Here is a 142,437-nt window from a genome sequence, read left to right on the forward strand (position 1 = left end):
AGACCTCAGATGCTCCCATACAAAGAGCCATGCTTAATCCCTGGCCTAGTGTGTAATTTAGTAATCTGCATGGTCATGAATTCCAGGGATATATGGGCAGGAAGCGCAGAGCAGTGTGGGTAGCAGAGCAGGCCCACAGAGTCATTTAAGCCTTTGTTGTATTGTGTAGCAAGGGATTTTGGGGACAATGAGACCTGTCTGTCAAAGATTAAGCAGACTGGAAGTGTGGTTTATACCAACAAATGAATGAAGCTTTTTGGAGTGTTAATACAGCCACGTAGTAAATGTCCAAGGACTTAAACATACAATTTATGTGATGACAAGCAACATTGGAATTAATCATTTATTCTATATACCTTAGCCAGTGGGAATTCAAGTAGGTGAAAAGTTCATTTCTGTCCTTATCTTGATCAATATGCAACACATATATAGGAAAAATGAAAAATCTTCTATTTTTTTCTCTCCCAGACTTCGGTTTGAAGTTATTTTTACTAACTGCAGTTTATTCTCTGAACACTGCCCAGTAAACCAGCCACTGACAGACTGGCACTTTGTGTTATCAGGCATTGCAATAAAATTTTGCCTGGACCTGCTCTGCTTAAGCCTCTAGAGATAACTGGAATCTTGCCAAATGTTGTTTGTAGATTTGCAGGCCTCTACTACCCTCCACTCCTGCTTTGGTCCGTACATTTCTAAGCAATGTGAAAATGAGAATTCACAGACTCCATTTTTTCCTTTAAAGTGAATTGTTTACATGTTTGCAAAACTCCCCTCTGCTCTGCTGTGTAACAGGTCTGTGGGAAGAGTTTTTGTTCTAAATCTGCTATCTTGAATAAGCATAAGATGGTTCCCATCTGAGTTTTAAATCTTGACTAATATTATCTGTTCCAACAGATAATTTTGTTTTTAGCAGAACCCCGTGCAAGGAAAGCTGCTCAGACCTTTCTGAAGTGCCAGGAACATGCTGGGAAGGCTATGGGAGGCAAAATGTAGGGGAAACTGCTTGCAGGGAATCTATTGTTCGCTGCTGACCCCATACTGGCCAGATCTGTGCATGGCCTACTTTCCCCGCCTGCCTTTCTAACTAGAAGCATCCTTTGGGGCTGAATGACCTTAGTGGATAATGAGAAGTTTTGCTGTGTTTATCCCTTGTAAACAGAATGTTTAGCATGTGGAACATGGTCTGGTAACTAAAATGGATTTTTTTTTTTTTGAGGGGGGAGAACTTTGTTGTTGCTGTTTGTTTCGTATTTTTTTTCCTTTCTCCAAAAAAGGGATACTTTATTCACTAGCTGATTAATGTAAATACATGATATGACAGTAAGGCTTAGAGGTAGTCATGCTGCATAGATTAGATGCCAGGTTCAGACTTGCTTGCAGAATTACATCGTACTAAGCACTAATTTGGTTGTAATAGCACAAAGGGCTGGGTATTGCACAGGGAAAGGGGCATAAGTAATGCATCAGTAAGAACAAAGGAAAAAAGACAAGATTGTTTTTCTGGAACATTGCTTAACTTGTGGCAATTTATAGATACACATTTTCTGTGTAACAGTGAAATTTAATAGAATAATTAGATTAGAAAAATAATAGAACAGTCTACTATGATAAAAGTGAGCCAAAAAAGCAGTCATAAGATCATAATCCAGAAGAGGTTCAGGCTATGACTTGGATTGCAAGCTGGAGGAAAGGTTCAGATTTTAGATTCAGTTATCTCAGCATTTTACAAGCTTTTTTTCTCAGGAGTTTGATACAAATTGAGAGAAACTCCTAAAGGCATAAATGAATACAGGCATTTAAATCTGCTTTTAGAATACCAATGTTACTCTTGTGATCCAAATCTCTATTGTTTGTATTCTAATGAATTCACTTTACATTCTTCAGAAACAGAGAACACAAGGACAATCATTGCAAAGTTTTTTTAATTATCATATTATTACCACCTGAGAAAACACAGCTATGTTATATTCCAAATATTGGAAGAAATCTGTATTATTTTAGTTAGTATTAAGCAGTCTCTGCAACAAATTCACCTCAATATTTAATTTATTGCAAAATGCAGTAAAGCAAATACCACTCTGATATGAGCGGCCACATTACAAACTAGAATATCTGCTGATAGGCAAAGAGTAATGAGAAAAGGTTGAGCAACTTTTTTGAAGATTCAAAGGCAAGTTGTTAAATCCTCATTCCTTTGTTTCCTGGTTGAATGTCATGTTTGGGGAAGATCTGGTGCAAGATGACACTCTCTGTTCCCACAGCATGAGGGGAATGGAAAGCTCTCTGTATCATCCGGAGCAGAAGTGGCTTCCATAGGTCCTTTTCCACATCACACTTCTGGCTCTGTTCCTTATCTCTGAGTTACCTCCTTATCTCTGTGTTATCAGCGAAGCAGGACATATCTCCACTGTGCTTGATTTCCAGTTCCCAGGCAGAAAGAGAAAAGTAGTCAAATGTAGATATAATGTAGTACTAGAAATTGTGAGCCAATGGACAGGTACTTCTGACCTTTTTTCTTACCGATTCCCTGTTCCCTTCTGCCCTTCCTGTCTCAGTCTTCCATTTCAGAATCCCTGATGGGGGCTGCAAGGGCAGAGAATGGACAGAGAATTCTGTGTGTGGAAGGGCGAGTTGCCCACTGAGATGTGCTGTTCCTCCTGCCACTTTCTCTGTGCAGGATTCCCATGGGTAGTGCCTGGGTGGGATGTGTGACAGTCAGTGGTTCTGCCCCTCAGTGCAAGAGGGAAGCCCAAACCATCCTATCTGCTAAGGAATAGCTGTACTGGGAAATGCTGGTATGGGCAGTCTCTTCCTGCTACATCTACTCTTTTCCCACATCCCTGTTCTGTCTCTGAGGAAACACTACCTTTTCACAGCATTTGCTTGCAAGGGGAGTTGGAAATTTAAAAAAATGGGTTTGTTGTAAAAGAAAGAACTGGAGAGGAGCCCAAAGCAAATTAACAGATCTGGACACAGCAGACCCTGTGGAGGTTTGGAGTCTGTTTGGCTTCAGCATGTGGCTGAACCCTCCCTGCCTTCCTAGATACAATGTCCCTTTAATAGCCTTAACAGGCCTGACACTGGCAAGATTTCACTTGTTCAGTCCACTACTTAATACAGCTAATTTTCTACTGACAACATTTTTTTGCAACAATGAATCTTCTGTCACTTGAGTCCATGAGGAAGGCAGCTTGGAAATGCCAGCCAGAGGGGGAGGGAGCAAGTTCATTGTCGCTGTTCACTTAAACGGTTCTTTAGAAACACATTGGCTTCTTTGGTTTGTTCAGTGGGGTGCTAGGAATAAGTGGAAGGGAAAATCATACAACACTGCATGTTCTTCTTTCCTCACGAGCCCATAGCATATCCCTGGAAAAGTTGTGTGTTGTAGGGTGTATCTTAAAGAGAGTCAGAAGCTGTGGTTTTGTGGGCACCAGTCCTGATGTGGATGTCCATGAAGTTGCTATGAATCAACATCTGTTTTCCCCAAGGGATTTGTGGAATATCTATGATTAGTGTGGTAATAACATGCTTGATCTTAGCAAATTTGTTGGAGAGATGATATATATGCACATATGTATTGTTGAATATATATATATATACACAGTTTACATACTGCAACGCCTGCAGCCAGGTGTTGGGAATTGTATAAGCTCAGTTAATAAACTCCAGTGTGTGTGTATGGAAGTTCATCCATATTGTTTGTCATGTGGAAAGCAACAGATAAAAACACTTAAACTATGAGGTAAAATGAAGTGATCCCATTTGATGTCTGAGACAAATAATTTATTTAATAAGCAATTTTCAGTAAACATAAAGACTTAATTGTAACCAGTTGGCTGATCCTTTGCTGAAGCAATAGTGACATAGATACCTGCTCTTCTGTATCACCATAAAAGGCTTTACTTGCCTGTAAGGGGCAAAAGATAGTTGTCAATAGAACCAGTGGCAGCTGCACAGCAGTCTGGCTAGGGAAAAGCCTGGCGATGAAAGCCAATAAAGCCAGGGGCTGTGACCCTTTCCACTTTTCATTCCACTCATCTCCTGTTTTGGTGAGCTGTCATTTGGTCATTTCCATTGCCATACTCTCACCAGAGTTGACTTAATGTGCATTCTGGGCAGGAAAATGCTATGCATATGTTACCTTGTCTACTTTCCTGAACAGCCATCAGAAAAAGGAAAGAAGTCTTAGAGAAACCCTGTGTTTTCTTCTGAAATAACTAATTCTTTTGTATTAATATTCAGTTCAGGACTTGTGCTGCTGTCAAGAGATGTGCACAGTACTCAGAAGTTCTCTTCCTGTAGTTAAGGGCAGGAAAATGTTATGACAGCTGCTGTCCTATGTGAACAGGTCGGGGAACTGTAAAGGCTTTCTAAAACATTTTTTAGAGATTAGGCACTGAAGGCTTGAGGGAGAGAAGATGAACTAAGGTTGCAAAAGACCATAAAATCTCATAAACCATCCAAACCTTTGGCTGTACTATGCTCTTTTGTTAAATAAAAAAAAAAAAAGCATAGTTCATAAGTAAGTTGAAGTCAGTTAGAACTCACTTGCTTCACCATTTTTGCTAAGATTTCATAATCGAGTAATCCAGTCTTTCAATATAACCCATATTTTTTGGAATGTTGGTGTGTGTAATGTACTGCCAGCGCTCCATGAGGTGTAGGAGTGGTTCCTGCCCGTTTCCTCCCCTCATTCATGCCTCGTTTCCTCAGTTGCCTTTAAGTCAGGCGTAAACACGTGCGTGGTTTCAGAGGAGTGCCTGTTGTCAGTCTCATGTGCTGTCTACGTGAATTCTCTCCATTTGTGTATGAACCTGGTATTGCCCTGCCAGTTTAAAACACAAAAAGGCCCTAAAGGTATCAATCAGGCTAGCAAAAATTTCATTCTAGATGACCATGTATCACCTGAGCCTCATGGGCAATTAGCTTAAACAAACAGTGGGTAAACTGGGGATTCAGGGGTGATCACCTCTGCAATTCATCGGTATGATGTTTCACGCTGTCCGTGCTCAAAAAAAGGCTTAATTCTGGCTGATGATCATGGAAAAGGCAGGTAAATGTAATTCAAATACATAGCATAGCACCTTAAAAATAATCTTGAACTCATAATTTTCATACATGGGTTATTAATTTAATTGAAATACAACGTGAGTCATCCCTATGCTTCGTAAATCCCGCTGCTTGTTCTTTATTTGAAAAAATCCCCTTGACTGAAATCCTTCTGTTTCTGCAGTGCCCATCATTTTGTGTGGTGCTCAGTGTTACCCATGGATCCTCTGTGAAGCACAGTGCAGGAAGGCTGTTGCCTCACTGCTGCATCTCTCACACAGATGTTACAGCCCACAAGGAGCTTTCACTGACTTTCATGTTATCTGTGTTCTCTGGGGCCTGGAGCCTTTCCACATGCACTTACTTTCTTATCTCACTTGGACATTTCAGAACATCAAAGCAAAAAGGCAATCAGAGTTAAAACCATCTTTTTTTTTTACTTTTGTACATTTTTCATAGTTACTTCAAAAGTCGTGGAGTATAAAATGGAATAACTAATTTAAGTTAATATTGAGTCACTCCTGGCATCAGCCATGGTGGGGAAAAGGATGACAGTATGTGGTCTCTTTGTGTATTATAAATAGAAATAGCAAATATGTGGAATTGATTGGATCAGGATGTTTCATGAAAGTTTTTAACTGGGAATCAAGCATTCTAAGGAACAAACTTTTCATATATTCAAATATCTGATTTAAAAAAAAATTTCTAGGGTTCGTATGCAGTTCTATATTTATAACGTGGTAAACCATCCATTGCAACTTTGTTACTGAAGTATGGGATTCATCAAATGATTTATAGAATCAAATTTCATTGATTTTTTTAAGGCAGTTAAAAAATGGAGTGTAAAAACACACACACACACACATACATATACACACCTGAACAAATGCATTTTTTTTATCGCCTAGGTTTTCTGCTTGCAGTCATGTCTTGTCAGGCTTACTGGAAATAACAAATATTTTTTGAAAATGGAGTTTATCACATGAACTAAAATTGGAAATTGTTATGAGAACCAGCCTGCAGTTGCTCATTACTACATTAAAAGATTACTCCTGAGATGACCAGAGTGGCCTTGGCAGTCGGCAGCGTGAACGTGCCAAGGGCTGCTTTGCGTAAACAGAAAACTTCTGAAAGGCCTTGTGATACCAAAGAACTTCACAAGGCACAGGAAGAAATTGTCTTTTTTCTTAAAGTTACATTTTAAAAAAAAAAATATTACCCTAATATCTTTCCTTAAAATAACAGAGAACAAAAAAACCCCAAACCAAACTATTAGATTTTGGGGGAGTTGCTGAAAGAAGCAGGATTGGCCCATTATTTCTGTGTGTATATAGAGTTTTGTGTATTCATCTCATGCTGTGTGTAGGTGAAAAGCTTTGTAGAGGAACAGTAAACTATATCACAGAACTAAAGAAGCCATTTTGAACATGACTTCATCTAAGTTTTTAGAAGAAAAACTGAAGAATAATTTTCTATAAAAGTACAAAGCGTTTTTCAGTAGAGAGAATAATTACTTTCTCTGGAATGTGAGCAGGGCACTGGATACCTGACCTGTAATTTAGGAAAATAGTGAAGGGGTTTTCATCAGTAATTATTATTATTATGGTAGAACTGTGGGGCCCCAGTTGAGACCAGGACTCTTGTGCTAGTCACTGTCTATCCAGCAAGAGAGAACCGCTGCCACAGGAATCCTGCTGTGAAGGCAGGGCAGGCTGAGGAGAAGAGAGGAGATGGAGGTGGATGGTCCAAGTGGTTGGCCCAAGGTCGTGCTGCTCACTGGTGGACGTGGCTGCCTGGCACTGGTAAGTCACCAATGGGCACCTCAGCCGAGTTCAGCGGGATCCATGTGCTGCCTTTTGTAACGTGGTGTCCCTACTGAGAGTGCCCCTGATTTAAATGGGTGATGCCATTTGTTGGTGTGAAAGAGCATCCTGAAGGATCAGTCCCTTGTACAGACAGTCCTGTACAACATGGGAATCGGGTAAATAGATCTTCCTTAAAGGCTTCAGTAGAGGTTGTGCTTAGAGTATAGAAGAACATACATTTTTAGGGCCATAGTGACTTACTGGTTGTCCTTTGGTTTACCTTAATGTACTCAAACAAGTATAAGATGCTTCCAACTACAAAGCATTTTCTCATCAAGTAAATCTTTCACTAGCAATTTTTTGTGTCAGTAAAACATGGTTTAAGGGGGAAATAATGGTTGAAGGAATAGAGAGAGTGAATAAGACCCTTTATAAAAATGTGGTCCCTGAATTCTCATAGAGAAGAAACTGTGTGTTAGTTTGAGGAAACATGAGCATCTTTAAATTCAGTTGCTCTTCTCATACACAGGAACTTAATTTTGCTTAGAAAATTAATAGTGCTTTGATGCTTGAAATATGACAGTCTACACATTTATTAGTAGAAGTAGGGATCAGTTCTGCCCTTCCTCATCAGTAATATTTTCTGCTTAGTTATTAGACCTGCTAGATTTATCTCACTTAGTGAGTCCCAGTATCTTTTGTGGTGATGAATCACTGAGCTGGTATTTGACAGGGAGTCATACCAGTAGAACTGTTCCCCAAGTAAGTATGTACTTGTTTTTTGTCCTTGAAATAAGGGACATGTCCAGTGGTTCCATACCAGTGCCACGTGTGTTCCTTTGCACAGTGACAAATCAAATGGACAAATCAAATAGATTTACGCTTTATTCTCCAAGCTCACAGAGGCAATGGAAAATAAGGAATGTTTGGAATTTGCAATGCTATGTGTAGCAGCTCTGCTTCAGTGGGCGAAAATTTATGTGAGGTATTAGAGTTGGCAAAAGGGATAGGGACAATAGAGAAACTGTGATGTGTCCAATTGTGTAGCAGTAGAGAGGCCTCATCATTATCCACCATACTGGACTTTCCTCATGACACCCTGGGATGCAGATGAATTGAAAGGGTGTAGGGAAGAAGGTACATTCTGCAGAACCTTTTCCATCTTGAAAGACACTGCCATCAAATTACACTTCCAGGACACTGATTTTACCACCTTCTGCAGTGTGATGACTCAGAAGCAATGAGAGATTCCCGTTCCAGCCATTTTTTCCTCTTGCTTACCACACAATGAGTATGAAAAGCTGCATTTCTGAGCCAGCTGTGTATTTTTAATGGTTTGCAATGGATATGTGCTTAACAGAGATGCATACGATTCATGCTGAACTTGTGACACAAACTGGGTCAAAGTCCTGAAATTATCTGTGGAAAAACCCCGGGTATGTAAAGAAATAATGCTGTTTTTTACCAGCATCATATTTGTTACAGACAGGCATCTCATTTAGTGCTGCAGAACAGCAAAAGCCTGGTGCACAAATACGTTTGAGAATACAGGTCATAATTTTCAAATATATGAAATTCGAGTGGGCATTTGAGAAAACATTTCCAAGTCACAGCAGTTTCATTGGCTTTGTTCTTGCTTGATGTTACTAGCAGTCTGTAATTTTCCTCTTTTTAAAAATGATTGTCGTGCAGCCAGGAAGACAAAATTATACAATTTGCAGCAATTACTAATGGCTTTTCTACAGGCTACTGGACTACATATTGAATATTAATGATTAAAAATAGGGAGCTCCCTTGACTAATTGTAGGTTTTGTTTGGTGTAATCCACATTTTATATTTAAGCTTGTCCTCACTGCTAAGAGGTGTCTTATCCTTTTTATCCTTTGATTGAGAGCAGTCCTGATGCCAAAGCACAGTAAAGACTAGGCACTTAACTTTTTACCACAAAGTAAACTCATTGAGGTCAGACAGTAGTTCCACCTGGTACTGAACTCTGTAAGTTTACCTTGTGGTAAAACCTGAGTCTTCCTTGTGCTGTTATCCTGGAATTGCTCCTGCAGCCACGGTGCCTGCTCTTTATAATGCACTGATCTTGGAACAGTTCATGGGAGTGCTGCTGAGTGACGAAAAATGCTGCTTTTTCAGCAGTGGAGGCAAGTCCTTTGTTTCAGTGTAGAAAACATGATTTTCATCCACATAGACTTCAAAAGGAACAGTGAGAATTCTTGAGAGCCTGATTATCATGGCATAATCATATTATCAGAGAGATTAGAAGCACTTTACTGTGTCCTTACGCTTTAGTGACACTCTAAGACACTGGACAAAGTCTTCAAGTGCTGTTAAAATCTTTCTTGTAGGGCACTAAGGCAAAGAGAACTTTTTAGCTGTGGGTCCTGAAATCACAGAGATCATGTTTAATTCTTCTGTCAGAGCCCTGCTCATCTAAACACAAGCAGAAGGTGTAGTTGCTGGTCTTTACTGCCCCATTTTAGAGAGCAGAACAAAAGCCTCCTAAAATGTTAATTCCTATCGGTTCCAGTCATTGTGAAACACTATCATTAACCAGGCAATCAAACTAATTGAATACAGAAGTATTAGCAATTCAAACAAGTGAGGAATTCACAGTGTGTTTTCTCTACAAACCTTGGTGGACTCTTGGATGCTGTTGCTTTTGTGGTGGTGGTTGGCTATATCTGTAATGTGACTGTTTTTAGGGTCTGTCTGGTCAGTGCTGCGTTGCCTTGAGGTAAACAGTCCACAATCCATGATTTGTGAGTTGATGCCTGAAAGACTTTGAACATATGGGAAATTAAAAAGTTAAAACTGAGACTGAAAGTGAGAGCAAAGCATGTGATTTTGTGACATGCTTCTTGTGTATGGTTGCCAAGGACCACTGAAGATTGGGGGATTAATGTTCCGATTGTATGATTCCCAATATAAAGGATTCTACTGATAATTAGCCCAGAGTGAAGAGAGCTAAAATTAATCAACAGAAAAGCCTTTTCAGATGGGAGTCTGTGCCTCTGGAAGTATATACTATGGACACTGTCTAGACAGAAAAGGTATGAAATATCAAACATGCACTTGACCTCAGTTAAAAGGCCAGGATGAAACAATCACAACAGAAAGAGTGACGTGAGAGAATTGTGGCACTTAAAAGAAAACTGCTCCAGTAGTGAAGAAACATGGAATACAGAAAAAAATATTTTAGCCTAAGCAGGTAGTAAAAATGATCCTGGAAAAAGAATTTTTAAAATCAATTATGCTTTTATTTTTTCACTTTGCTTGATTTTAAACACATAACAATGCATTTTTAAATTAACTGTAAAAGTCTTTTACCTGCCAAGCCATGGAGTCTGTGTACTTCCAGCTGAGATTACTAAAACACTTGCAGCAGGGAGCTGCATTCCTTCTGCTGTTTTACAGAGTTAGGGAAATAGAAGGGAAACACTTCCATGGACATGAGTGTAGAGGATAATTAAAAGGAGGGAGATTTTTGTGTCTGGATTGTTGTTTTTTTTTAACTTCCTCCTCCATTCTATATCTTTTAATGTAAGTCTTGATTCTTTGCACGGATAATTAATGTAATCCACTGACTGTCTTTTCAGTAGAAAGCACAGCCATAAACTGCATTTTGTACCATAGACAGCATAGCCATAAACTGCATTTTCTACCACAGACAGCATAGCCATAAACTGGATTTTGTACCATAGACAGCATAGCCATAAACTGGATTTTGTGCCATAGACAGCATAGCCATAAACTGGATTTTGTGCCATAGACAGCATAGCCATAAACTGGATTTTGTGCCATAGACAGCATAGCCATAAACTGCATTTTGTGCCATAGACAGCATAGCCATAAACTGGATTTTGTGCCATAGACAGCATAGCCATAAACTGGATTTTCCACTGATAGATCCCTGCGGCTGCGGGAGCTGCTCCATCTGCCGGCAGTGCCCCGCCATTGCACCCTGAGGGAGGGCACGGCGCTCCTTCCTGCGGTGCTGTCTAAGTCAGAAACCGTCCGGGAAAAGGGAGATTTCTGCTGTAACTCAGGACATTGAGTTGCCAGAGCGTGTCCAAGGAAGGTTAACAAAGCAGCTGAAGGGGCTGGAGCACAAGTCATATGAGGAGCGGCTGAGGGAGCTGGGGGTGTTTAGCCTGGAGAAAAGGAGGCTCAGGAACCACCTTTTCCCTCTCCACAACCATCTGGAAGGAGCTCGTGGTGAGGTGGGGTCGGTATCTTCTCCCGGACAACTAGCCATAGGACTAGTGAGGGGAAATGGCCTCAATCTGGGCCAGGGGAAGTTCAAGTTGGATATTAGGAAAAGTTTCCTCACTGCAGGAGTGGTTAAGCACTGGAACAAGCTGCCCAGGGCAGTAGAGGAGTCACCATCCCTGCGAATGTTCAGAATACAAGTAGATGTGGAACTTGGCAGTACAGTTCAGTGGGCATGATGGTATTCAGTCAAAGGCTTGATGATCTTGGAGGAATTTTCCAACAGTAATGTTTTAGCACAATATCACCAGCCAGTCGAGGCAGGTGAATGTCCCACTCTACTCTGCGCTGGTGCAGGCTCACCTCAAGGGCTGTGTGCTGTTTTGGGTGCCACAACATAAGAAATATATAAAGCTGTTAGAGGGTGTCCAAAGGAGAACTACAAAGGTAGTCCTGGTGAAGGGTCTAGAGGGGAAGCCATAGGAGGAGCAGGTACTGATCTCTCCTCTCTGTGACCAGTGACAGCACCTGAGGGAGTGGCCTGAAGTTGTGTCAGGGAAGGTTTAGTTTATGTATTAGGAAAAGGTTCCTTATGCAGAGGGTGGCTCAGGACTGTATCAGGCTCCCCAGGAAAGTGGTCACAGCACAAGCCTGTCTGAGTTTAAGATGTGTTTGGACAATACTCTAAGGCACATAATGTGACTCTTGGGGTTGTCCTGTGCAGGGACAGGAGCTGGACTCCATGATTCTTGTGGGTCCCTTCCAACTCAGGATATTCTATTCTATGATTCTATGACTTACCTGAAATAACCTCTAACAACTCTTATCTGAGAATGTACAGGGAAAACTTTAGGATGTCCTAACAACCTTGAGATGTATCAAATTGCATTAGAAATTGAATCAGAAAGAGTAATTACAAGGGAGTTTGTGAATGTGGTTCATTGATTTATTTTTTATTCTATATTAGGGTCGACCAGGACCAATAGGGCTTCAAGGACCGATAGGAGCACCTGGATTTACTGGCCCAGAAGGTTTGCCAGGAGCAAAAGGTGAGAGAGGAGCAGTGGGCCCACCTGGACCAGCTGGACAGAAAGGTGACAAGGTAAGCTCAGTGGTTACTTTTCTGTCCCTGCAATAGATCTATGGCCTTGTATATATTTTTGGATGAATAAAGACAATCTCAGACTACCTGTCCAAGAGTAAGAACACAACAGCATTTCAAGTATTTCCCTTTAGAGAATTGTCTGCATTTATTTTTGAATGAGAATACAGATCCCAAAGCTGCTGAACACTGTACCTGTCCTGGTAGGTGAGCCATTGTCCAGTGACTATTGCTGTTGCAAGCAGTCTTTGGCAGGTACAAAGTTACTTCTAACAGAAAGTATATTATAAACTATGTCATATTAAATGGAGTAGCCTATAAGGGGTAGGTGTCAATGATTGCAGGGTGCAAGAATAGGCAGAACAGCAAACAGAGAAATGTCTCAGTGCCCACAGGATCCATCCTGCTGTCGCCTCTTAGGAAGGAAGAATCAAATGGGGAGTTTGGAGTTAGTCAAAAGAAGGAATGGAAGTATGAAAAAGTGCTTTCTGTAATAAAGAGTTGGATATATGTGGGTAGTTCATCTTCATGCTGCAGCTGGTTTCTAAATCTGGAGGACGTCTGGGACATTGGGACGCAGACTTGCATTCTGGGACTATCTAGAGATCTTGCCAGTCTGTTTGATGCAAAGTACTGGATCCTTTAATGATTGGAACTGATTTCCTTGCACTCAAAATATGCCTTATTTACTCCAGAATTGTTTCTGTCCACTGAAATGGATACATATGCAATACCAGCATGCCATAAGATTCTCTCTCTTTATCCTTTGTGGAAGCAATATACTTTACCTTTCCAAAACAAGAGCAACTTAGGCTGGATATTCTGCTTACGCAGTCTGTTTTGGAACTATCCAGAGAAGAGTGGTAAAAGCAAAAGTGTGGTAATTACTTGTGACTTGGGCAGGGTGGTCTGAAGTTAATGCAGTGGTCTGCGTATCTCTGGGGGTCCTATCCACATACAGACAGAAAAACACATAAGTCCTGTTGAAACTCTTGGAAAGTCAAGTGTGACACTGAGAGTTAAGTTTATAACAGATTGTTTATTTTCCTGGCATCTTGTTTTCCCCAGATGTGCAGTAGGAGATTATATTTTTACTTTAAATTGCCTGATTAAAACATTCCAGAAACACTCATTTGGCATCCAGTCAGGCTCAGATGCTCAGTTCCTATCTTCACTGACCCCTGTGGTCAGAGAGAATCTGCATGGGAGAGTTTGCTCATTTTGGTTTTGAAAGCTAAAGTCCTAAACCAAAAGTGTGGGAGGGAAAAATATCTCCCAGGTAACTGCAATATCCCGACTGATGATGTGAAATATAATGTGTACTCTTTTTTCTCAGGGCCCAATGGGAGTTCCAGGATTTCAAGGCATCAACGGGATCCCAGTAAGTTTGCATGTATAGATATAAATTACCAGAATGTTAGTCACAAACAAAAACACAATGAGACTGTCCTAGCACATGCATAGTGTCCCTTGCAATTGCTTGCTTCTCTCGGGAGGACAATGGCAGTGTTTGTTAGTTTACCTGGTGATTTCCATGCTGCTTTGTAAGAGGTTTGGATCCTCTTATAGGATAATAGAAAGTTGACACCTTTGAGGAAGTGAGCCTGAGTTACATGGGGATCCACTGCATCATTGATAAGCTTTTCTTTCAGCACCATGTTCCCTCAGCACTATGTCTGGACTGTATCATACAATCATAGACTTACAGAATAGAAAAGGACCTCAGAGAGCCAAACGAGCATGATCAGCTGTGCTTCAGGCCATTTTTAGGAGGTATTTCCTAATCAATTCTTAAAACCTTGTGAAGATGGAGATGAATTTCTCTGTTAGAAAAGCTTTGCTAATGCCTAACTTCAGTCTTTCTGCAGTTTAAACTTCTTAGTTTCTCTCGCTACTAGTCAGGAACACAGAGAGAAGGTTGTTCACTCTTACTTTGTGGTAGCCTTCTTGTATGTGATAGCTGTTATCAGGTCTCCCTCAATCATCTGTTCCTATGATATGATTGAAAACAGTGATGAGAGCTAAGGTCCTTCAGAGAATCCTTCACTAGGCTCTAGTTCTGGTTTAGATCAGGTGATAGGGGTAGCTAACCACGGTAACCACTTTCCCCAACCATCAAGAATTTCTTGTTTCTTCCATTCTTTAGGACTTTAACATTCTAGTGACAATTGTTTACAAAAATTGTGTGCCTACAGTGTTTTGACCAGCTTTCTTTTGCTTTGGTTTTCCCCAGTGATTTTTACAAAGATTTTTGCTTTACCTCAGGCAAATTTTAACTGGGCCAGCTTTAGAAGTTGCCCCAAACTTTCTTCCCCTTCCTACAATATTTAGCTCATCCTGCTTTCTCCTTCTGATAATAGAATTATTTTTATTTTCTTGATGACATTTTTCCATTTTCTGTATCATTGTGCCTTCAGACTATACTCATACTCCTACTCATCTTCCTAGCTTCCTCAGCTGGCCAGGAGCTCCAACTGTTGAACTGTGTTTTCTTACTTCCTATCAACTGAGTTGTTGCGATAGATTGGCTGAAAATGTTCAGTTGGCCCTATAAATGAGCTTGCTTGATTCCAGTTCCTTCCTGGCCCTTGTCCTTCACTCCCCCTCTGCTCATCCTTGCCTGTTTTCTCTCCTGCTCTACTCCCTTGCTGCTAATTTTTTTTTCTTTTACCACCAACCAACTCTCTAGGTCTGAAGAGAACAAGCTGTTCCCATAATACTTAATTTAATTGAACACACTGTGGGAACATGCTGTTCTCAGGATATTTTTGCAGATGAGGCTCTGGAGAAAGGGGATTCCCAACAGTGAGGGGAGGCAGAGATACAGCAACAGCCAATGCCAGGTAGTTGGCAGCGACAGGCATTCCAAGGAGTGAGTAGGGGAGGCAGAGGAGAGGATTCAAAGCCTCCACCATATCAGCATATGCAGATCTACTCTCCCTGCTTCACAGTATTCTGCAGGTGGGTGAATGGCAAAGAGGCAGATTTTGCTGGTCATGAACAGTAGAGTGCTCAACACTGTGTCTCTTCTGTGCCACAACTGCAGGGCAGAAAAAGGGGGAAGGGAAACTGGTTCCTACTGGAACCAGTGGCTACATTCTAGCCACTGAGATAAATGCTTCCATTGTAGGGTGAAAATAGCACCCACCACTGCTTGAGAAAATATTTTCACTTTTGCCATTGCATTTCAGGGTAGGGAGTAGCTTGGGTTTGTGAAATGTATACAAACATATGCACATTATATGGATGTGTGAAATTCAGAGCAAAGGAGAGAGCACATGTGTGTGCTGATAGATGAAAGAGAGAAGTGAAAATATATTGCTTTCTCTGCACAAGAATTCACATCTGAATGTGAAGGGAGATTCTCTGTAGTGTGCTGGTATGTTAACCTGGGCAGGTATAGTTTAGTCATCTCCAAAGGACTGCAAGATGGTTATGCAGAGGGGAATCCCACTATTGACCTTAAGGGAAGTGGTATTCCACAGAGTTCCCTTGGGGAATGCGGGTGGCAAGTAAATCATGTTGTTGCAGCTGGCCTGGCTAATCCCTTTAACCTAGTAAATACAGCAGCTACATGTGTTTATTGCTGGGCTTTCATGTCATGCTGTAGAAGAAACCCTTAAATCCTTGGCCCTACTCTGGAAGTTTATTTTTTCCTATAGGACAAGATTCAAGGACACCTCTGGCAAAGGCTGGAGCTGGGAAATATGTATGGCTTTTCATGAACTGTCCAAGGAGTTGTAAAAGGAAATATTTTTATGATAAGTGAGCCCTTGTCTGTGCCACGAAAGCCAGAGCTACATGAAGAGGCAGTTTTGTGACCCTCCTGGAGGAAACACAAGCACTTGGTGATGGCTGTAGAAAGACCACTTTGCTGTAGCAATCCACAAAACTGTTTATTCAGTTAGTTTTGTATTCACTCTTAGTTGCGTTTGTTTCTCTGTTTTTAAATATTTGTTGAGCTCTCCTCTCGGGGTTTCCTTTGTGCTGTTTGATTTAGAAAAGAGGTCCCTTGGGATCACAGTGTCAGTGTACAAGCAGGAGTCAGATAAAGTGAGGGCCTAGATAACCAGTTCAAGTTTCCTTATCTGTCTCATAGGGAATGTCTCCTTTCGTGAGAACAGAGACCACAAGCGACCTCTCCAGCCTGTGTTTTAACTCAGATCTGTAAATTAGTCACCCTGACATGTATAAGTAAAACCTGTGAGTCTTTTCCCTTAGTCAGTTGAAGTGCTTGTGTTGAATTGGCACATCTGCCAAAACAGGAATTAGAGGAGGTGAAAGCAAGGAAACTATTAATCACCATTTTTTTCAGGTCAAAACAGCTCTTTAAATCAGTATTTTAAATCCTTGGGGAAAAGGTTCATTTAAGGCAGAACTTTACAACTCTCAAGGAAGTCAGTTGTGAGTGTTCAGTATCTTCTCAGGTAAGGTTCTTAAAACAAACCATTATGGATTCTGATAGCAGATTAGCTAGAAAGTAGGAAACCCTGTGGATTTTTTTGCTAAAGCAAGAGACAGCATGTGTATGTGTGTGCCTGTGTGTCAGTCTGTGTCATGCTTTGGCTCAGAACCACAGAAATGGATGCCATGGGATTAAGTGACGGGCACAGATTTATTGAGCACACATAAGAAACCACTGTGGTCAGCAGAACTGACGTCCTCTCTCTGTGAGCCCTTCTCACACATTAAGAGGATACCAGAATCCTTTGGGCCACTTACAGACTGGGGCAGGAGTAGGAGATCTCACCCAAAGCGTTTCCCAGGACATGAGGACAGCAGTCAGCTGCCTGCCAGGGCTGGCTCTTGGCCAGCACTAAAGCTTTAGCAGCTTAACTCCCTGTGTCTCGCCCTGAGGGGCAGATGTTGGCCCTTCAGCTTCACTGAACCTTGCAGCTGGTCACCTTATGCTGTAACCAGATATGTGTGCACTTGTCCCACATAGCTCCTGGTTTTGTTGATGCTGTAAACAAAGTGAGAGACCTGGTAGATACTGGTGGGTTGCCACTGATTTGTTCCTGCTTTGGGAATTAAATAATTTCTAAGAGACAAACACAAGTGGCAATAAATTGGTGCTTCAGCTTATTCCTGTTACTTTACCAGAGCCTGGCAAGTCCCTGCTTGCACACCACATGTGGATATTTTGACAAACAGACTTTAATCATCAGAGCAACTGGTACTATTAATGCAGTGGTGTCTGATGCTAATGCTTTGGGATGACTTCATTCCATGCCTTGTTAAATCTCAAATTTAAACTTGTTTGGGTGAGCTGCCTTGACCCTGTGGTTGAGATGCACTTGCCATTCATTCAGTTATACCTTATTGACTGACAGAAAAAGCAGATCTGAGCTCTCTCCATTTTGTTGCCACGAATTTCAATGCAGTTGTCAAATGAGCTGGACCAAGGACCTCATCTGGCTGGAAAATTAACCCCATTAAGAAACAGAACAGTTATTTCTCTGCTGTGGATGTTTCCTGCTCTCACTCATCTGTTCTGCCTGTGCCTGTGCCAGCACAGGGAGGAGGTAGCTGTGAGTAAGCAGGAGTGTGCAATAGTGCTCCTGGCAGCAGCTGGGACCAGTGATCAGCTTGAGTATTTATGTAATTAGGGCCTAAGTTGCTCTACATCCTTGGGATAGTCACTCTGCTACTGTGTGCCCCCAGCTTCCCATCCATAAAATGAAGACTATAGCATTCCCACATTTTTACAAGGGATTTTAAGATCCTTAGATCAAAGGTTTTTCATTACTGTCAAGTTGTGATTGAGTTTGATCAGAGCATATACTATTGGCTTGGACTGGGAAGACCTTCAGTGATGCAAATGTGTTTTGTTTTAAGTGTCAGGCATGAAGGGTTATTAATGTTCTGCTTTATCTCCATTTTATCCATGTTTATTTTTTTTACTTTGCTAGTGTGAGTCATACCTTGTTTAGTGCCATATCTTAAGGATGGATCTTTGGGCTCAAATGAAAGTACTTTTGGGATGAATCAAGATCACTGTGTGCAGAGGGGAGGGAGAGAACTGTCAAGTTACCAGTACTGTCTCCATAAGTTTAATTTTATTTCCTGCCTCAAAACACTGTCTTTGAGCACCACAGGACTCATTTATAGGAAAAGGAGTATAGAATAAGGAGCTGCTTGAAACCTGGGCAATGTATCTGATAGTTCTGCCTTTGTGTGTTCTGCCTCACATAACCTGTATGACACTGAAGAAAAAGTAACTAAAGTCTCAAACTTTGATTTCCTTTTCACCAGTACCATGAACTCCAGTCAAATTAGTAGAGCTGCACCAGGGCAAAAGAGGTGTGAAATCAAAGTTAGGTACAATTCAATTCTGCTCTGCTTGATTAATAATTGGTATTACAAATACTTTTTTTAAAATGTTGTTAATTTAATTGGTACTTTCTCCCAGTTGCTTTGCCTAAGGTTTAAAGTTCATTATAATAAGTAAAGCTGTTTTGCTTGAATGGCCTGATGCTGGAGCTTTAACATCTGTTGATCTATTAAAAGAAAGAATCCATGCTGGAAAGGAAGAGAAGTCACTGAAACTCTAAGCAGATTGGAATTATAAATGCTCAGTATTGTTGAGTCTGCCTCTGCTCTTGTTTTCACATGAGCAACTCCCATTCCTGGTGTCAGGTGCACCCTTGTGTGCTGTTTAACACTGTTACATGCCATATGTTTCAGAACTGCTGTGGGATGAGTATTGCCCTTTTGGGACCTACTCATGCACAAGTTATGTACTTCAGAAAATTACCCCTTGGAGAAAAAGGTAATCAGATGAATGCAGCCAGTGTTCTAAGATTGAACCTTCAGGGAGGATAAACAATGCTGGCTGAAGATGCTCGTTCCGTTGCAGTCTGCCATACACTGAGCTTGCCTGGGAGTTGTGCATTTCTTTTGGGTTGTGTTGCCATTTGGAAGGAAGAGAGCAGTTTTCTGGAGACAACAGTATTACTAATAAAATAATCGATCCTGTTAGTCATTCTCTTGTTTTCCCTTTACACAGGGTCACCCTGGGCAACCTGGACCTCGAGGTCTGCCTGGCCTCGATGGCTGCAATGGTACCACTGGGAGTCCTGGCATTTCTGGATCAGATGGCTTTCCTGGCCTACCTGGGCTGCCTGTACGTCCCAACTCAAATGCAGTGTTCTGTAGTCACTAAGCCAGGATTTACTTTTCATGACATTGCTGGAGAAGTAACTGCCAAGTACTTAGGAAGAACCCGGATAACCCTGAGTTTATTACAACTGTTAGAGCTCAGTATAATTTTCTTACTGAAATTCCACTCTGAGGATAAAATGAAGATCCTGTGGACTCAATATGCTCCCACACCAAATTATACCATTGTTACTGGCACTATTCAAGCCAACTCAGAAGAAAGTGTGGAACATCTTCTGTCTGACATGTTTTAAGTTAGTGGATGCTGATTCAGGAAAGGATGTTACCACATGTTCAAGTCTATTCATCAAATTTTGGATGCCTTCCTTGAGGCCTTAAGATAGCCAGAAACTTCAGACTCACTGATTGCTAAATAGAATTCACTTTCCAGGGTATTTATTTTATATGTATGTATAAGTAAGTATATCTTTTACTTTTGAAAACATTTCTCTACCACCAGATTGGAGTTTTATCTTGTCTGCGTTGGATACCTTAAAGTTACATGTTTAATATATTCAACTGGGCTCCCCTAGAGCTCCACAGAGAGTGGTGCTCATCCAACCTGGCCTTGAACACTTCCAGGGATGGGGCAGCCACAGCTTCTCTGGGCAACCTGTGCCAGTGCCTCAACACCCTCACAGGGAAGAATTTATTCATTATATCTCATCTAAACCTACCCTATGTCAGTTTGAAGCCATTCCCCCTTGTCCTATCACTACACCTCCTGACAAAAAGCTCCTCTCCAGATTTCCTGTAGACTCCCCTTTAGGTACTGGAAGGGGCTCTGAGGTCTCCCTGGAGCATTCTCTTCTCCAGGCTGAACAGCCCAGCTCTCTCAGCCTGTCTCCATAGCAGAGGTGCTCCAGCCCTTGGAGCATCTTTGTGGCCTCCAGAGCTGGATGCAGCACTCCAGGTGGGGTCTCATAAGAGTAGAGTGGAGAGGGAAAACCCCCTCCCTTGACCTGCTGCCCACACTGCTTTGGATGCAGCCCAGCACAGGGCTGGCTTTGTGGGCTGCGAGTGCACACTGACAGCTCATATTCAGTTTTTCATCCACAAGTACTCCCAAGTCCTTCTCCAGGGCTGCTTTCAATCCACTCAGCCAAGCCTAAATCCCTGGTTGGGATTGCCCCAGCTGAGTTGCAGGGTCTTGCACTTGGCCCTGTTGAAATTTGTGAGGTTTGCATGAGCCCACCCATCAAGCCTGTCAAGGTCCTTCTTGGATGGCATTGTTATGCATATGAACAGGGGGGTTACACCATGTCAAATGAATTCAAATGGGATCTAAAGTTGTCAAAGGCCTAAAATAAAAGGGAAAGCTAATATAAGCAGGAAAATTCCAGAGAAGATATTTGCAGAACCTTGTGTTTCTAAAGCTGCAGGAAGTCTTTAGTTCTCACAATAGCACAGCTTCTCTGACAAAGGATCAGTGGTACTTTTACAGTTTACTGGAGCCAGGAGTTTGCCTTGTTCATTATGCTGAATATAGATTCTTTCAAAACTAAAGCAGTATTTTTTTCCCCAAAATTTATTTGTTACCTTTTTTTTTTTTTTTTAAAACCAGGGTCGTCCTGGCCCAAAAGGCATTAAAGGAGAACCTGTTTTTGCTCAAGGTGGTCTTAAAGGAATGAAGGTAAGACTTGTCATTACACAGGAGAAAATGCAATACAAGGAATACTTTGATATCCTACAGGTTGCAGGGCTGACACTGCAGGTTCAATTGCTCATGGTGTCAGTCCTGGGTGTCTTGGGCATGTCTGAATGCAGAGCTGTGAAAAAGGCCCAAGAATTACTTCATTAATGACAACACAGGATGCTCTCAGAACTTGGAGTTGCTTAGTCTGTGCAGAGATCTTGTTCCTCCCATGCTGAGATGCTCATCCTGTTCCTGCTCAGTGCATGTTATGATTCCTACTGTGAGACCCAGCTGCCTCCCAGTGTTTTTTTGTACTGGAAGGTACTAGTAAGTAATCAGTGATATTCTTGGTTTACATACATGAAGTCATATTCCACTTAGAGTATTTCATGTTTTGCTGCTGTGAAGTCAATAAGGAACTTACCCTGAAAGGTCTGTATCAAGTCTGTAATTATTTTTATTTTTATTTTCTTGTATAGAAAATACAAACTAGGTTCTTGAACAGGTTCTTGAATATTCTTATGGAAAAAATTTGGTTCTCTGTTGCCTTGAAACAAACACTCACCAGCCTACCATGATTTTGATTTTTGCCAGAAGTACTAACTTTGGAATAAATCTACAAAAGATTCAGTACCTCTTATGGTGCTGAATTCAGCAATTTTTAGCAGCCTTATGCTTCATTAAATATTGAAAATATTAAGAAATTTCCTCTGTCATATAAGGCCTTTCCCACTGACTTTATTGGTCAAAATTAGGAACTCTTGTAAAATTCTACCCCATTATGTACACTCATAAGTTGGTAAAAGTTAAGTAGGTCTCTATTTATTTACTACTATATTTATGGGAAATACGGATAGTTTTGTATTATAATGGTATGCTTTTGCATAATTTATAGTGGTCTTATAATTTTTTAAAATTAATTTTCTCTTGTTACACATAAATAAAATGGTTGTAATTTCTCCTGAGTTTTGGAAGCTCACCATTACCCAGTTCAAATATGGTAGCACAGATTTCAAATTACTTTCCCATTTACACTTGACCTGATAATTTTCCTTGACCTGTGTAATTTTTATCATTCATTTATAATTTCTAGGGAGAAAATGGTCTTCCTGGATTGGATGGAATTCCTGTAAGTTATTTAATTTGGGAAATAATGATTTTAAAGAATATTAAGTAGGTACATTTTCAGGTATTAGTTCTCAAGGACACTTTTCAGATTATTGGGATGTGTATTTATATGTGATAGCAGTAGTGTGAGCTCAGAGTTCCAGCTCTGTAATGCTAAGAGTGGATCCACATTATGCTGGAGAAAGTCAGAATTATCTATTCCATTATTCCTTTTTCAAACCAAACTCCCTTCTACCACTGAACTCTGTAACTTTGATTTCCAAAATACATCTGATCATGTGAAATAGATTGTTACAGTATTTAAATTGGCATACTTAATTAGGGGATATTATTTAATGTTTCCTGAGACTCACTTCATCTTTGGTTGGGGTTTGATGGGGTAAATGCTGCACATTCACTACTTGTCCTGTTTTCCTTGTAGGGCCCAAAAGGTTTTCCAGGTCCAGTAGGTTCTGCAGGCCCTATAGGGTTACCAGGTTTGCAGGTAAGAGACCTCAGGCATTGCACTTGTTGATAGAACAGTTCAAACTCTTGGTGGTTTTCCCTCCTGCTCTGTATTTGTGTCCTGACGAGGAGCAAAAGTGTGTGTGCATCTGAAAGGACTGAGCACAGCTGACTTCAAGCACAGAATGCTCAGTCTTGGATAGTTTAATCTGATCACAGGTCTCCTCTCTGGAGTGTCCAGAGCAACAATCATGAGTGAGGGCTCCAGCAAAGCTCTAGGGTGCTGTGTACAAACACTACATTATACTGTTCTGAGCCCTTCCTGGTCTCAGGACTAGAGGGAATAGTCTGATCTCTGCATGTTCGGAGCCTTTGTTGTCATGAACTGTGCTAGAGTTGCCTTTTCAAGATCCTACAAGAGAGTTTCCATTGGGAAGAGGTAAAAACAAGCTACATGTTTGTTGACTTTAAGTTGAAGTTTGCTCTTAATTAAGGACAGTGCCAAAGGGCTGTACTAGTAGAGATGAGAAGACTTAAGACCACGTGTATCACTTTTGGTTTGGAGGCAAGAAAGTTCAGGTACCACTGCAGATCCCAGCATTGCTTCAATTGCATCCTAATTAAGTCAAGAGGAATAAAATCTTGCTCTTGTTCATATCTAGGGTCCAGTGGGTCCTCCTGGGCCACCAGGTCCAAAAGTAAGTACCTACCTTTCCTGTCTTCCTTTTACACCTGATTGTTGTGTTTTTAAACAGTGCTGTGGGCCTAGAGGATAGTGATGATGTTGTTGCTGTTGTTTTATTATTCGTTCATCTTGGGTTTTTTCCTCTCCTAGGGTAACATGGGATTAGGCTTTCAAGGAGAGAAAGGAGAAAAGGTAGGTGAAACTTGTTCTGTTATGGAGGGAACATGAAATAATACTCTAGTGTTCCATCACAGCTTACTCCTCTAGAAAGTTGCTAGATTCCAGCATTCTCTTCCTTTCCTTTTTCTTTTCCTCTCTTGGACTGATTAACAGTCCAAATACTAAAGAGTCTTGCTGGTTCCTTATCTGTTGGTACACAAAAAAAGAGTGGGAGCTTTCTCTGGGTGAAGAAGAGGAAGGGGAAAATATTGAGTATTTTTGTGGTTATCAAGACATGAGGTCCTTAGACATCTTTTCAATCTCCTTCTTTCAGTTGCTTTTAACCCTCACCTCATTTTGAATTGTTCCACTGACTTCATTCTTTTTAGCTTTCATGATATTCTTTGGGTCAACCAACACATAATTTATTGTCTCAGTACCCTAAATGGATGTCCTGCATTCTGTGTGAGAATTTACACTGGCATAATGGGGCTTCTTAAAGTTCTCAATTTGAGACTTGGTTCTGCTGCTGTTAAAATTAATTCTCGGCATTCTACATTTCTAATAGCTCCTTCCCTTCTTTTCTTTGATATTTCTCCCCAGAGTTTTTCTGGAATGTTTTCCTGTTGATTTAAGTGCTGAGCCTTTTCTTTTTTTTCCCCCTTGCCATGTTTTTATGCCCACAAGTCTTTGGAAACAAATGCATTTTGGTCATCTTAATTTTCCTTCTGAACTTCTGACTTCCATGACCAAACTCCTGTGCCAGCATTCAGGCACACAGATTTAGATACGTGAGATATAATTAGAATTGTTTTTCTTCTGATTTGCAGGTCACTTCCATAGAAAATTAAACATGTTCTGCATATCCTAATATCTTCCTCTTTTGTCATCAGGGCGATGTAGGGCTACCTGGTCCTCCAGGTCCCCCACCATCCACTGGCATACTGGAATTCATGGGATTTCCAAAAGGAAAGCAAGGAGAAAAGGTCTGTAAATGCAGTTCACAGACCCTCTCCCTCCCCATGCACCTTCACTCAAGAATTAGCAAAATTACTGGACAGTGAGAGCTCTTACATTTCCGAATCAAAAGAATTTTCGGTACTAGTTTGTTCTGTCAAATGGCTATTGAATAAAAATATTCTTAGCTCAGAGCATTGTGAGCCACTACAAAATGCACACCTCTGAGAAGGAGAAATCTGAAAGCTATTTGAGGTTTTCATCATTAATCCTAAAAATAAATGAACTGTAGTCTGGTTTTGTTGGATTTGTGAAATTGTGTCAACTGAAGTGAAAAACTCCAATCAATTTAGAAAAATAAATGAAAGCTCCAGCTCTTGCTTTGGTGCACAGTGCTCTGAAACAATCAGATTTCCCACCTTTATTTTGTTAGTCTGGAATTCTCTGAGATACATATTGAGGTCATCAGTGTTTTTAAAAAAGCTGTATGGATCTTGTTAAAAATTCTCTACACACATTAAAATTAGGCATATTGAATTAATCTGGGACCTGTCTGTCTGCTGAGAGACACTTTTCTGGTACATGGTGACACAAATCCAGTGTATTTGCTGATAAACAAATTACAAGGCCTTGCTTTAGGTGTCAGGAGCATGAGGACTGAATTGGGGAAAGTCTTGCTTTCACAGGCACAGTGATTTATTGTGCTTGTCTCTTCCCCCTTGTCAGGGTGAGCCGGGCCCTCAAGGATTACCTGGAGACAAAGGATTGCCTGGCATTCCGGTAAGGACAGAGAAGGGTTTTTAATATTTACCTACTATGAGTTAGATGGTTCCACACTCTCTGAATAGCTCACAAGATCTCCACAGGAGTTTCTAGGCACCAGAGAACTTTGAAAATCTGATAAGAACGTCCACAAGACCTTTTGCTGAGTGTGAACTCTAATCTGGTATTTTTTTGTGCTGTAGATACAAGGAAGATAATGCTGTCCTACCATCCACTTAGAAGGCAGCCAACATTTCAGAGGAAACCTGCACGTAGCTGTACCCGGGACATGGCCACTTGATGGCAGTGTTCCTTGATGGCCCACAGACATCTTTAAAAATTCTTTTTTTTCCCCCTTTAATTATGTCTAAACACATCTTTTGTTATTTTACTTTAAAGCTGTAAAGCACATGCAGATCTTTCTGTCTGTCTATATATATATAACCAGTTAAAATGGGCTGTTTAACATTAGTGCTCATAAACTCAGCAATGTTAAGCATCTTCTCTATATGAATCAAGAGCAACAAATTATCCATGGATTCCAGAGAACTATTTCCCAGCTTATAATCTTTTGTAAACAGAGGTTGTTTCACTAAGTTTAGGGAATAAATATTTTGAGGAACTTCTGACTAATGAGATAAATTGTTTGCCAGTTTCTTCAATGTACAGATGTTCTTAGTAGAAATACGTGCAAGAAAAACCTGTACATGAAGTACAATTTGTTATTAGCCTCTTTGGACATGCTCCATTATGTGCATTTTTAGCTTTATGCATCACAAGAGACCCATTGAAGCTGGTGAAGCTGAACATATGTGCAAACTTAACCTCAACCGTAAGATATTTTAAGACTGAAGCCTGAAAATTGCTTAACTACTGTAACTCTTGCTGAAATTAAATCCTGGTGTTCTGTCTCTGGATTTGATACTTCTTGCTGACTGGGAAAGCCACCAAACATTTCCCAGTGTTGAGCGTGAAAATGCTAGCTTTGTGTCATTCTGAGGCTTTAGAAGTGAAAAACGTGCTCTGAGCATTCCCCTGAGCTGCCAGAGTTAAGAAATGAGATTTCAAATAATTTCTAAATGTAGAATGGAATACAGAGTAGCATTGGCAGGTCTTTGCTGTCCCTTGCATTTGCAACTGGAATATGTACCATGATTTAAATGGATGGAATTCTTGGGGAGTGAAGAAGGTACTGTGCTGCACATCCTGCCAAGTCTGGCTGATAGAGGTTTTCTTCTTGGGGCAAAATAGTCCCAGCAGAAACAGTCAGTTCCCTTTATCTCTCTGTTGTACTGTTTATGTTAATAAATTGGTTTGTGCTCACTTTACTTAGGGCTGTGCTGTTCAGTTCCAAACAGAACACAGATTTAATGTTGATATTTTTCCTCAGGGATTTGGAGGTGTTGGAGAAAAAGGAGAAAAAGGTGTGCCTGGCTTACCAGGTGGCAGGGTAGGTAACTTCACAAAGTCCTTAAATGCCTGTTTTTGAACACATGAAGTGGGCCTTTCATGAACAGAAGCATTCCCAAAGCATGTAAGAGTCTCAGACATAGGACTGAGTCCCAGAGTAGCCAGCACCATACAACAAGAGATATTCTTACAAGTAGATATTCTTACCTCAATAAAGCCTCAGATTAAAGGTGAGATGAAGATGTACACAGACAAGGCAGCCCAAAAAAGTCATATGAAGTATTGAGTGGAGGGCTTGATACTGCAGGGCCAGTGTTTTGCCAGTTTTTTTGAAAGCTTCACAGAAAAGGAAGCTTGCAGAAGTCCAAATGAAGATAATAAAGAGGCCTTGCATGTACTTTAATGAGCTCTTAGCCAGTGCCAGAATCAGCCATGAGAGAACACAGATAGATATTTGGGTAAAAAATGGGGCAAGCTGGCCACACATTGGTCTGTCTGGCCAATGAATGTGGAAGTTAACAGCGTGCTCAGGCACACACCAGCCTGTGGTTCTTCAAACCACCTGCAGAGATGTGCTTATAGACAACAGGAAGACCAAGGCATTCTGTTCTGCATATGCAGAATAAATTGTCAGATAGAAAGTCTTGACTGCATTAAGATTTATGGCTTTATAATTACAAGCTAATGACCTAACTTCTTAGGAAGTTGAGACACCATGACCTAATTAACTTGAACTGCCAATTAGAAAGACAATGGCTAAATAAGATAAGACTTCATTTATCAATTATTCTGTTAAATTCTTCCCATTGTGATTGTTAATATTTGAGAGATAGGAAAATCAGTGGTAGCTTCTCTTTCTGAAAATTTTAACTTTTCATTCTTTGGTGCTGAGATATTTGGAGCCTGATTTAATAAGATGAACCTGAGAGGAAGCCTCTGAAAGTTAATTTTTTTGGCTGCTCTAGGGTCTTTTGGGACTGGATGGATCTGATGGGATTCCAGGGAGAAAGGTGAGATTTCTTTTATTTTTTACTGTGCTTACAGTTACAGAAGCCATCTAACTGCTTAAGGTTTACTGACTTCCTTATCTAGTGGCTGCAAGTTCTCTGACGGATTTTAAAATAGTGAAGCTAAGTAGAAAGTCCATATAAAATTTAAATCTCTTGATCTGTCTCTCTAGTTAACCCTGCGTGTTCAGTCACTTTCTTCTATATTTTATGTACATCCTTTTCAAAATATACTGAAGTTGAACTCCAAGGTGTCCTCCTGGCTTGCACATCCTCACAGGTTCTCATCATCTTTACAGCACAGGGAGGCCTGAAGGAGCTCTGATATTTTACAAGTGCTGAGAAATTGATGCCATCAATTTTCTCTATTTCTTCTTCAGATGAGTTGGGTTTGTGGTTCAAGTCCAGGCACTGAAGATGTCTCAGCTAACAAATAATGCCACTTATTGTCTCACTCTGTATCAGTGTTCCCTGTGTGATTTTGCAGGGTCATCCAGGTGTTCCAGGCTATCCAGGACTGGATGGAGTAGAAGGCATGAAGGTAACTTCTCACTAAAGCGTTGCTTTTTTAAAGATGTTTGTAGGAATAAATAAGCATTGTTGCCCTAGTTAAACCTTCTCTTTACCTGTGTATCACTATAATTTTCAGTATGTTTCAATTCATCACTTACTTTATTGTTAAGCATAAAAGTGATTGGTTGTTGAACTGTGGTATTTTAATATTTTTTCAATGTTCAATCATGCAAGTTCATGACTTAGAATTGTAGATGAAGACTTTCTGGTCTCCTTTATCCTTTCACCAATGCCATATTTACTGGACAGCTGAGGCAAGATTAGGTGGAAGTAAGTGAATGTTAAGATAGTTGTCAAGGCTATCTGAGATCTTAGATCTGATAATGTAGAAAATTATGTGTTCAGTTCATCGTACTGGAGATAGACAATGCATAGCAGACATTTTCTGGGTATCTCACAATTTAAGGAGTCAGACAGCTGTAAACTGAGTGGAAAATGATTGGATAGTAGTTCGCTGTGAAAAAAACTGATCTGCCACCAAGATTGCTCTGTGGTTGGTAGACGTGAAATACAGGTACAGAAGGGGTTTTTCATGCAAAGCACATGGAAGATGTAGTAGTAGAGGTTTATGTACAAAGGAATATTACTTGAAGAACAGCAAAGTGTGCACTGCCTTGGCTCACTGCGTGGCGTTTATGTGATAAATATGACGGTAATTTGGACAGCAGTCAGATTTTGCACTTGCTATTTCAAAGAGGATCTGATACTCTCTGGGAGTATCAGTGAGAGGATGGAGTGACACTGCAGTTGATAACAGCTTGCTTGTTCTACCTGGATGATTTTATGGAGCAGTACATTTTCCTAGAAGCTCCTATTATTGAAATTCAGGATTCCAAGGCAACAGATAGCTGCAGTGATGGATGCTTTTAAAAATGAGTATGTTCATAGCAGCTTTTACCACAAGGTGAACAGATGTCATCTACCTGATATTGGTCAATGTGCTGATACAATACTTGGTCTCCAGTACACATTGTATGTACAAGTCCATGCTTCCTATGGAGGTAGTGGGATGCCTTCAGAGGATGGCTGGATAGTAGCAGCCATCTTATCTGAGGCAGCCATCAGCTTCATCAGACAGGAGGGTGTAAGTCGGGACAGCAGATGATTATGAATACCAGAACAAAGTGAATTCTTCACCAACACAAGGAATGATGGGTAGAGAATGACCACAGACATTGGTACCACAATACAGTGTGTTTCCTGACAAGCACTCCTCCTCTCCATCACCCATCTCAGTGTGACATGAATCTGTTTTCTCTGCAGGGTGAATTAGGTGACATCGGTCCCCCAGGCCCTCCTGTCGTTATTGACAGGGAAGGTGTAGTCATTTCAGGTACCCATTTCATTTTTGTTTTGGAACTCATCTAAAGCACTTTTTCTGATCCAACTTTCCTTCTTACTGTATTTTACCACTTCTCCACATTGTATATTGGGTCTAACCCACCCCTTGTTATTCTTCCTTTAATTTCTGTATTGTTGGCATTTGTTTATAGCTTCAGAGTTTACAGAAAGTCTTTCATCCCCACATTGCAGGATGATCTGTTTCAAGGCAGGTTGAAATTTTGTGCCTGGGAGGCAGACTGTTTGTAAGCACAGAGTCTGTGCTGTGTGTCTACTCTGTCCGTCTTCGGTGTACCAGGGAAAAGTGGCTTCCTTGTGTTGCTTGGTAATGAGGGCTCTGAATTGTTCAATGTGGTAAGAATATTGTTGAGAAAATGAGCTTAATTAATGCCACAGTTGACCGAGGCCTCAATGGGAACAGTCTGTGAAGCCATAAAGGTAAGGGGACAAATTGTATGGTCTGTCCTATTCTTCTTCCTTCACATGTAGTCAAGTTTGAAACAACCTCTATAACAGCTCAGGAGGATTTTTTTCCCATTATTATTAACTTTGACTAACAGGCTTCCTGCTAACAGCTTGGCAGCCTTTGCTGTCCATGAGATGAGTGGCTACTACAGGAACTGACTGAAGAGTTTTCCAGCAGAAATTCTGAGAGTTTCTTCCTTGTTTTCCTCTTTGTCTAATAGGTGCACCAGGTGACCCTGGAAACCCGGGAATACCTGGTCCTCCAGGAGATGAAGGGATCAGTGGTTTACCAGGCCTTCCAGGAGCTCCAGGGTTTCCAGGCCTGGAGATAGGTAAAGCAGCTGCTTACAGTACTCTTACAAGCTGTTTGCTGTGTTTTTTGCTGGGAATTATCTGGATAGTGGCCTGGAGACGGTGAAGGTATTGGTGCAAGCCTGTCCCTGCTCCTTCAGCTGACTGATTTGCAGACTGCTGTATGAGAAATAGGAGACAGGGATGTCACACAGGCAAGCCAGTTGTGTTGACCTGGATGGGAGCAGAGTTAGTGCCACAGTTATGACAGCCCAGGTAAGTGTTCATGTGTGACTATTTGGTGTAGCAGTGCACACAGGAGGCTGTTGTTTGATTTCTATTTTGACTGAGTTGGTTGGCAGAACCCTTCCTACATTTTAAATCCTAGTGAATGCTTCTTAAATTTTTTTAATGACTTTTCATGTTTGCAGTAAAGAGCTAGCAGATTGTCTAGATAAGCCCATGGCTGGTGCAACCCATTTGCCCCATCAAAGATCTTACTCAAAAGAGATCTTTTTCACTTGAATGTCATCTGTGAAGTTCTGGCCTGCAATGATCCAGAGACTAGGAACTACTAAGGAAATTGTCTCAGTGAAAGGAACTCCCTCAGTCTTACATAGTTATTTGTCTAATTCATTAGTGGGACTTAAATGCAGTGCTGTGAAGCTTTTTGGATGACCAAAAGAGTGTGTAAATTTAAGCCAGTTGGTGCCTCCAATTAGTACTTTTTCCTTCGTGTACAATTACAAATTGTTCTGTGCTAACATGGTTGTAGTTCAGGGCACAACAGTAATTTTCATAGCATTAAAAGTACTAGAATGTGTTTTCTACTGGAGAGCTGCTCACTGTGTCATTGTTGTCTAGATGGAATGGGCCCTGGAGGGTCTCCAGGTATTCCAGGTGTGAAGGGTGAAGTGGGAGAACCAGGAAGAGCAACAATTGGCTTACCAGGCCCTCCCGGCAGAGGTGGTTTACCGGGTCTGCCAGGAGCACCAGGATTGCCTGGTCCACCACGTATGTATATTTTTTACATCTGTTTTTGTATTGGATTCAGAGTGAAACAAGACAAATTTATTTATTTAGCAAATCTTAAATATTTGACTGACACCTCTTTGTGATTGTAACCCACAAACTTAAATATATCAGCAGCCACTCCTATGAAGTAAGAAAATAGAGCTAATTATTGTTAAGAGTGGTAGCCTGAGAGACTGAAGCATAAGGTTATGTAAACACAATTTATGACACTTTGAAGTTCTAGGCTAGTCTCTTATTAGCTTAGGTAAAGAATAGACCATGACCTTATGAACACCTGAGGTAAATATCTGTCTTGTGAGTAGGTATTTTGGGTACCAGGGGTCAGATAGGATGCCTGAAGAGACAGTTCTCAGATCTAATGAAATGTGATTTTATTTTTACATGTTCATTTGTATAGATGGCCTTATTAATTAAATGTGCATTGTTTTATTTTCCTCAGAAACTGAGTATTACATGAAAAGGGTTGATTTTACAAAACTTTGTGTTTTACCATTCCACCATAAGCTGCATTCAAACAGCCAGTTTTATTTTTGAGAGCCAACCTTTCAAAACAGGACAGGCTCCAATGATGGAGCCAGTGAGCATGATCTGATGAAATGATTTTCTATGCAGAAGAAATAAGTGGTCTCTTATCAATAACTGTTTGCTAGTCAAATCTGGCTCACTTTTCTGCAGAGTCTGTAAAGCTCTTGTGGCTGTGTTTAGCTGATGGTTGCAGTTTGTTTCCGTGGCACATCAGACGGTGCTGGTCAGCACTCGGTCTTACTGTTGTCACTGAGGGGAAGGGTTTTCAGACAGTGTAGTTTTAGATTATGTTAGATCACTTTCCACTGCTGTTTCCGTCAGCTTATGTTTCATTCTATTCAGCATATAAACAGATGTAGAAAATAATCCTGCAGTCATGAAGTGAGGGACAGGACAAGTCCCCTTAAACTTTTCACCATTTAATGTCTTTCCTGAGCTGCAACCACTGAATGAGAAGCCATTTGCCCTTCTCTGTACCTCCTGTTCACAGTTTGGTGAGTTCTTTGGCCAGCTAAGTCTGCCAAAAGGTGCAGTGGCAGAGCAGGGGAATGAAACTCTGTTGCATCCCCGTTTTGAGAGCTTTTGCTTTTCTGTATGAGGAGCTGGAAGCGAATGTGGCAGAGGACTGCAACCCATGATACCAACCAAGTTCCACCTCCTTGTGTAACTTCCACAGTTGCGGTTTCATCCAGTGCCATTTCTGTCAGCTGCAAAACTGACACTATAAGTCAGTAAAGAGCTGGAAATCAGCCTTCTCATGGCTTTTCCTTGCCTTCTTTCTGCATATAGGCCCTTCATTCTCCCCAGACATGATCCTGAGTGGAAGGATTGGGGCCCCAGGGGAGCCTGGACAAAGAGGGCTTCCAGGAGCTTTGGGTCCAAAGGGCTACAAAGGTAAATGACTCTTGTTTTGGGAGACCCTTTTAGCAGTCACTGGGCCTCAGAAATACATTTATACGTGGTTAATATTCTAAGGGATGAGATGTGTCTTTATGACAAATCACAGGAGGTTGAGCTGGGTTAAAGGAGCCAACAGCCTTTACAATTTAGACAGAGTTATGCCCAGCACTGCCAGTAAAATCCTATTTTTGCCTTCTACTCTGCTCAGCCAAATAAGCCAATAAATATCTCATACCCAGAAAATTAGCTAAGTAAGTTATGCTTTAAAGCCATAAGATACAGTGAGACCTAGAAATAAAATCATGTTCACTGCTTTTGGCAATACAGACTGTAAATGACAGAGAAACTCAATTTTATTCTCTTCTGTGCTAAAATTTGTGAGAATTTGGGTCTTAGTGTTAGACAGAATCAGCAGCAAAAGCTGTTATGATGCAGACACCACTGTGCTTGGTGATTGTTTGGATCCATGGCCAATTACAGTTCAGGGAAATATAAAGATTCAGGTGAGGGTCATTGTAACCTACTGTGAGTGGAAGTATGGAGTTGCTTTCTCTGACATAATAACTATCTCTAAAAAAACCAACAAGACTTCCCTAAAGCTCTCCTAAGCCCATCTGTTTAGGAAGGTTTAAACCTTTGGGAAGAGGTCTAGAAGTGCTGAGGTTTATGCTGCACATGGTAATTTGGTGAGGGGCATTGCACAGAAATTCAGCTGGAGAAAACCTGAGCTCCACTTGCTTGGCACTCTCATCACCTGAGCAGAGGAGACATAAAATCAAATCATATGAGAATGGCTTTGTCTTAATGGAATCAAATACTCCTTTTAAAGCTCTTGCAACTGAAAAGGGTCTTTATCCAAATGAAACTGAGTTTGGAGTGTTGACTGTATTTTCCAGGAGAGGCAGGTGATTGTGCTTGTGATGGAGGAGTTACAAGAGCTGGTCTAAAAGGCATCTCAGGTCCACCAGGTCCGTCGGGAAGCCCTGGTGTGCCTGGTGCTAAGGGCATTGGTGGAGACCCAGGCACTGTGGGTGCACCAGGACTGCGAGGCCCTCCGGTAAGGCAGGAAGAGTTTATATTGGTTGTCATGAATTAAAGGAGAAGAAGTGCCCATGTGCAATTGCTGGTGTTGAATGTAGTGAAAGCAGAACACATTTTTATTTTTTTCCATAATGTCTTCTATTTGTTTGGATTTAAAAAAGAAAAAAACAACCTCGAAACTGATCTGTAAAAAGAAGCTGAAAGTAGAGACAGCATCACCTATAAAAAATGGGAGAAGAAATGGTTCTTAAGTTCTGAGAACTGCACGTTCATCAGTCAAGAGGAAAACAGTAGCAGTTATTCACCCCAGGACTTCTTGGATGTAGACATACATGGATTAGACCCAGGGCTCTTTCTAAGTGAGGGCTGACTGGGGAAGCAGATGTACATGTGCATGGGGAGAAGATCTGAAAAATCAGACACTGAGATCTTTCCACATCATTGCTCATAGCTGTAAAAACTGTGCACCGTAGATGCAGTCTGCCTCCTGACTGCTGGATGCTAATTACATCAGTGAGAGTTGAGCTGGGTGTTTTATCAAACAGCAGCCATAACAAACAGGATTTTCCAAAGTGCTGAGCATTGCTCATTCTAAGTATTTACTTTTGAAAATTGTGGTCCATAAAGATACCAATCTTTCAGCTTCAGAATATCTTTATTAGTGTCAGTAAATGCAGCACACCAAGGAATAGGGAAGAAGATTCAGTACTTGGGTCCTGTTATATCATGAGTGATATAACGTTCCCAGATGCCATACAAGATTGCTGTCTCTCTAGTGCTGTATACCAGGGTTTGTCTTGCCATGTAAAGCTGTAGTGACAGTAGAAACAGTTGAAAATAATCAAACCTCTTTTTTTTTTTTTTTTTTGCCCAGTGCAATGTATACAATAGGAAACCCTTTGGAGATTCTTTCCAGCTCCAGTCATTTCCTCATATATTTTTAAGAAGCAAAGCCTTTTCTCTGCATGTTCATGTTCCTGGGTTTTTTTTATCTTTTGGTGTGTAGGCTTCAGCTGGTCAGCAAGGTCTTCCAGGCCCTAAGGGAGAAAAAGGGGATCCATCCTATGCAACAGCCAAAGGTGCCCGTGGGGACCGTGGTGCGACAGCACCCCGAGGACCTTCAGGCATCCCGGGAACTCCTGGTAGGGATGGACTTCCAGGCTTGCCAGGCCCACCAGGCCCTCCAGTAAGTCCAAATTAATTTAGCAGCAGTGCTTCAAATCTGGAATAAGGAGCAGAGACAGTGGCCAGGCCTAGCTAACTGGTCGTGATTAGCCCTGTGGTAAATCTCCAAATACATAAAAAGCTCAACATCCCGGAGCACAAATTTGTCTTTGTCAGGATTAATAATTGCCAATCCTTATACCTCTGGCTACCCAGTCAAAAGATAAGCTTCAGTAGTGGGGTAGACCCTAATTCTGTTTTATATTGTGTCCTAAAAGATAAAAGACACTGGGGGCATAACTACAAGGGAAATCTTGAAATAGAAAAATCGCACCAGAAACTTTCTAATTAAAAAGAAAGTAAATGTCTTTCAGAAAATGTAATATTTGCATTTTGGCAAATAGAACATAAAATATTCTTTTGAATAGTCACTGACTTTCCCTGCATTTTAAAATAAAGATAGATAATTTACAGTAGTTTCCATATACCTTTCCAGGCTCATCTGAACCTTTGCACAACGAAACTCTTATGCAGTTTTAAAAATTATATATCTTTGATTTTCAGCTGTAATTGTCTTTGCTGTGAACAGGGTGATGGTGGCCTAGGTTTCCCAGGTGAAAAAGGACTGCCGGGACTACCTGGCTCCAAGGGCCATCGTGGAGAAATAGGTTCTCCTGGCGTTGGATATCCGGGTCCTAGTGGAGTTCGTGGACCGCCAGGTGACCCAGGAGCAGATGGGTTTCCAGGACAAGCAGGTCTTCCAGGCCCTCCAGGTAGGTGTTGTTGGGTCTGCCTTTATCATGAAAAGGTGCAAAGCTGCAAGTCAAATGGCACTGAACTTACTGCTGTGCTTGTAGCCAGGCTAGAAGGTTGCATTAGGCTAAAGATTGAACTTTAAATTAATTGTAACTGGTTCATGGGCTCACCAACCTCACATAGCAGTCACAGCTTTCTCAAGTTGTCATGTTCAGGAGGACACAGATAATAAGCAACAAATACTCAAGCAGTGCTCAAATACTAAGAGTGTTAGGTGGACCTGCTCACTGCCTATTGCTGGAGAATCATTTTACACCAAAGGTAGTTTAGAAGAATGATAATATGAGGTTTTTAAAAAAGCACAGCCTACTTCATTGTCCAGATAAAAATAGTAACTCACTGATATCTGAGATGTCTTAATCAGTTTTCAGAACTATTACTGCTATTGAAATAAGAGCTCCAGATTTTTTTAAAATAACAATTTGTATGAACGAACAGGTGTTGGTGAATTGATTGAAGAGATTGTCACCACAGTCAGGTAGGGAGTTCAGTTTTGACTGGTGCAACCAGCTCTGGGCTGTGTTTGCTTTCTCAGGTGCTACACTTTGGCTTAGTTGGTGTGCCACTGTATGTACCTAAAGCATACCATAATGACAAGTGATAAAGTAAATATGGGTTTGATAATGCTTCATATATGATGTTTCATGCTCATTCTCAAATTGAGTTACATCTAAACATTTATGGAAAATACTTTCATAACAAAATGACTGCAGAGAACTAGTCCCAGTGTCTTGATTCCATGTCAGCCATTTAAATATAAATTAAGACAAGCAGTGTTTTTTCTTTGTCACTGCTGATTTTCAGTGTATTTTTCATTCTGTGTGTACTTGGGCTTCTAGGTTTGTAATTCTTTCAGTATCAATAATGCAGAATCAGTAATGTATTTGCAGGCATAGCTTTGTATATTGGTTTGCATAGGTTTGTATATTGTAGCATAGCTTTCTGGACTGATAAACTGATGTCTGAGTTCAAAAACTTGGTGGTAAGACCAGTGCAGTGTGAGGAGTTGGCGGAGGACTCTCAAACCCAGGGGGAGGTGAGAGCCAGGCCAGAACAGTGCTGGGAAGGTTGCTGGCTATGCCAGATGCCATATTACCTCACACCAGTGTCACGCTGGGTTGTTGTTATGGGGTGAGGAGACAGCTAGCATTAATGTCCCCCAGGAACAGTCTGCATAAGCTTTTTTTCCAATTCAAGTCACATGCTAAATGCTAAAAGCTTTACTAATTCATAGCTATGAATGCTTACATCTTTGTTCAGTAAATTGTCTCTTACAAAATCTGCTAAATTAAAATTGCATTGTGAGATAAGTAAAAGTAAAATGCTCTGTGCATGATGTGAACTCCAGATATTCTGTGGAGCACATCAGAAACCAGCTTATTATGAATGCTACATCAAAGCTTTGGGAACAATAAGCAGTCCTTTGTAGAAGAGTATCTATAGTCAAAATATGTGGGAAAGTGTGAATAAGTCATTAGTCAGTTCAGTTTGCACCTCCATAGAGATGTGTTAGAAAACTTGTGAATGCATCATTCCCTCCATACTAGGAAATAACTTGCATACATTAAAAGAGCCTTTGATGTAGGAAATTTCATCTAATATTGAAGAAATGTGGGTGGGTGGAAGAAATTTCTTATGCTGTCCAGACTGAAAGGTCTGATCACAAAAACGTGGAGAGTGTCTGTGACCTACTGAAGTTACCATGTCAAAGACACCACTGAGGAATTTTGCTCAAGTTCATATCATGTGCTGTAAAACAAGGTGAAACTGTCTTGCTTTGGAAGTCTAACTCAGTGTTTTATAAAAAGCTAGACTGGTATTATGAGATTACCCAAAAATGTTGGAATTGCCCGTATTTCACTTTTATGCCTGACACGATGATTTCATAATTGTTTAATTTCCTTGATATTCAGATATTATTGTGTAAACTGTGATAAAGTAGAGTATTAAGCTGGGGAAGGTAAAGTTTTGCTTATATAATTTTTGCAGCAAGACTTGCATACATAATTTTGCAAAACACACAAGGAAAGAATCCTATTTACATTTCAGTGATCCTCACACGAAATATCCATTGTTCAAGTATTCTACTGCTGACTAATAATATAAAATACAGAATGTGCTATTTTACAGAAGTGTCTTTGAAAAACTTGCACAAGACAGTTCTTAAGGCCATGTGAGGTGAATGGAACAGTATTAATTAAAACTACCCTTTCCAGGTCAGTTGTACCCCAAATGCTTGCTTTTTGGAAAATGTCATTCTTTATTGTACAATACGTGAAGAGGAAATGTCTCAGAGAAGTTCCCTCACAGCCACTTGTGATGTGTCCTGTAAAAAGCATCTGGATATTAAATGTTCCTCTTCTGACCACCTGCCTGAAAGGGACTGTGTGCAGCCTCAGTGTTCCTTTGTTTTAGGTATCACCTTGCCCTGCATAGTTCCTGGAGCATACGGGCCCCCGGGGACTCCCGGCTTTCCAGGACTGCCAGGTAGGGAGACAACTGATGTAATGCACTGGCTGACTACCAAGAAGCACTTATTCCTCAAGAAAGATAATACCTCCTAATTAATCCTCCTCCAAGTGGTAGTTTTTCCAGAGCATTAACTGGCAGAACAATGTCTTTTTTTTTCCCAAGTAACTAGGCTCAGAACCCATGGAGTATCATAACAATTGCACCATTTTTTTCCCTTTCAAGTAGCCTCTGAACACAAACCCTCTGCTTCTGTGTTTATGTAGCTCATGAGCAGCCATAGCTTTGAGACTTTGTTTAGCTTAAATTGTGTATCCAGCAAGGGTATCCAGCATCAGCTTTGCAGAAAAGATCCGAACCTGTTTTCTTGTGCTGTTGGTTTTGTTAGCATTATTAATTAATATAATTTTACCCTTAGGTCCCAAAGGCAGCAAAGGCTTTTCTGGCATTCCAGGCCAACCTGGATTACTTGGGTCTAAAGGACAGCCAGGGTCTCCAGGAATAATGGGCTTGCAAGGGGAACCCGGTAAGAGGGAATTTACTGGGGTGACTTTCTATCACCAGTTACTGTTTCTAATTCAGTACTGAAACATTCTGCAACTTTTCAAGCAACTTTTTCTTGCATGGAATTTTTTAAAATGTTGGTTTTGTTCGAGATGCTAATGGAAGCAGCTATTCTGTGCTTCTACTGAGTGTCTTTTACTGGTTTTCTCTTGAAGGTTTCCCTGGACCTCGAGGAGACCAAGGGTCACAAGGACTTCCAGGACTGGATGGAACAGATGGTTTGCCAGGGAAAATGGGTGCTTCAGGCTTAGCTGGAATAAAAGGAGCTCCTGGAGATGTATTTGGTGCTGAGAGTGGAGCCCTGGGAGAACGTGGCCGACCTGGACTCCCAGGTGATAAAGGGCTTACAGGTGATATTGGATTTCCAGGACCAAAAGGTGAGCACTGATACTGCTTGTATCTGGGAACATCAAACTGTTTGTCTTTCAAAGACCTTTTCCAATCTCCTTAAGACACTGCAGCTCCTCAGAGCTGCTCACAGATGGTAATTTGCTGGTTTTCTCTTAGAATCTAATGCAATTGAAAGGCTTTTATTGAAACACACTTTTTAATTAAAATTGTGAATTTTGCTTTATTTGTTCTGTAACTTCACATCTCTCTGTTTCCAGGGCTAGATGGAAGACCAGGCCTCCTGGGTATTAAAGGTGAACAGGGTCATCCAGGATATTCAGGTGTCCCTGGATTGCGGGGGCCTCCTGGTCCTGGAGGTCCTTTTGGCATTAAGGGAAAACCGGGACCCTTGGGGTCAGCTGGCCTTCCAGGAGCACCAGGTATGTAATGTTTTCAAGTGCAGACAGCTAACTGGGCTGAACTCTGCAATGCTGAAGGAGTGTGGGAGAGATTTGGCATTTGCTAGGAGTGAGTTCCTACCCCTGGTTAGGGATAACAGAGTGCAGGCTTTGAGGCTGTTGCCTTGGACTCTGGGCAACTCCTGCCTAAAAATGTTGCCCCAATGTTGTAGAAAGCATAGCAGAAAGAAGAAAGCATCTTAAATGTCTTGATGTTTTTAACATCTTTCCTCTTACATGCTGGCTGTATCATTGACTAATCTTCATTTCCCATTTTCATGACAATTAATTTCCAATGTGTGTGGTTGCTTGAAACGTGACTTAGATCAAAAAATTATTGGCTTTCTCAGGACAATCACTTGTCTTCTCTGTCTTTCTCTTCACTGGGGCAGAAGATAAATGTATTTTCCTTCACTGAAGGGCAAAAAGCCCCCACCTTTTGAGTATAGGAGTATCTCTCAAGCTGCAAAGAACTGAAGTGTTTTGTAACTGTGTGTGCCAGACTGGAGAGCCAAGCAAAGAGAGACCTGGGAATTGGTAGATAATGGTCTAGGACATAACTCTGGGATGTAACAGTGCTGTTCTGATATGTAGAATGACAGGGCTGGAGCACAGTGGCAACAAATGAATGAAAGCAGGAACATAATTTGAGATGAAAATCATAGAGTTTTAAATTTTTTTTTTATTTTAATATTAGCATTCCTTCTGCCTCTCTACTGTTTTACATTTATGGTCTGTATGCCACATATGACTTTTCTTCAACTGTTTTTAAAAATCTCCCATTGCTAGGATGATAAGCTCCAAATAATCAAGTTTTTTTGCAGCTCTTGTCTCTCTGAATCATTAATTTCTTTTGTACCCTTATTCTTTCGGTTTACATATTTTGTTGGTTTTTTCCTTCACCATGTTTCTATTCCATTTATCATCAACTCTCCATTTCTGATGTCACACTGTTTGGTTATGGGTTCTTCACATAGGCTGTCAAGGTGAGAAAATGCAGTGTAGCATAAAAGCTCATGGACTAACAACCCAGCTTTTAATGCTACAAGAATTGCATTGACCGTAGGTGATACCCCTTATCATTGCTAATCAAACCAGAGGGCGAAGAACCATTGTGAGGAGAATGCTCAGACAGTAACAAAGCTTCAAGCCTATAAAAAAATCCTTAATATGCAGAGATTTTAAGTGTGTGTGTTTCCTTTGTCTTCTTAAATAAGGCAGGCCTCTCATCTTCTGCTTCAAAAAATACAGGGTCGTAGCTTAGAAGATTACAACAAAGTATAACAAAACTTGAAGATTGGGTGCTGCTGCTGCAAATGCCCTTTTTCAGAAGCCACCTGATTTTTTTTTCCTTCTCTTCATTCCTTTGAATCTGAGCATTCTGTTTTCAGTGGTTTGAGCCTTTATTTAAAATTGTAAACTGTTACAAAGCTTCAGCTAGAAACATTTAGAGGCAAAACAGTGCATATGGTGTTGGTTTTGTGACAGCACAATCAGCTTGTTCCTTTAGTGAGCAGTTTGCTCTTGAGTAACTACCAAGGTGGAAAAGAAACTTGTGAAAACAAGCCTCTCCAGTTGATGTCTGGTTCACCCAGAGGCTGGAGTAGGTAGCAGAAGCTGACATTAATGGTGCTCCCCATTCTATTTTGGCTACCTTGATAAAGGTAAGATTGCACAGGTTAGTGGTCAAAAATGAACACATCAAAAGGGGTTTCACTCTTGCCAGTTGTGTAGTGATGTAGGCAGTAACCCTCTTCATAGGTATTTTATTATTAGATGACTAATGCTTTTGCAATTCTAAGCTTTCTGCCTTCTAGTAGGTTGCATGTGCCATAAAGTCCATTTGTCATTAAAAACAACGCTGTGTTTAAAGAGCTTGGGAAGCTGCCACAAATTGTCCTGGTGTTTGTGCAATATACTCTATTGAGTTCTTTCTTGTGTTGATTCAGGCCTTCCTGGAGTCAAAGGAGTGATGGGGGATGTTGGTCCACAAGGCCCTGCTGGTATGAAAGGCTTCCCAGGTCTTGATGGTGCTCCAGGATCTCCTGGGGAAAGAGGATTCGTGGGGCCACCTGGACCTTTTGGTCAAGACGGACATCCGGGTTTCTCTGGGCCAAAAGGTGTGTGTTTCAGTCTTGAGATTACTGTGCCCACAAAAAACAACCTTGTTAATAGTGATTTCAGGTACAACTTGTCAGAAGAGAATAAATTCCCAGCTAGTGTTGGACTGCATTTGTTTTGCTGCCGAGTTATGAATTATGGATTTAATTATCAAATAATGGTTGTAAGGAAATTTGTCTTAAAGGTGTTATGGACAAAGGATTGTGTAAATCAAGATAGAAAGGCAAGAAAGATGAAGAAATTATGAACAGTGAATGAAATTTATGGAAAAAAAGGAGAGAATGAAGCACAAATCAAATGGGAAGTTAAACTTTACAGTCGGTATGGTCATTAAGCAGCAACACAGTAGCTGGTTACTTGGAGAATTCTGGTTATTTTAGGCAGAGAGCAACAGAGCTATGGATCTGCACATTGCACTCTAAGAAGTTGATTGGGTTTGCTCTGCAGTGGAAGCAGGACCAGGCTCTCAAAGGTGAACTGAAAAGTGCTGATTGAAAGCATCATGGATGGAGATCTGGGAAAGAAGTGGCACTGCTGTGCTTGTACCATGAAGTTTGACTACTCAGATTTGGGTACCTGGCCAGACCCAGACAGCCTTTACCTGCCACCTAGGTGGGTTTGCAGTGTACCAGGAGAGACTAATATTCTCTTTCTATTTCTCAACATTTCTATACAGGTGAGAAAGGATCTTCTGGCCTCCTTGGTTTTCCTGGCATGCCAGGCCTGCCTGGTGTCCCTGGAGTGAATGGGTTTAAAGGAGCTCTTGGCACAGCTGGAGGAAAAGGAAGCCCTGGAGTTGTGGGACTTCAAGGTCAAAAAGGTGAGAAACAGCTGAAATGGTTTTTCTGGATGTGCAGCAGAGGGACTTGGGAGGCTGTTCTGAGACATCTGTGTGTGGTATCTTGTTTCTAGCTCTTTTCTTCCTTGTGAAATGCTTTGGCCAAATGTTTGACAAAGATGCTGAGCACTTACTGATGAATTCACATCAGGAGGCATGGAAGTTCTGGTTTTGTCTGCAGGCTTCTAGTGCTATGACCTTTCTCTGCTAGGTTATTTTGCAAGATTTCCTGACTTCTTATTTCTTCAGGTGACAGAGGTGATATAGGTCCACCAGGTCTTCCTGTTCTTGGGCCTTCAGAACAAGCACTGCAAATCAAAGGAGACAAAGGAGATCCTGGATTAGCTGGACTTGGAGGATTCCCTGGACCTAGAGGTATTTCACAACATTGCAGTTATTTGCTAGTGTCAGTTGTTCGGTAATTGGGCTTGTTGTCAGTGGAGCATGGTCTGTCCTTCTGGCAGTGCCTGCCTGCAATATTACTGTTTTCTGTTCTGCTGTTCCCATTCAGCAAGATTTGCATATGGCAATTCTGAATTTTGAGAAAACAGTCTTCCTTTGCAGCTCCGTTCTGCAGATCTAATGCCAGCTCTTATGGATTATTAACTGAAATTACACTCTTCTGTATAACCCAGGTGATAAAGGAATCCCAGGAAGCCGTGGGCAGCCTGGTCTCCCTGGTCCAGTTGGGTTAGCAAGCAAGGAGAGAGGTCTTCATGGTGACCCAGGCTTCCCTGGCCCACCTGGACAATCTGGGCTGCCCGGGCAGAAGGGTGCACATGGTATCATGGGATTTCCAGGAATGCCAGGAGAGAGGGTAAATACCTTCTTAAGTATCTTCATCTTCTCTGATGCTCTTAGTAGAATCCTGTGTTCTAATTGGTGCTTCTGTAGTAAAGCAGCAGAAGCTGGCAGGATTTTTCCTTACAAAACTTCCAGATTGTTTTTGTTTGGCTCATACTGTTAAATGACACTTTAGTAGTGTCATTTAATTATTACTATTAATTATTACTACAAATGTAGTATTTCTTCCTACACATTTGTGTTCTGTTATCCCACATAACCCAAACTGGGGTCAGCAATAATAAAAAGCAAAAGCACATTTTAGTTGTGTTGATTTTTTTCAGGGTTCAGATGGCATCACAGGAATACTTGGATTCCCCGGACCTATTGGCCTCCCTGGTCCAAAGGGTAAGTAATCTTTCACAGTGTACATGGTCTTTCAGGATACACAGTCCTAATACTAATGACATAAAGGAATGAGTAGTGTTCTGGAAGTGTCCATTGCTCTCCAGTGACTGGCTCAAAAGTACATATCCCCTTGTAAGGGGCTTCATTCAGACAAGACCCATCCTAAGCCTAAATACTTTATATTCCATTGAAAGTTTGGCCACAGCACTGTGTGAACCATGTTGGACAGTGCAAGAGGCACCTTTTCTTTCATTTCCTCACATCAAAAGTGTGAAGTGCAGCATGTTGTGGAATTACCTGTAAATGTCTGTCTAATGCATTTGCATGAGTGGATCTGTATCCATTGCTGGTTATAAGTGTTTTCAGACTCAGGTGCATCACTTGCTATTGTCTTTGTTTGCTCCATGAATTTGAAGTTTAGCAAGGTTTATTTTCATAAACAGGGTCATTGAGGAGCTCTGGAAACCTCTGTCCATAATCATTTACAGAATGGTCTTCCCTTTCTTTTCCAGGTGACCAGGGAGAGTCTGTTGGGGTTCCTGGCATTGCTGGAGCAAAAGGAGAGCGAGGGGACCCAGGGTTCCCAGGTAAAATAGCCCTAGATTGCTCACTTGAAGAGCAAAATTCTAGAGACTAAACAGGATGGCATTGCCAAATTTGGGTATTTTTGTAATCTGTGAATTTAAATACTTTAGCCCTCTCCTGGAAGTGAGATCTGAGGAGTCCAGAATCCAGGTGGGGCACAAATCTGGATGATAATGAACATGTCTAAGACCAGCCCAATTCTAATGCTGAGTCCACTTCACTTCTTGAGGAGGAACTTGTGAACTTGCACTGATATTTGGCATCCTGGGAGTCCAGCCCCGGGCCCAGACAATGGCTAAGCAGACACAAGTGCTGCAACCTCAACATATCACGTTTCTCACCCTCTTCACACCTTCCTCCAGTCTGACTTGTGCTGTATGATTTTATCCTTTCAGGAGAGAGAGGGAGAGAAGGACTCAAGGGTGAACCAGGCTACCCAGGAAACACTGGGGTGAATGGACCCAAAGGCAGTCCAGGAGATCTTGGCCAAGAAGGGCCAGCAGGTACTGGACTAGGGCTCTTCAGTTCTGCAGCTCATGGTGTGACTGGAACAACCTCACCTTGATGTTTCCTTAGCCCTGTTTGGTCTGTCTCAGCTGAGGCTTAAACAGGAAGGCTGGCAAGAAGATGGGAATTTTCTTTGACATTAGTGTAAGGTGTCAGTACTGTCAGTCAAATATGGTGAATCCTGCACAACTGAAACCTAAAGGAATTCCATTAACAAATAGGAAAGACCTTCATTAGATACAAGCAGTAGCAGCTTCTTCACAGCTCTTTCATCTCAATGCTTCTGTTCTCTCCCTCTCTAGAGCCAAACCTACCCAGAAGGACAGCTATAAGTGTCTTTGGGTTGTGGGGTATCTAGCAGGTAGATTCCCAAATAGTTATCAAGATTAAAGGTTGGGCAACAGTGGAAGTTGTTATTGAAATATTTTATTTGAAAAACAGTTTAGTTGTGTGGTATGTGAACTGTTTCAGTGTGTCACTTAGTGGATGATAAAGAATGTCATTGCTATGATTAAAATGAGCCATCAAATATGGTGTGTGATGCTAGTAGTGGTAGTGAGGAAAGATTTGGATCTGGTTTTGCTTTATTTAAATAGTAGTTTATTCATCCATCTTAGGAGTCAAGTGCAGGAACAGAAGCTGTAAGATGGAGCTGTTTCAGCCTGGATGTGATGTATAGTCCAGAAATACTTTTCTGCTTGCTTTTAGGAATCCCTGGAAATGCTGGGCCGAGAGGAGTCCCTGGGCCACCAGGACCTCCAGGACAGCCAGGATCCGTTGGATTCCCTGGAGCTCGCGGAGCAGCAGGACCTAAAGGTATATCTGGAGCCTGCAGATGGTGGGGGAAGTTGGGTCAGAAAACCAGTGTTTTGGCCAAGTGTATCACAGCAGGCAGGCAGCACTGGTGTGTGGGCCAGCTGTGCGTGGGAAATCAGCTCTGCTCTTGGCAGTGCTGTGCAGGCACCAGCTGCTAGAAATGAGCTGAGGAGTGGTTGGAGAGGGAGGGGCTCTTGCTTGATCTGAATCACTGATGGGTGTTCACTGAGAGTAAAACTGGTGAGAGCAGTGGGAAGAGTTTCCATGAAGGGGGCTTGTGTGAAGGAAAACTTTGCATCCTATGTTCCCCTGTATGTCAGGTTTCCTTAGGCATTGTATTCCCCATGGAGCATCTTATGCATTTCCATCTAACTAGATTGTTTGGTAATTTGTTCACTTACCTGTTCCCATTGTCTCCTCAGGGTTTCATGGATTTCCAGGTTTAAATGGTCTGAATGGCTTGCAAGGCACAAAAGGGTCTCCTGGAACACCAGGTAAAGGAAAGGTGTAGTGGAAGTGTCATATCTGGGTAAATGCATACACTGCTCCATCATGAGAGCAGTGTTTCCCACAAAATTCCCCTACTTCACCCAGTTCTGGATTTAATTATGACCTGAAAAAAGACCTCAGGATACTGAATGTGCATGAACAAATTCTTCTATATCAGTAAGAACAGGATGCAGCCTGTGGAGCTGAGGAGGCTTTTCTAGTGATGGTTATCCTTGAATTCCTGAAGGACTATGTCACTGCTGGAAAACTGATTGAGTGAAATCATAAAACTGTTCCATTTCTAATGGATGTTTGATTTGAGCAGGGCAGCACTGAATGCTTGCTTTGAGTTGGGCTTAGTGTTGAAATGTTTCTGTACTGCTTTTCAGAGCCCTCCATTATATGGAGCTCAAGGAAGGCATCAGTAAAATCAGAAGCTGATTTCTTTGATTATATTCCAGATTCTGCTTTTAGGAAGCTTTTGCTGGATTTTTTTTCTTCTTTTGATCGTATGAAATAGAATATGGTTCTATTTTGCAAACAGTGTTTCACTAAATGTAGAGAAGTGGAGAAAGACCTTACCAAAAAGACTTGTTTAGTTACAAATCTCCTTTTATATCTTGTAAAGTATCACTTACAATTTGTGGCAGCTGTTTTGTGCATGAAAATGGACAGTCTTCATGTGTGAAACTCAAATGATAACCTGTGTTTTCTTTGTTTAAAATATTCTCTATCAAAAGGTAATGATTTACAGCATATTTCATTTACAGCATAATCCCTCCACAGTTTTCCTGAGGGAGCTGCTTAGTGTTTACTCAGGGTAACATGCTGAACACCTCCCTGCAGCTTTTCCTGGGAGCCTCTGCCCTGCCCTGCTTGTGCCTGTGTGCCTTCTGCAGCAGCCTGTGCAAACTGAGCTCTCTGTTTTGGAGCATGAAGTCCACGAGGTTATTTAAAGACCAAAAGCTTGAGTCTACGTTGTGTCCTCTCAGGAGACACACCATACAGGCTGGCAGGCAAATCCTGTCACAGGACTGTGGTTTTCCCTTTCTTGTGCAAGAGCTTGTGGGAAGACCAGAACAGTCACATGCTTCTCTCTCAGCATCTCATAGATTGTATAAATTCACTCTGCACAACTAGAGTAGCACGTGAGGCACCACTTCTCTTTCAGTTGCTCTACTGAAAACAGCAGAGACAGCAGTAAATGGCTAATTTCTTATTACCACTTACTTTGTGTAATAATTTAACTGCTATTAGACACTTTGAATAGGTTCTCTTATCTTTGTTAACCATGTTTATTTAGGTCTGAGTGAACCTGGGCTGAAAGGACCTGCAGGTCTCCCAGGTACAAAGGGTGAAGAAGGCTCTCCAGGCCTGGGTAGAGGAGCTGTAGGATTCCCTGGACCAAAAGGCTCAGCAGGAGACATGGGTAAATATTGATGTTCTGTAAGCAGGATGTATTGCAGCTGCGATTAATGGGTTGCATGGTCAGCAGAATTACCAAAGAGAACTCCTGAAACCACAAAGGGGGTTAGAAGTTTGACAGATAAATGTTAATTCTGTGATGTGGCCCTTTATTTGAGAAACAGTCTTAAAGTTCTACAACTCTCCTGAACAGCACAATGTGTAATTTTTCCCCTTGTGTAGTGAGATGTCTCTTTGTTCTCCTCAATAAAAATGCTTCTCAGCCACTACTTCTGTCCATGTCTGAAATCTATGAAGACCTTTGGCTACACTGTCTCACTTTGTATTTCTTATTCTAGGTCCCCCTGGTCCTATGGGACTGCCTGGCTTGCCAGGAACACCTGGAGCTTCTCTTCCTTCTGATATACGTGGGAGACCTGGAGATGCTGGCCATCCAGGAACTGATGGGAGTCCAGGTATGTGTGTAGTTTGAAAGTTTTGTCATGATGGCATTGGTACCCATTCAGTACCTCACAGCCTTGTTGGGGAGGCTGAGACTTCTCCCTGGCCAAAGATTTGAAGCCACTGCTCTCCTTCTCCTAGGGAATTTTTGAGTCACCAGGAGCTACCATGTAGGGCAAGGGTTACTCTCAGGCCCAGAATTTGAATCTGGATTACTGTGGTTAAAAGGATTAAAGAGTTTGAGACCTAAGTGGATATAAGCAGGTGGGGTCTGGTTCTTTTCCTTTGGGAGGATGACACCCTTGGAAATGTAGAGACCCAAACAATGATTGTCCTCTAGAAAGACATGTTGGGGGTAGCCCCAGCATTTACTTTGCCCCAGGAATAGATTTTGCTAATTAACTCTGTTGTCTCTAGGTTTTCCAGGTCTACCAGGACCACGAGGGCCCCCTGGCCCAGCTTCTGACCAAGGTGACACAGGCAATCCAGGTTTCCCTGGTGTTCTTGGCTTGCGAGGCATTAAGGGTGATGTGGGACTCACTGGTCCAGTTGGACTCCCTGGAGCATCTGGATTCAAAGGTAATCTTGCCTTGAAAGGATCTGGGTGTGGTTTGGCAGATGTCATCTCCCCAGCATGAATGGCTGTTGGGTGGTTAGTGTGGCTTCATTCAGGTGTAACAGCTGAGTTTGATGTCTAAATGTCTAAATCTTCCCTTTTGGCTCATGCAGGTTTTACCTACTGACTCTAAAAGCAGCAAAGTGAGGCCAGCTCCAGGTTGTCTTGAGTGTGCCCTGAATGATTTTTTTTCCTCTTACCTTTGGTGGCTTTTTTTCTGAGCAGATGGTGTCCACCTGCAATGGCACTGTGCTTGTCACCACAGTTACCCCCTTGCCTGTGCTCTTTAGGCAAAGACTGGAGATGCTGTTTCATCTCACCTGTCCTGTATGCTCAGAGGCATTAGTGTGGTGGATTTAGGTCTCCACAAGAGCCTAAGAGGATTGTAGGAGTTAAGAGATGTTCTGGGCTAAGGCAGGGAACATGTTGCTCTCTTTGATTTGTACCAAAGGAGGCTAAAGGGCAGCTACCCACAAGATCTTCAGGAACAAGGTTTCAGAGAAACCACAGGGCTCAAAAGCCAGGAAAGGATGGAGAACCACTGCCAGGTGAAGACAGTGCTGTGCACAGTGATGGATTCCAAATAGAAAAGATGTGTTCTCCCCAAACACTGTCCCTGGGTTACCCAAAGAACAGGAAGAGTACTTTCAATAAAGTGTAATTAGGTAGCAGTGGAAATTCTTGTCTTGAGGCTCTTCAGCCATTCTGGATGTCAAAATGGGCACAGATTTCCTTAAGGGTTGTGCTCCCCTCCATCTCAGAGCCAAAATGCTGTTGCTGCCACCACTTTGTTTCCCAGAGCCCCAGCTGTGGGTCGGAATCAGGAGCCTGTGCTCAGCCCCTGAGCCTTCAGCTGTGTGTCCTTGCAGGTGTAAGAGGTGAGCCTGGCCTTATGGGGATGCCAGGGAAAGATGGGCCTCCGGGGGATCCTGGTTATGCTGGGCTGAAAGGTGAAATGGGCCGTCGAGGTGAGTGCTGGAGGATTTAAAAACCTGCAATTTATTGCACATGGTTTGTGCTGGGGAGGATTTCAGAGCCCCCTTAATGGGCTTATTTGGGAGACTCTTAGTTTTTTAGAGATTGAAGTAAGTTAGAACTTGACATAATTTTTACAAGATCCCCAGTGCTGATGTACAAAGGTGATTTTAATTTCTCATTCTTATCCTTTGTATCAGGATTAGCACCAAAACAGTGATTTTTTTTTTGTGTGTGTGGGTATTTACACTGTCCTTTGCCCCATGTGCAGGTCTCCCTGGCAGACCAGGGGCTCCAGGAATAACCCCACAGCCAGAAGAAGTCACAGCCCCTAAAGGCTTACCTGGTCTGCCAGGAATTGATGGTGTCCCTGGCTTTGATGGAGATCCCGGACTCCAGGGCCCAGCTGGAAAACCAGGTAAAAAGTACCCTCAGATCACCAAAATGTAGCAGTCTGTGATGCAGCTGATACAATACCAGGTCCTAGGAAGTGAAGTGGTCATGAAAATGATTCACCACTAGGAATTACTTGAATTGTCAACAGAATAGAGTAAGTGGGGAAGTGCTGGGAACTTCAGCCTGTAGTCCTGAGGTTTGTATTGTTAAGCAAAGCAACTTTGGTGAGTCTGGCACCCTTTGGCTCTCCAAGGCCCCACAAGTCACTTTCTCAGCACTGCCATTTAGGTGATTTTTAAATGTTAATATTCTCTTTTACTGAAATCTGAGTCTTAGGTCTGATGTAGCTTCAGGCTGAAGTCGGTGGCTTATCCAAGATCTCAGTGCTGCATTTGCAGCTGTGGGTAATATTCAGCAGCACTTCTCAATCCTTTAACAGACAGTTGGATCAGGTGGAGTCCCTTATGGAGGTGGTTGGTTGTAACCAGAGCTAGTGAAGAGGGAGCTCTCAGCATGGCTGCTGACAACCTATTTCCCTTCTGGAAAATGATCGTAGGAGTGAAGGCGTTAGTATGGGGAAATAATGATATTAATAATTGTGTTGTGTTTCAGGTGCAAAAGGTCTGCCAGGAAGATCTGGTTTGAAAGGACGTGATGGCTTACCTGGAACACCTGGCATAGCTGGGGATCCAGGAGCTCCGGGTGCCCCAGGACCACAGGGATTTGAAGGTAATGTTATGATTTGGGGAGCATAGATCAAAAAGAAGCAATCAGTAGAATTATGTCTCAGGTTCTGCAGAGACCCTCCTCAATAGCCAATTACCTTAGGAAGACCAGAGGATGTCAGTGGTCTTGTGCTTTGCAATGAAGGAAATCCAGTCTTCAGTGAGGAAAGTTCTGTCACATGTCATTGTTGTTTTCACTGCTGGTGTTTCCCTAGGTACAATTCTGAACACCTTTTGGGTTTAGTGTTTTGTGGATGTGGGAATCATCTTGGAGATGTAAAAGAGGGATATAGTATTCACAGTGACCCCAGCTGTGAGGGCTGGACAGTAGAGGAGAAAAGGCACAGTGAGAAAGAGAAGAAATATTATCCTGGAGAGCACTATAGCAAAAATGAATCCATTAGCTTTTCGTTGGTGCTTTGAGATCCTCAGAATTACTGTACTGTGAGATACACATTGTTGGGCAAAGAAAATTAAATTAGGTAGGGAATGGGTGGGTGCTGCTGTGAAATGACTGCTTTTGGAACTGATAAGTAGTCTATTTATTCATATAACAACCATCAAAATTTGGGGTCCTCATTGTACAGGATGGACATAAACACAATGACAGCAATGCCAAGATGGGTATAGGACCAGCTGATGTCCACACTGGTTACTAGTAACAGTGACTCCTTTTCTGTCTCCTAGGTGTTGCTGGGAAGCCGGGCTCACTTGGTTTGCCGGGAATGCCTGGTCGCAGTGTGGGTGTTGGATACACTTTAGTGAAGCACAGTCAGTCAGACCAAATCCCACCGTGTCCCATAGGAATGAATAAGCTCTGGGACGGCTACAGCCTGTTGTACGTGGAGGGGCAGGAAAAGGCACACAACCAGGATCTCGGTGAGTTGACAGAGTTCTCTTAGGCATAAACAAAGGAACAATCCTCACCAGTAGCACAGAGGGCTGTAGCAGAGGTGGTGGCAGCCTGCTTGGCCTGGATCTGTGCTGGGAGCAGCGTCACTCGTGCCCTCCTCCACCACGAATGTGGTGTGTGTGAGGTGGGGAGTTTGGTAGATGCCTGCTCTGACCACTTCTCCAATTGTTCCAGGTTTTGCTGGCTCGTGTTTGCCTCGCTTCAGCACCATGCCTTTTATTTACTGCAACATCAACGAGGTGTGCTACTATGCCAGCCGAAATGACAAGTCCTACTGGCTCTCCACCACTGCTCCCATCCCCATGATGCCGGTGGACAGCGCCCAGATCCCACAGTACATCAGTCGTTGCTCTGTATGCGAAGCACCTTCCCAGGCTGTGGCTGTGCACAGCCAGGACATCACCATCCCACAGTGTCCCCTGGGCTGGCGCAGCCTATGGATAGGATACTCCTTCCTTATGGTGAGGATACTACTGCTAATGCAAAGGCAGCTGTAAACATTTCTAGATCTCCTCTTGATGAGGTCGCTGAGGCTCTATTCTATGAGTTACTTACAGGAACCTGAAGCCCTGTCTCTTCTTGCCCAAGTGCATTTCTTCTTTATCAGCTGAGGTGCTGTAGCTCTGGAAGTTTGTTCTGTTTAGCACCTGATCAGGTTTGGTGGTAACACTGCTGCCTTAGTTCTGTATTGCCACAGATATTCTTTGTTCTTCCTGCCTTTAAATGTGGAAATGCCAATTAAGCTACAGTATTGACTTAATCCTCTCTCTCAGTGGAAAAAGTTTTCCATTGCACTCTCCTAGAGGCTCATTAGTGTAAGACTGTTAGGAAAACATGATGTCAGCATTATTGTTTCCAAATGTTCCCAACTTCCAAGTGAAAAGCTGGTTTGCCATTATACCAGGCCAGTAAATTCAGCCTAAGTACGTTCCTTTGCTTCTTCCCCTCTAGCCCTGACTCAAAAGACACATACACAGAGCCAAGGTATGATTTTGGTTGCCTGTTTCACTCCTTTTAGACCAGAACTGGCAGAGCCCCTTGGTTACCACCCATTCCGTTCCTTTGAGCTCACATAACTCGACATCTTTGTTTCAGCACACTGCGGCCGGGGCAGAGGGTGGAGGTCAGTCCCTTGTCTCGCCTGGTTCCTGCCTGGAGGATTTCCGTGCTACTCCCTTCATCGAGTGCAACGGGGCTCGGGGAACGTGCCATTACTTTGCCAACAAGTACAGCTTCTGGCTGACCACGGTGGAGCAGTCGCAGCAGTTTGTCAGTGCCCCTCCCTCAGAGACCCTGAAAGCGGGACAGCTCCGGACGCGGGTCAGCCGCTGCCAGGTGTGCATGAAGAACTTGTAGGGACAGAACTGCAGTTACACTCACAGCCCTTGTTACCCCAGATTAGCCATCACGGACTGAAGAAGGGTAAATTCATGAACCTGTTTTGGGTGTGTGTGATGGGTGAATCGAGACAGACGGAATTCTACAAAAATCAAGTGTCGAGTCCAGGAGTTTGACCACGCACAGAGGAGGGAAAGACCAGTGCTTTGAAACCACTTTTTGAATGAAACATGGTGCTATGCTTTTACTTCAGTGTTTTTTTTCCTCTCATTTGTGGCTACCTCAGAAAGTCTCTGCGAGTTCCTTGTTCAAACTGGAGAGCAGCTGACACCTCACACCACTCGTGTCCAGGGCACATGCCAGTCATCATCCAGAGAGACTTTTCCAAAGCTATGCTTAATTGGTGTCTTTGCAAACAGTACTTGGTCTAGTGTAAGGGAGTGAAGACTCATTCTCTTATGAAATACAGAACTAGCTAAAATTTGTGTGTTGTAGGTGACTTGGAAACACCGTGCAGTAATGGTTGATAACTGATTTTCTTAGACTCAAAAATTAATGTTTTGCTTTGCTTATTATCCAGATGAAACACTCCTTCCTCCAGTGACAGGTAATCATTTCTAATTCAGACTGTCATCTACAGTTGACCCTGAAGAGCTACGAAAAATGCAGTTTTTGATGGGATGAGGAATCCAAAACTCCTCTAGTATTTTTCATAGCTTTGTATTGAAATATATTCCAGGTAAAATGTTGACTTCACAGTCCGTGCTTATCTACCTGCAGTCACCAGAAATGTTCTATTACTATGAACATGTATTTCCTTTCTGAGGCAGCCTTGGCACATTTATTTTGTAATTACTCAAGCTGTGTGTGTTTGAGAAGTAGAGCTTTCACTAGATGGCACGTGAGCTTATGCAGATATGGGAGTAAGTGGGTATGGGATGTACATTTTCTACTCCCACAGTCACAATATGTTGTAAACTGCTTCCTCTGGGCTTTTTGCTGTTAGTTTAAAAAATTGTATTTCTAGTGTACACACCATTAACTAGTCATGCTTTCCTTCAGGGCATAATTAAAGAGAAGTGCCACTAATTGGATTATCCTTGTATATTTTGAGGGAAAGGACATTTCAAAGGAGTGCCTAGCAAATACACTGTCACCTTGGCTTAAAAATCTAAAATTATTCAGACAATTTTTACTAATGCAAGACTGAGGTATTATTTTAAAGTATGATTTCTTTATGAGGTTCTAGGGCTCTAACTCTGTCCAGCAAAGTACTTAAGAACATACTTGCAGGTAATATTTGAAGCAGATAATATTTTTACCTTTAATGATGATTACATGCATAACACATTATTATCTTCCAAGGGGGGGGGGCAGAGAGCTCTGCATGTTCTGGAGTTGAACCACCCTGGAGATGAGCAGGGAAGTTGTGAAGGACAATGTAGTCTTTCATTTCACTTATTCCTAATTGTGAAAGATCAGCAACTGCTTTGGATGTGCTTTGCAAATATCCTTAAGGCATTTTCACACCCTTGACTGGCAATCCTTTCATGCAGGATACCCAGTCTACTTCTTAGCTGTCCTGGCACAGACAGATCATGTTGGATTTACACCCTGGGTTCCATTCCCCATCAGCCTCATTTCCATCACTTTACCCCACCCCAGAATCCTTCAGGAGCTCTGTGGGGCTCAGGCCTCCCCTGAGGAGTGTTACCCCATGGCCAGGGGCGGGGTGGGGAATGAGCCTGTTCTGCTCCACTGAGGAAAGGTTTCTTTACCTGTTGCCTTTTTTTTTTTTTTTTTAAGCAGTAACTGCTCAAGACTGAGCATTTCAGAGCAAGGGCTGTTTTTTTCAGTGAGGAGGAGAGGGCTGCAATTGCTGTCACAGGAACAGTAAGTTCATGTATTAACTAAGAAGTAATACTTTGTTTTTAAAAAAAAAACCCATGCAGCTAATCCACGGAGAGGGGGAAGGAAGTTCTATTTTTCCTACATGTATTGTTTCCAAACCGTGGTTAAACATTGAAGGCAAACAAGGTGAGCTGTGACCAGGTTATGACTATTTTCTTGGAAGTCACACTGGCCCTGATCCCGAAGTGCAAGTGAGAGCAGACAGCATGCAGGATTTCTCTATGTTGTCATTTATTGCTGAAGATGAAACTGCCATTCACGTCCATTACACTGTCGTGACACAATGACCACAATGGGGACTGTCTGATAGTAAAAAGGAACTGCATAATGGATTAAAAGATCTTTGCCTTTATTCTGAGCTGGTTTTCTTATAGCTGCTAGAGAGATACTCTGCCTAAGAAACAAAACTGCACCAGCTGTTCTGATAAACCTGGAGAATTAAGGCACTTTTACCAAAACAGATTTCGAAAGGCAACAAGTCAAAACCCAACAATTAAGTAAGTTGCATATGCCTATATATTAAGTTTTAAGATAACCTGGGTTATATTTAGTTCACACAAACAAATTAACAAAATATAGCAGCATACAACCTATGAAAAGCTTAAGAAATTTATTAGATGCACAGATAAAGTGCTGTAACAGAGAAACTTGTGTAAATCTTTTTAAAAATAAATAAGGTACAGTTAAACCACCTTTGACTTACTTAAGCTCCAAAGAAAAGTCAGCCTAAGTTTTAATGATTGAATTTTAAGGTCAAAGTGAAATATATCATAACTATAACAGTGGTTGTGATCTGTATCAACTATTTGAGTCTCCTGTTCCTCTTGAGGTTTCCCAGGAACAGGAAGGCTATTGCAAAACGTATACGTTAGACATAGTTCCTTTCACAGAAACATTTTTGTAATAAAGTGTGGTTGCTCAAATACATGTTAAAATATTTAACAAGGAAACGATTTTTTCCTGATCCAGTCGATCTTTTAAACAAGACAATGCATTTTTTCTATGATGCAGCCCATGGGAGGGAACAGAAGTAAACATCCTCCTTAACTGAAGACTGTTTTGCTTTAAGAACTAAACTATTGCATTATAAGAGAGCAAGAAATACCCATTTTGTGTTATCCCTTTCTCCAAACATACAGCCCATTGTCAGACATATTTTTGCCTTAATGTCAGAGGTCCATTTGTCTTCAGGAAAGACACACATTAAAAACAGGTTCCCTTTCAGGGTCTTATAATAAAATCTTTCACTGCCTTTCCCTCGGGGGAAGCTGTTTGACAGAAGGAACTGTCACTGCTGGAGTTTTGGATGCTACCAGGTGTTTGTGCTCTGTTATCCATGATTTCAGGCACTTTGGGGCTAACATGGCTGTGTGATTTAAGTCAATGCAGTAATATTAGCAATATGTTCAATACTCAGAAGGGTCACCACAGTTTCCTTCATACGCTCAGGATTTCAAATTCTTCTTCCAATTCAAACAGCTTGTCTGTAGATTCAATGAGTTCTGGAAAAAAAATTAAACAATTTAGAATCTAAAGACATGCCTGACTTTGTTTACTTAAAAGAAAACCAAAACACCCCCCACCACCATTTTTCTGGAACGTGGCTTTTGAAATATTTTGTAAGATTTAAAAATACATTGTGCTAGGACTTGTAAATTGTATGTGGCCTGTCTGGATAACTGATACTCTGTAAGAAGACATGTAGTGATTGCTTGATCCTCAGGAAAGCCCAGTTATTCCACCTGTGATGATTCTCCTGTTTGCTAGGGAGAACCACTGTGCTGCCCAGCAGCACTTTCAGCTGGTACCACACCTGCTCCTGTGGTTGTCACTTCTGGCTTGGTTGGAGGTATGAAAGGAGGCCAGTGTGGTGGGTGCTTCTGGACCAGCTCAAACATCCGTAGACTCTGCTGCTTTAGAATCTCCTGAGGACAGAATACAAAACAAAAAGTGTCTTGCTTAATTAGAAACATTTTTAATTATGTATGTCTATGCAATAACAAAGGCTGTATGCAGACAGGCAGTGAATACCTGTTATTTCAGGTACCTGCCACTATGAATCACTGCTTCACAGATCTCTTTTCCTACTTGGAAATACACCTGAAAGATGGATCTCTTAAACTGTCCTACAAATTATCAATGTGTTATTATAAGCTTTGATATCCTTACACCTATAATTTTGTTTACATGGAGCAGACACCAAGAATATGGTATTTTCTGCCTTTTATATGAAAATTACTTGCATGGACCTCTCTGTGTTCAAGTTTTCTGTTGATCAATGAGGACAAAAGACAGATCCATTATCTCAAAAAAATACCCAACAGATTCTGAAAGATAGGTTTTAGTCAGAAGAAACAAGTTATTATTGAAGCCAAATTTCAATCCTATCAGGTAAGCTACATCATATCCTCTATTCAGTTATTTATAAGCTGCTTTCCTTAGCCTTTTTTTTTTTTAGAAATGCCTTTAGAAGTTGGTGTTACTTCACATTCATATTTCTGTAGCTTAATATCCCAACTGCTTGCAGAAATATCCTAAAGTCCTTTTCCTGTGGCAGCAAGCACCTTCTTTGTATCCCACAGTTCAGCAGGAGAGATTCTGCACTGAGAGAATCAGATCTTTTGTGGTACCAGGAACCAACAGTCAGAATTAGTACACATATTATTATGTCAAAAAATAAATAAGGATCAGGAAGCAAACAAACAAATAAATTGCTACAACGTGGCAGTTTAAAATGTATTTCTCAGTAAATGACTAAGTATCAGCCAGTAACACAGTACTGCTAAAAAAAGCCAAACTCTGTAAGGGTATACATGGACTTGTTTTCCCAGTGCCAGGGCTCAGGGCTGCAAAATGCTGAACAAGCTCCATGAGCAACTCAGCAGTGTCATCTTACCCTGATCCTTAGTGCAGCCTTTGCTGGTGCTTGTTTGATTTGCAGGCAGGGAATTTCCACTTCAAAAAAAGAACAGTAAACATGGTTTCATACAGAGCAAATAAAGATAGTAGCATTACCTTTTGTACAAGACTACACCAGTTATCAAAATCACATTCTTCTTTGCAAAAGAAGCCCTAGGGAAAGAATACACATAGTAGTGTTAAGGAATTACAATATGTCAATGAGTGAAGGATGCTGTGGTGACTATGTATTGGATATATCTCAAGTGACAATCACCCCTAACCCAACCAAAGGATGTTGGCATGTGATCAGATTGAATTTCTTCACCTACTACAGTACTCTTGTTACCTATACTGGATATAGAATTACTACAAGTAATTCTATTTAAAGATTTGTAAATTATATAAAACAAATTAAGCTCAGGTAAGTATCTTCTCCAGAGCAAGCATGGATACATGCAATAAAATAAGGAAACTTGATTCAGTTCCTTGCTTTCACCTTCAAAATACTTCTAGAAAAGGTAATGGCTGCTCAGGAAAGAAAATTAATTGTCTCCCCAGGATCCACAAGTGAATTCCCTGCTTGACCTAAAATTCACGTATCCTATGCAGTTACTATATAAACCACCAGGTGTTAAATTTTAGTTTGTAGCAGACTGCTCTGTGAGCTTGGCTGTGATCAAGAAAACACGTTAGTGCCCTTACCAATACACAGAGGTACTGCTTTGAATAAAGTACACACATCTACTATTTCCTAACACCTACTAAAGCTACTGAAGGGTCCAAATTCATGATCTTCATTCTGTGTGGGGCTTGCTGGCAGTGGAAGCTTTCATCATCAACTGTGCCGTTTTCTTCTGAATCTACAAAACTCTGAGTGGTGTGAGGGTCCAAGTAGATCAGCTCATTGCCTGCAGGGGTAAAATCCACATGGTGATAATAAGCAAGAGGCTTTCATAAGCACTTATTCCATCCACACTTGTAAAACACAAATTGGATTATCAGCACAGTCCATATCTTGACTTTCTAGCTAGTCTTTAAAAGAATTGGAAAGTTAGGCACAACAGCTTCCCACAGGGCAGTTAACATACCTTCCTACTGTTACCTGTTAGGGTAGATGTTTTGGATGGTTTGTTGTACCTTTGTCTCATACTTTAGCTGTGTGAGGTCCAGATTTTTTAAAAATCTCAACTGCTGTAATCCCTAACATTCCACAGATCAAGAGGTACAGGATGACCACAAATGCAATCTGTAATCCCGTTAGGCATTCGCTCAGAAATTGGAACAAATAAGTCTGACTAAAACAGCTCAGGTTTTACAAAAGGAAGAACAAAATATCCAAAAAGTTATGGATCAAACGAGGGTGAAATCTGAAAGACCAAATCTAGTATCAACTATTGCATTAATTAATAAAGGAAGGCATGGAAGAAGGTGAAAGAGATACTGCTATGAGAAAGTAAATTATGAAAACTCTGAAGCAAAAGACTAAAACAAACCATCCTTCATTAGAAAGTATTAATCATTAGGAAATATTCAGTACTCCAGCAGCAGTGACACTTGACACTTGTTGAATGTTATGTCTTGTTCCTGCTTATATCATTCCTTATTTTACATCAAGCTCTGTTCCTATAAGGATGGTATGATACTGTTCCTGAAGTTTCCAGCATATGTTTCTTCATTTCCATTCTCATACTTGAACTGCTTCCCCTTCCCAAGGAAAACCCTTTCTCTTTCTCATCTCATATCATATGGATATTCGCAGTAAGTTTCTTTCTTCCTTACCTAAAAATCCTATAAAATAATAGGCGTTATTGGGTTTCCCTCCTAATGCTCCCAAAGACTGTGGCATCTTAAAGCATTCCTAGGAGTTGAAAGAGAGAAAAATGACATTGAAGTTGATTTGTTTATTGATATATCAGATACCTGAACTTATTTCACAATAACAAACAATGACTGAAAAACCCCCTTACTTTAAATGCATCAATGTACACTGGATTTATGTGATTTATCCCTAGGCGGAGAGGTATAATGAGCAGGAGGGGCTTCCAGCCTGTGCAGAATCCGGCTGTGTTCTTGTTTCGGCCAAGAGCACTCCTGTGCAAATGTGCACTGCTGTGGGCAACGCTGCTGCTCTGGGGAGGGGACCAGCACATCTTCTCTGGGGAATGGAAACAGAGATCAGTGAATGCACAGAGCAACACAGAGCACGTCTTCCACTCCATCGTGGATTGAGCTACTTTTCCAGACAGCTCTATAGAGCTTCTGTTTTAAGGCAAAAGGAGCAGGGCATGGAAATTGTTAACTCTCTAGTAAAAGTAATTCTGGCAGACAGAGTATGTGCTGGCACATCAGTGAGACACGAGATAAGTGGCAGGGGGATGAAAATTTAGGACAGAAGTTACGTTTACTACTAGCAGTATTAATGCTGTCAAGCTTCGCCTGGGAATTGATATGGCAGAGATGAAGCACTAGAAATTCTTCAGGGAACTCTTCACTTCCAGTGATGCAGACATAAAATAACCAGGAGTAGGGACAAAAGTAGAACCAGGCTATGGCTAAATACTGCTTGTAAACCCACCTTCCTTACATCTGCAAATCAGCCCTGTGTTTCTCTAGGATCTGACCCTGGTTTCTCTTTTGCCCAACAGAAGCAAATCTTTGGCAAACTCTGTATTAAAAGCAGTTCTCTGTATTTCTACATATTGCAACTTCATTCCATGGCTGGGGTGGGAGTTTAGATAGCACAGACCAAATGCCACTTTTTCCTCAACTGCATGGTATGTAAGTTGGCCTCAAAAAGGCCTCGTCATTTTGTGCTGACTTCAGTTTTGGAAACCCAAAACCTGAATTTGTATTTCTTGTATTGCTTTTCTTACCCTGGGAACAAGTAGGGATGGCCCCAAGTATTTTGTTCATATTTAGATACATTCAGGAGAGTGGAGTCAAATCAAAAACTGTAACCAAAGAAACAATCACAGAATGATTTAGGCTGGAAAAGACCCTTAAGATCATCAAGTACAACTGTTACCCTAATGCTGCCAGAATGTAGTTTCCCCAAACAATTAAATTTGCCATGAATTTGAGCTACTTTTTATTATTTGCTGAGACATTAAAGTAGTTCTAAAAAAACTTTTGTTTCACTTACTGATGTCTTCAATGACCACTGTATTGTCCATAGAGACATAAACTGCTAATGAATTCCATTCATCAAATAAAGCAAGCTTCCTAGAAAACATGAAATTAATACTTAACACAAGTTAATTAGGACCATGGGGGTAGCTTTTAATTCAGGATAGTTAAATGGTTCTTGAGTAAAAAAATTGTTTCTTTGGAAAAACATTTTTTTTAAATTTCCATGTAATAAAAAGATAACTTTAATATTTAATATATTTAGAAAAAATAAATACAGAGTGGTTCCAGGAAAAGCACACACACTGTACTGTGTGAAAGCTGTTTTGTTCTTTAGCCAAATGCAGTGATAGTAACAGCTCAACCACATAATTAGATTTATTACTTTTTATTGCATTTAACAGCCTCCACAGTGGGATCCTGCCCACAGTGCCTGGCATTGTCTAGAGAAGGAAAAAGTTCCTGTGCCAGTTTTTCACATAACTTTGTGCTTAAGTGCTTACTTCCACTAAATTCAGTGGAACTATTTCTGGGCATGTGCAGAGAGCAGACTCAGGGTGTTAAAAGCCAGAGCAGCTAAAAGTTTTTGGCACCCTCAAGTTAGGAGGGGGCATTAGAGCCCTTCAACAAGTTTCTGTCCACTTGTGTGACATCCAAAAGTCTGGGGAAGGGACCTATGCCTTTAGGCTGCACAGGCAGTCAGCTACCTAAAATAAACCAGAAAAACCAGTATGTAAGTGCTCAGCCATGGAGAATTTGTAAGGGAAAGGAACTGGAGGCCAGGGCATCCTTTAGCTCCTCTCTCTCTCCAGACTGTGTGTCTGTCCCAGAGCTGCAGCAAACTGCACCCAGGACCTGCAGTCTAGCCTTCACTTGAGATTTGGCACCTCCACCAATCCCTCAGGAATGGAGCAAAGTCAACTCTCTAAGTGTGGCTTCTAGACTAGGAGGAGCTTCCATGTTTTACACAGCAGCCTCAGGCAGCACTGCAGCTCAGACAGCAGGGAACTGCAGTTCAGTTCCTCCCTGGCCTGGATGGCTTCACTCAGATCCTTCCCAGCACCACTCTAATCTAATCAGGTGGCACTCCTGACCTGTCAGAGCTGGGCCACTTTGTGGCAAGGAGTGCATATTCCTTGCTGGAGCTTACCAAGGTTAGGGCATGTTGACAGCATAGCCAGAGAGCCCTTTCTGCAGGTATATATACATATATATATGTATACACACGGCTCTTGGTATATTAAAATTTAGAACTCACCCAGTCCTGACTCACTACTTGCCTGCTGGGCTACACCATGGTCTGCACTGTGCTGGCAAACACATGGCACAGACATTCCTGATTCTGAGAGAGAGGGAGGGAGGGAGGGAGCTCATCCTTTGGCACTGCCCTGGGGCCTCAGTGTGGTCTGAGCTCAGCTGCCCTGAGGGAACGTTCCCAGTGAGCTATGGAGACGTGACTTACTTGAGTACTTGAGCAACTGTGTTTGGTCCAAACCATTCTCCGATGGACTTCCCCTCTCCAACACCCATCTGCGCTGTTTTTGTGAGGGAAAACACACACAAAGAAAACACACACCACAGAGAAGCTGGTCACAGTGTATGTTAAATAGCATGGCCTACTTCTGACATGCATTCTAGAGCAACTGCAAACTGTATTTAGCAACAACAATTATTTTCTCAATCTATGCTCTTTTCAAATCTTAATGACTCCTAGTTCCCTTACTAAAAGTTCCTAAATTGTAACAAGAATTACAAATATGTCCTTAATTACAAATTACAGCACTAAGCTTTGTGACTGTCTGTTTTAAAACTATCAACTCTGCTACCCAAAACTTGAATACTTTACCAAGGGCTAGATTCTAGCATACAGCCTTATTTAGGTCTTAGTGAATAACATTTCTGAATTATTACACTTTCTACCCACTTGCATGCATTTTAATTTATGTATTAACATACACACTGTCTTCACAGTCACCTTTTAAAATTTTTTAATTAACTTATTGCAAAGGAGAAAGTTTCAACACAGTAGGAATTTCAGTGGACAAAAAAAAGTTGGTGTGTGTTCTTACCCATTTGGTGGATGGAATAACAGCAATCTTTTCTATCTAGAAAGCACCGTAAGATTCTATGATATTCTTCTGGTTGTTTTTTGTGTTTTTCCCATTGCCAATCTTACAGGAAAAAAAAAGTTATACAGATAAAAAAAATAATGTTTCCATCATACTGATCAAATTTCTAGATGGTAGAAAGTCATACACTGAGATGTTAAGAGACTAATGTACAATCCATCTCTAATATTTAATTTTATTTACAGATCCTAGAAGTTACAGCTTGTCATTTCTTATCAAGCTGTCCTTTATCATCACAGGCTAGATTGTGATAGCTGGGAAACTAAAATAAAAATGTCAACTGCAAGTATATCCCGAGTGATCACTGCTGAGAATTGATGGCTATTGCTCTGTGAGAGCTTTCGAGACTGTTTAGAACTACCTGCTTTGCTGGGACCTTGTTAGATTTGTAAGCATTTGAAGGACGGTAAGATCCATAAAGCAAAGTCCAAACACAATGCTGGCCCTCTCCCACAGCAAAACCAAACCATGGCTTTGCCATGTAAGCTTCTGCTTCTAATGTGAGGTGGTTACTTCACATTTACTGACAGAGAAGCACATCACAGGGCTGATGCTACGAAGCAGATACATACTGCAAATTCTAGTTTTTCTCAGGTGATTTGTTTGCAGGGAATAACAGGGTCTGCTGTGGGGTTTGGACTCAGGCTGGTGATGGGTCAGTGGTTTGTGAAGTACTCTGTGAGGTGTCTATCACTATGTCACTACTCACACAGTCACTGTGTGCCAACATTTGGGGGCTATGTAAGCAATGAGGAGAGGGGAAGAACTCAGACACGTGGTGGCAAGTTTTCCCATGGCTTCAACTTGGATATTCCTCAAAAAGATTTATAAAATAACAACAGTGGGATTCCCTCTTTGTCCTCCCTCCATTTCTATTTTTCTGCTTAAGGCTGGCGTGATTTTAACCTGTTAGACAAGAATAGTTCACTTGTAACTTCTATCAGGGCATCAAAGAAAGTTTCCCTAAGGAATTTAGGTTTTATGCTTTTATGGAAAACTACAGAAGAATCAAACAGTCTCCAAGCAACACAAAAGTTCCCTCAGCAACAGTACTCACCCCTTCCTAAATGCCTGCAGATCAGTGCCTGGGCCAGCATCATCTGCCCACAGCGCAGCATACATCCCCAGCCCGCGTCAGACGAGGGACCGGTGCCTCCTGAAAACAAAGTTCATCACAACCAGCGTGGGCTTTACACTGAGTGCAGCCACTGAGAAAACTTCAGGTTAAATCTCTAACAACTGTACTGCAGGCTAAAGGCACTGAGCAGGCTCTTTTCTTTCTACAGTGCTGCTGTAATTTTACTGCTTGCCCTATAAACGTGAAGACCTGATTATACACAGGTAGAGGCAAACAGGGTTTTTAATAGCTTTAAATCTTCTGTTTGCATAAACAGTTAAAATTATGATGAAAATGTTCCAATACTGTAAAAATAATTTTAGACTCCCTAACATGATCACTAATCCTGCTAATCCACAAGCAGGCAGCTGGACTGCTGCATACTCACCAATAGGGGAAAACTTTCTTCTATACGTAAACCAGAGACGAGCACTTATATCCAACAATAGCTTAGATTTGTCTGGAACAATTTTAAGAGGAAAGAAATTATTAAAACAGACTTTTAAAACTGAAAAATTCCCATTTTCTCTGTACAGGCAATATATGAAGTGTGTGGAAGGCTCTTGTTAGCTTTTACATACAAGACCCTTAATACTTAAAATATTTTTAGCAGTTGAAACACAGGGAGCTTTTGTAGACTGCTAATTAAAATTAACTTATTAAGGATGAAATAATTATTAGCCAATGAAGTTTTACATGGGGTTTGGAATGATTATGCCCAGCCTGAATGAAACAGCTCTGGAGAACTACGTCCTCAGGAAAGAACTGGTAAATCAAGTTAAAAAAGGTAAATAACTCCCACATGCAAACCATCACGGAATTATGCTCTACCTCCAAACCCAATACAAAGTCATTTTAAGAACAGGCTAATAACATTAAATTTAATTAAATATCTTTTGTTTGTTTGTTTAAACACACGCACTTACAGACTTCTCCCAAAGGCTCTGAAGAATGATTAAGAATCTTATTTGCTCCCTTTCCCTGCGCTGTGGCTCAGCCTGGCTGGCCTCTCCAAAGGATCCCTCAGCTGATCCAGGCTGCAGGCAGCACCCTGGGCTGTCCCCAACACCAGGCCTGCATTGGTGGCCACTGCCTTTGACATGTAACACAGGATGCCCTTGTCTTCTCCCCGAGGAGCAAAGCTCATTTCTGAATCCTTATTTTTATATAAATACAGAGCTCCGCCATAACTTTTAGGTCTTTACTCTCACCAGAGTATGTGCAGTAGACTCGTTTGTTATTCTTTTGAAATATCCTTTTAGTGGCACGTAACAGGCTGCAGACAGCATCCCTCATGGGAAAATAATATTAGTGAGGCTGAACATTTCCCAAAATTTGTTTATTTATCTGAGGCAGCTGATCTTGGGAAGTGACCAGGCCCTTGCTGCAAGTGCAATCACTTTGCACAAATTACAGTTGGAAGCACACTGGCTTTGGTTCTGGTTTCTGTACAGGAGGAGTTCCACTGCTTACAGCTGATGCCTTGTTGATAAAAAGGAACAAACTTCTCTCATGAGACTTTTAGGGAACATCAGGAAATCTGGAGCTGCTGATGCTGCATGCGAATCTATGAATGCTCTACAGAAGTAATAGATAATTTAATTCCACAGATACCTGTGTTTAGGTGGTGTTGCCTTCCTAGAATCCACACTGGCTCATCAGTTTCTGGAAATTCTTCTAAGTAGTCTGACAAAATAGTGATCTGGTTTTCATACCTAGATAAAACTGAACAGGAATACACAAAATTCAAACTCCATTTTATCCCTTTGTTCTTTTATGCACACCTTGGAGCTCTCAGACTGAACTAGCTGCAGCAAGTCCTTGCAGCCTTTGGGGGTTCTGATCAGTACTGTCAGCTGCTTTTAGTTTTTTGCTTTAAAAGCTGTTCTGACACTGAAATATCCAATGCCTTGGCTGGTTTTTATTTTGATCCTTAGCGACTGCTGAGAGAACATCAGGACTAACACCTTGATTTAAGCAATCTGACTGAAGCCAGTGGCAGAAGTTCAGGATGACTGCAGCGAGGGTGAGATTTGATTCAAGATAATGAGGGAAGGAAAAAACCAATTTAGGCACTATGGCTTGATCTAAAATGTACGAAAAAAATACAAATCAGAGCGATTACAGCCTCGTGCTTAATGGGAAGCATGTGAAAAGTGTTAGCAAGACTGGGTTTTACTTTCTCAACTGGAGATTTGAAACACTTCAGGAGGAAGAAAAAAAAGATATATTAATGTTATTATTCAACATTAGATCTATCTAGTGTAAAATAACAAATAATAATTAACACTATTGAAAGAAGACAGTCCAACCATTTTCTAGATCATTAAAGCAGTGCTTTTTGGAAGAGTGAAACATGCCTTCAAGCGTAAAAATGAACGTAAAACCCTTTATTTTAGATAACAATCTTAGGAATATATTGATAGAAAAATCAAAAGTTGAAAGTGAAAGCAGACACAATTTTATTTTATTCTTAAAGTAAGTTCACGTATATCCACTATAAAGAACGAACAATCGGCTGTTAAGTATATAAAAAAAATATAAGAATTCATGTAAAAAATATACGTTCCAGCAACCCAAAGGGAGCTGCACCACCCTCTGGCTGGAAGCAGCGGGGGCAGCGCTGCCGAGCCCCACTGCCCCTTCCCCGCTGAACACCGCGACAGACCCGCTGGGGCTGCCAGCTGGGCAAAACAGCCCCTCGCCCTGGGCCCTGCCTGCCCCGGCAGAGAACCCCCCGCTCGCTGCACTTGGAGGGCAAATCGCCTGTTTTGGGTCCAAACACCCAAGACACTCTCGCCCCTGGAAATCCGACAGGAGACACCTGCGACCCCTCGGCGGCCGCCGTGTGACAGCTCATACCCCACGGGAAAGCACCACTGGGGGGGCTTTGCCCTTCCCGGGGGCTCTTTTCCCCTCCCGGGGTCTCTTTTCCTCGCCCGGGGTGTCCTTTCTCTCTCCAGGCTCCCTCAGCCCTCAGAGCGCTCCCGGCCGACCCGCGGCGCCTCCTGGGGCCGGGCTAGGCAGCTGAGCCGCCCCGCACCGAGCCCCTCAGCCGAGCCCCTCAGCGCTGTGCACCGGGAGAGGCCGCGGGACCCCCGCTCCAGGCGAGCCCCTCACGCGGATCGCACCCCCCCCCGCCCCGTCCGTCCTCAGCCCGCCGGCGCCTCCCGCCGCTGTGGCCCCCGCGGGCAGCCGGCCCGACCCTCTTGCCGCGGCCCCCAGGCGCTCCGGCCCAGCCCGTCGCTACCCGCCCGCCGGCCGTGCCCGCGCCCCCGCCCCTCACGGCCTTCTCATCCTCCCGCTGTCACCATCCTTCCTCCTCCTCTCCCCGACACGGAGGCACAACACGTGCCACGCCGCGGGGCGCCCTGGGAGCTGCAGTTCCTCCCGCCGCCCGCCCGCAGCGCAACGCCCCCTGCCCGCGGGACTACAGCCCCCAGCAGCCTTGCGGCACAGGGGCGGCGGAGCAGGCGCGGAGGTGCGATTGCCGGGCTGGCCCTGGCCGGCCTTCTGATTGGCGGGACGCGGCGAAGCCCCCGCCCCTCGGCGGCGGGCGGCGGGCTGGGCAGCATGCGAGGGCGAGGTGTCGGACTGTGCGGTGTGTAACCTCGCCTTCGCGGGGGCGCCTCGAGGATCTGCGGGCGCATGCTGCTCCGCGACCGGGCACAGGGGCCACCCGCGCCGATTCAGGTTAAGCGTGGCTGCGGGCCCCGGGCGCGGCTGCGGGCGGGCGGTGTCCGCGGGGCGGCTCCTGCCAGCCGCTCCCGATCCTTGCCTCGCTCACTCTCCTCCTCTCTCCTTCCCTCACGCTCTCCCGCAGGATCACCGCACCGCGCTGCACTGGGCCTGCTCGGCGGGACACACGGATGTCGCCGACCTCCTCCTCGGGCTCGGCGTGCCTGTGAACGATAAGGACGATGTGAGTGCGGCGGCCCTGCCCGGATCCCCCGCCCCGCCGTGCGGGGGCAGTGCGGGTGCGCGGGCTCTGCCGCGGCCCTTGGCTGTCGTGGCTTCAGCCTTCCTCCCTTCCCTCCTTTTCCCTCTCCTGGTGCCCCCAGCGCGGTGTCTGAGAGGCTTGGGAAAGCCCAGGCTGCTGTGTGTGCGCTGAGAAAGCAATGAAATACTTCGGTGTTCATGTGGAAATGGGCGTAGAGAGACTTGATGAGTCCTGCTTGTTATCAAGGAATTTTAGGAGGACTCTTCTTATGAATGAAGCTGCAAAACCAGCGGTGTTTGTCTGGGTAGTTTTGGGGATTTTCATGTTGCCTTTATCTCGGTGTGATCCTCTCAAATGTGTTGTGCCAAATCATGAGGTGCCTTGAAGATTTTTCACGTTGGGGAAGGCGTTATAGAGCAGGTGGCAGGTTCAGTCATTTCACAGTTGGAAAGGAGATGGTCTGCTCATGTTCTAGAGGAAGGGTTGAAATATTTGCATCTGTTACAAAGCATCCTAAATATCACCCTTAGAGAAGGAAATGTCTCATCAGTTTAGAGGGTAGGGTATAGGAAAGATTAAAGAAACTTTTGTACACCCTTTTCTTTTTTGTTAAAAAAGCACTAGTGTGAATTCTGGAGGCACAAACTGTCCTGCAAAGGTACTGTGCATAACTGTGACTTCTATCATTTAACTGGCAGCATTTGTCAGGTACTGAGTGCAGGCAAGAACATGAGACTTGTCTCTCTGGTGATAATCAGTAATGTTCAGCTTTACAGTTATAAGAATATGTGCAGTGTGAGTAGCTAAGTCTCACTTTGGGTTATGCATTGTCATGGTTTTTTGCCTGAAACTCATGTTTTGAATAATGTGGTTTTGTTCTCACCTCTGTAGGCTGGTTGGAGTCCCTTACACATTGCTGCTTCTGCGGGCCGGGATGAAATTGTGAAAGCCCTCATTGCCAAGGGTGCTCATGTCAATGCTGTCAATCAGAACGGCTGCACACCCCTGCACTATGCAGCCTCCAAAAATAAGCAGGAGGTATGTTTAGCCAGGCTACTGGCGGTGGTGGTGCTCTGGGAAGAAGGATTTTATTATGTTAACTTCACATCCTCCTCCCCTGCTCCTTTCTCTTACTACACACTCAGATTGCAATCATGCTTTTGGAGAACGGGGCAGATCCAGATGCAACAGATCACTTTGAATCCACCCCGTTGCACAGAGCAGCAGCCAAAGGGAACCTAAAAATGGTACAGATCCTTGTGCAGCACAATGCCACTGTGGATATGCGGGACTCTGAAGGGAATACTCCTCTGTAAGTAATTTTTTATTTTTATTTTGCTTAATACAGCATAATCTTTATGAAATGAAATGCCATTACTCCAATTTCTTTTTTTTTTTAATTTTTTTCTTGCCTCAAAATACTGCCTTGCTTCACATCCCCGTGCAATTAAAAAGTATTTGACAAAATCATACTTAGTATTTTGCCTAAGTGTGTCTGTACATGCATACTTTAATTTGTGTTACCACATCTACTTAAAGAGTGTAGAACACCTTTTGTAATAATTTGGAATACGTTTGGTTGCCACTAGAGGGTAGAGAGTGAGCTAATGACATCCAAGTCAGAGGAAACTGGTCTTGCAGGCTGGCCTACTCTGTCCTGCCAAGCAAGAACTCCTTTTACAACCTTTTCTTCACCTCTCTAAGGAAAATAAGTTGCAATTTCAATACAACCAGCCCCGTGTTCGATGTTACCTTAGAGATCAGTTTGAATCTGTAAGGATAAAACCTTAGCTGCTTTGAAGTTGGTGGCAAAACTCTGCCTTGTTTGGAGTGGAATCAAGAGTTTGCTGTGAATAAGATCAAGCAGTGTGTTTAAGCTGTACATAAACCATGGAATGACCCTGGAATGCACACGGTTATTCTCAGGAAAAAAAGTGCTTGCTGCATTTGCAGTGACTCGTTACTTCAGATTGTTTTTTAGCAATGGATGATTCCTTTATCACTTTTGATTCAAATGGAGGTTGCCACTGTCCATTTTCACTGTGGATTATGTTCTCCCTTGCTTTGCTGACTGCAGAGCCAAATCCTAATCCAAAGAACCGTCTTAACATTACAAGGACAACAGCAGGAGGAATGTTCTTGAGTTGCTTAATGACAACAGAGTAACTAGACAGCAAGCTTTGGAGCCACTGTAGGTAGTTGGTTGTGTGTGGTTTTGTTGTTCTAGGATGTATCTCCCCCCAGAATTCGCGCTGTCATTTTGACATGGCATAATTATTGCTCTTTATAAGCCTGGACTGTTTAACAGTGGCTGTGGGTTTCTTGTTCTCACTGCAGTCATTTAGCCTGCGATGAAGAGAGAGTGGAGGAGGCAAAGCTGCTGGTGTCTCATGGTGCAAGCATTCACATTGAGAATAAAGAAGAGCTGACCCCACTGAAAGTGGCAAAGGGTGGCCTGGGAGCCATACTTAAAAGGATGGTGGAGGGCTAGTGGGGGCTTCCCACTTGAGCCTCTTTCTTGTTGCACTTATATTTAAGACTGCAAACTTCAGAGTTTGATATTTCAACCAGGATGTTGTGTGTGGGTATCAGCATGGTAATAAAATGTTTTTATTGAAGCTGTCCTTCAAGTGCAGTGCCAAAACAACTGTTTATACTTCCTGTTAATTGAATAGTTCACTGATTTTAAAGTATTTTTCAATATTTTGCAGTTTTCTTTCAGTTTACAGTACGATCTGTATAAATGTGGTCATTCTTTGTATGTCAGATCTTAGTTTAGAATTATTTCTTTCTAGCAACAGGACCAAAAATGCTTTACCAATTTAAAACCAATTTCATTTTGGAAGCTTGTCCTAGAGTCTTTTTTTTTCTTCCCTTAGCCTTTGTGATTTGTATGTGGGATTGTATTTAGATTTTGTGGGTACAAATTGTCTTTCTTCAGATGATTCTAAACTACACCTTATCTCCCTTTGTAGAATGCAGTTTGCTCAGTTGCTTGGATAAATGTATCCATTTTTGTTACTCTTGATCTATTCAAGTGAGATCTGAGTGTTTAAAGCTTTTTTTGTTGTAACTGGTTGTTCTTCTGTTTCTCTGAATCTTTAAATACATGTATTTGATGAAGTGCACTGGATTGCTTGCAGAATGCAGCAGCAGTTTCAGGGTTACCTCTGCAAATATAATGTTTTATAATGGATGGCTCTGGATAATTCTCTGGGATATACTTCAAATGTAATGTTTTTTCCTCTTGCTCCTTTTGTAGGTTCCTTTTTCTGTTCTCTTTGACTCCCATATGCAGCACTGACACTTGCAGTTTACCATCTTGTTTTATAACAGAAACCTGGTTTTATCTCTACTTACTCATAGCAAATCTTGATATTAAGTTATTAGAAGGCAAAGCTAATGAGACAGAGTCTGAAAAGTGACCTGTTCTGATGTTGGTAAGATCACTTTTGGCACCAGTGGATAGATTTCCCCTTGAACAAATGATGCCAATAAAATTCTGTGAAATAAAGAACTTTCCTAAACAACAATCTTTGGTATCATAAAACTTTATTGAACCTGTATGTAACAAAACCAATGTTTTCTAAATAGCTTGTATGCTTGGGATGTGAACAGCAGATGAGACGAAACTCTGCCATCCATTCCACAGTATGGGAATGCAACATGTTTGATCTTCAGCCTCAAGGAAAGGTTGAAATGCAAGCTGGCAGTTTCTACAGTTTGACTTATAGGGATTAAGGTAATGCAGTTTATTTTGATAAACAAGACAGAAACAACCATTGACTTTAAATGTATCTTAGAACACAAAATGCAGGTGAAATTTCACATTGAGAGCAGGAGGGATAACTTGCCTGTACAGTAAGCTCTGGCCATGCAGATCTTGATTGAAGGAGGAATGTGACTGAGTAAATGTTTCTTGGGTGTTGCACAGGCACTGCTGAAAATCTGATTTGAGAACAGCTGAAGTTAAGAGTTCTGTGTTCATCCTTGATCTCTGTGTAGCAAAAAACCCCTGCCACAGCTCTGTAGCTTTGTAAATACACTTCCCTAGGAGATGGTAGCTTGAATGTTGGCTGAGTATCTGGTTTCCATGTTAATGATCCCTACTCCCACAGGAGCAGATAAATGGGCCATGCAGCAAAGACTGTTGGAACATCTAAGGCAAATTCTGAAAAATGTTTCTGTATCCTGCGTGGCTCTGCAGGGTTTTAGAGTTACACACAGTGGATCAATACCTAATTTGCATTGTGCTTTGCCCAGAGCATCAGCAGAAAGCTAGGAACAGTGCCCCATCCTTTTTAATAAACTTTTACAGACTTTATAATGAGAACAAACATCTGCCAGAAGGCTTACAGAAACATCTCAATATGTTAAGAAACTCTGAATAAATGTTATTTTCCTTACCTTCCTGCTCCCCCCCAGCAACTTGTTTTGTTTCTTATTTTTGCCTTTTTATTTTTAATGCTATCTATTACACACTGATGGGTAGAAGTACGAGAGGAATCATTAGTCAAGAACTTGTGTTGAATTGTTCTTTTGTTTTATTTAAAAACATTAACGAAACTTGAGCAGTTTCTACTTTTTGAACACATATAAAACCTGTGACGTTCTAGGAAGGTTGTATTAGCTATAGAAGGTAATTACAACTTAACCCCCATAAGCTCCTATCTTACTGCAGCAAGTTGTGTAAGGCATACCTGCAGATAAATTTGTGTAGGTGAGATTAAGGAAAGATTGGAAAAAAATGTGGTAATGATCACATAACATAGTCCCCTTTTCAATCACAATAGTGCTGTTGCAGAGAGGTGGAAGTTGGAAAGGTGTTGCAGTAAGAAAAACGTGGCTAAGATGCATATATACAGAAGAACTAATACAGCTATAGTGGTAACATGAAGACAGTTGTTTATAGTTTCCCATGAAGAGTAAAAGAAAACTTAGGAATATCAGATAAGAAATTATTTTAAATTATTGCTGCTGTCAGCCAAGTCATGGGCTCCCTCTGACTAATAATTGATTTGAAACAAATAAGGGGAAACACCTTCGGTAAGAAATAGCACCCAAACAGGAGTAGGTATTCTCTCTCTTGCTGTTTCTGAGCGTGTTTAATGTCATCATTCTGCATGTTGACACAACTTTGGGTGTCAATATCAGACTTTCTCAGTAAGCTGCTCAACCCAGATTGAAGGACATGAGTTACGGATTTTGCTTGGCACAGTTGCCACAAAAGTCAACAAGAGCTGCCTGATTAAGGAGATCATGACTTAAGGTTTACCCTGGATATTTAGGGAAGAGAAGAATGTGAGGATCCACCAGTAAAATATGGCAATGTTGGTATTAGCAAGGGTTTGACCCTCACAGTCTGGCACAAGCAGTTTTTAGTTAAAATTGTATAAGAACACCGTAAGTGTCCTTTTACTCTGGAATGAAGCTAAACACTACAACACACATAACAAAGATAAATATTTGAAAGCCAGAAAACTGTGTTGGAAAGGACAATGAATACAGTTATGCTTGAAGATCCCAAATGACTCTTAGCTAGGACTTCATGCTTTACATCTTCTTTAAATGTTGCCACGTTTTTTCTATTTTTTCCCCCCTTTTTTTCCTTTTTTCTTCTTTTTTGGTTGTTTTTGGGTTTTAGGGGGTTTTTTTGGTGCTCACTCTTTTGATAAACATATTTAGAGCTGTAGGAACTGAACCTGAAAATGTTAGCCGAGAAATTTTAAAGATGAATGTTGCATATGTCTAATGTTTACAGGCTAGGAACAGTCAGCAAGGGATTTATGCATGTTAGGTCTTATAAAGTATTTAAGTGCCAAAAAGTTCCAGATCCCTGAGCCAGATACATTTTTGTGCAGTGCATGAGACTGAAGCCAGTGTTTCCCTGAGTCAGCGAGGACCTGCCTCGTGTAGTTCCAAACAGAGCTACTGAGGCTGTGGGTCTGTATTCACCTGAGCCCCCCTGAGCTCTTCTGAAAGTAGGTCTCTTTGGAAAAAGCTTTTTGAAAAACTGAGTTTGTGTAACCTCAGAAATGAGGCCCAGAGAGAAGAGGTGTCTAGTGATCAACATGTGTGTGGTTCAGTTCCTTTTTCTCCTTCCAGCCACTCTTGATGCTTTCACCTATAGAAAACAGGCTGTTACACTGGGCTAAAGAATCAGAGGAAAAGCAGCATGAGTTTGTTGCTCAGTAGGTAGAACAGGTGCCTGGAAATAGATTTAAATCATCTCAAGCAGAGGAAGCAATCAAAACTCATGTGCTGTATAGTAGAGAGTATTGCTTCTAAGTTTTGAAAGCAGCTGTATTGCATGTCATGAGGAATCTGATGTTGTGCCTGCCTATTGGAACAAGCCTTGCAAGGGATTTAGATTTCCAACTCCTGTTCTGTGGAAAACAGTCATTTGATGTCTGAACTGGGTACCTGAATGCCAGTTCTATTAAACTGAAGACTGGAACTGCTGAGACACACAACTCTGGAATGCTGGTGCCTTGGGAACTTTGAGCCAAGAATGTCACTGTTAACAAAATGTATTCCGTGTCAGCAGCAACAGGGTAAAAGTGTTGTGGTTTTTTGTTTGGTTTTTTTTGTTGTTTTTTTTTTAAATTTAAGTGGAATTCAGACACACAAGATTTCATTGGCCCAGGTCTCAACATCTGTTTCTGCAATCTGATGACATTGATGTAACTTCTTTTTACTTCTGACATACAGAATCAGTTCCTTTAAACACTGCAATGTACTGACCATGAGGATTGTTCTTGGTACACAGGGAATAAGTTGGCCAACACTGTTTCTGGAGAAGACTGCTGTGGTTCAGGACTGTGTGGATACACACAGCATGACTGGTAGTTGACTGGAAAGCTCTTACTTTGACAATTTCCTAATTAGTTTTGCAAAATAGGTTGGATAATGTGGATGATAGTCTTTTTATGCTTATATTTTTCTACAGTTATAACTAGATAATAAAAGAAATTTGGTTAACTTTAAAGGCCAAATCTTCTGCTATTCACATGTAACAGACCCTTTTCAATCTCCAGCCCAGTGGTTTACAATGCAAATGCCCATTTAAGATTTAGTCACACTTCTATGTTAATTCAATGACAATTTTTGTATAAAGGGGTCCAGAGGTGACAAGGAAAACTAATAAAACTCTAGGCTGTTTCTTCCTTTTCTGCTTCTTGCTTCTCATTGTTTTCAGGTGTTCCAGGGGCTGTTGTTTCATCAACACTCGGGTATTCCATTGTTGCGTTGCTTGATGGAACTGTGGTCGCAGGAATGTTTTCTTCATTAGGTACCTGAACATAGTCTGCATTGGATTGTTTCTGAGCCATTTCTCTGCAGGAAGACAGGATTAGGATTGTGATGAACCTTTGTATTTGCTGTCTAAACAGTAACTCCTTCTTTATTATGACTGTGTAAAAAGGTAACAACACTCCTGCTGCTGAGACAGGAAGAGTGACAGAATATTTGCTAATAAGACCTCTACATCACTGGTTTAAGTGATGCCACTAGAATAAAGAGGATTTTAGTATATTTAAATGCTACACCAGGAAAGTGGAAAGGGAAACTGAGCAATGGCAAACAATGCCTGAGGAGGGGTAGCAAAACATACTGCTTGGTGTGAGCTTTCTGGGAAATTCCCTGCAGATGTGGTGTCCCATTGAAGTGCATAAAAATAGAGTGCAGTCAGAAAAGAATTATGGAAAGGCTGAAATCTAGAAAAATATTCTAAAATATATTGGGTATTTTAGAAAATACTGAAATCTAGAAAAATATTTTTAGTAACAAGTATTCATTCCATTTGTGTCACCAAAACAATAATAAACTCCCAATATTGAAACACTGTCACATGCAGTAAAATATCAAGTGCTAGTAGATTAATTCAATGCAGTAAGATTTATTAGGATCTGAGCACAAAATTAATTTTAATGCTACATCAGTTAAAAGCAGAAATGAGGTGGATGAGTGACTGGCCACTGGTCTGGGTTAGCAGAATTCCATATCAGGAAGTCATAGCCCTGTGCTACAGAAAGTAACAATTTTTTCCTGGCCTCAGCTGCATGTATTCATTTAGCATTTAACGTCGTGGGGCTAAATACATTCTGTATAGCACACAAGATTATCTCTACTCTGAAGATTTGGCCATTTAAGGTAAAAATGAGCAACCAAAGCACAGAGGAAAAAACATCTCCAGAGCAGGATCAAAATGGACGTTCTGGGCTCCATTCTGTTGCCTAAACCTTGTGTTTCCTGTGATTTGAGATGCTTTGGAGTATCCCAAGTGTGTGTCCTGTAATTTCAGATAGCACTGAAATGAGCCCTCTGTGTTTAAATCCTGGTAAGTTTGCTGAGGCTACCCTTAGCTGCTGTTTCTTTTTTACTCCCTCCACCCCCTGTTCACAGACCCCATTAACTTTTAAATATTAAGAGCTGGTTTTCTAACTTGCCACTTTTAGCATGTGTTGTTTAAAAACATTTACTTCACTGTTTTAGATACTGCTAAGTGGTAGCTGTCTGTTAACATAGGGAAGAGGGCAATGGCAACTTCTGTTACGAGAGCAACAGGGGAAAAGTCCCACAAAAGCAAATGTTCTCACTCTAGAAGTTTTCTCAAAACTTGTATTATTTACCCTTCAAAAATGTTTAGAGTAATTGCATTTCACGTTAGTTCTGGATTACCTGGAGTGCTTTATGGAAATATTTGTCTTAAAATGAAGCAAACAGAAATTCTTACTGCATCTCATTATTTGGAGACTTCCTATTTTTTGCCTTCTTGGTTAAGACCCAGACGATAATGCAAATGATAGCAGCTGCCAGGATTGCTCCAATTAATGCTCCAGCAACAATAGCACTGTCTGAATCTGGAAAGAAAAAAAAAGATTACTTGACTTTACTTTTAAAAGTAGTAATATAGCAAAATCCCATGGAAATTTAGTGCAAGAGCTTTTAGCAGAAAGAAGGCATTGGATTCAAAGAACCCTTTCCAGGGGGAGGCCAAAGGAAAGTGAGAATTATGCTTTATGTGATCTTTGTTGCCTCCTTTCTTGTTGGTTAGCTCCCTATCCCAACAAACTCTCTCTTTATGTCTGGCTATGGGAAACATTAGGCTGTAACACTCACAGTAGGTAAAAGCCTTTGCTCTTCAGTCCTTGCAAACACATTCTGAAATTCAAGTTGCCTTTATTTCTACCTTTCAGCTGAGATATGAAATGTGTGCTCTGATCATTTGTGAGCCTCCAAAGCCTTTTATTTCCACTTCAGTGCAGCTTCCAGCTCTGACCTGCTATTTTCAGGTCATAGTCCACTGAATCATTGAGTGACCATTTCGTGGACATCTCTCATGGCTGGTTGTACAACATAGGCTTGGCTCTTGTTAAATATTACTGGTTCTGTGAAAAATATGCATGTAGGTGTGGTTGACCACTGCTTGAGAACACTCACGATAAGGTATTTTTCTGTGACTGCAGTATTTTTAACCAGTGGTTACATCTGCAGTGCTCCAGTCCTTGTACTACCACGTTTCAGTGATGGTTTTAATTTCTGGGCTAAGGGGACCTCAGTGAGACTGGTGGCTGGAAGATGTTGCTCAAAACTCCATGTCTGTCCATTCTCAGTAAAGGCTCTGCAGTCAGAACCAGGTCCAGCTCCTGCTCCCTGTGGGAATTAAGCTGGAGATGTTAAACCAGTTTTCTAGGTCAGTGTAAATTCTGGGCATGCCTGGATGAAAACTCCGGAGCTCTCCAAATCCTGTTCTGTTCTTACTTGAAAAAAAAAAATCTATGCTTCAAAGCTGTTAGAGCATTCTCCTGCAAGCTGTGCATGTCCTACATCAGAGAGGTGACTACTTTCACGTGTTAAACTCACGTTTTGCTGTTAGGTCAAGCTGACAGGTGCTGTTCCCCAGGACGTTGCTGGCTACGCACCGGTAATAGCCACTTTCAAAGGTGGTGAGATTGCCAATGTAAAGAATGCCAGTGTTTGGATCTGTGACAGACAGGGAACAGGTACAAGTTACTGTTGGTATTCTGTAGAGGCAAACAGTTCTCTGTAGTTGGTAACACTGAGAGCTACTCAGAGATTAGAAACAGAGTTCTCTGATTATTTGGTTATTTGGGGGGTTTTTATATTCTTTTAATAAAAAACATTTATCTTCCTTGAAAATTGCTCCAGTGGATTCTGCAAAGGCATCAATATTTCTCCCATTTTAACAATTTAAATTAATGGCATAGATAAGACTTCAACATGCCACACAGTTTTTTATTAAATAGGAAAAGTGTCCTTTGTTTTTTGACAGCTGTTGGTCAACTTGAATAAGTAAAAATACGATTTCGTGACATTCACCATCAGAGGAGGATAAATTTTAATTAGCCTATGTGATACACAATCTTTGAAATGTTGGTACTAGGGAATTTCAGGTCTTGGACACAGTACAACAGCCCTTTAGTTACGCACTAAATTGTTCAGTCACAGGCTGGAGGGTGTTCTCCTCGACTTTGTACCAGCGGTAGGTGGGATGAGGCAATCCCTCTTCACATCTGCACAGGAGGTAGATCAGATGCCCTTTTTCAGGTGTTCCTTCTACTTTGCAGAAAGGTGTTGATGGTTTGACTGTAAAATAACAATAAGGAGAAGAGACACATCATGAGTGCATAGCTGGGGCTGCAGTAATCCACCTCGAGTTCTGCTACTGTGCTGCAATTCTCAGTTAAGAATTGAACCTCATTTACAGATTTCCATCCATGATCAGAGTCTTATTTATGGATCTGACCAAAGCCTCTCCCATAAAAAAATGAGTAATATTAAATATATGTACATGGCCTAGGATACAGTTTGCATACTAACTGTTATTATGGAGGTGTTGAGACAAAGACTATCAATTACTTTCATTATAATGGGCCACTCACTATTTGTGATACACCATTCTGCCACACAGAAGCATCATTTTTTTTAGGGACATGGCACGAGCTTTTCCACAGAAAGGGAGAGGATCAAGGCTTGATTCTTCAGTATATTACAGCTGTGGAAGAAATAAATCAACTATAGTTCTGTTAAAAAAAATATCTGTTTTGATCTCATTTCTTCACTTTTCACACAAGGTAGGATTCTGTCTTCACTTACACCTATTGTTTTTCAATTCCTATCCACAGAAATGCTGTTGTGGTTCTTTTGAGCACTGTCAGGGAAACTCTACCATCAATGAGCTCAGCCCAATTTTGTGTGCATAAATGAACAACTTTTCTTGGTTTTTGTGTGAAAATTGCAATCTCTAACTCAACTGCTCCAAGATTTACTACTCATTTTGGGAATTTTAGATAAGAATTATCTGTGGTACTTTGATTTTTCAGAGAATGAGTTTACATATATCTTTTTCTTATTCCTGGAAAACAGGCAAGTGAGGTTGGAATTATGTTCTTTTATGACTGTGATTTGTCAGTGACCTTGTATGAATTCTCAAGATAATCAGTGATGGGGTTAGTACAAACTTTTATCTTATTAAGATGTAAAATATCTCTTTCCACTGCTTTTCATCCTTTCTGTCCTGCCTCTTCGTGTTTGAACTATTGCTTTTTTCCATCCACAACACACTTTCTACTACTTCCATCCAACACATCCTAAGTTTCTAGAGCTCTTGGGAATTGGTGTGAGCCAGAACTCTTGGGCTGTACTACTGCCTCTCCCTAGCTTTATGCAAGTCACCATGACCAACATTAGGTAAAATTAGTGAAGTTTTGGTCTTTTCGGGTGCTGCATCTAATGATTTCAGAGAGCAGTTCCTCCCAGCTAAAAGGGTGTTTTATTTTAATCAAAGCTAGTATCAGTTTGTTTTCCAACGTGAAAGACTGAGTGAAGCTGGGTAAGTCCAGCTACCCTCTTACCTGCTCACATTGAGTTTTTAAGTTTTAAATTTTTGAGAGCACAAAGTGAATCTGAAGGCCACTGGTGGGAGAGCGAGATTTGGCTGCAGGTCAGGCAAGGGTAGCTGTGGAGTGGCAGCAGGTCCTCTCTGGCTGGAAGCTAGAGGGCACCCAGGCTCTGCCTGCCTCCAGAGCCCTGGGAAGCATCTGCAGCAGTGCATCTGGGAGCCTTTTCTCTGCATCACGGGCCTTGTTTACCACAGTTCTGTTCTGTTATTCCCTCTGGCCCTACGTGTTCTGAGCAGTGTTTCATAACATGGGAAGCAAACGAACGACACAGCAACAGAGAGGGAAGGCACTTACCCAGCACATTGACAATCACAGATTTTTGACTCTGTCCAGCATCACCCTGAGGGCTGAAAACTTCACAGGTGTAGGAACCAGTGTCTGAGGGCTGCATGTTGGAGATTGTTATTGATGCATTCCCTGGACCTGTTGCAGCTGTTATCCTGTTCTTAAATGCTCCATAGGAGTAAGACTGGCCTCCTGAATAATAATAGATCTGTGATAAAGAATCAATTGTTAGTTTAATGACAAGAGATCTTCTTGCTGCTTGCTTTGGTACTCATAAGATTGTTGATTTCTGATGAAGCCGAGCAGTGTCACCCCCTGTCTTGCCCCTTTTCCCAAGAAAGCAGAAATAAAAACATCATACATTTGAATGTATATTTGTAATGGTTCTTAAAAGACAAGCTTTTCAGAAATGGCATTTTTAATTTTGTAATTGACAGTAACGAGATCGAAGCACAGACTGATGCATTTGCAAGACAAAGGTGAGACCATTGACCATCATATGAAAATTCTATGAAAAAGTGTTAAGTCCTGGACAGTGAAGAGTGGTATCAATTGAAGTACTGATAATTTGTGATATTATTAATAAGTGGCTCAACAGAAGATTATGACAAGGATGGGCCTGTCATTGCAAAAACTGGGTGACAGTTCCCCAGCGTCTACATGCACAAACTAGGCAAAGTGAACAGTTCCAGCACCCTCAGTCATTTCTTTAAGCTGGTGAGAGGTAACCATATAGAATTACAGGTTGTCACCCAAATGGATATACCATTGTTCCTCCTGATATTTCAGAATCAGCAGTGTAAATGTATTTATTGAACTAACAGCATGTTTTTTAATTGAAATAGTGGGAAAATGCTTGTAGGAAAAAGCTTCACAAACTCCTCTGGAATGCCATTCACACCTGACTAGTATCAAAATTTTCTTTTGGTCAAAGTTCTCTGCCTTCTAGGGACACTGTAGATCCCTGGGCGACAAGTATAATTTGCTTTACTTTGCAGATCAACTGATTGCATTTTGAATTAAGAATATTTATTCTTAATTCTATTTATCCACCCTGATATGGTGTTGACTGAAGTCTTTAAGCAATGTTATCTGAAAGCCTTTATTAGCTTAAGGCAAGGTACACCCCAAAACTGTCAGAGCACAGCTGGTTTATGCAGTGATACAGCTTTGAAATGAAGGTCAGAACCCAGGCTGCATAGCACCAGCAGCTCCAGGACTGCAGCTTGGCCCCATCTCAAGTGCAGCTTTGCATACTCCTCAGCCAGACTTTATCTTTCCCTGCCCCAGGATTACAAACACCAGGTACAGTTGATGCAGGGCTCTGAACACCAAAGCATTCCCCAGGTGTGGAACCCTGGTGTTGCAGTGAGGAAGCATAAGAGCTCCAGGTTAGCACAGTGACAGACTTGGTTACAAAGTCTGCTGGAGAGACCCCCTAGTTTCCATTATGTGCATGTGATACCATCAGTTTTCAAACTGATTTTATGCTTTGCAAATGTTTGGAGATGTATCTCTGTTGCAGAACTAATGTCTGGATGCACACTCAGTGTATTCCCCAGGGAAGGAGAGTATTCAAATAGGGAGTTTGGTTTAAACAAATTGCTCATCAAAAACCTGGTCTGCCTGGAATTACAAAAACACACTGGCCACACTGGTCTCATTCTACGTTTATCTGAGTATGAGCAACAACAGAGTGTTATTTATCACTGTATTAAGTTACAAGAACTGTGACTTCTGACTTCAGACTCCTCTTAAGCTGATGTCCCTAGATAGCTCTCAACAGTGATGGGCTGGATTTCCATCTCCATTCCATGAAGCTTCCATCAGCTCTTTACACTAATGTGAAATTAGGTTCTACAATGATCTAAATGAAGTAACCTGTGTCTTACCACAGCATGAGAGGAGTGACAGGCCCTTCATACCCTACTAAAAGGCCTGATTGCTGGAAAAAGGGGCTAAATTCTACTCAGTCTAACTCAGAGTGATGTGGGATTTATGTGAGAGTAGCAGGAGGTGCCCACTGAGAATTAGCTTAGCTACAGCACATGTTCCTGGGAAATAGGACTGGCATTGAGTCTGAAATGCAGTCAGGGTATGCCAATAAACACAATAGAGGAGCAAGTGCTCCTTGGTATATTTGACCTGAAGTCAGGGTGAACAATGTGTTTAAGTCCTCATACAATGCACTGAGAAATGAATTCCCTGTGCTCTCTCCTTCTGATTGAATGAATGCAGGGAAAATATTTTGTGTACACTGCTAAATCTGAGGCAGATGTCAACACAGCAGAGACTATTTTTTTTCCTTCATGGATTTAAACAGAGTCTTTCTGGGTTGCTGGGGTTTTTTTTGGTTTCAAGTATGAACATAAAGGCAATGGAACATCCTCAGGTAATGTATTCAGTTCCTCTGCAGGCTCCTGCCTGTTCTCTGTTCTGCTCCTGTTCGATGCTTATCTTGCTGGCTCTGGAGTTCATTGCCTGAAGGAAGGTGGTAAACACCAAAAAGGCTGAGTAATGTTGTGATTAATTACTGAGTGTATATCTTGTCCCAGAGGTATGATTGAATTGTGTACACAGGAAATTTCATTTAAGAGGAACATGTTTTAGTTAATTGGCTGTGAATTCACAGCCCATTTTAAACAATACACTCAAAATGGCTATTTTAAACCCTTGTTCAAAGTGGGTTTATGCTGTCCTTGAAAATCTTGTTCCTGGCTCTCAAAAAACTGAAATAAAAATCTTTGCAAAAATGCTTCTGTTCCAATTCAAGAGTAAAAAAACTTGTTTTCTGTTGAAGATATGGAAGACTATTTTTGGGCAACTGATAGTTAATGTTTCCTCCTACAAACACACATCTCATTGACATTTCTTTCCATTTTACCTAAAATGTCTGTATGGAAAAACTGTATTTAGTCAATGGTAGACTTTTTCTGGAAGCCTTTTAATCTGATGTGATAGATATATTTTAAGTGCACCGTCTTGAATGCAAAAAAATACGAAAGAAATCTGTGCTTCTCTTGAAAAAATACACTTTTCATGTCCTGAAGCAAATCATGAGTAGCTCTAGTGGAGTCGATGATTTACCAGAGTATAAACAATTTTGAGGGTGCAGTAATAGTTGCTGCTTCTCCTTACCAGCTAGTTTGCTCAGGCAAGTTTTTATATTAATGGTGCCTTTTCACATTTCATGGCAGCAGCTGCCTGGGATGACTAATCAAACAACTGACTGCAAGAAGAGCGGAGATTATCACTCCTAAAACTGCTGTCCCTAATAACTTCACAATCTGAGACACCAGTTTCTGCAAAGCAGCCAAGTTGCCCAGAAAACATCTCCCTGACCTTAGAAAGGGTTGCAGTTCAGTTGGTTATTCAACCTGTGGGCCAGGTGGTGCCTGGAGCTGCTCTCAGCAGCCATCCATCCTTGTGGGCTTTCTAAGGCAGTGGTGCAGTTGCTCTGCATTTCCACAGCCAGTTTCTGCTGCAACCAAGAAAAGGATTTTGGCCCATAGGCTTCCATAAGTCCATTATTCATGTACCTGTTTGGGGCAGCTGGGTTACAAACAGACCAGGGAATTGGGAAGGATCATACTCATTTGGAAGAAAATCTTGATAATCTCAATGCACTCCAGATGCTGGAGACAATATTATCTGTGTCCCAAATTCTGGAGGATCTGGTACATGAAATCACATGTACTTTTCTTTTCCTTCTTTGTGGAAAGGCTGCTCCTCTTCTAGAGGGATGGTGAGGAAAGTTTTTGCCTGCAGAGGAAGCAGTTGGCAAAGCTGATGCTGAGTTGAAGATTTTCAAAAGCTGCCAGATGTTTGGCAGCATGTGAGGAACCCAACTGCAGGTTTTCTTTATACAAATTCTATAGAAATATCTTCCTTAGGGTGTGGAGGGGGCGTGTGAGAAAGCAGTCAGTAAATTAGGAGAAACATGCTCCCATCTGCTTCCTTTCTTCTCGGGACAGGACAAATATATACTAGGATTTGCATAAATATGTGTCATTCAAATCTCTTTGGATGGACTCATTCATAACTTCCAGGTCAATACTCCTCCCAACCCCCATCTCCTGGAGTCACAGCATCACATTGCTGTACATGCCCCGTGCATATGGATATCAGAGCTATGAGATGAGATGTACTTGAAGATGTGTTAGAAAATGTCCACTGAATCTCCACAGAACTTTTGACTCCCTGACTGGGGGGCAGTTTCAGGACATGACTTCCTTTCCAGTTCCCTCCCCCAGCCCCTTCTCCCTTTCCCCACCAGCACATGCAAAGCTGTAGCATCCTGTTCCATGACGTTTCTCAAGGCTGATGGATTCAGTGTGTGACTCACGGTCTTTGCCTGGAGAGCTGGAAAGCTCAGGCGTTCAGAGGGCCCCATCATTGGGTTGGTTTGTCATTTTCTGTTTGACATTTTCTCAAGCTACCAGAAAAAGAACTGTTAAAGTCTCTTTCTCACTGATAAAAGCAGGGGAAGACTGGTTTGAGATCGTGATCTCATTTTGAATTCTGAGGACAGACAGAATTTATAAAATAACAACAAGGTAAAAAATTTTCATCACTCCCCTAAGCATCTTACCATCTAATTAGAGAACAAATGCCACGCACTGAGAGTGTTAATGAAGGCCCAAGGCTCAGATTCTGAACTCGAGTAGATAAGAAAGGAAATGCTTACACGTGCATCGGTTTCTTTGACAGTGTGTCACATGATTTGGTCTGGGCCCAAATGCCTTATTTCATCCACAGCTTCTTTTCACACATTTTTGCCAAAACTCTGATCTGCTAGAAGGTAGTAGGGATATTAAATCCTGCATTACTGGGGTTTTTGCATGGGTAATCAAGGGTGTTAACAGCGACTAGAAGTGTCTTGTTGCAATAGTGCATTAGTAGAAGAGAAAAGGGAGTCAGAAGCCTTTAGAGGATTAATCATTCAGCAGCTTTAACTGGTGCAGAATACTTTTGAGGAGCAGCTCTTTGATGTTCTCATAGTATCGTTCTTGGGGCTGAGCTATTAGTAAATAATTCCTACAGTGCATCAAGCACAAACATGTTTTCTCAGTGCCTTTGGTGTAACTGCTCTTCAGCAGTTATTATTAGAGCTCAGTTTACATTGGGCTGTGCCCTGTACTTCATGGTGAGACAGGAATCCCACTGCAGTCAAAGAGACTTTGGAATGGATTACAGCTGGAACGCTGAGCTGACAGCTGAGAGGAAGCCAGTTCAGCAGGCAGCTCTGTGTCCTCTGTATCCACTGCATCTCAAAATGGTTTTGTATTCTATAAAGGAGATCCAGGATGATTTTTTTTTCCTGTGTAAATATGTAGCCCCAAATTTGGGCTATCCAAACTTGCTTACATTCATCCCAGAGACTCCTGATGTGTGGATATGCCCTTCAGGTACCCTTTGGGTAGAATATTGTTGAAGGTGCTAGTTCAGCCACCTAGAATATCTGTGGTGGAAAAAAAAAAAAAACCAACCAACAGCTACATCCAAAATAATTTTGATAGAGAAAAAATGCAATAAAAAAGAGGGTGAGTTAAAAATCCTGAATGATACATCCAATTCAATTTATCCCAAGTCATGTGCTAGTTTTAAGATTTTAATCCAGGACACGAATATATGTTTCACAGCAGCATAAATCCATAAATCTAGCAGAAGCTATTTAGCTCTTTTTTTCCCTTAAGATTATGGCAATTGTTTTCTTACCTTGTATCTCCAGCTACATCTTCCCCGTGCATCTGTCACATACACCATCTTTTGACATTGACTGACTGACTTTTCATCCATACTCAGAATACCGTGACACGGGGAATGCTGTATTTGAGTAAAAACGTGCTGATCTGAGAGTTAAATGAGACTTTAAATGTTCCCCCAAAATCAAAGAGCCTTCTCTCCACACAGCTCCCACCTACCATCAGTGCTGATCACAAGGGCAGGGTGCCTCGTGTTCAGCAGATTTTGCAGAAGATCCCTCAAGCCTTGTCAACCACGAGATGCAATAGAAGCTTATTTCTAAGTTTTACATAAAATTAGGCAAACTAAAATTGAAGCCTGATGTTTGCTCCAAACCCCCTAGTGTTACAACCTGTTAATTTTCTACTTATCTGCACTTTCCTTTGTGATAAGCACAGGTAGTCCACCATAATCCCACTGACATCCAGGGAGTCACTCCAGTTGCAGTGACGTGACAACAGCAGCTCCGTTCCTCTGCACTGGAGGTGTTGCCTCTGCTTTCTGTGAAGCTCTTCTTTATAAGTGCCTGCTCAGTCATCTAAGTGCTAGATAAAACTCAATTTTAAAAAATCACCTCTAGGCAGAAAGAAATGCTGATGTATCAGAGAGGCCCTTTCCAGGGAGTTTTCCTGTAATACTTTAGGATGTGCTCTCACATGGTAGCCCAGTGCCCACAGCCGTGCCTTGCTTTGTGCTGGGCAGCAGAGTTGTGCTGGCACTGATATCCTGAATTTGGGAGTTCAGGGTGAAAGGAGCCAACACAGCTGTGCTCAGATCCCTCTTCTTGCCTCTTTTTCCTTCCTTGAGCTTTCCTTCCCTGTCGCCTGTTGCTGACCAACATGCCATAAGCATGCTCCCACTTTGCAAAGTGGCTCCTCAGGCCTGCAAGAGTGGGAGTGAGGACAGGAGCAGATTGTTCACAAGGGAGCAGTGCCATCCTCCCCTTCTGTAAGGGGTGCAGCGAGACCCTCCCTGCTCCTGTCCATAGAGTTCTACTTTCTTGGTAGTACAGAGGTGAGAAAAGGACAGGGCAGGGTGAAAGCATAATATAAAGCATAATACATAAAATAAATGGAAAATATTCTTCTTGTTACATGCTGCCAACACTCTTCCCCTCTCAAATGCCCATCAGTAATTTTACCAAAGAAGTGTCAATGTCACTGTTTGCAAATATTTCAAGCTTGCTTTTTTTTTTTAGAGAGCATTTTCATAAGAAGTTTAGCAATAATTCTATTTCTCCTACGAATAACAGGCATCCATGACCTTTTACTCATCTAGTTGAATTTAAAATTTCAATCAAGAGTCCTGCCCTGGGCACATCTTTTGTAGCCAGGCGGTGTCCCTGCTAATTTCACTGACTTTAGCTGTGGGTGGCCTGGGCTGGAGGCTCAAGGTGTGGCCCTGGTTGGGCTCAGGAGCTGTATTTAGCTTTGCAAGGCTGCAGCCTCGCCTGTGCAGAGTCAACAGAGGCTTCAGGCTTTCAAACATTTACTTAGGTGCTTTACACTGAGGCCAGCCGAGTGACTCAGAGCATGAAATGAAGCACAGATGTAGGTCTTAGCAGGAGCTGAGACTTTACCTTTTGAACCAGGCCAGGCTGTGATGTACCCTGGGTGAGCTGAATAAGTAGTGTTTGCCTCAGATTGTCTAGATGTAAAATAGAGATAGCTCAGTATTGGAAAGTTCTCAAGATCCTTGACTGGGAGTTATTATTTAAAAATTAAATTTGTCATTAAAGGACACGTTGCTAAGGGCTAAATGGAAAGAAGAAAAAGTCAAAAATATATATGGCATCCTATTTTCCATGATTTTATGCTTACATTATTGAGTTCAAGCAAGGGGAATTACTTCTACTGAAGAAACTTCTTAGGAAAAGAGCAGAGTTAGGCTCAATTAGTAAAAAGCTCTTATATTCACACACTATATATAGCTGTGCTGCCTTCAAAACAGTGCTGTGAACACCTGCCACTGCTGTTTGCTGCCTGCCTTTCGTCGTGCTGCCTGTGAGCTGCCTGGCTGTGGTTTCACCCTCGCTGCTGTAACCACCGAGGGCTGATCTGTGAGCACCTGCACCAGCCCTGGGAAGGGGGGGCACTGTGGGGCAGGGGGTGAGAACACCACAACCAGCAGCAAAAGCCAAAACCAGCCTCACAAAGGCTGTGCTGGGAGGCAGATCTGCCCAGTGAGGAACAGCACGGCCTCACCTGCAGGCAGGGTAAAATCTGTTGGTGAATACTCAGGGGCATTAAATTAGCACTAGCCCTGATCCTGGTCTTACTGATTTCACCCCAGACATGACTGTACCTGAGCCTATGTACAAAACACTGCAAAACACGTACTGTAAGTGGCAGGGGAAAATAAAGGGCTGTCTATGACCTCTGCTTATTATATGTTGTGTTCTAAAATCTAGTAATTTAAACCTCCTGTTCATTAATGCTTCAAGCCAAAAGCATCCTAATGGCATAAATTTGCCTTAATTAATTGTGACATTCTACAGTTTGCTTTATTATTTGCTGCCACTGTAGAGAGACAGGGACATATTCTCAATTATTTGAATAAACAGTATTTATTAAAATCAAGATTATTTCCCCACACATACTTGTTATGGAGAACATCCCCTCTCCTTAATCTTATGATTCTCAATATACTGCCCATGTGAACAAGAGGGTCATCAAGACATCTACCATTTAGTAAGATGACAGGAATACTTAAAATGTAGCATGTGGGAAAAGTATTTTCTGCTTTTCTTTTTGAAAAATTGTAAGTCTCCTGCCTTCAAAATATTTGGCAGAAATGTTCAGCTTTCAAAAATGGAATTTGAAAATGTTATCCATTTAGTTGCTGAAAAAACCGGGAAATTTTGAATAGAGCCAGAATTTTCAACAAACTATTTCAGGGCAAATATATGCTATTTATAAGGAAGTGTTTGTTTATCATGTACATGTTAGAAGAATCTAAATATCTCATGCAATTAAATAAACTTAGTCCACTTAAAATGCAAGCTGTTGTTCTGTTATTCAGTAAGATATGGTGCCAGTCTTTTCAATATAGTTAGTTTTGTCATTTTACCAGCATATTAAATATATTTTTGACTTGCATTTTGGTATTGTTTTACCTAAACAATGAAAGCCAAAGCTGGCAATCTCCTCTATTGCCATACATATGTTTCCTGCTTGGAACAAAATGTGAAACTTAATTCACCTATGTGCCAAGCCACTGGGGCAAAGCCAGGTTTGTAGAGAGATTATTTTTCTTGTTTAAACTTGTAGGAGAAACACATACAGGCTTTCAGGCCTTTCTGAAACTCAGAAAAGTCACAAACCTGAAATAGAAATAGCAACCTTATGGGGAGGGAGGGTGAAAATCTAATTTCATGTTCATCTGTGTTGTGTAATTTCTTAAACCATATTTTCCACAGGCAGTCACAGTCTGTCCTTCCCAGTGTTTGCATTAACACCGTTAATTTTTTTGTGAATAGATTCAAAATGGTAAGGAATTGCCACACTGTGGTAAAAGGACACAGGGTCAAATAATACAAGACTGAATGTGCTGCTGAAAGCCTTTTAGAAAGAGCAGTGCCCCAGTCCTGCAGCTCTTCATACACGTGCACCCTCCAGGCACAGCACCAGGCTCGGAGCAGCAAAGGGGACCCTCTGAGCTTCCCTGAGCCCGACAGCCAGGGAGAAGTGGCACTGCAGGGAAAGGAGATTGGACCTTGGTGTTCAAGGAGAATGGGATTAGCCACTAACCTGTGGCCTTTCCAGACTGAACCAACTTTATTTAATGAAAATGCAAATCATCCATTGCGAATGTGTTGCGGTGTGAAAGTGAATTTACCGTGAAATTAGTTTCAGATGGGGAGAACCAGCTGAAATTTTTCTCAGTATTGTTTCTTACAGTCCTTTTAGGCACAGCTTTGCCACTGCCTGCAGTGAGAGCTGCAGGAGCCAGGAGTGAGCACTGGAGGGATTCATCCATCAGGTTTCCCTGACATTTGGTAGTCTTGCATCAGTTAATTCTTGTTGAGTATATTCTGAACCACCCACAGTATTTTATGATTATAATTCTCAGGGGGCATTTTTCTCATCATTGGTCACAGTTTACAAACGGGTTTCCCCTCCTGGATCTCTTGAAACTGTGTGATTCTCCCTCTAAAATACTTATAACTACAATCTGCTTATTTCCCTTGGTTGTAACCAGAAAATGCATTTATTGTCTTGCAATATGGAAAATTTGATGCAAGTAGAACAGAGACACTCTAGCCAAACCTGAAGAAGATGGGCTTGATCCTATCTCAGTACTGCCCTTCCCACCTGAACAAGTGATTAAAATTTAAGATGTAACATACTGGATCAAGATGATAATATATTGTACTATGTACAATTTAGAAAACCTGTAGCTACCACCCTTTCATGAATAATTATTCATTTAATAAAATAGTTTTAACTTGAGAAAAGCAAACAGTGAGTAACATCTACTCATACAATTAATCAGGTAAGGTATGCCTACATCAGTTTGGCATTCAGCTCGAGTCAGAATTTGGGATGGGCCCAGACTTTGTACTTGGCACTGATACAGGCTTTATCTGTGGCTGTGATACACTGCAGGAGGGTAAGCAGTTCTGTCTTAGGTTAAATTGCCATTTCTTATATATTGTCTATAGCTGTTCAATGCCAAATATGTTACATCCTGCACATTCTGCAATTTACAGATGGACTAATTCTGCTATAAGTGATACACCAAATAGAAAGTTTAACTCTATCAACAATGGCAAGCTTCCCATCGTAATATTATTAGGAAATTGGTGAACGTGACAAGAATATCCTCAGTGTGGACTGTGACACTCCTCTAAGTCAAATCTATTTACATCAACTCTCAGCTGTAACACCAGGCAGGAGGACTGAACTCTTAGAAAAGAAATGTTAGCAACGGGATAAAACCAAACTAATTGTTTCACAGGCACAAGCCTTACTCCAGGGCATGGGAAAAAAATCCCAGTCATCTTCAAGGATGCAGTAACACTTCTAATCAGCATTTCTTCTTGTAAAGGAAGGTGTTGCTGGCTGCTTAGCACCTGTCAGGACTGAGCTGATGGGAATTCATACCTTGTGTGTTATGCTGGGAGTGAATTCATTTCCCCACCAAAATGTAAGATTAACAGACAGCTCTTGAAGTTTGGGCAGTAGTGTGAGTATATAAAGGAAGTTACACCCCCTGTCCCTGACTCCTTCCAGGCAAACCAGGCTGCTCTGCAAGGTTTTTACAGCCACATGAGAGGCTTGGGCAGTGGTTACAGCATGTAGCTCTCTGGTTTTGGTGTCCCACACAATCCCCATGCTGCCTCCGTGCTGACACTCCAACCTACCACATGGTCTCATTACACCCCTGGAGTAAGACACTATTTGGCTTTGCAGCCTCTCAGGTTCTCTGGAAGGCCAGGGATTATTTGCCTTTAATCTGTCATTGTTCTGCTTCCACAATGACAGCTCTGGGATGCCCTGAAATACCAATGCAAGTTTGCTGTGGCGAATTTCCTGCTGTAAGAACTTTCTGCAGAGTCCTGCCAAAATACTCCCTGCTCACTTTGTGCTGATAGTCCATTGTCATGCATCGTTCCTCTTACTGAGCCACTGAATTAAGGAGCTCTTGTTTGACCCTTAAATGGGGAACACATTGTCAGAGGCAAGGGCGTCTCACCAGGAAAGCAGCCTTCACAATGGCAGGAAATATCTGCCAGACAAGAGAAAAGGGAGCTGGTTCAGGGGCTGCAATGCTTGTGTGATTTTTTGATACCTGGTCTTTGCTTCACACTTCCTGTGTGACTTGGAGCAAGTTGTTTGATCATCTGAATCACTTTTGTAACTTCTCATCAGTTTCTAAAGGAATTCAGGATGCCAGTGGGATCCAGGAGCCCAGATAATTTGTGCATCTGCCCCTAAATTTCACTGCATCCCAGTCCTTAGTCCTTAGGGTGGGAACACCAACATTACCTGCCTCCCTGGTCTGTAGTAAGGATAACCCTACCAGATGTAACAAGACTCTTTGAAGACTTAAGGATATCTAAATATAATTTCATAATAATAATAAATAAATATCTTACAGTGTGCAGCTGGCTCTCTTTGGCACTGTAAAAGCTCCACTGAATGAAGAAGTTTCCCAGCGGTGCAGAGCTCGTGTACGTGCAGAGGAGGGTGGCATTTCCACCTGTAGTGACATTCACTGTCTTCTCAGGGACAGTCACCACAACGCCGCCGACGTGGCCTGTGGGCAGAGAGTGTGGTGAGGAGAGATCACCCAAGGAGAGATCAGGCCCTGGGAGCTGTGCAGGAGTGTCTCACTCCCTGTGTTAGCAAAGGAACCCACAGGACATGTCTAGTTCTCCTTTCCAGTACGGTTTCCCTTGGGCCTTGTGTGGAAATTTCAGTGATAACGAGCTGGGAGTGGGTAAAAGCTAGCAAGCAAATAAATCCCCCAGAACACCTGTGCCCTTACAACAAGTAATCTGAAAAAGCAGTGTTCCTAAACCTGTACTTGCTCTCACTTGCAATACTCATCTTCTCACTAAGAGCTTGTGGCTAAACCGAACCTTTCTTCTGCACTTGCAGTGCTCTCCTGTGCTTGCACTCTCATCCACAGCTATGTCTTGCCCTCTTTTCCAACCTTTTTGTTTTTTTTTTTTTTGCTGTTATTCTTTTAGATGTCTGATCTCCTTCACTGGGGAGCACCATCACCTGTTGTCTCTTTCATTCTTATGTTCTGACTGGGACTCCATGACACTGTTGGGTCTCTCAGGCTGGAGCCCAGCAGCCTTTGGCTGCTTTTCTTTTGCTAATTACTTTGCTTTTGTTTAGATTTCTTAGGGTTTACATCCAGAAGCTGGTTTTTTTCCACACCAAGCCAAGCTTTTTGAATGTGGGTTGTGTGACGTTCTGTGATAACTTGATCAACCCTTTTTGCTGTGCTCAAAGCAGAGAGGGAGCAAACATGACCTGTGAGCCCTTCCCCATAATGTTCTGATCAGTCTTGAGTACAAAGTCATAGAAATGAAAGGAATCAAGCACCATGTTACAGTGTTTATCTGTTTCTATCCTCTCTGTAACCAGCAATGGTGACACACAGCAACAAAGCCTGAACTGTCAGAAACATGCATCTGAATTTCAGGGGGTTTGTAGGTCGCTGAGCCCAGTTTTAAAGCTACTGTCTAAAGATTCAGAAGGAGAATATATTTCTTTTGAATGTGATGGAAAGCATAAGTCTTTTTGAGATTTCTTTGCAAAACAGGCAACTTGAGAATTTCATCTTATAATAATATTCATGTGGGTTTATTGCACGTATTAATGATAGAGGCAAAACATGTAAAATATTCTTCTCAATGTAATATCTGTGCATTTTATGTTCAGGTGCTGCTTTTGAGAGTTTAAGCAGAACCTCCAGTAATACCAAATGCTGAAATTATCAGCCCAGTGAGAGAAAACATTGTTTAAAAAGCAAACAATCTATTTTGATATTTTTAACCATATAAATACTGCAGATTTTTCAGTTGCTACAGTATTCAAGCCTATCTGAACTCTGGGTACTATTTTCCTTTTTTGATGGCTTCAATAGTAAAAGCTCACTGCAAGGAAGAAAGGAATAATCTACTTTCCATGTTGATGGAGCTAGGATGAGAATTAGTGGGTTTAAACTACAACAAGATTTATATTACATGTGACGATAGTCTCACAGGAATGGCTGGAGACTGACCTAGATGTGTCAAACCTGCCTTGGGGAAAGAAGGGATCCCAGGGCTGGCTGCCAGTCCTACTTGTCTTGTGAGTTCACAGCAGCTTAATCCGTACTGAGATCCAATATAAAAGCTGTGTCATATTATTTTAGGTATCTCAGTTCGCAGTTCTCAGCTTTAAGCATTAGTGTTGGCCAGAGGATGATAGTTTCTTGCCACACAGTTTACACGTATTTATTTTCTGCTCTTTGCAGGATTAAAGCCACGGTCTTGCAACACAGTGTCATTCTACTGAAAACATCCATTTTCCAGTCATCTGCTCCACGTATTTCCTTTATAATTCTCTGGTTTTGGAGTCAGGAGTGCCACAGAGCCTGACAGTTATAAGCTTTTCCGGCAGAAATGAATTTTTAGCAGAGACAAGCATTCTAGTTTCCATAAAACTGTATATTTTGAAGAAATACAATTAATTGAAATAGGCTTCACTCCAGTGAAAAGATAAAGTCAAAGCCTGTAAGACTGACCTTGTCCAGTGAGCTATTTAAAGCCAACACTAATTGCAAGATGGAGCTTTTGACTGACAGTGGAGTGAACTGGACCCACAGAGCCTGTTCCCTCATCACGGATGTTAATGGGAGTTTCGCTTTGCATTTAGTTCACTGTTTACACTTTCTAACCCCTAATCCCATTTCATACATACAGGCCTTTTGGTTTAAATGATAAAAGTGCATGAGGAAGAACTAGCTCAGTGAAAAAAGCTAGTGTGAACATGACCACAACTTGTTTAGAACAGTTGATCCATGTCTTTCACTCATCAATATTATGGTAAGGCCTTTTCCTTCCTACAGAGAAAGTCTTTGCAGTTAATTTGGAATCTCCCACTTTCACTGAAGTCCTTTGCAGTGTTTAATGCTCATGAAGTAAATCCAAGTTTGCTTAGCTTTTTCTAGCCACGACAGAAACCACCAGTCAGTGGCACCCATCAGTCTGGACACACTGCTAGTCTTAAATCCAGAACTTTCAAATTAGAAGACATTGTTTTGAAAAGTATTGGTTCCAACTCTGAATTACTTTTCATTTCTAAGGTAAAAATCTGTTGGCTTTCTGTCTGTGGGAGAGTTAGAACACTGAAAGACCAGGAGTATTAATATTTAATATTTAAAATATTTTGATGGCATCCAAACCAGATAATTCCATCTTGAAAAGAACACGTGGAAACTAACTTCCATTTTCTGTAGTGGATACAGGGGCTGTTCATCTCCATGGAACATTAGACTTAAAATGCCTGCTTCTGTATATATTAAGAGTAAAGCTTAGCACAATGAAATGTCCTTGAAACATTAATAACATATAATCTTTAATATGCCATATAATTCCTAGATTCCACAAAATTTATGTTAGCACTTAACTTCAGGGAAATCCAAAGATTATTTGCATGCTTAAAGTTAAACATCCCCCCAAATTTTTAGACGGCAGTGGGACTGAGTCATCATTTCCCAACCCTATTACCAAGGGGAGACAAGAGCTGAATGTGGGAAAACCCAACCTTGAAACACTTGAAAGACCCAAACGCTCCATGCAAGAGCTCTTTGCCTCTTCCTGATGTTAGAGCAAAGCATTAATCTACCAAAGCTAAAATTCTGTTCTGGAGCAAAAATCTCTTACCAGGCAATGGTCAGTTTGCAGATTTCCACAAAATGGCCTAGTAGTACAGCCTTGATTTTCATTCCATCCTGAAATAGATCATCTTGAATGTTCTAGTTTGCTAGTCAGGTTCATCTGCTCTCTCACTTCAGCAAGTTCTTTAGTCCAGTGCTATTTCTATCAGTTTGTTATTCTTACCTGCGAGGACGGCAAGAATTGAAAATATCTTCAGCATCGTTGCACACATTGTCTTGACTCTAGGAGAGAAAAGAGACCAGATGCTGCTTCTGGCTTCAACTGAAACTCAACTGTTTTATTTTTTGGAGTCGGTTTTTGTTTTCCTTATCAGCTGTGTATCACCACGTCAGTGAGCTGTTTCATACTCCTTTATCACGTGTGTGCCTTTCTCCGACTTGTGGTGTGACGGTTCACTTGAAACCATTTTATGGGGCTTGAGCAACTAAGGGTTTTGTTAATAATAAACCTTTGAATCAGAGAACCCCAGGTTCCCCCACTTTTGCCAGGGCCCAGCAGTATTTGTCCACCTAAGTAATTCCACTGAGTACAAGAAAAGTATTTGCAGAGCTATTTTACAGTCAATCTGATTACCAGTGTTGGAGTCAGGCCTAATATGAATAAGGAATAATCTTTATTTCCTTTTAATGCTATAATTTGTTTTCAAAAATGGGCATGTGGTGATAATACATTGGCAGTACATTTTCACTTTCAAACATATATCTTATACAGTTTTATACAGAATGATTACATTGGACTCAGGATTGCCTTCAAATTTCCGTATTGAACTCATCAATAAGAAAACATACCAAAATAAAGATCAAATAAAAGTTATCTTCTAAACAGGTAGCAAAATCTGTTTCATGCAGTTTTAATCCATGAAGTTCAATGTTACTAATTAAAAAAATGACAAGGTGAAAATACTGATTTTTACCTAATTGTTAATACCGGATTTATATAGTGAAAAAAGCAGTGGGTGGAGGTTAGAACCTGAAGAATTAGAATAACTTAGATTTCTTTGTCCTTAATGGTTGCAAAACATCCTCTCTGCAGCTCATTAGGAACTGAAGGTGCTCAGCTTCCTTTTTGTGTTGTGTCATTTGACTGAGGCTAATTCCAAGCCCCAGGCTGCAGTGGGAGTAGCTGGCTCTGTGTGAGAGTGAGTGGCTGAAGAGGTAACAGAGGGCAGCATTGCCTTTTAGATGTGTGCCTGCACCTAGGAGCAAGGCAAGTAAAATAGCCAGTGACTTTTTTCCATGCTTGTTGAAAGCATGGGTCTAGTTAATGCCTGATGATCCCATCTTTCTAGTGGCAGGCAAGAGCAGCCACCTTTTCCCTGGGAGGAGCCCTGGTATGGCATGGGAAGCCTGTTTGGAAGGTGGGGCTCAGCATCTGGCCAGGTTGGAGGGGAGAGGTATGTCCAGAGTCTCCCTCATCTCCCATGTGATGTGGTGGTACATTCTTCAGCATAGAAGTTGTGAGTTACTGGTTGCATCAGTTACTGTTGGGATCAGATTTATGGACTTAAATTAATTTTATTCTCCCAGATATTTCTGTGTGTGGCAGATGCTTGAATAATCTCTGGACAGATGGTAGGGTTTGGTGATATTCATATATGGGCCATCTCCAAAAGTTTTAAAAAGGATGTCTTTTCCTTATTTCTGACTATCAGAACTTCACACAGCATTCCCACAGGGCTGGCAGTGCTTGTCTTTAAGGGATGGGAAGGGCAAAATTTGGAACAGTTAAATGTCTCATGCAAGGATTCACAGGTGACCCAAAGTCCAAAAAGGAATGTGTACGTTGAAAGACTGAAATTCAAATTCAGATTTCTTCCAAAAGTTGAAAAGCATTTATATTCACCTTCACTAAGGAAGCATGGAGTGATTCCAAGTGCACATGGCAAGTTCTCACTGGCTTTCCCCGAGTCAGCCTAAAATGGGAGCTGCTGCTGATTTCCAGTCATTTAGTTATGGATGAGCACAAATGATCTGAACATGAGACAACCTACAGACCCATTTCAGTGCTTGCCTGTGGCTGCTCCATAATGCCCAGGAGTCTGACTAGTAGCTCACAGAGCACTGATCCTTTGCAAAAGACAGCAATTTTCAAGAAGATGCAAAAAAACGTTGCCACCCTGCACAGCAAGGCAGCACCTGCACAGTCCTATATCTTTACCACAATATCAGTGTGTCCTCTAATTCCCTCTCATTTATCAACACTGAAGTCCTTTCTCTGGCACTTAAGGCCCCTTCAGCTAATATATATATACACATATATAATGTACCCTGTTACATTCTATTTTTGCCAATTACTACATTCCTAGAGGGTGAAATGCTCAGTCTGACAGGGAACAGGAGCCACTTCTACACTAATATGTGCCTGTTTAAGCTGGGGCCACAGGGCTGAGGTTGCCAATTCCAGAGTGGGTGTAGCTCATAGCAAATGATGGCAACCATCCATCCTGTTTTACAGGGGATACCGAACACCAGGAGCATTTCCATTTGACTATTACCCGCCTGGGGCCCATTTCCCATGTCAAACCAGAGGTGTGTACCCCGACACTGACCTTCCCAGCCCTCTGGGGTTATTCTCTGTCAAGGTGATAGATGGCATCTGTCAGCTGCTGACTTTGCTTCCAGCTCATTGCTCCTGGAGAGCAGCACTGCCTGTTCAGGTCACCTTAGGAGAACTGAACACAGAAAGCAAAATCTGGTTTGGTTTGATGATTTAAGTTACAGTGGGATGACAAAGAAGCTCTTGCTTACAGTGCCAACCCTTGGCTAAGAGGAGAGAACAGCCCAGAGTGCAGCAGCACAGCAGCCACTTTGCCATGGGTGGAGCAAAGACTCTTATCTCCAGATAAAATAGAAGTGGCCAGTACCAGGAACTGTGTGTTAACAGACTTTGTGAGTCAAATCTGTGTACACTGAAACATATTCAGAAATGTTCCCTTTCAAGCAAATACCCTTGTATTCACTCTCTAAATATAAGTGTCAGTCATCAAAAAATGAAGCCCAGAGGCCCACCCTGAGCAAGGCAGCATTGTCCAGACAAGCATTGCCAGAATATTTAGGAATTGCTTCTCTTGGCCTGAAACCTAATTAAAAAACTTCCTGTAAAATTCCATGTTTCACTTGACAAAGCTCAGCAGCATTTCAACAGCTTTGTCTTCCTGAAATATGCTAAATCTGTAATTGTTTGAAGACATCAAACCCAGTGATTTATAAAGTTCTCTGGTTCAGTATCACAGCTGATGGCTGGGGATGAAGAGAAGTGTGTAATTAAAGATTCAAACAAGTACAGTGAAAGAGCTGCTTTAAGCCTTTAAATCCATCATTAGGTTGATTTTCAAATGTACAGTACAGTTTTCCTGCCTGTTGCAAAATTGTGGTCTAAAAAAAATATTTATAAGCTTTTCTGCCTAAAAGTAAATTCATGAACTCACTGCTATTTATAAACTTGCAGAGAGTGAAAGACTGTAAAGGTACCAATAATACAAACTCTTCTGAGGAGAGCACCATGGCTTGTCACCACAAATTAGCTTGGACAGAAATACACATAATCCTCTGTATCCAATTCCCAGAATCAGCACAGCTTGTTATCAAAAAGCACAATTCCATTTTCTTGTAAAGGGTCTGGACTGGTCTTTTTTTATTGTCCATTTTCTCACTCAGGAAAGAAGGTCCTTTTTCCTTTTAACCATTCAAAAGCCAGTGTTTCCTAGAGCAAACTCCCTGCCCAATAGGCTGTCCACTTTCTGGGGGTGGGGGGGAAAGGAAAAGCACTGAAATGAGATAGAGCAGAACATTGATTGCCAGGAGATCAGAGAGCTGCAGGCCAGGCATCAGCACTTCAGGCATTTTGCCCTGGCTGTGCTGGGAGAGCTGCTCAGAGAAGAGGGCTGGGAGATCTGGTGCAGAGGGTGTCTTGGGGCAGCTGTTAATGCCCATTTTAAATATATCCCCTGTGGGGCTGCAATGGCCAGGATGGATATTCTAACATTTTCCACATTTCTGGACTATTGCAGCTGAGGTAACTTGAACATTTTAGATTGCTAAAAAATGTGGCAGTCAGTTAATTCAACAGGATGTTGTTGAGAACATGCAGAATGCTAGACCTCTGCCATCTGAGCTGGCCTGTTTGACAGACACAGACGGTGTAAGAAGCTTTTTAATCTTGTGTCGCTTTAGGAAGCTGCTGCCTGCTGTAGTCAAAGGGATTTGTTTGTGTACAACACATTGCAATAGAACTGTAACACCTGTACCCACAGCAGTGTGTATTTAGTTACCAAGTCCCGTGTGAACTCACTGTGAATGTAAGCACCTGGATAAATTTGTGGATCTGGCTCAGGCCTTTTGTGTTGCTGGTAACACTCCTCTGGTCTTCCCTGCCTTATGTCCTGAGAAAAGCATGAAAAAAGAGAAGCAGCTGCTCGTGATGCTTCCCCAGACCTCCTGGGGATGCTGGTGTAGCATCCATGTAACCTGGAATTGGGCTGCCTTGGATCGTGCTGGACCACGATGATGGAGGGAGTTTTGTCACAGAAGCAGAGCGATGGTTCTGCAGCAGTTGAGGTGTTATTACAAATGGTAAGTTTTAACCCTTTGTGTGCAGGTGAGCTGAACACCACGAGTGCCCTGGCTGATGCAGGCTAAAGAATGACTTTCTAACAGAAAGTGCTACCATCAAAGAATCCATTTACGTGCTGTGGCTCAGGTGTGAAAACCAAAGCAAGCTCTCCACTGCATGATAAATCACAGTAAAATTGTTCTGTCTTTGTACCACTGCTGTTTCCTTGGATTTGCATTGGCTGCATCACTGTTTCCCTGCATATGATTAACTCTCCTTGTTATGTCTTCCCACTCCCCCCCCTTTTCCTTTTTCATGTGGCTTCGGAATTGAAGCTAATCAAGCAAAAAAAAAAAAAGAAAAGGAAAATTCACAGTGAGGATCTGGGGATTAAACTGTCTGTCAACCTTATCAGAGGGAAAGGTCTTTTTTCTAATCATTGTTTGCATTTTCATAGGTTAACAATTTTTGAAGCTGTTAAATGATATCGTTCCTTCAGTTTGGCAGCATTTGTTGTACTTGCCTACAATGAAAAATGCTTTCAGCTTAAGAGTGCATGGAACTGTATAATTTGTATGGTGCCTGCCTTAACAGGTATGATAATGTAATTTTAGGATTACTCTGCCAAATTAAAACCTGGCATAAAATTCATGCAATTGGGCTGAACTCTAGGCTTTCCAGCATCTGCTGCTGCCTCTGAAATGGAGGGTTCAGGTGGATTGATGTTAAAAGGAAGTGTTTCATGCTTTCAAACACACCGGTTCACGCTGTCAAATGAATACCAGGTGATCTCATTCTTTATTTTAAAAAATAGCTGGTTTTTAATTCTCACTGTTTCAAGGAAATGCTTGGACATAAGAGTCCTCAGTGCTGACCTCAAGTGCTCCCTACTCCATGTAGGGAGGAATTGCTGCAAATCTCTTTGCTTTTGCCATGTTCCAGTTTAGAAAAGAGACTACAGCAGCCTGTGTGTCTGAGCACTGCTTTGCCTGCCCAGGTTTCACCTGGCTGTGAATCCTTTTCATTTTAGTTCAGGTAACTGGTGGAGGGAATTGAGAAGCTCTTTCTGTGTCCAGGCTCTGCAGCTCGGCTGCCCTCTGAAGGAACCTGAGTTTAGTGAGATTGTGTGGCCTTTTTCTCGGGGAGGCAGAATAATATTTGTATATGCCATTAATTATTAATTAATGGTTGTATAGCTCGTTTTGCCTCAGCTGCCCTTCTCCTGACGTGCGTGCCGTGGGGTCCCTGCTGGCAGCTGGAGCCTGGCTCTGCCCACTGACAGCCAGCTTCCCAGCACTGCTCCAGCACCAGCTCCTTGAGGGGGGATGTGGTGGGGCATTTTCCTTGAGAAACTCTGGATTCCTGGAAGCTGAGCAGTGCCTTGGAAATGCTGCAGTTCGTTAAGGTGAGCAAGTTAATGTGAAGTGAACCAAGAGCAACTGCTTGCTTAGTGCCTTTCTTAATGAGACCTTTCCTTTTGATTCCCAGGGGCTTCCTACTGGGAGAAGGTTACTTGTTTACTTGGTTTTAATTCTCAGGAAAAATGATAAGATGCTTCCTTTCCTGCTTTGTTAATGATCTCATTAGAGTTGTCTTAATTGTTTTCATTACATTGAGTATGGCAGCACAATGATGTGATGAAGTTGTGGAGCAGAGGATCATCAATCCTGAATAAAAAAACAGTGTGGAAGACCAGCTGAGATAAACCTAAGCACTTGTTTTGTCCTGCTTTTGATTTGTTTGTGGCAGGCAACCAAAGTTATTCATCAACTGACCCTGTAGCCTGGCAGCTTTGTTACATATTGCTGTTCAAATTTTTTTGGAAGCACTTGTTATCCTTCAGTGATCAAGTAGGCAGTGAGTTTGCAAAGTGGAGGGAAGTAATGGAAAATGAAACTGTCAGCAGCCTGTACATCGTGGGAGCAGCTGGGAAAGCAATCACTCAGATGACTTCATCTCAAAATCACATGAATCTTAATAGCGTGTGGGGTGTAACCTTTGAAGAACAACTGTCTAATTCAGTTGTACACAGCAATTTGCTTCAGACGGGCTAATAAAGGCAGTGGGGCGGCCCAGCCTGGCACAGTGACATCCCTGTCACGCCTTCCCTCATGGCAGCAGGGTTTTGCAGCTGTGCAAACACATCCCGTTGGTGGGGAACCCACTGATCCGTGGTCAGTGGCTGTGGCCCACTGCAGGCCAGCCTGTGCCCCCAGCCCAGCTCCGTCACGTGTGCCTACAGCCAGGCTGTGTCCTGCACATTTCCTGTGTGTGGCCATGTCCTTGCTCCTGGCTGGATTTCCCTGGGCCAGGCTGGCTGGTGCTGCAGAACCCCAGGCACCAAGTAGTGTCCCCCCACTCCATGAGGGCCCACGGCACAGGTCCCCACAGTGCTGCCCACGGGCCCCTCTCATCAGCTGCCCCCCCTTGCCCAGCTGGGCTCCTCCTCACCTCTGCACCCACAGAGCACTTGCTGCAACAATTCTGGTTTGTAAACTGCCCTGTAATTCCCAGACTCTCACAAGGAAAAAGAAAAAAGCCACAGGCTTGTATGGGCATCCCCCAAGAATCAGATTGCTTTGTAAAATTCTCAGAAGTGCAGTTGGGCTCTTTTTGCTCTTTTTCTCCCCAAATATAGAGTACTGATTCTGTGCCAGAGATGATGTAAAACTCCTACTGGGTGGCCTTTGCTATAATGTTCAATAAGTGATATGTTCTTGGAGCCTGTATGAAATGCTGAAAAGCTTCCAATTCTATAAGCAGGCAGCCCCCAGAAAGAAAGAATGGCTTAAAACCTGGTTCAGGGACTTATCTATCAGCACCACTGATGTGACTGGTATTGAATTAGCACGAGCTTTTCATTCTGCCCCTTTTCATTCTGCAGGTTAACATCATGTATCCAGCTGGGACTGTTCTGTTGGCATCTGTCATGGTCACTGTCTGCATCCCTCCAAAAAGCTGTTTTCAGTTCACTGTGATTTTAGGAGGCAGGTCACCCCCTCACTTGAGAACTGACCTGTAGCAGACCAGAGTGGTTGTACACTGCTAACAGTAATTACATGCAATTAAAATGTCTTCCTGGGACAGCAAGACCCTGACCTTCAAATGATCATTTACAGCCTTGGTTTGAGTCGTGTGGCGTCAGTGAGATGGTGCAGCATTGGAATCAGCCATGTGCACCCTAAAATAGCAAAAACCTGAAAGGAAGTCAATGACATACATAATTTTTATTTTTTAAAAAGTATGGCCCTACTGAAGCACACAGTGACCTTGAATATGTCATCATATGGCTTTAAAAATGATGAAAAACTATTAGCAGTTTCTTGCAGTTTGGACTTTAAAGCCAACCAGGACAATGTCTCTTCCTGATTTTTCTACTTCAACATTGTGTTACTACTAATAATAGTAATAGAGTTGACAATTAGCTGCTGATTTCTAGAAAGACATTTATTTGAATAATATAATCTCTCTTGCAGGTCAAATGGCATTCATAGGGTGCTTGCATTTTTGCAAATGTTTCCTTTTTTAAAACATGAACTGAACAGAGGGATAAACAAATGATGTACGAGTTCATCACAAGGGCTGGCTCTTGATGATTAAAAAGGACTTTTTTAGTTGTGCTTGAGCACAACTACATGTGACATTTTTTATATATCTTATATGTGTTATCCCTTGTGCAGCAGCTTAATTTGCACTTCCAAAGAACATCAGCAAATCTTTCCTGTTTCCTTAGAAAATGTTATTTTTGTCATCCCATTCCTGTAAGCAAACTCATTTCGTGCAGTAGTCCCTCAGGTCAAATACACCAAAAGCAATACCTCCTCTAAGCAAATATCAGCATAATGCATTTAGGCATTTTTTCCCTATTTTAATAATATAAAATTCTGGCAGAGTTCTGATTTATTCCATGCATGTTAAGTAAACAGCCTATTTTGATACCCTTTTTTGCAATACAAAAGCTTTGCTTACATTAAAACCTCCTCGGACCCTTTTGAGATGGAAATACACTCAGGGAAATGTTTCAGCCTTGCTTGGATTGGTGGAGCAATGGAGGAAAGTAAAGGATGCCTGTTTCATTGTATGGGGACAGGAAAAAAGTTCTGATATTTCATAATGAGAAATCATCCTCAAAAGAATGCCCCTTTTTCCTTTTTAAAGACTTATTCTTAAGAATTCTCCTTTCTGCTCTGACTGCTTCTTGAGGCACTAGATACCAAATGCATTTTGTCCTTTAAAATTATGGTTAAAAGCAGTTTTGAAACCCATTTGAGCAGAGTTCTCACACTAATGCCTGGCAGTTCAGTGAGACTTCTCTCAAGACAGATGTTTACTTAACAGTACTTCAAAACTAACTGGGAAAATGTGGGCTTTTAGTTAAAAATGAGTATGTCATTAAGGGTCTGATGCAAAGCCCAGGAGAATCCATAAAAATGTCCTGAGACAGACAAGATGAGATAGGTTATGTTAAATATGCATGTTATAGGGTGCAGAAAAAGAAATTGCAGAGCTGACTGTGTGCAGTGATGGTTGTGACAAGGAGTCTTGTGGACCTGGAACGTTTGTGTGCTTTTGCCTCTGTGTTACCTTTCCTTGTGTGGTACTGTGCAGCAGTGTAGCCTTTACTTAGGACATCCTGTCAGAATCAAAGAGAAATCCAGTTCTAAAATGTGATTTGCACTGCAAGAGGGGCAGCAAATTCACTCATATTTGAAAGAATGCGAGAGAAGATTTATTGTTTGCTTGTTTCTAAAGGCATGCCAGGATATGTTCCCAACAGGAGAGAACTTTGTATTATTTCCTCTTGCAGCACAGTACATTTTTAAAGCCAGTTAGCAGCAAACATATCTCTGAGGGCTTCCTGCTGATGAGAAGAGAGCATGCAGGGCATCCAGAGGGCAGGGAGGGGAGAGTGCAGGAGGGATATCAGGCAGTGTCACTTAACCATCAATGACACATTTTTGTCTGAAAATGGTAAACCTTTGCTAATTGTCTCTCTTTGAGAAGTTACCTTCTGCTTTATGTTGTCTTCTGCTGTAAGCTGGGTTACTGCATTTCTTGGAAGACGGAGAACAGATTTCTCAGGGTGCTTTTTGCTATAGGCACCATATGTCTGGCTTAAATACTCAGTTCAGCAGAGCAAACCTGGAGCAACAGTGGTGGTAAGAGCAGCTGTGTGATAATTCCTTTTCTGTGCTGGTTTCACTCTGTTGTAGCACTAACCTAGACACATATGGCCAGAAATAAATGTATTGCAACCAGAGCAGTATGTATATCAGTATACAATCCATGCTGGTGTATCTCATGCACATGTAAACTCTCCCCTGTTTCCTTTACAAACACTGATCAATACCAGTCTTGACATATGGCTGGAGGTCTCGGGCTTGTTGGTCTGTTTTCCAGAAGGATTTTCCTTGTGCTTGCCAGGATTTGGATGATTACTTGGCTTTCTGGCCACTGGAATGAAATAAGCCTTCAAATCCACCAGTGGTCTCAAAAGAGTCTGGTTTGGGATCAGACTTTGTTTACCTCTTTTTAAAGTGGGAATCCCTGGCCACGTGGTCTCAGTTCTGTATGCAGTCGATGGAAGATGAATGGAAGGAGGAGGTTCCCTGCATTGTAGGATGGGGATATTCATCTCTACAGGGGCCTGTGTTCCTGCATTTCTACAGGGAAACCTCACCTCTAGTAACCAGCTCTTCTCCTGAGAGGAGTCTGGACCTTGCTCCAGTACCTGGTGCAGACTCAAGCCCCTCCAGTTGCTCGAGCCATGGGTGGCTGTGTGCACTTTGCCATCCCACTCTGTCACTGTTAGCTGGGATGAATGTGGCCTTTAAAACCCGTTGGCTTTGCTGTAAGCAATTAGTAACATCTTTCCCATGACTTGGGACACATGATTTGTAAGCCTCTTGGAAAGTTCCCTGAAACATGAGCCAATTTCTCTTTTAAAACCGTTATTACATTAAAAGAAAAAATCATCTTGCAGTGCCAAGCAAGATGGTATCAAAAACCTTTCATAGTTCTCGCTGCCAACCAATACAGATTTATACCTTACAGGGAAAGGACACAGAGCCTCAGTTTTCGATTAAAACAGCTCAGCTTTTCATCAGTAAAAACTGAGGTCCACAGTGCCAAATAAAATAAGGCCAGGCTCTTAGCTGGTTTGAACTGGATGAGCTCCATGTAGCATCGCTTGACCTGCACTGAATTTTGCTTGCTGAATTTTGGCTGTTACATGACTTTCCTTCTCTAACCAAGTAAGACATTCAGCAGGATTGCAAGGGATGTGTCTGAAGAGACACATTGCTGTTCTCTATCTGTGCAGTCCTAGATTACCAGGTCCTGCAGATGCAAGCAGGATCCTGCTCATACACAGATTTGTCAGCGGGGTTTCTTTTCTCCTTTGGAGTCTGCATTTATGTTTATGGCTTGCTGGTGGAGCATTTGTCCTAGTGGACCAGGGGTTTTCTGTTTCTTTATTCTGGCAAGCTGTAAACTAAAATTTCAATGCTCAGTAAGCAAAACTGAGATGCAGTTTGTTCTCAGTACAATATTTTTGCGATAAGACAGTGGGAATAAATGGCATCTCCAAAGCACCGTGTTCTTCCTTTGATGCTTCCAGTAATGCTGGGGAGAAAAGTTACAGAGACCCCGTGGGGTTGCAAAAATTTGAATGAAAGCCCCCAATGAAATAGTTGCTGGTGATTTTGTCATGCTTTCATATTTAGTTCCTCTAACAGAGCTGAATCGTGAAGAAACTCTGAGAGCATTAATCACACTATACTTTTCAGCTATCTTTTGGCAGCCTTTTGAAAGTCACAGCTAAAAATACTGAAAACATTCTAGGCTTAATGGGATGTGAGTTAAGGAAAAGGATAGCATGGAAAGAAAAAAGCTGAGAGCTGTGCTATGGCTGTACTTATGGAGGTCCCAAAGCAGGCAAGATAACAAAGGTTCTGTTCATCCAAGCTAAAGGTGCATCTCATCTTTAGAGGAGTCATACATTGCACTCTGAAAAGTTATATAGGTTTTGAGGGACTTTTGTCCATGATGGGAATATGAATGAAGAAATACTTTTGTGGTGGGTTGATCTTGGCTGAATGCCAGGTGCCCACCAAACTGCTCTATCACTGCCTTCCTCAGCAGGACAGGATGGAGTGGAGGAAAATAAGATGGAAAAAAACCCCATGGGTCAAGATAAAAGCAGCTTAGTAAAGCAAAAGCTGCATATGGAAGCAAAGGAAAACAAAATATTTATTTTGTACTTCCCATCAGCAAGCAATGCCCAACCACTTCCCAGGAAGCAGGGCTTCAGTACACATAGCAGTTGCTCTGGAAGACAAAAGTCATAATAACAGATGACATAGGGTCAGGCAGCAATCAGCATCTCTCTGACTCAAAACACCTCCCGGTACTTTAAGCTTAATAGCCCAAACCTTAGACTTGAAACAGGAGTTCATTTTAGGATACAAACCATGAAAGCCTACATAGAAATCAGCAAGTAAATCCATTTTTTTCCCACCTCTGCCTACTGTTTCAGTGTTTTACATGGCTTCTGCCAGTTGTTCTCCTGAAGTTACTAAAAGACTGAAAGTTGAGAAAAGCATGGGAGGCACTGGCTGTGGTAATAAAAGGCACTTCTTCACTGATTTGACAGGCTGTTGTAAAGTTGTCCCCATGTGACTGTATTTACTCATTTCCAAGTCACATTTTTCTCTATTATTGAAAAGGATTGAAGCAAACCCCACACAAAGCTGTTCCTGCCTCCGCTTGATGGAGAGGCATTGGCTGTCCAAGCACCCAGAAATTCAAACTTTTAGTGACATGCAAGTGTGACTAGTTTTGCTTCAGCCTTTTCTGTTGTAGGAGATGAAAATGGGGGGAGATGCAGGGGAGAGGGATGCATTTTGTTTCAGCGGGAGACTGGGAGATGGGGCGGCTGCGGGGCTGTAGCGAGCCCTAGGGCTGCCTCGGGTCGAGTGCTGGGGCTGAGGCGGCCTTGCTGCTTACTCCTGTTCTCCTAACAACTTGCACCTCTCTTAACACCTTACACTTTGGCTTGCCGAGGTGGGTCCTGCCCCGGCTGAACCAAGGGTGGCAGTAGTTACTTTGTCTTTACAACACAAAATATAAAATAAGGACAAACAACATCCGGAAAGACTGAAAGTATCCCCAACCCTGGTTGTCCCCGAACCAAAACTGCGCCCCGCTCGCCCTGCTCCTTCACCGGGCCGGGTTTTCCGCGGTGCTGCCGGGCGCGACAGACACGCCCCGCTCCCCCCCATCCCGGGATAACTCCGCTCCCGCCCCATCCCGGAATAACCCGCCCCCGTCCGGGATAAACACCCTGCCCCCTTCCGGGATAGCCCGCGCCCGGGATAACCCGCCCCGCGCCGCCGAGGGCAGGTAAGGGTTTTCGGGCTCCGCTGTCCCGCGGGCACGGTCCCGGTGTCCGTGGGGGTGGGAGCGCAGTCCCTGGGCGGGCTTCGGCAGCGGCTGTGAGGGCTCGGGGCTCCGTGGGCCCGTGTCCCGGGGCCTCAGCCGGCCGGACGGGACGTCCCGGGCAACCGTGCCCGCCGGAACCTCCGGGCGGGAGCGGAGGTGCCGCTGCGCTCGCTGCTTGCGGGCCGCTGGCCAGAGCCGGCAGCCGCCCGGAACCTAGCCGTGGCCCCGGGTTGCCCGCGGTTCCCGGGGGAGTGCCCGCGGTGCCCGGGGCGGTCGCGGAGCAGGGCAGGGCAGGGTCTGCCTTCGGGGGACCGTTGCGCGCCCTGGCCCGGCAAGCGGGGGGGGAGTGTGAGGCTGGACAGCGGTGCAGGGCAGGACACGGGGCAGACACTGGGCAGGACACTGGGCTAGGGCAGGAACACGGGGAGTCCTCGTCGCAGCCCTACTTCGCCTCGATGGCCGTGGCGGGAGCGGCAGCGCCGGTGGGGACCGCGTGCGGGTGCTCTGAGCTCCGCGGCACCGGCTTCGGGGCAGGGGAGCGTCTTTGGAGGGCAGGCAAGTGGTCGGGCAGGGATGGCAACCGGGGCACCTCGCCATGGCCCTTCGGTGACGGCTCGGGGCTGGTCCCACACGACAGGCCGGCAGGGCATCACACCTGCGGGGCTGGACAGAACGTGGGGCTGTTACTTAAATAAAAGTGTATTTTGTCTTGCGCTGATGAATTGTGTTGTCAGGGCTTCTTGCGATTAGAGAGTGGTTTTGTGCCATCTCTTAAAATTAAGTTTGTGAGAGAGCTGCTGGTTTTCAGAGGAGAGATCATAGAATGTTTTGGGTTGGAAGGGACCTTAAAGACCATCTCATTCCACCCCCCAGCTATGGGCAGATACACCTTCCACCAGACCAGGTTGCTCAGAGCCCCATCCAACGTGGCCTTGAACACTTCCAGGGATGGGGCATCCTCAACTTTCTCCATAGAGAAAACCTGACATGGAAAAGTCTTTAAGAAAGGAAAATTCTACAAAATAGGGGGTACTTCTGATGCTTATATTGTACTTTTTGTTATTGCTTTCCCACTTTGTTTTCTAAACTGCCTGTGAAGACCTGGAACATCATGTGTCACTTTCCTGTGACTTCTGCTGTTTTGTCTGTATTTTCATAGTCTCTCCCTTCCATCCTGGTTTTATTTACTTCCTTATTCATGCTTCATTATTGTAAATATTTGGCATGGCAACAAAATCAGCATTTATTAATTTCTACTCCCTTTGCAGCCAGCTCTCCAGTGGGATCAATGCCGTTGTATAAGCCATGGTAACCTATGGCCACTGCTGTTTGGTTTACTGTGTCTTATTTTGTATTTGTTTGGGAGTGAGTCATTTTTATATAAAATAGCTTGCAATGGAGCTTATTCTCATCAGTGATGTTATAGACCATTCTGGGCCCCCTGAGCCTCTCCCCCCAGGGTATGGTCAGAAGGGTGGAGATCTACCAACCTACCCCAGTGAAACTTGTGTGAGGGTGTCAGCAGGCAGGGATCAGTTGGTTCTGAGGGCTGAACCCATCTCCTCTACCTCCCTCCCCATTCCACCTTTGGCAGAATATCTGAGAAACTCCACGTGGTGACCCAAGTTTCTGCTCTCCTGCACAATTCTGTAATTGAAGTGCAAACTTGTTTTTTCCCCCTGAACTCATAAATCGTGTCCCTTTAATGGGCCTCCATCCCTGGGAAAGAGGCAGCCCTTGCCACAGTATGGCACAACATGGACAAAGTGTTCATTGTATGTCAGGCTCGCTTTGATTGCATTTAAATCAATATTGTTATCTGCATTCAGAGATGTAGCGGGGGGGGCTAGAAAAACAAAACAATAATAAATGTTTGCCACAAAGTTGAAAGAAGTACGAGGCTGCCCTGGGGTGTCAACTGGAGGCAAAGCCTGAGAGAAATAAGGGTCTGTTAGTGACTGGAATCAAAAGAAAGTTACTTTTTGCAAGTTAAACCTAATGGTCCAGTTCGTCTTGGAGGGACAAAACAGATGGGATTAGGACAGCAGTTCAGTGAAACTCACCCACAGAGAGCTGCTGGGAACTGCTCTGGGTGTCTGCTGGCATGAGTTTCCATCACTCCAGCGAGTTCAGCCCAAGCTGTTGCCTTCTCACAGACCTGCAGCTATCTGGGCTGAACGTAGCACCACAAAACAGGGTCAGCAACGTGGGCAGGTATCTTACCCTCTGCAGTATAATGTGCGTTTTACACGACAGCGTCATCATACAGTTGTGTCTGGGCAGAATTGTAGTTGTCACTGCTCATATAAAAGCTCCAAATCTCATTTGGCTTGAGCACCTAGAAATAAAACTGCATTGTTCAACAGTTCAGGTGATCTTGTTATTCTTATCCAAAACGTCTGTTTTCCCCCACCTCCGTGCAAGATTTGCTAAGTATTCATGGAGCTGCACAGATGGAAGAAACACCTTGTCTGTGCAAGAAAGTGGTACCAGATGATCATCTGATACTGATTTTATTTTTAGTCATTTAATTAAATTGGTGCAATCTGTGTTTGGACTTCTCACTTGAGTTTGCCTAAACTTTTATTTTAGGCTAAACTAAATGACAGGCCATGTCCACATGGAGATTTGTGGTAGTTTAAGCATATCTGTTTAGAGCTGTGCCTCTAGCTAATTAGTCTCTTGCAACTTTTTCCTATAGGAAAAACCTAATATAGGAACTGTGGCTTTGTTGAAATCAGTGTGGCATCTGATTTATTTAATGATTACTTTCCTTGTGAATTGAGACTACCCATCTCTGATAGTATTAGCCTCCTCATGACTGTGGGTGTTGTACATCACCCTTCGATGGATAGACTTAAATACAGAATCCTTCACCTGACTCTGAGCACTACAGGGGACAGACAGTGTAGTGGAAGCAGGTGCTTTTTTTCTTCTTGTAGTAATAAGTGCTTCCAGGACCCCTTGTCCCACTGAAGTCATCCAGCTCCTAGAGCATGTACATGGCTCCAATAAGGGAGTTAATGACTGAGTCTGTGTTTGCACTGAAAAGTTGCATTATTCCTGGAAGGAAAGTGACCATGTAAAAAATATTCCCATATATGACTATTTTCTCGTAGAACGAGATCTGACAGCAGGTGATGTTGCAGCTTCAGCAATGGGCTTGCTCTCCCTAGAGCTTCCTTTCACTGTATGTCAGGGTGACAAAGTAAAACAGCTTTATTTAAAAATTTAGTGTAGTACATTTCTGTACTCGAACCAGGTACAGCACATGCTTGGGAATTAGAAGAGAAGAAGGTGTGGATCCCAAATCAGCATGGACTTGAGCAGCATTTTTCTCCCCTTTCATAATGTGGGGAGTGACCCCAACCTCTGGACATAGCCCCTCTGTTTTTTGGCATCACAAACTAGAAACTACAGATCAGGAGATTACTTCTTAGAATGTTGTATCCAAAACTCCTTTTCCCACATGTTGGAGGGAATTATACCTTCCAAATATTTTAAGCAATAATGAGATGCACCCTACTGTTTTGCAGTTACCTTCATTCCAGTTTTGAGTTATTTCAGAATCATCCAGGCGTGGCTGAGGCTTAAAAATAATCACTCACCAGAAGGAAGGATCCCTCAGTATGCAAAGTTTCCTAAACAAACAGTGCTGGTTTCCCTCGGGATTTATCACCACTCTCTGCCTCATGCCATGGAGCTCAACAGGAACAGGAGTACAAAGGAATTGGACCCCACATATTTTTAACTTCCCCACCATGTTACAAAATGAGGGGGTTTTGGTGTTGGTTTTATTTAAATAAAATGGCTTCTGATTCTGAGGGCTCCCGACCAGCTCCTCATGGCTGGGTAGGTGTTGCAAGCTCATGATTGCTGGGGCATAACAATCAGGGTCAGGAAAGCAATTAAATGCCATGTCACAACTGCAGGCAAACATAGAGAAATTACGTTTGGAAGGAAGCAAAGTTGAGGTCAGCAGATATTTTTTTGGGTCAAAAATAAAAGCCAGAACTTCTCATGGATGATTGCTTTTTTCTTCATCTTCCAGTCCTGCAGTTTCTTTGTTTTAACTCAGCCAGAACTTATTGTCCATCTCCCCTTTTTCATATTGAAAATATCTGGGTTCTGAGGATCAGTGAGTGACAAAGGGGGACAGGGAGATGATTAGACTAAATATGTAACCTTCACCTGCACTGGTCTAGCTCTAAGCTGCTAATTGCTCAGTTTTAGATGCCATATATTTATTTATTGTTGCCTTTTCAAGCATAAGAGCTGAGAAGATGCTTTTAGGAGTACCCTTCATACCACGTGGTGTCTAGAAACTGCTAGTGGGACAGCTGAGTTCCTTAAAGCTGATATAAGGTGCCAGTTCTCCCTTGGCTGAGAGGGAAGCCTGGACACCAGGATATTTCTCAGATGGAAATGTCAGCGCAGCAGACACACAGCACAACGTGCATGGGGAGCCCTAAACTGGCTCACAGCCAAGCTGTGGGGATGAAGGCTTGTTACAAACTAATAAATAGGGAATGCAAATTCTTGTAAAACTTGTTTTCTTGAGGATGTAAGTGCAGATTTAGAACCAACCTCAGCACAAGCCCCTGCCCCCAATCCCAAAGCAAAGTGCATTTAGTGAAGGCGTGGGAGCATTTCCCTCTCTCCTCCAAAGCTCCCTGAGTTACACCTGGAAGGAGCAGAGTGGGTATGGCAAGGTGACAGAGAGAGCAAAGTCTCTGAAATACTGGCATCCTCTCTTGCAGCTGGGAAAGGGCCATCCTTGTTTGCTGGAATCTTAGGGGATTTCTCAGTGTGTGGGATATTAAGGGATTTCTCAGTGTCCCGGGTGGCTGTGCTTGTTTATTTGGGTTCTGGTAATCTGCAGAATTACAACGAACTACATCCTGCAAGCTCTGCAAATAATTCCCACCTATGAAATAAACAGAAGTCTCAAATATTTAAACTATAGCATTGGATTATCAGTTTATGACCAGTAAAAGGACTGGTTGCCCTTTAGGAGTCTGAGTCACACTTCTTTGATGTTTTTTTTTTCATTTTGGCGATGCTGGCTCTAGGAAATAATGATTAAGACTGAGAAGCTCAGTCTTTTGTTTACCCTAGGTGGTAACCATAGGATGGTTCATTTAATTAAAAATGGCTAAAAGGAAGTAAATTGTGTGTAAAGCAAATTCCATCCATGCAGTTCCTTGCTGGAAGGAGATGAGTAGAGTTCAGTGGAGATAATTATTCATGTGGTGGTTACATTGCATTGGGTAGAAATGCACAGGGGAGGAAAAATCCTTATGCATCTTTTTTTACAAAAGGAAATTGAAGCCTTAACTGAACCCTCTGTAGTATTGTGGGTCTCAGACCTTCTTCAGAAGCAGTGGAATTTCTGAGGCTGAGTGCAAATAAGCAAAGTTCACCCGCTTCTGATGTGGTCAGTGGAGCATTTCCTCAGTTATGCATTCCCCACGTGCACTGAATACAGGAGTTTGCTTGTTTTTTTGGCTTAGCATTGTACTGTTGTTCTAAAATATCTTCTGCTGGCTGCTCTCAAGGGGCTGGGCTAGAGACCTGCTTGCTTTGATAAATTCCTGCAATTCCTCTGCACCTACGAACATCTCAGGGTCATTCCTGATCAATGGACATCCTTCACTAAAGCTGCCCAGGGGGAGGGGGAGGGAAAAGATCTTAATAAAACAGCAGAGATTCTCTATCATGTTGGATATTATTGGAAAGTGTAATGTGAGAGAATGACTGAATCTGCAAGAAACCACCTGGGGCTGTGCTCACAATGAACTGAGCAGTATTTTTTTGTTCTGGGATGCACAGCAGAGGGGAGAGCCATCACTAGGGTCAGACCTGCTGTCTTCTAACTGCCTCTTGGGCCTGCCAAAGCTGGCCTCAGTGGTGGTTATTGGCAGGCACCTGCTGCTCATCAGCAGGTCTGAGGTGGGAATGGCTCACTGTGTCACGTGCAGCCCTCACTGAATAGAGAAAAGTCTGTATTAAGTCTATGAGTAGTTGAGCTTGAGTAATTCTGGCACTTGTGCCTGGCATTGCCAGAATTTGGCCTTGACATTCTCTGTGTGATGGTAACAGATGCATTTATACGTGGACTGCTCTGGGAGACCACAATTGCCTGCTTTGTTTGAGGTTATTCTTTATCTTATCAGCTGTCTCTCATGTGAAGGCCATTTCTATATGACTTAGCTGCTTAGGAGGTTTTTGTGTAGGAACAGTAGACCTCTTTCCCTCATTTGTCTGGGAAAGTCAGAAAAAGTATCATTGCACTCTGTGCAGCCACAGCATTTTTTGTGGAATAGCTTTTCAGAAAATAATTATATTAAATATATTCTCTGTTCTCACAGCTCACAGCTGCTCTTGGTCTGTGAAGGACTAGACAGTCCAGAGTTGCAAGTGGCATATTGCAAATAATGAGAAAGTAACGCACCTCAGAAGAGCTCTCGTGATGCTTCACTTTGGAACGGCTAAACAAAAGACAGGTATTTTATATATTTATTTCATTACAGTGAGAGGGGAGATGTGAGCACAGAGAGGGAGAAGGAGGGTTAGTGGTGTCAGTGCAGCCACAGGCAGAACAGACCTGGGTAGAGGTGTCTGCTGCTCAGCCCTGTGCCTTTTCAGTAGGACAGCCCTTGGTGCCTTAGGAGCACTTTCATACTTTCTGGCAATTTCATACTTTAAGAGCCATGTTTATAGGCTTGTGCAATGCCTCTCCTATCTGTATTTTTGCACCTCGAGGGCTTGTCCAAGTGTAAAAGGGAGCACTTACATCAGTCGAGGTGCCACAGGAGATTTTGTGCTGGTTTTCAGCCCATCCTTCCCAAAGAGAAAGACCATCCAGAAGTTTGCTTTTTATTTCTTCTCTGCTGGGAAAGGACATGCATTAAATGCTGTAGTATTGTGCCTGTGAGCATTATAGTGGCTATCAGGGTTTTACCTGTAAAGTAATTATGACAATGCCTCTGCATATTTCGCTGACTGCAGAAGAAACCAGATGGGGGGGAAGAGTGGGGAGGCTGATTACAGACTGTACAGGTGTAGCAGTTTGGTATGAAATCCTTCTGGTCCTGTTAACTACAGCATATACTGGGAACTGCATTATGACTGTGGGTGCCAGGACCACATCCATCATTCTTAGTACAATGCTGCTTTTGGTTTTGACTTGCCCTACAAGAGCTGTCTTGACTAATGAGGGTGTTGGGAAGTGTCCACACATTGTAAAGCTAAAGGAGGTTATTTCCTTACATTGTGGCATGATATGTGATAAAGAAGTATGGACAGAGGCAAGCAGCCTTTCCAGCTTGCTGCTATTTTCATCTGGCTATGAATAGCCTTGTGAGATCAGTATTATCTGTTCTAGGCTTTGTCATGTTTTGGGTTGGGAGGTTTTCATATCTTTATTGCATGGACCTATGTGCAGCTCCAGGTCTCAAAGGGTGAGGTGGGTCTTGATGGTCCTATGCTCATCTAAGGGTTGAAATTGGGGTGTTAAATACTGGGTCCTGACTACCACGTTAGTAGGCTACAGTTCCTAAATTCATCCTCTTCCTTTATATGCAACAGTGTCTAATCAATGAAAGCTGCTTGGCCCATGGTGTGTATTATTAATCTGTGCACATCCCAGTGCTGAAGAAGTGCTGAAGATGTGCAGAATTTTGAAGGAAAGGTACACACTGGGGAGGTGGCCACAAGAAATCAAAAGCTATCACAGTAAGAGATGCAGCCAGTTATGCCACATGATGGGTCCTGCTGTTGCTTGTCTCCACACCCCCTCCACACCCAGCATTTGTCAGCACAGCTGAGTGTGCGAGTCAGTCTTTGTGATGTTCTCTTCCCTAGAAAAGCAGTTAGAGGAAAGACAGTCCTTTGGACAGCCAGTGTGCTCCTTTGCTCAGATTTATGGTCTTTCTTGTAGCCCTGAATGTCCATTTTGCCCATCTGCTTTGCCATGACAGTGGCAGGACCCAGCAGGGCTGCTCCCCTGCACAGGGGTGTCGTGGTGGTGCAGCCTCTGAGGGTAGCCTGAGTTTGCTTTGCATGTTGTGCTGCAGGCTTTGGGCAGATGCTGCTAATCCAGACACAAACAATTCACTCTTTCATGACTCTCCATTTTGTTCCTCTTGCCGGAGAGTAATCCTGACCTGGGAGGGATCTCCCACTGGTGGGAGGGAAGGAGAGTGCAACTTTCTTTTTGCTTGTCACAGTTTGTCCAAAACCAGTTTACATCAGTGGGCTAAGAAAAGGGCTTCCACTGAAGAGGTCCCACTCTACTGTAAAATCTGCCTCAGCACTGCACAATGACTCCCATTATTGCCCTACAAACCTGCAAGGCTTTTGTATTTTCCTTCCCTGCAGTTTGCAGAGGTGGTGGGATGAGGGCTGGGCAGAACATGCAGAAATCATCCCTGTCTGTGTGGGACCCACGAGGTCTTGGCTTTCTTTTGGATCTGTTGGTTTAGGTGTTTGTACTACATCATCCCTGTGGTGTCTGAAATGTTTATTAACAAAGCTTTGAGAGGGCAGAGGATTATGTGCAATCTAACAGGGCACATCAAAGCTGTGTGGTGCTGCTTCAGGAGCATGAGCTTGGGGATTAAGCAACTGGGGGCAGCGGGCAATGGTTGAGCACAGTGCAGTGCCTGCCTGATAACATCCTGTACCTGTCAGTTGATTCTTATCCTTAATGTATTGCACTTGCACACCCAAGTAAACAAATAACACACTCTCCCTCATTGCTGTGCACCTGAGTGGTTGATGGTGAGGTTCTCCTGTTCCAAGCCCCTGCAGTGCCCAGGACAGCATGGTGTACCCATCAGAGGCTGCAAAGCTCAGATCACAGCGGGGACAGCCCCGTGGCTGTGCTGCAGGTGGAGATCATTTCCCAGCCTTGTTTACTCCTGCAGGTCTGGGTCAGCAGCTTTGCAGCTTGTAAGACTTCCAGCAAAACCTCCAGGTGGAGTGGTCTCCTGAACCACCTCACTTTCCCACAGCGAGTGGTTTGATTTTTAGCTATATAAAACAAGAATAGGAGTTGGCTGTTTGGTTTCTGTAAACCTTTTCCTTCTAATGGAGCTATTCCAGTAAGATAAAACATTTTCATGGGATAAAAAAGGCTCTCTACAAAGAGATGGCCTTTATCCCTAAGAAGTAACCTTTATTTTTAATTGACTACCATACTGATGAATAAACATGAGTCTTCACTGGAAATGTTTCCTGAAGTAGTTTTAGCCCACATGTCACGGGTTTGTTAAAAATAAATAAAAGTGCCTGAGAAGAAAATACTGTGAAATGTCCTTAGATACCTTTTTAAAAATAAAATCTGTCCCAGAAATTTCTGTGAATGTCTTTGTAGAAGTAGGATTGTGCCTGAGAGCCAGAGAGAGTAGATGGTTGGAACCAAGCATGGAAGAGCCATGCCAAGCTGGACAAAATATAGGTTTAAACAGTAGAGATTCATCAGGGCTTTTTATTGCTGTTTCTGTTTTAACTATTTAGAGTGGTACTGATAGTTTCTCAGATGACAAAGGCTATAATTGTAGTGTGACAAACCTCAAAGAAATGTGAAATGTTTTTTCCTTTTGTTCAACAATTTTTTACAAAACGTTAGAGGTTTTATGACAGTGGCCATTCCTTTTATGAGCCTTCTCATGCAGTGTTCTGTGATATTTCTTTGTAAGTATTAATGTCAGATGTCTATTCTAAGATGTTGTTACACTATTATGAAAAAGGCAAACATTTGGGAATGTATCATCCTTGAAATAATGTAAATCTGTGAAATGATGTCAAATGAGCAAAGCTTAGCTGAAATGCTTCTCAACTTTGGATATATGCCAGTTGACAGAAGAGGTGCACCATGCAGAGACAGTCCAAAGAAGTGGCAAAAATAATGAAAACCCCAGTTCTGAGGAACCTGACGGAGCTGGGGTTGGTTAACCTGGAGGCTGAAGTGTCAAACTCTGTAAGGATGGCTCCAAAGGGAGCATCCCCATGGTAGCCAGGACAGACTGACATGTGTCAGGGAGACCTGGGGCAGGCAATAGGAAGGAGTTGCTTGGTACCAATTAGCAAAGCACTGAAATGGGTGGCCTGGAGGAGCTGAGGTTGGTGTTCTCAAAATGGCAGATTGATCGAGAGTAGGTGTGATACAGGCACTGGGGTTAGGGAATGGGCCTGCTGACCTTCAGATCCTGTTTGCCATGAAGGCTGGGATTTATTAATTTTTAATGACCTAACTCCCAAGGCTTTGGGAGAAATAGCAGAGTATGATGAAACCCACAATCACCTGATGGGCTTGGAAACAATGGAAAAATTCCAGCTGGTGAGCTAGAAATGCCTACATGGACAGGAGCAGAACTTCTGCTCCCTTGAAGATGTGCCTCACTGCCCTCAAGTTGGCCGGGAGAGAGGAGAAGGAATAAAGTAGAAAAGCAATGCATGATTTGCTTTTCCTCCACGCCCTGCAGCCTCTGGCCATTTTTGCTGTCTGTTGTAACACAAGGTGATCTGCACCAGTACTGTTTGAATAGCAAATATCAGTGCAGTGTAAAGCAAAGGACACACATATTAGAAAATGAGCAGTCCCTGGTATTTCATAGCATAACATGCAGCAGGAACACTTATAGGTTGCTGTTCTGTCATTTTCCAGTTGCTTTACAAAGGTCGGCTACTTATCCTCGGTCTCATTTAGGGCAGAAAGAAGCAAGGAAAAGAAGAATGGAGGTAAAAACCCAAGCAAGCAATTTGGTAATTTATATGCATATTTTGCTTGTGGCATGCTGAGTCAACTGTTTACCTGTTAGTAGGAAAGCGGCTAAAGTAAAACATTGTCTTGGTTAGGTTAATACCACGTGAGGAACCGTAGGACTGGGAGGAAAGTAGGGCAGCTTGTTTTGGAACTTGTGCTGGAGAACAAATAAAAACCCCCAATGTACACATTCGGTTACCATATGTCACGCTTATCATAAAAGGCATCTCGGTGTTATTTCTTTGCAGGGATGCTTGAACTCCACGGAGGCAGACTTCCCTGGTGAGGACAGCGCATGCCAGAGGTGCTGGGGTTGCTGTTGGTGAGATGAGCTTTCGTGCCTGTTGAGGCAGCCGCGGCGGGCGGCGAGCTCGCTCCTTCCCGTGCTCGCCTGCGTGATTGACGTTGGCTTCCAAATCGCTGCAACTGCGCCTGAAGAAAAGCAAAGGAGCATAATTTTGCTGAGAGAATTTTCCTGGCAGGGGAAGGCATGCAGTGCAGAGAAATGTGCCAGCCAAGAGCCTGGAAGTGCAAGTCCAGGTGCTAATGCAAGTTCCACCCAAGCCATGCTGCGGTGAAGTCCTTTCTCTCCAACCGCGCCTCGCTCAGCGCACCAGGGTCGGCTGCAAGGGGCTGCCCATGGCACTGTGGTGGGCTGGGCTGGACTAGTTCCTCCTCTGTCATTGCTTCAGCTGTCTGAAGAACTGAAGAAGATTGTAGGGAAGATGTTGGACTTGAGCTTCCTGACAGAGGAGGAGTATGAAAAGCTCATGAAGGTTCTGCAGAGAGATGCAGAGCTGAAGAAGAAGGACGGGGATCGCATCAGGTGAGAGGGTGTGCAGTAAGAGCAGGGTGTGGGCTTCCCTTGGGGGGATTTTTTCACCTCTTTTAGAGAGGAGCATGTGTGTGTGTCTGTGTGTCTGTGTGCATGCAACAAGGAGAGATGCAGGCTACACCAGTACTGTCCCTTTTTCTCAGATCCTGATGGATCTTTTCACTGTACCTCCTGCTTTTTCAGTCATTCTGCTGTTGCTGCTGTCCCCTCTCTGCAGGATTGCAGGACTGGACTCTCCTTTTGAGTTAATCATCAGCCCTCAGAGATGCCAAGGGCGTCTTTCCCCTTTCCTGCTCAGGGGAGGAAGATGCTGATTTCTTGGTGTCAGAGGTCTGAGCAGGGGAGTAGCTGCTACCTTGTTTTACTTGCTCGGTAGCACAGAAGTGCCACAGAGTGTTTTAAAATGAGATTTCACACCCCCTTCTCTGCTTTATGTCCCTTCCTTGCTCTTTGAGGTGGGTGTGTGTGCAGCATCCATCCTGCAGGCAGAGGGGGGCAGTTAGAGGCCATGTGATCTGCCCAGGGTTTGCAGGGACCTGTTTCAGAGCCAGGGATTCTCTCTCAGTTTAGCTCACTTGCCACTGGCCGTCCCGGAGCTCAGATCTGGTTGATCAGGATTGCTTGTTGCTGCTGTCACTTTTTAAATGCCAGCCATTAGACCATCTGGGCTGACAGTATGTACCAGGCTCGGGGAGCTGGCACCAAATTCTCTATGGCAAGAAACGAGTAGTTCAGTGAGTGTGGATGGCACTGTGCCAGTGTATCCCAACTAAGGATGTGAGTCTCCGACTTGCTGTTCAGCCAAAAAAAGAGTAAGCCTCATGTAGGAGGGATGCTCAGGGCTTGAAGGAGGAGCAGGCAGCTTTGCAGCAGGCTCCTGGGAGCCTGTGTGCCCTGGCCTCTGCTTGAGGTGAGAGCTGGGGAAACAGAACTGGTTGGTGGCATGAAGCAGCTTGGACTTGATGTGTATGTGTCTGCATTCTCTTACATATGCTTTGAATTGAAACATGGTTTCAAAGAGGTTTTTTCTTTTTTTCTTCTTTTTTTTTTTTTTGTTCTGAAATGCAGTTAATTTCTGCTCTGCAAGGGAGGTTTGGTGAAAAGAATGTTTGGATTATTTCGGTTTTGTTTCATTTCTCTTTGGAAGCTGTTGCACAAAAGGCTTTGATTTGCAAGTGAAGTGAGTTAGGTCCTGACCAGAGTGGTGCTAAGAGCCCCTTGCTGTCAGTTTGCCTACCTGCAGTAAGACATGTTTGGTTCCAGCACAACCTCCTCACCGGGTGAAATGAAGTCAATGGCATTACATTTATCTGGTGTTAACAAGATTAAAACATGTTCCTATATCTCTTCTGGCCCAGCACCTTGAGACCCTCACAGAGGCAGTCTGATCTAGATGGGAGCTGCACAGCTCCCCAGCTGTCTGTCCTGTTGGACCCCCAGCACTGCCTGCAGAGGCTTGAGCCTGGTTATCCCACACCTGCTCCCTCCTGGCCTGTAGGCAGACAAATGTGACCCTCCAAGGCTCCATGGTTATCTGGGGTTTGCCCCCTCTTCCTGCTGAGAACTGAGGTGGGAGTTTCCTCTGGCCTCCCAGGTCTTGCAGGGACCCTGAACTGTGGTGAGCTGTGGGAGGCAGTACCAGCTGAAAGGCAGCTAATTCAGCAAGCCATGGTGTAAAAACAAAATAACCGGAGGAGGGTTCTTGTACAGACTAGGAAACAGAGCACTGACGGGTTTAGGTGCCAAAAAGCAGCCCTGGGTGTGCCGGAGTGAGTTAGAGTAGGAGAAGCTGTGCTCAGGAAGGAGAGCTAACCATGTGAGTGCCAAAATTGGCACGGCAGGAGGAGCAGGGAGAGGCACAGTGTCCAGAGGGAATGCTGCAGGGACAGGTTGCTTCCCTGAATATCGTTATTTATTTCTGTGGTTTGCATCAAATTTGATTCAAAAGGCTTTGCCACTCATGAAGAGATTAATAGACAAATAAAATGGAGAAGTGCAAGACATGCAAACAGCCCCACCCCTTCCTAAACCCTCAGGGCTGCCAAGCAAATGGACAAATCTCCTTGCCAGGTGACTGATTTGGATTTGTGAAATTTGGAAGAGGTGAAAGCCTGTGTTTACAAGGTGCTGTTCCCATTTCAGATGAAGAATAAATCATCTGTTGTTTCAGTGCTGGTTTGGCCCTTGTGATTGCAGAGAATAATCTCTGGATCCTCCGCAGTGTCAGTCGGGTGAACCACACGGACATTGTTACAAACATAACTTGGGGGGAGTTGAAACTTTGGTGATTTTTGGTGTGTAATGCCCTTACTGACTTCCAGGAGGATACAAGGCTCCATCAAGGATGAAAAGAAGAAGAAGTTTGTGACAGGTGAATGGTTTTCGGAAGTGAAGGCAAAGCGGTTTCAGGAAGACTTAGAGGGGCCGGATCTACTTCGGGCATCGATTAGGAGGAAAAAGGGCAAACTAGAAAGTAAGTATGTTAATGTGCATCTTGAGAAAACAAATTGATGGATCAGAAAAAAGTGGTCCAGAGTGGGAGTCTCCCGATACTGGGAGCCTGTTGGAGACCAGCCCTTGTGTTGCGATAAGGGAATTCTCAGCTATGCTTTTAGTACTAGAAAAACATCCTTTGTTATCAAAATCAGGGCCCAAATTAAAAAGTACAGTGTGGCAGAGAACCAAGGCAAAAGCCATGTGTGGTGAATGCCTTTTCTCCACTTCAGCTTCTTTTTCCCCAAATTTCTGTTTGTTGGACACCACTGGAATTTCTTACCGTAGAAGCAAAAAAAGAAGGAGATGATGTAGGACAATTTCTGACGTCAAGCTGATATGTGTGGGTCAAACCCACCTCCCTGCCCCAATTCCTAAAGAAATCTGACAAAAGTAGCTGGCCAGCTGCTCTCACAGGCCTTTGGGGTGGTGGGGTCAGTCATATCTCTGCCAAGGGATATCTTCTGGCGCATATTTACCCACTTGAGAGGGTCCATGCCTAGCTTTTTACATGGAAATAATTCCATGGCACAGTGTGGTTTTTGAAGTAAAAAGGGCTTTGTGGCCAAGTTGGAATGGTACCCAGGCTGTGTGCCATAGCAAGGGTGTATCTGGGACCATGTGCTAATTCAAAGCAGATTAGACATGCAGATAAACTTTCCTGGTGCTCTGTAAACAGATCAAAGCAGATTTGTCAGCTCAGGGCAGAGAAGAGAAGAGATCAGCCCTGTGTGAAACAGGCAGGACTGTGCTTTGAGTCCAAATGTAACCAGCCTGGAGCTGGAACTTTGTGCTGAACATCTGTGTAAAGCAGGACTGAGGGTGGTTCACATCCAGTCCTCAACATGAAGACAGGCCAGCTGACCCTGCAGCAGGACTGTGGGCCTGCAGCCCAGTGTCACACAACCTCCTTGGTGATTTGTCAGGGTGGGCAATCACAGATACTCCACCATGGCTGCTGAGTTACTGGCTGCTGCTGCTCTGGGGGAACCTTGGCCAAGATAAGCAAAGTCTGCCACCATCCCTAACCCAAGGACCCTGTAGCTGGGCTCTGTTCTTTTGCAGTAAAGGCTACTGTTAGATAAAGGAGTAGCTGTCCAGCTCTCAAATGTCATCTCCACCAGTTCAGTTCAGCCATCTTTTCTGGGCCCAGCTTCCCATTCCTGCTATGGGGAAGCAGCAGCATTGATCACTCCTTTTTTGATGGGCCTCCTTGACCAGGATGTCTCTGTAGCATGAATTGCCTGGGTTTAGTATACCCCTCCTAGCTCCACACTACTTGGACACATTCTCAAAGCTAAACACCAACTAGGGACTGCACTGAGAGCCTCATTTTCTTTTTGCTTTTTATTTACCCCTGACAGCTCTCGTAGCTTAGCATAGTTTCCTTGGAACCTCTCATGCAGAACTGGCCCATCATATTTCATATGAATTTGCTTTTATCCTTGCTATTATGGATTCATGATGTCATTAAAATTACCATTTTATCATACCTCCGGAATGCTAAACATATAAAACCTTTTCCAGCTTGGCAGAGTTGCCTGGCCATTTCTGCAGAGCGTGTTCTGCATTTTGAAGATGTGCATTTTTGCTTGCACCCTCTTTGCATGAAGGGGCAGAGCTTCAGCAGCCTCTGCCAGGGCCCAGGTCAGGCAAATGCTCTGTCACAAGCAGCCCAGCTAGTAGCTAGCAGTGAATAGGATTGTCTGCCTTTTGCCTTGCACCCTTACCTCACTGGCCACTTTAAGAAAGCAAAATTTGAAGTGCTGTTGGTTTTAGATTTAACTTTTAGGGCTGATGTGCATATATGAGATGTGGCCTCAGGTCATCATCTAAAATAATCTCCTTACTAATAGAGCAGCAATATGCAAGTTATGTCATTGCATGTGCATTACTTGACTAATGCTGTTCTAAGAAGGAAGAGACAAATGTTATTAAATTAGTATAGTAATTATGTTTAAATGTAACCCCTTATTACTTTTCCAACTTCTTTTCTTCCCTTTTTTCTCTATTTTTTTCCTATTTCTATTCTCAGACTTATTTTGGTAAAGCACAGGTATAACACATGACTTTATTCCTTCCTCTTACTTTCCCCACTGACACTTAACAGCACTGGTTGAGGATCAAGATCCTGCAGCTGATGTATTCACCTTGCTGCTGCCCATCACGTGCTCAGCTCTTGCTGTAGTTGCTGTGTAGATTGCCTCCCTTCACACACAAGGGCAAGCTCTTCTCTCACTGACTGGTCAGCAAGAGTGTGGCACTGCTGAGAGCAGCACCTGGCCCATGAGGGAATGAGGATCAAACCCCTTTACGTGAGCTTTGACCATACAACTCACGTTCAGTCTGCAGTGGGTGAGATAAGGGCCTCTGCTTGCCATACTGACACCTTGTTTTCTGTCCCTGGAAGGGTCACTCACCTTCTGGTGGCTTTCAGAGTGATGAAGGAGTCAAATCTATGTAATGTGTTCATGACTCCTGATTTAAGTCTTTAGACTTAAGTCTGTGTTAGTGAGTGAAATGAGAAAATTCCTGCATGGAAAAGCCCACTGAGATAAGTGCTGGCATTCCCTTTGCAAGGTTAACGGGCTGAGCAGGGGTGGAAATTCGTGCCTGCACAGGAAAATGCCCTGTGACTTTTTCTGGAGGATGGTTTAACCTTCAGAAGGGAGGGTTGTGTGGATCCCTAAGGGTTTTCACAGTTGGTATTGCTTCTAATAGAAAACACTAGTCATGGGCAGTAATACAAATCTATAGAACAGATAGATGCCCTATATTTAAACTGCAGCCTGCAGAGCAGCACAGATAGATAAATTTAGTGATAACTTCTCCTAAGGCTTATGTGCAATAATTGAGAGCTAAAAGTCATCTACAAGAGAGACCATTTTATCCACCCACCAAGGCAAGTGAGCCCTGGTGCAGGGTTAGTCGTGCTTTCCCCTAGTGTTGAGTATCTTTGTTTTAGAGTGATAGGAAATGAGTAAAGCAGCAAAAGTTTTAGAGCAGGCTGTAAACATACATATATAAATATATGTATGGACAAGTTAAACTGGTCAGGCCACTACTAATTTCTGTTGGAATTTGCTTCTTATTTTGTCTCATCCTACTGTTAGCAAAGGCGTTTTTGCTTGTCTTGATGGATTATAACTTACTAATAGGCCATTTGTTTGTGGTGATAGAAGCCAGGCATAGCTGTGTCAGTGGCTGAGACATTTTGCAGGGCAGTGATTTGGATGGGTGGAAGTGAACACCTCCTGCTGCCTCTGCCAGCAGGGAACAGGGAGCTCTGTCTGAGGGGGAAGTGTCAGTGAAGAGCAAACACAACACAGTGCCTTTGGAAGGGAGGTGAGAAGGGAATGCAGTCTTTGGTTGTAAAGGTCTTTTCAACCATGACAGCCAAAGGGAAGATGTGGGAGCTCTGTGTTTGGCTCCTCTGCTTCCAGCACAGCTCCCTGCAGGCATCTCCCTCCCTCAGGTCCGGGGCAGAAGAGGAGGACGTGGCTCGCTGTATAAATAAACACTCCCATGCCTGCATGTGCCATGGCCTGCACGTGCCACCAACCACACCTCCAGAGACAATGTTCAGAGATGCTTTGTGCCCATCTACATTTACATGGGCAAAACACAGTCCCTCTCTCAGAAGTGTGCTCTCTAAAACTGGCTCGTTCCTACACAACCAGACCCTTGTCTTCCAGCAGGAGTGACTCCCCAACTTCCCAGACATGTGCTCCTAATGCAGCTCTGAGCAGAGGCTGCTGTGTCCCTGCACTTCAGGGCCAGGTGCTGGGCGGGCAGGAGGAGTTGGGAATGCAGCATTTTTCTCCGTGGGGATGCACAGACAAGGGAGAAGGAATCTTTGGATATCCCTGTTACTTGTAGGCTGACTGGGCTGGTGCTGGATGGCACCACGTGAGCAGCAGTGGTGTGACACCAATATCACAGCTTGTCTGTCAGCAGGACTGGCCTGCTTTTGGGCCTTGTACACTCTTCTAACCAGATAAAAAGGCTGTAGTGTTTAATGTCACTTCTGAATCCTCTGAGCTTCCTATTCTATTGTATTGTGTAATGAAATACATCCTAAAATGATTTGGCAGTTCTTGTAACAGGTAGATTTGCTCTTTAAAATAGACCTAGCTGCATGTGAATAAATATGTGCAGATCTTGTTAACCAGCCTAAGCTGAGTTTTTCCTCATTGTTTGAGAGTTTAATCCTTTTGGTTTTGCAGTAGCAAGAAAGCCCATTTGCCAACAAAATGTCTAATGTAATTTCATACCCTGGCAGTCTGCTGTAAAGGTTACTGTCTTCTATTGTTTTTTCTTTAGGGTCTTTGGGAGCTTGTGCCAGTAAAAATAACAGGGATCTCCTCATTAACTATATTGGCCTCCTCCTTTGTTTGCCAAGATCGGATGACTTGAGTCAAAACAGGAAATGGCTGAATTTAAATCCTGGAACGGATTAACTTTATTGACAGTCACAGCAGTGTCCTGTGAAGGTTTCCAGCGATGCAACAGCTCCTGGCATGAGTCAGGTGTTATGAGCTCGCTTTGGCCTCCTGGACCTGTGGGGTCTGGAAGTGCCTTTGCTGCACGGGGAGTGCAGTCAGTGCTGCCCCGAGGCCTCCCCCATCCGTGGGGAGAGCAGGCAGAACCCTCCACAGCCATCTCCTCAAATCCCCAGGGATTGTGCTGATGGGACTCATTTTCACTGGGGAAAGCTTTTTCTTTCCCCAGACAAAACACACCAACCACTGCAAGTTTAATGAAATGCCGTTTCTCAGTTGTCTCTGTTATATTACAGATGAGGCCAATGAGCACATTGAAATGGGTCTGGAAAGCAAAGGTGCCCTGAGTCCTGCCTTCCCTGAGCATGTTGCTGGTGCAGGAGTGGAAAGGTAACCTCTGCTGCAATGCTCTGGCTGCTGCTCTTACTTGTGATGAAAATTGAATGCTACCCATTAAATCCCGGTCTTTAACTGAGGTTCTGAGACTGTATAAGTAATAGGTTCTATAGGATATTTTTTAAATCCTTCTTCCAGGAATTGTCAGAATATCAATCCTCCCCTAATAACTTAGTGCTAATGTGCTTATCCCACAAAGGTCTTTTCCTGCATGATTTGATAAGCAGTCAGTAAAATGGAAGCTGTCTCTAATGTCAGGATATGCTGGTTAGTTTTTCAAAGTAATTATGGTTTTATTTGTTTAATTTTTACCATGGAGCAACACTAACAAAATGAACTATTTGAGGAAACTGCTCATTTCCTGCTGGTGCCAACCTCTGTGTCCAGTGCTCAGCACTCTCCATCAAGGCTTGCTAGGATTTTACATTGTGCTGACTGAGCAGAAACATCCACTAAAAGCACTCCAACGAGCAAACCAGTGACCTCACTCAATATCTGTGAACTATGGAGAAGCCATTAAAATATTCACATACTCATGTATTGTTGTTCCCATCTCATTTGCATTTTTTGGTCAGCAAAATGAGGAACCATTCTTCACAGGTGGCAGTTGCTCCAGTTAAATATTAAATGTGGGCCTTGACAGCACTTCCAAACCTCCTGCAGGTGATCAGTGGGTGTTGTTTAATGAAGGATCCAGAGGCAACAAGCCCGAGGTGCTCCTGCTTTACCAGCACAACCCTCAAGGTTTTTTTGGGGTTGGTTAAATCCTGAAAAGCTTGCTTTGTTTTCCTCATTCAGCTCTAAGCAAGGTGTGGCCTGTTCCTTCCTGGGCCATAGCACAGAAATGCATTTCCCTTCTGCATGGCTCTCAGGCTCTTCTGGCACTTCCCAGAAGGGGAAAATCTGAATAAACCAAGTAGTTGACACACATTGTTTTTATTGAGCAAGTTCTGCAGCTGAGCAGAACTGAGATGATGTTGAAGGCTGCCTGATCATCCATCCAGGCACATCACTACCACAGACCTCCTTGCTCAGGGGTTTCTGCTCTCCCACAGATCCAGCACACCTGCTCTTGAAACTGCGGAGCATCAGATTTTGCCAAAACCGAAGCCAAGACTTCCTGCCCACTTGTCTGCATCACACAAGGTAGGGCACAGCCCCTGTACTTTGTTTTGTTATTCCTTGGACTTTCACACAGTCTATACCTACCAGCTGGGGCTCCACAGGCTGCCTGCCCTGGTGTCTGTGCTCAAACAAAACATGTTTTTTCCAGTCCTGCTAGTATATATACACTGATAGGATTTGTTTTCTGTTCAGAGGCCCAGTATACATGATGTCTCTTCCTCAGAGAGTGACACTGGAACAAGTCCTTTTGTGGCTGCAACAAATGGCTTTCATTTGTCTAGAAAAGGTAAGTTTGTTGATAATTTTGTTATTCAACATCAAACACCAAGAGACAAGATGCTTTTCAGTGTGTGTAAAAATAAATAACAAAGAGTATTTCTTACCTTTGCATGTAAGAATGGGCTGCCAGCATTTGTATGAATTATGCCCAGGGCAGCAGGGACCAAGGAAAAAAAGCAGTCTAATGACTGAAACTTCTCCGAGCTCTCAGTACATTTTAAACTGAGTGCTTGGCTCTCAGCTCTTTAATCCACAAGAGAAGTTACCTTCTCTTTCTGGCCTTGAATGTATAGTGTAGTTTTGGTACATAGCAAATAGCCAGTAGGGAACCTGTCAGACCAAAAGGGAAGCTGCCAATAAATCCTGAACTCACAGCAACATTTTGGAGCTCAGTGGATTTTTTCCATGCCCTATTGCAGGGAGAAAGGCTAGGGGTTTCAGGGCTTTCTTCAGATGGAAGGGGACTTTCTAGAGTCTGAATATGGGAAAGAATTAAGAATATATTGAGAATTTCAGAAAATTCCCTCTCGCTTCACTTTGAGAAACTGCAGCCCAGACTTTCCAGGGAAATTCGATGTGATGTGGTGGAACAGGCTGTGAGCATTTGTTGTTGTTGTAGGTCATGGAGTATCTGCATTGCCCACCAAGCTTTCAGAGGATGCTGTGCCTCAGCCCAGCAGTGCAGCTGGAGGAGAAGCTGTTGATGGGGCCACCGGCACCACAGTGGGGCCAAAAACTCCACCCGAAGAAGCTTCTGCTCCCAGCAAGATACCAGTGAAGAGGAAACCAAGCAGAACCTCCCCCAGATCCGAACAGTTTGTGCATCCCATGGGGCCAGCAGAGAACAGCCTTGCAAAGAAAGAGCTGCTGGCAAGCCCCAAACCACTGACCCCAGAGGGGGAAAGCAGCCAGGCCGGGAAACAAGGCGTGAACTACACGATCTCATCAATGAGTAACAAAGAGGAGGATATCGGCCTCAATCGAGAACACTTCAAGAACCTGAAGGACTTTTGGGAGAAGGCAGCAGATTCCATGGCAGTGGGAAGCCCACCGACAGACCCGAGCGGGGTGGAGGCAGATGGCAGGCAGTTCAAGCTGTGCCGCTCGCTCTCTGTGCAGTCCGGGCAAGGCCAGAGCAGTGAAGAAAAACCTGGCACCTTCACCAAAACAAGAACCCCCTACAAAAGGACAATAACTTTGTCTTCTAGCGAGGAGGAACCGAGCTACATCGCTCCTGCGAGGAAGGGCTCGGTGTCTGCCACTCCCAGATCCACGTATGCCAAGAGCAAAGGCGGCCTGCTGGTGAGGAATAACTCTCTGAGCGAAAGCAATGGGAAGCTGCTGATGCCAGAGGAAGAGAAGGTGGCACAACGCTGCTCCAAGAAATCCAGATTGCCTGTGCGAGCACCTTCCGTCAAAATCGAGTCGCCTACCAGGGAAGTGTCTGGCAGCACGTTGGAGCTGGAGACGCCTACGGATGAGCTGATCGTGGCAGAAGAGCGCAAGCCCACAGAGAGGTCCCTGGCAAGCAGGGTGCAGATAATGATCGAGCCTGTGCTTACAGATGGTGAAAACGGGGATGAGAAAGATGAAAGACCTGATCTGGGCACTCACGACAACATGGAAATAAGTGGAGAGCTACCTGAGGGGAAAACACACGAGTCTTCAGACAAGCCAACACCTGGTGAACCTTCTGGAGAGAGAGAAGCTGTTCAGGGAACAGACTCAGCTGTTTACTCAGGTACTGAGGGCTGTAACTGCACCCTGTGAAATCCAAATAGAGAGCCATCCCTAAGCCTGTTTTCTTCCCTAACTCTTCTGCATTTTGCACATTTTCTTCATTTGTCCATTTATGCTATATTGCAGTTTGTGCAGAGTTAGCATGTGTGGAATGTGTTTAGCAGACAGCTCCAGAGACAAATCTTATGTAGCCCAGTGTGAGTGTAGAAGGAGGCAGTGCTGTGTTCCCTTGCTTTCCTCCCCACTACCAGCCCTTGTGCCTTACCCTGGGATAGGCATCCATTTTTTTAGCACTACCTACAGCATGTCATGGGACCTCACTTATTTCACTCACTGGCAAGATTGTACTTTCTTCAAATGTGGGACTGGACGAATTATTTGTGTTCTAAGAGATAAGTCTGACACAAATAAAAGAAATAAAATGTGAAGCAAAGTGTTTAATAAATACATTGGCTGTTAGACCACCTTGATGAAGTCGCTTGCTGTCAGTGCTTAAATGATATTTTTGATCTTTTTGGAATGCACAAGAATTTGGATATTAAACTGTAAGCAAAGTGGACTGAACAAGGAGTCTGATCTGTCTGTGTTCTGATGCCATGTTCTCAACCATGATGGTGGCAATAGTATCACCATTTTGTCAGCCTCTTCCTCGGGGTTTGATGAGCTCTTGTAGTGATTGTTACTATGAGGAAAAGTTATTGTTCTTTGCAATTCACTTTACATGTGGGCTCTCTGCCAAGCAAGGACTTGAAAGAGAGAGCATCTTACCTTCTTTTTCCAAATTTCCTGTCCTTGTGTACCTGGGTAAGACCTATTTGAGAGGATTTGCCATAGACTCCTCTGATTTTTATTTTTCAATTGTGCCATTTCTTGGCCTATTTCCTACCTCATATAACATTCCTATGAAATCCTGAGTTGCGCTTCAGGTCAATGCAAACATTTCCTTCATAGAATCATAGAATATCTTGGGTTGTAAAAGGCATCTAAGATCACTGAGTCCAACCATTTATACACCAGATCATTCTAATATTTTCCAGGGCTTTTTGCCTTATTATTACATTCATTGCAGGATGGTGTTAGCAGATGCTTGTGTTTCACTGGAAGCTCTCTGCAAATGCTGATCTGTCTTAGGGACTGGGTTAATCTGGTATTTACATTTCTTGACATAGTGTGAAGAGTTTTTCTCGGGGAGAGACATCAAAGCACAAAGATGATTTGAAAGCAGCCCTGGGTAATGTAACTGCAGTGTGCTCTAGGCAGTGAACAAGCCAGGAGAGGCACAACACACACACACACAGAGTTTGTGTTTATTTATTTACCATGTTGATTTGGCTTTTCGTGTATTCCAGAGGAAGATGGGGATCATTCTCCTGCTGCTCAGGCGTTGGCCCGAGCAAATAGCATTAATCTTGCAAAGAGCATGGTGAACATTTATACAACCACAGAGAGTGAGTAACATCTTTCTTTCTTTCTTCTTTTTGGTTTACATTTGCTGAAGGTAATATGCCAGTTTTTCATCACCATGCTTCTGTGCATGTACCAGGCAAGGAAAATGACATATTGTTTCATCATCAGATTAGAGAGTTTATAGTGCCTAAAATTAAATTCAGAGCCAGGAAATTGCAACTAGATTGATGGTATGTTACTCAGTGCCTTCAGCAAAAGCACAAGGGCTTCAAAGGGTTGGCAAGGAGCTTGTACTCGTCCCTCCTGTTCCCCCATGGAGTGCTGTGGGAGCTGCCTGGCAGCCTGTGCAGTGGATTGATCAGAGGGGTCAGACCTCATGTCCAGCATGTGAACTGTGCCACAGACTGGGCTTGCAGTGCCCAGCCTGGGCCTCTCACCTCACCCAGAGAAGAGCCTGTGTGCTGGACTGATGGGACCTACTTTATGGTGATGATCTCTCCCTGACAAACCCAGAGAAGCTGAGGAGAAGGCAACCAAGAAAGCAGCAGCCAACCTGAAGAAGCCCATGACCAAGAAACCTGTCTGTGCAACCAAGAAGCCCAAGAAAGCTGCAGCTGCAGAAGGGGCCTGAGGGAAGGCAGCAGCAGCCTCTGTGCCCAAGAAAACCAATGACAGTCCCAGAGGGTGAAAACTGGCAAGGCCAAAAGGACAGCTAAGAGCTTGCCTAAAAGGAAAGTGGTGAGGCCAAGTCTGCCAGGACTGAGGTGAGAAGGCTGGGAAGGCAATGCCTGAGAAGGGTAAAGCTGCTTAGAGACTTTGATCAAGCCCATTTAAGCACAACTCCTGGTTGTTGGAGGGAGGACAGTCCCCTTTGGGGCTCTGTTGGAGACAGAGGGGTCACCCTGTGACTGCCCACCCTGGCTGGTACCTCGTGCCAAGCACCTGCCCCATCGTTTGGTGCAGTGACACCTCACAGGGCATGGTGGCTCAGAGCCCCAGGTCCACATTCATTCAGTGATGTGGTCTTCACACAGGCAGCCAAGGTTTCAGCCTCCCCTTATTTAGAGCCTCAAACCTCATCCTTGGATCCTTGGAAACCCTCCTCTACAGAGTTACACTTCCTTATTTGCAGTATAGCACGTAGTCTGTGGAGAGGGCTAGGTACAATTATCTGATCATGTTTGGAAATAAAAATAGTAAATATCAAATGAATGGTAAATCAAGAAGCTCTTGGGCATTTTGAGCACTGAAGAATGGATCATCATGGCTAATATGCTAAACAAGTGTTTACATGGGGCATGCATGTTCATGCACATTTATCTTCTCAAAACAAATTCTTCTGGGATAGAGAAAGTAATCTTCAAGGGAGTTATTGAGAGAAGATGAAGATAGAAAAATAAGTTTTATTTAGATATTTAAGCAGTCCAGTAACCGTCTTTCTAAGTTGATAGGAATCTTTATGACTTTTTTCTTTTAGATAATTTGGCTCTTGTCCACCTCTTTGTTTAGCAGAGTATTTGAGAGGTGTATGCAATGGTGAAATTGTAGGTACAAATATTTTACAGCTCTTCTGTACACGGCAGTGTGCTATGAGATAAAAATATTAACATGGTTGGTTTCTTGGACAAGGAGGCAGATTTGTGTGATTTTAGTGTAAGTTAAATCCACACAAAGCAAGCAAGATCCATGTCCTTGGACTAATAAGGGAATTAAATGAGCCACTAGAGGGAGTTTGCACACTCCCACACGTTGAACAAAACACATTGAAATTAGCTTTAAGATGGTAGTTAGCAGTTTTCATCCTGGGGAGGGTCAGTTTGAATGGCAGGTGACAGAGACAGGGCAAGTAGGTGGTACTCCAGTGCCTCCCATAAACTTTTCCTCCTTCCTTGTGCCCTTAAACAAAAATGTGACTTTCTTATATTTTCCTGACTGACAAGCTAACTTGATGCCTTTTTTGTTTGTACCTGCAGCATACAATAAACCTCATTTGATACCCCATCAGTTACTTGAACCTGAAAGAGTCAAAGAGCTGAGCAGATCCTCTCCTGTCCTGTTGTCTGAGGTAGGCTAGACACCAGAAATGACTGGGACAGTGTTCACAGCATCCCAGTTGGTTTCATTAGAATGTTTCCCCTGGACACCAGCAGTACTTGCTTTACTGCATACCTCGATTGTGTTATGAATAAATGAGAAAAGCCTTAAGAAAAAGGCCCCCAGTAACCCAGGCCAGCTGTTCCATGCTGGAAGAGCTCAGGTGTTTCCCTGTGCCCTTTCCCAGTGCCCAGGCAGGGCACAGCTCTGTTTGGAGGCAGTCAATGATGACGTTCACTGCCGGTTGGAGGGGATGCCCCTGGGGAGGCTCCCTGCGCTCTCCTCCGCTCCCCCAACCTCATCTCTGCTAATGGGACTCTGCCGAGCGAGCGGTTTTTTCTCTGTGCTGTTGCAAAGTGCTCCTACGGCAGAGCTTAAAGATGCTTCTTGTTTCCTGAGCAGACTGAGTCAGACACGGCTTCGGAAATCAGCTTCCAGTTTAACAAGCACAAAAAGACGCCAAGCGTTGGCAGCCACTCGTCCGACATGGCTTCTGTCTCCTCGGTAGGTACTGAGCGCCGACACCTCGCTGGACAGGGGTCCTCAGTCGGGTGTGGTGACACTGCATTTGGGCTGATACTGATGATGTGGCCTCTGGAGTGTCCTGTCGCTCTCTGCACGGCATCTTATTAAAAGAACAGCGATGGTTAATTACTTGCTTGGCTTGAAGGAGTGAATCCAGGTACCAGCTCAAAATAGAGACCCACTGAGTCATTGTTAGTGGAATTCCCTGTAAGTGATAGCCCCCACTCCAAGTGCAGATGATCTGAAGCCTGGCAGTGCAGAAGATGGGAAGGGACTTTTTCTAGGTGGGAAAATGAGGCACACAGCTATTAAGTGACATGTTTGTGGTCTAGGACTGCAGATGGGTGCCCTCTGCAAGCTCATCCTTTATCAGCAGATTCGAAGGAGCTCAGAGTTGGAAAGCAAAAGCGTGACTTAGAGCTTTAGCTTCTAAAGAAAGATGAAAAGAGCTGAGTGTGTTTAGTTGAGCATTTTTAAAATATTTTTTAGAGACATTGTTCAGAGAGGGAGCTGTTTAAAAGTGCTTGAATTTGCTGTGTTACTGTTATGGGTATTTCCAAGGTCTATATTTGAGATTTAAAGATAATATGTGAAGCAAAGCTGGTAGGGAGAGGTCATGAATGTAGATAAATACATTAAGAACTTGGGGCATCTAAGTCCTTCTCCTAATTTGGAGCATCTGGGAGCTGTTAATGAGCCTTTTGTGCCCAAGTCATACAAGTGTTCTTGAAAATCTCATTCAGGATTCTCTGCTGGAGTGAGGATCCCGATGGGACAGTAAATGCAGCTCCAAGGACTGAGAGGAGATGTTTAGCAGGTTTTTGTCAGTTATAATAAAATCCAGAGCCAAAGGAAGTAGGGAAAGACAGAGAAAAATCGGGTTAATTACTAGGAAAGTTTTTTGATAAATGTTCATGACTGTACCACAGAAAAGTGCCAAGAGGGTTAATGATTTGCTTTGTAAACAGCATTAGCTTTTATGATATCCTGTCAGGAATCATGAGTGATTGGTTCAATAGAAAATTCTCTCATCTTTCTGGAGCTGAGCTTTGCTTGTGCTTCATCACTTTCTATCAGTGAAAAACAATGTGGGAAAAAGAATTCCATGTTGTATGGGCAAATGCAGTTTGTTCTGGGAAATCTGGGTGCCTAGCTCCAGATTTATATCTGCAGAAACCTTTGGGGCAAGTAGATGCACACAGGCTGTCTCTGGTGGGGCAGTGGCTTTCCAGGACAGGGGTTGTATCTGTTTTGTACCACTCCATGTACATTATGAGTAAGCAACAAGATAGTAATAGTTTTTCCTACATTTCCAGTCTGAATTGGGTTCCAGGGTTCTTACTAGCCTGTTTTAAAAACTAATTGACAATTGTGTGACTGTATCTATTTGAAATAATAAGTTCATATACAGATAGTTCAAGTTCTCTCAATGTTATTTCCATCTCAGTGATGAGACTGAGTCAGGATAGCAGTTGTTTGTACTGTAAGTATAGGGAAGATACTTGAATGTTCCCCCCAGTAATATTTGATTCCATTTCCCAAAGTTTGAGGATTTAGCAGTGAAAAAACTTCTGTATTTCTTTAGCATTCAGGAGAATAGTACTTCTAAGTTCTGGTCTAGGATAGCACGTCCTTGTGAGACCCTTATTTGGGTTCTCCAACCTTTGCTTGTTTGAGAACGTCTGTGAACCATTTCTATGTCCTTGACTGCATAAGGACAGAAATGGCAGATTATTTCTCTGGGAATGCACTTCTCAAACTATCATGCTTGTCCAAAACCAAAGTTAGGACTGTGCCTGTTTCAGTGGCACTGACCTTGCTCTTTCACATGGCAGGTGAGTGGCAGTGTGCTCAGTGTCTACAGCGGCGATTTTGGGAGTGTGGATGCCCAAGGTACTGTGGAATTTGCTCTAGACTATGACGAGAAGAACCGGGAGTTCCAGGTCCACGTGTCCCAGTGCAAGGACTTGGCTGTAGTGGATGAGAAGAAAGGCAGATCTGACCCGTGAGTGACACTTTGGTGTCTTCTGACTTTCACACTGCTGAATTCTGTCTTCTGGAGGATTTTTTTTTTCCCTTCGAATGTCATGGTTTCTTCCTTCCTTCAGACTTCTGGTGCATGCTCACTGCTGGGACTTTCCTAGCTGATGGTTCTGAAGCCGTTGGCTTCAGTAAAAGTGTTGCCAGACTTAAATTTGAACAGATTGAGAAAGCTTTGATCACTGCAAAGACAGTTCCTCTTATCGCTGGGATATGTTCTCCCTGCATCCATGTGAACCTTGATCTCCCCATGGTGAACAGACTTGGTAATAACTGTGATGATGCAGACACGTGTCTATATGAACAGGAATTCCACAGATAAGTGCTGTTAGGGGCACAGTGGTAGTTGTAGTGGTTAGTGATCTCTAGTTTGAAAGATGATGAAGAGGAGCTTGGATTTGAACCCTTAAAGACATTCCACCTCTTTTCTCCTGTCTATTTTCTCCCTGATTTTGAATGCACAGACATGCTATAGTTCTGGTCATTTCAGGAAATGGATATATGGCCTTGCTGCCTTCCCAGGAAGGCAGCTTAGACAGCTGCCTCTTCTGAATGTTGGTGACATCCATCCATCTCCAGTGAAATTTATAACTCCACATGCAAGCCAAGTTAATATCCCAGCAGGTCTCTTAATTAGTTTTTCCCCTAAAGAGTTGATTCCAGGTCTGTTGTTTCCATGTCACAGTTCACAAGTGTTTCTTGCTTATTAGAGAGCATGGTGATGTGGGACAATACCCAGCTGGAGTTTGTTTTCTTTTCTAGGTATGTTAAAACTTACCTGCTCCCAGACAAAGCTAGGATGGGTAAGAGGAAAACTTCAGTGAAGAAGAGGACAGTGAATCCTATTTACAACGAGGTGTTACGGGTAAGAACAAATACATGCTCTGAAATCCTGTGTTGTAGCAGGCACCGCTACCAGGGCAGATCTGGAAAGATCCTGCCTTCCTGGCCAGGCTTCTTTGCCTGCCTCCCACCAACACTGCACTGCTCTTCCCTTGGGTTTGTGAGGCCTGGGATGTTAAAGGTTTCTTTGCACCCGTCTGTGTGGCACTCAGGATTCTCTGTCAAAATCCCACGGTGATCTTTGGGTGAGATAAGGACTTGCAGCCTGTGCTGCCTCCAGCCAGAGCAAGGGGTGTTCGTCCTCCCCTTCCCTGGAATGCAGTCACAAGGCATGGGACTAGTAAGAAAGGTCTGCATTATGTGATCTTACTCATCAAAGCATAGAGGATTATTTAACAATGCCCAAGCCTGTGTTAATAATTCTTGAAAGAATATTGGTTTTACCCTGTGATGAATGGAGTGCCAGGTTTCCCCGTGCTCAGCAGAAAAGCTTTATCAGGGTAGTAGTACTGCTGCAAGACAAAAAAGGAGGTGCTCAGAGTGAGGCCAGTCCATTACTAGTGCATGTGTGGGGTGAGTGTCTCAGAGCTTATTCAAACTTTTGAGCAGTTTATTTCTAGTTTGAAAGAAACAGAAGAAAAATTTGAACAGCCTGACTTCTCTTCCTTCCTCTAGTATAAAATAGAGAAAATGGTATTGCTGATCCAAAAATTAAATCTGTCTGTTTGGCACAATGATCCACTGGGACGTAACAGTTTTCTGGGAGAGATTGAAATAGACTTGGCCAGCTGGGACTGGAGCAACAGGAAACTCAACTGGTACCCACTGAAGCCCAGGGTAAGTGTGTCTTAGCTGCAATCCCAGTTTTTAGCCCAACACTGAAGACTTTAGAGGTGGCACAAGTCCTTCCTGAGTCCTCTGAGGTCTTTGGGTGTGGTGGAGCAGAACCACCTGAACTGTACCCAGAGAACAACCCCTAGACGAGTTTGTGCAGGGTTCAGTGCTCTGAACAGTGGCCTTCTTGAGTCTTACTTAGTGACTGATCTGTAGGGACACTTTCATAAATGCAACATGACCCCAATCACAGAAACTCCGACATGACTTTGCCACTCTCTACTCACGTAAAGACCATCCCTTAAAAATAGACAGCACAGTACTAAGTGAAGCAGCTGAACATGCCTTGAGAGGTGAATATTGAGGTGCCACTGCTTGTCAAGCCTGTACAGCTTCCTGCGTGCTTCTGGTCTCAGGTCTTTCATCAAATAAAGAACATTTGTCTTTCAGAACAAAGATGCTTAATTATATTCAGCTGGACATGTCTGGAAGGGCAGCCTTGCTCTGAATCCTCAGGCTTTTGGTTCTGAGTTTGAGAACAAGGCCACAAAGAAAGAGGCTACCCTAAGAAGGGGCTGCTCCAGCCATGCAAAATCAGAGTTTGTCCATCTGTGCCCCTCCATTGAACTCAAAAGCTGTTTGCCTTGCTGTGTTTACACAATCCTTCATTTAGTCAGTCATAACTCTTTCTGTTTCAGAGCCTGTCTGCTGTTAACGGTGTGGATCATCGAGGAGTGATGAGTTTGTCTATTAAGTATGTCCCCCCTGGAAGCCTAGGTAAAATGTGGTTCATGCATTAAATATTGCTCATATGTAGACACACAGCTTGCAATGCCTCATCTGTTTAAAGGCTGGTTAAAGAGGAATCTTAATTAGAGCAAGATCTTAGAGATCAGCACAAGGGCAGAACCAGCAGTGCTTAATAGCCCTGCCAACAGCCTACATCTGATTTTCACATCTGGATTTACTGGAAGAGTGCTGGGGAGAGAGGAAGGGCTCAGCAATCTCGGACTCATCAGCTGTTACGAGCACTGTGGGCACTGTAGGGTGCTGTGATGTGGTAGCTGCAACACAAAACCTGTATTACTGTGGAGCAGGCACAAGGCTGGGTTGGCTCAGCAGCTCCTTCTCCTTTCCTGTGTAAAAGCAGCACCAGCACACTGTGTCAGGAGCCTCTGCAGGTGTGACAGCACTGGCAGTGGTGCTGAGACACCCAGGGAGGGGGAGTGAGTACCCAGAGGAGTCACTGTCTCCCCTGGGTCCTGCAGAGCAAACCTGTCATCCTGGAGCTCTTGCAAGGACTGGCGTGACAGTTCTTCTTGTCTCCTACATGGCAGGTCCAAAGAATCCTCCCTCTGGTGAAGTTCACATTTGGGTCAAAGACGTCAAGGACCTGCTGCAGTTACGTCCTTCTGGAGTTGACTCCTTTGTGAAATGGTGAGTGCATGAGCATGGTATTGGCTTTGCTCCTGGATCTGTGCCTCCCAAAAGCCATGTGTTTCCTTGAGACCCATTTCCTTCTCTCTTCAGAACTTAGGCTTGTTTAGACCAAGGAACTTCATAGGAACAATCCAAATTTTAGGTGCTATTCAGTGGTTCATGCTGTGTTTTTTCTCCTCTCAAAGCTATGTGCTTCCAGACACCAGTAAGAAGAGTTACCAAAAGACCCGAGTCATCAAAAGAGACACAAACCCTGTTTTCAATCACACTATTGTGTATGATGGCTTTCATACAGAGGATCTAAAGGATGCTTGTGTTGAACTGACTGTGTGGGATCATGAAAAGCTTACCAACCATTTCCTTGGAGGAATCAGGCTGGGCCTTGGGACAGGTAAGTGTTTTCCTTTATAACTCAATCCTGTTACTGTAGTGCTGAGCAATGAGATAAAATGCAAAGTTGCAGAGCATTTTCTTGTTGGGGAGAAACCAGGGATGGGGAGTCTCAGTATCTGGTGAGAGTCTTGGTACCTGCACTGTTTGGATGGAGGGGGCCCTGGTGCCATGATAACAACCCTCTGTTCCCATGTTTTCTGCCAGCATCAGCTCTGAGGTCTGGCAAAGCTCAAGAATCTCCTTGGGTCCATCAGAGGGCTTTCCTGCTGTTACAAGAAAACAGGCTGCATGACAAATCAACATTATATTGGTGCTCCTCCCAGGAAAGGGTTCAGAGATAATCTGGAATGTCATACGGGACAGCACCACCTGGTGACTGTCCAGCCTTGAAGTGCTCTCTGAGGGAAGATTTCAGAAGGTTGCAATCAAGGATAACTTTTCCTTTAGGGTATCAGGAAAAGGCTCATGGTAGCTGGAAGATCTGCCTTGCAGGTGCACCTGTGGTTATTGGATTTGCTTATGTGTTCTCTGTTTTCAATCTCTAATGTCACCAGGAGGGTTGTGAACTATCCAGTGGGAAGGGGCAACAAGAATAAGCCCATAAGCAAGATACAAAAATACCAAACCCAGGATTAGCTGTGATCTAAATTTAGACTTTTATCTCATTAACAAGTAATTGGCATATGAAAAATTAATTGGATAATTGACTTGGAATTGATGTACACACTTTTCCTCTATGGTATGTTTGATTCCTAAACAAATGAAGCAAAAGAATTTTGACAAATACCTCACCCTGTCCACAAGAAAATCTTTTAAGGGGAAAATGAACCCTTTAAGACCTTCTTTACCATTCAAAAAGACACAGGAAGGGCTTGAGCCCAATAGTATTTTCCTTGGCAGGTTACGTTTAGGGTTCTTGCCTTTTATGGCTTTTGCAATGACTTCGTTCTGAACTCTGGTGTAAAATGGAGCACATTTGCAGAAGAACAGAAGGTGTTCAGGGTGCAACCTGCTGAGGGAAGTCAGCATCGTATTTTATGTTAAGACACTGCCTGCAACAGTTACATCCCACTGAATATTTTTGCATGGAGTGGAAACTCTTTGTGTAGCTCCCAATGCTGTAGTTTTCTCGTTCTTTCCAGGTTTGAGCTATGGCATCTCTGTGGACTGGATGGACTCCACGCAAGAGGAGGTGGCCTTCTGGCAGGAGATGATGTTGGCAGCCAATGAATGGATCGAGGGATTGCTGCCACTGCGCTCTCTGGCAGGGAGGAAAAAACTGAAATAACCTATAGTTTGTGCCATAGAAATGCTGGATGTGTTCACTAGAATTAGGAAATTTCCTGCACCTTGGAGATAGAGGCCATCCACGGGGCTGCAAGTGTCAGGTTAATAAGGCAATTGATGGACAACACCTTGGAGATGTTAGTGTTAAGTACTAATTCACTGACAGAGGACATGGAAGATGCCAGACTGATGCTATACTTGATTTTGACCAAGAAGAAACTTAATTTACCCTTTTATTTCATCATTTGTATTCAGTATATTTGAATTCCATTAAGCTCCGGGAACATTGGCAGAAGGAAAAGGAGATATGGATACTTTGGGTTTTTTTACTGTTTCTTGTGCCATTTTTTTTCTGTGCAGAGATGTAGTTGTACTAAAGCAGCAGCATGGTATTATTCATACTCCCTGCAAGTGGTACACTTTGTACTTGATGTACAATTGCTCTGAGCCACCAGCAGCACAGTTTGAGAAGGGGAGCTTTGCATTTGTCGCTGGTGATAACACGTCTCTAACGTGAGGAAAATTGAGTTCCAAGGTGGATCTAAAGAAAGAGAGGACTATTTGAAGAAGCAAATGAAGCAACCTGAGTAGGATGAAAATGAGGAATTCAATATAATAATTTCTTTATGCTTTAATCTGAAAGAGTGCAGCGATGGTCCTACAGCTAGTGGGATTTTGCAGGCAGGGGCTGTTTTCCTAGCTTTCCCACAGGCTTCCTCAGTGACCTCAGGCAAGTTTCTCTATTGAAGGGACAGTTTGAGTGCAATATAAACTAAAGTGCTTGCCCAAATGTAAATACGGTTACACTGCTAATGGGCCTAATTGCAGCTTTGCAATGCCTTGTGTGCAAAACATTTCAATATGAACTAATGATGTAGGAAACAGTCTCATGTCAGCCTGGCACCACGAGCCAGGAATGAAAGGTCAAAACCACACTGGAAGGCAGGAGATGTTGGGGGCTGCTGGGAGCTGGTGAGAGAGGTAAGTAGGGGTGAGTGAATGTGAGGGGGAGCTGCAGAGCTACATTTGACTGGGAGGTCTCCTGCCTCTACATCCCCTGCTGCCCTTCTAGTCTTCCTTTCAC

General features: G+C 42.9%; 4 protein-coding genes across 4 annotated transcripts in view; 2 read left to right on the forward strand and 2 right to left on the reverse strand.

Annotated features, from left to right (window-relative positions):
• The first annotated feature begins 13,520 nt into the window (after positions 1-13,520).
• On the forward strand, positions 13,521-55,138 carry LOC103766680 (collagen alpha-6(IV) chain). Its single transcript, XM_018070689.3, has 42 exons — positions 13,521-13,559; positions 19,188-19,304; positions 20,904-20,972; positions 22,069-22,104; positions 22,525-22,587; positions 23,210-23,245; positions 23,383-23,424; positions 24,285-24,377; positions 25,075-25,128; positions 26,501-26,560; positions 27,486-27,530; positions 28,015-28,068; positions 29,364-29,433; positions 30,128-30,238; positions 31,062-31,211; positions 32,547-32,651; positions 33,554-33,714; positions 34,705-34,884; positions 35,452-35,635; positions 38,094-38,165; positions 38,566-38,673; positions 38,867-39,088; positions 39,320-39,481; positions 40,477-40,485; positions 41,449-41,619; positions 42,297-42,440; positions 42,708-42,833; positions 43,094-43,275; positions 43,586-43,649; positions 44,162-44,236; positions 44,630-44,737; positions 45,450-45,557; positions 45,980-46,051; positions 47,350-47,475; positions 47,810-47,926; positions 48,330-48,491; positions 49,398-49,496; positions 49,859-49,921; positions 50,512-50,628; positions 51,312-51,503; positions 51,712-51,998; positions 52,633-55,138. Exons 1-42 carry the CDS (start codon positions 13,521-13,523, stop codon positions 52,891-52,893), a joined length of 4,716 nt encoding a protein of 1,571 aa, XP_017926178.2. The 3' UTR covers positions 52,894-55,138.
• On the reverse strand, positions 54,996-65,807 carry ATG4A (autophagy related 4A cysteine peptidase). Its single transcript, XM_018070691.3, has 12 exons — positions 65,674-65,807; positions 64,448-64,519; positions 64,000-64,098; positions 62,883-62,984; positions 62,276-62,348; positions 60,830-60,909; positions 59,655-59,842; positions 59,467-59,545; positions 58,450-58,595; positions 57,802-57,858; positions 56,600-56,711; positions 54,996-56,288 (listed from the first exon to the last, which is right to left on the reverse strand). Exons 3-12 carry the CDS (start codon positions 64,058-64,060, stop codon positions 56,224-56,226), a joined length of 963 nt encoding a protein of 320 aa, XP_017926180.1. The 5' UTR covers positions 64,061-64,098; positions 64,448-64,519; positions 65,674-65,807; the 3' UTR covers positions 54,996-56,223.
• A 9,343-nt stretch (positions 65,808-75,150) lies between these two features.
• VSIG1 (V-set and immunoglobulin domain containing 1) lies at positions 75,151-95,567 on the reverse strand. Its single transcript, XM_025894941.2, has 8 exons — positions 95,519-95,567; positions 92,054-92,214; positions 85,927-86,034; positions 80,218-80,416; positions 78,452-78,607; positions 77,864-77,983; positions 76,734-76,860; positions 75,151-75,334 (listed from the first exon to the last, which is right to left on the reverse strand). Exons 1-8 carry the CDS (start codon positions 95,565-95,567, stop codon positions 75,151-75,153), a joined length of 1,104 nt encoding a protein of 367 aa, XP_025750726.1.
• Positions 95,568-108,284: 12,717 nt separating this feature from the next.
• The window catches only part of LOC103766543 (synaptotagmin-like protein 2), a 34,377-nt gene continuing 224 nt past the window's right edge, over positions 108,285-142,437 (forward strand). The window contains exons 1-17 of the mRNA XM_008933591.3: positions 108,285-108,310; positions 119,369-119,946; positions 122,277-122,428; positions 127,247-127,340; positions 128,402-128,492; positions 128,664-128,757; positions 129,370-130,491; positions 131,840-131,938; positions 133,871-133,962; positions 134,394-134,495; positions 136,352-136,521; positions 137,319-137,421; positions 138,075-138,236; positions 138,932-139,010; positions 139,571-139,670; positions 139,859-140,064; positions 141,209-142,437. The exon at positions 141,209-142,437 is cut by the window's right edge and continues 224 nt beyond it. Of these exons, the coding sequence (XP_008931839.3) occupies positions 119,846-119,946; positions 122,277-122,428; positions 127,247-127,340; positions 128,402-128,492; positions 128,664-128,757; positions 129,370-130,491; positions 131,840-131,938; positions 133,871-133,962; positions 134,394-134,495; positions 136,352-136,521; positions 137,319-137,421; positions 138,075-138,236; positions 138,932-139,010; positions 139,571-139,670; positions 139,859-140,064; positions 141,209-141,354 (2,913 nt within the window). The 5' untranslated portion in view covers positions 108,285-108,310; positions 119,369-119,845 and the 3' untranslated portion in view covers positions 141,355-142,437. The remainder of the gene's footprint in view (positions 108,311-119,368; positions 119,947-122,276; positions 122,429-127,246; positions 127,341-128,401; positions 128,493-128,663; positions 128,758-129,369; positions 130,492-131,839; positions 131,939-133,870; positions 133,963-134,393; positions 134,496-136,351; positions 136,522-137,318; positions 137,422-138,074; positions 138,237-138,931; positions 139,011-139,570; positions 139,671-139,858; positions 140,065-141,208) is intronic.

Source organism: Manacus vitellinus, unplaced genomic scaffold (assembly GCF_001715985.3).
Source record: "Manacus vitellinus isolate BGI_N305 unplaced genomic scaffold, ASM171598v3 scaffold_19_pilon, whole genome shotgun sequence".
In the NCBI taxonomy this organism is placed as follows: domain Eukaryota; kingdom Metazoa; phylum Chordata; class Aves; order Passeriformes; family Pipridae; genus Manacus; species Manacus vitellinus.

What these genes read in the sequence shown, in the direction of transcription:
- LOC103766680 (XM_018070689.3), top strand. Translation starts at nt 13,521, where the DNA reads ATGGGAGTTCCAGGATTTCAAGGCATCAACGGGATCCCA. An exon ending in GGGTCCAAAGGGCTACAAAG is followed by an intron (nt 32,652 to 33,553) that starts GTAAATGACTCT and finishes TGTATTTTCCAG; the next exon opens with GAGAGGCAGGTGATTGTGCT. An exon ending in TGGCCTCCCTGGTCCAAAGG is followed by an intron (nt 43,650 to 44,161) that starts GTAAGTAATCTT and finishes TTTCTTTTCCAG; the next exon opens with GTGACCAGGGAGAGTCTGTT.
- ATG4A (XM_018070691.3), bottom strand. Translation starts at nt 64,060, where the DNA reads ATGCTGCGCTGTGGGCAGATGATGCTGGCCCAGGCACTGATCTGCAGG. An exon ending in TTATTTTATAGGATTTTTAG is followed by an intron (nt 58,596 to 59,466) that starts GTAAGGAAGAAA and finishes TTACCCCTGCAG; the next exon opens with GCAATGAGCTGATCTACTTG. An exon ending in GGTGTAGTCTTGTACAAAAG is followed by an intron (nt 56,712 to 57,801) that starts GTAATGCTACTA and finishes TTCTGTCCTCAG; the next exon opens with GAGATTCTAAAGCAGCAGAG.
- VSIG1 (XM_025894941.2), bottom strand. Translation starts at nt 95,567, where the DNA reads ATGTGTGCAACGATGCTGAAGATATTTTCAATTCTTGCCGTCCTCGCA. An exon ending in GCCTGTGACTGAACAATTTA is followed by an intron (nt 77,984 to 78,451) that starts GTGCGTAACTAA and finishes TGTCTGTCACAG; the next exon opens with ATCCAAACACTGGCATTCTT. An exon ending in GCTTGACCTAACAGCAAAAC is followed by an intron (nt 76,861 to 77,863) that starts GTGAGTTTAACA and finishes TTTTCTTTCCAG; the next exon opens with ATTCAGACAGTGCTATTGTT.